Source organism: Hyperolius riggenbachi, chromosome 3, assembly GCF_040937935.1.
Source record: "Hyperolius riggenbachi isolate aHypRig1 chromosome 3, aHypRig1.pri, whole genome shotgun sequence".
In the NCBI taxonomy this organism is placed as follows: domain Eukaryota; kingdom Metazoa; phylum Chordata; class Amphibia; order Anura; family Hyperoliidae; genus Hyperolius; species Hyperolius riggenbachi.
The window spans coordinates 160,401,313-160,545,491 of NC_090648.1; the positions used below are offsets into that span (position 1 = coordinate 160,401,313).

General features: G+C 43.7%; 1 protein-coding gene and 1 long non-coding RNA gene across 2 annotated transcripts; one reads left to right on the forward strand and one right to left on the reverse strand.

Moving 5' to 3' along the window:
* Positions 1–4,872: 4,872 nt before the first annotated feature.
* Positions 4,873–70,101, reverse strand: KLHL25 (kelch like family member 25). The gene is made up of 3 exons (XM_068272460.1): positions 70,018–70,101; positions 19,430–21,256; positions 4,873–6,373 (listed from the first exon to the last, which is right to left on the reverse strand). The coding sequence occupies exon 2, from the start codon at positions 21,240–21,242 to the stop codon at positions 19,473–19,475; it is 1,770 nt and encodes a 589-aa protein (XP_068128561.1). The 5' UTR covers positions 21,243–21,256; positions 70,018–70,101; the 3' UTR covers positions 4,873–6,373; positions 19,430–19,472.
* On the forward strand, positions 55,830–102,112 carry LOC137561203 (uncharacterized). Its single transcript, XR_011029925.1, has 3 exons — positions 55,830–55,993; positions 93,853–94,073; positions 101,912–102,112. It is a non-coding gene; the product is annotated as an uncharacterized lncRNA (long non-coding RNA).
* The last annotated feature ends 42,067 nt before the right edge of the window (positions 102,113–144,179 follow it).

A 144,179-nucleotide genomic window follows, 5' to 3' on the forward strand; every position in this document is an offset into this window, starting at 1 on the left:
GGGAATAGGCACTTTTCTATCATAGTTTGCAGAATACAGCTCTGCGGAAACAACTTACAAATCCTCCATGTGCTGATCTTCAATCCTGCTGCTTTGCTGCGTCCTCGTACATCTCCCCAGCGTGTCACCTGACTTACATCGAGCTTAGTGACAGATCAGGGCTGTGCACAGACGCAGCTGGGAACAACACGACTGCAGTCTTATTGTAATTCAAAAGCACAGAAGAATAACACTGAAGCCAGACATAGGGCAATCTTAAAAGAGCAACACATATGATGGTTGCACAAATTCACTTTTCTTTAGAGAATTTGGACAGAGGTTGACTAATTCACCAATGTGCTTCAAAACAGACCTGAAGTCTTGCACAGGAGGAGGAAAACACAGAGAAATCCATCCTGTGTTTATAGAGAACAGCCTGTCTAATTCTTCCTTCTCAGAAAGTAATGAGTTAGTGTAAATTGAGCTCTCAACTGTCTGCCAAGTTGTGAGCTAATTATGTAAATACAGGAAGTTAACCCTTTCTGTGCTGCCAGCAAACCAGAAAGTAACTATAGTGCAGCATCTCTGTAAGAGCTCTATAAGCTGTAACAAGGAAATGTTTTTCTGTCAAGGTTTAAAGATACACTAAAGCGAGAATAAAGAATTATGATACATTGACTTGTATGTGTAGTAAAGCTAAGAAATAAAACATTAGGGGCAGAGACATAAGTCTAATAGTGTTTCCAGTGCAGGAAGAGTTAAGAAACTCCAGTTATCTATGCAAAAGAGCCATTGAGCTCCACGACTTTCAAAGTCGCAGAGAGCTGTCTTCTGAAGCTTGTTATTTCAACAGTCACAGTATTTTCTTTTTCTCTCCAGATAACAGTTTAAAAGTTCACTGGCCTGCTCTGTAAAAACATTTAGAATGCTGAATGGTGTGTAAACTGCAAATATTAGAGAATGATGCAATGGTATAAAAAAAAAAAAAAAAAAAAAAAAAAGAGACTATACAACTGAAAATAAAAATAGGAGAATATTTTATTTGCTACTAATGTTCTAGTAATTATGCACACTACACAACCAATTCATTATATCATAATTTTTTTTCGCTTCAGTGTCTCTTTAAAGTAGGTCTGCTTTAAAGAAAACCTGTAACTAAAAAAAGTTCCCCTGCGGGTACTCACCTCGGGTGGGGGAAGCTTCCGGATCCTATGGAGGCTTCCCCCTTCCTCCTGTGTCCCACGGCGGCCTCTCTGTGCCCCTCCGAACAGCAGGGATGTAAATATTTACCTTCCCGGCTCCAGCGCAGGCACAGTTCGGCTCTCTGCTCGGAGATAGGCGGAAATAGCCGATCGCCGTCGGTCCACTCTACTGCGCAAGTCTCCTGTGCCTGCACAGTAGAGCAGACCCAACAGAGATCGACTATTTCCATCTATCTCTGTACTAAAAGCTGCAACAGCGCCACCTGCTGGAGCCAGGGAAGGTAAATATATTCAGGTTTGTCGAGCCAGGATTGCGGGACGCTTCGGAGGAGCCAGCGCTGGATTGCCTGCAGCTACAGGGGAGGGGGAAGCCTCATTGGGACCCTAAGGCTTCCCCCTCACGAGGTAAGTACCCTCCAGGGGACCTTTTTTTTATACAGGGTCTCTTTAAAGTAGGACCCATCGTGAGACATGTATAAATGTCAATATATTTGTGCTCTGATCCCGCTGGCTGAATGCTTGTTGCTAGTGTGTGGTAGAGACCTACTAAACAGTGTGGTAAGCATGCCTAATGGCATTATGACCCCAACATGACCGTCCAATCATAATTGTGATATAGTTTTTTTTACCAAAATTGATAATTATTATCAGACCAGGTGGAAAATCTTGACCAATCAGGGTGGGAGCAGCTACACATCGATGGCCCATAGTGTTGCACTGCATTGAGCAGTGCAATGCTGCAATTTATTATGCTGAAATCCATTGAAAAACTATGTGCATTGTGTGGAAGGAATACATCCCTCTCTGGCTGCATTCAGATCAGAGAGGGATCTATCTTTTTGACACATAGGCTGGCAGTCTACTGGTGTGAGACCACCTTTAGTTGATGATTGGCTATAGTGCGATACTCTGAACACATATGCAGATAAGGCATATCAGTAGGGGCTGAACATCTCTGCACACATGTTCCAGGTGAGTGATATAGAAAAAACTACAGCCAAATGACATTATTACCAAAAAACGAGTACCGTGACGTTCCCTCTGTAGGATGCACCCAGGTTTAGAGGAGAACCAGAAAAAAAAATGTATAATTCAGGTGCATCTTCAGGGTGCAGGGGTATCTTCTAGCGCACCACAGCAGGGCAAGCGGCATGCCCCCCCAAGCTAATAATGCTTCCCAGGGGCCCCTGCAGAATAACTACAATGGAGTGCACACTCCTTCCTGTCTGTATCCTTCTGTCTTCATTCTCGCTGATACCCCCTCTATGATCATGGTGCTTGTACATGTCAATGCTGGGGAGTGACAGAGAACAGGCACCAGCCAGGATGAAGACAGAAAAACACACAGGACGGAACATGCTAGCGAGACAGGTGAGTGCACTCCAGTGTCGCTATTACTCTGCACAGATCGCCTCGTACTCAATATTGGCTGGGTGTGAGGCAGAGAAGGAGAGAAAGACCCGGCGCTGGCCTTACAAAGGAGCTCAAAGGTGCACTTAAAGGACACATCCAAGCTTAATAAAAATAAAAAAATCCACTTACTTGGAGCTTCATACAGCCCCTGCCTATCGGTGCCCACTCCGCAGCTTTGCTCCACGCTGGTGATCCTGGGTCCCCTCGGCACAGGATTCCTACTGAGCCTACACGAGCGGCTCTCAAAGTCGCGCTGATGTCATTTGGACTGTACAGCGCAGGTGCACAACTACTGCGCTGTACAGTCCAAATGACGTCAGCGCGCCAGCAAACCGCACGCTGGAGCGCAGAGAGAGCCGACGCGAAAGCCAACCAGGCGAGGTCGGCTTCGCCACCGGAGCTGCGGTGAGGGCACAGGATGGATGCCAGGGGCTGGAAGTAGCCCCAGATAAGTGAATTTTTTTATTTTGCTTGGACCACTCCTTTAAAGAAAAGGTACTTGAAATTATATGATTTGTCAGAAAGGTGAAATTATGCTAATACAGAATAAGGAGAAGGGGGGTATTTGAGACATTAAATAAGCAATAAAAATCTGCTTTATAAATATTTACATTTTTGTTGAGCGATCACTGACAACTTATTCATCAGTAAGAGCTTCATGGTATATTTTAAAATGATATTGCAAGAAATTCACTTATCTCATTAGGAATGCTGCAAAAAAATAAAACCACTCCCATCTCCTAGAAAATCCCCAAGGCATGTACTCACGCTAAAACTTAAAGAGTAACTGTTAGCCCCAAAAATCAAATTTAAATATCTATTGCAATGTTTTAATTACTTTGTAAGGGAGCCAAAAAGGCAATGCAGAAGTTAAAAAGCAATCTAATTTTTTTTACTGTGTAGCCTTTTCCCCAAGCTCCTAAGGAGGACGCAAAGCCGCATAACAGATACTGCAGAGCATGCCCATGTCTGCCCGACCCCCCTCTCCCCCCCCCAGGACCAGGTGCCGATGTCTGCCCGACCCCCTCTCCCCCCCAGGACCAGGTGTCGATGTCTGTCCGCTCCCCCCACAAGAGCCGATGTCTGTCCGACCCCCCAGGACCAGGTGCCGATATCTTCTCACCCCAAACAGCTGACACGGAGAGAGAGCGGGAGCGGAGTACATCTACACACTCCCAGCGCCGCCACCGCAGAGAAGCCGCCGCCGTGCATCTCTCTCCTGCTCGTGATTCTCTCACATGTGACTCAGCGGAGGCTGTTCTGCGGTGGCGGCGCTGGAAGTGTGTAGATGTACTCCGCTCCCGCTCTCTCTCTCCGTGTCAGCTGTTGGGGTGAAAAGATATCGGCACCTGGTCCTGGGGGGGTCGGACAGACATCGGCTCTTGGGGGGGGGGGGGGGAGCGAAGCGGACAGACATCGGCACCTGGTCCTGGGAGGGGGGAGAGGGGGTCGGGCAGACATCGGCACCTGGTCCTGGGGGGGGGAGAGGGGGGTCGGGCAGACATGGGCATGCTCTGCAGTATCTGTTATGCGGCTTTGCGTCCTCCTTAGGAGCTTGGGGAAAAGGTTACACAGTAAAAAAATTAGATTGCTCCCTTACAAAGTAATTAAAACATTGCAATAGAGATTTAAATTTGATTTTTGGGGCTAACAGTTACTCTTTAAATAAAAAAAAAGTATGCAGATTTCTCTAAAATAGTTTTTAACCACTTCGCCATATCTGGACGCATATATCCGTCCAGATAGGCAGTGGTGCTGCAGCCGTGTGGTGCGCGCGATCGGGCGCGCGCCCGCGCGCGCTCCCGCTGCCCCCCCGATCAGTGAATGGGAATATAATTCCCATTCACCGATCCAAGTCCCCGGCAAAAATACCGACGCTTTCTCTTCAGAGAGCGTGGTATTTCTGCCCCCAGGAAACAACTTCTCTTCATTTTAGTTCCTAGATGCGACATCGTTCGCATCTAGGAACTTTTTGAATGTGGCCATCTTGTGGCCAAATAGTAAACTGCACCCACATACCTGTATTGAATAAAAAATACATTATTTTACATCTAAAATTGGCTATTTACCTCCCAAACTAAAATTACCCAAATACATTTTTGTATTAAAAAAAATAATAAAAAAAATTACAATTAAAAAAAAAAAAACTACATAAATAGTTACCTAAGGGTCTGAACTTTTTAAATATACATGTCAAGAGAGTATCTTATTACATTTTTTAAAATTATAAGCTTGTAAATAGTGATCGACGCAAATTGAAAAAATGCACCTTTATTTCTAAATAAAATATCGGCGCCATAAATTGTGATAGGGACGTAATTTAAATGGTGTAATAAGCGGGACAAATGGGCACATAAAATGCATGGGTTTTAATTACTGTAGCATGTATTAATTTTAAACTATAATGGCTAAAAACTGAGAAATAATGTTTTCTTTCCATTTCTATCTTAATCTTCCTGTTAAAATGTATTTACAGTAAAGTGGCTCTTAGCAAAATGTACTACCTAAAGAAAGCCTAATTAGTGGCGGAAAAAACGAGATATAGATCAATTAATTTTGATAAGTAGCGATAAAGTTATTAGCGAATGAATGGGAGGTGAACATTGCTTGGATGCATAAGATTTTCGAAGCTGTAGGCTGAAGTGGTTAATAACCCGATTAACACCATTTTTTTTATGCCCACTGCATTATCAAGCCAATAAGATTTTTGGGAGACACTAATAATGCCTCCAGTATCTACAGCCTGTTTGGAGAGGAGGGGGTGGGGGGGGGATAGAGAAACAGCAAATTTCCCATCATCTCTAGCTGTTATCTGATCAATGTGTGCATTTAGTAGGATAGCACCAAAATTGTGATGATAAATGGTAATTCTGCTGGTCATCTGGTAATGAGTGAATAGAATCGCAATATTAGAGCACCATATTGATCTTTTGCATCACAAAATGTGTAGAAAAATGCAAATGATAACAAGCATTTGCCTTATGACATATACATATGGGTAAATGTCTTTTCACATAGAGGTCACAAAAGGACAAATTAGATTGATCTCAAAGCAGCATCAGAGGAAGTGCCCCACATGCACTGTACTGCCATAGGGCCACAGGATCTCTCAGGATTTTTGGCACCAGATAGAGGAGAGATCACTGCCTATCCCACCGCTGCATCAATAAAATGGAGAGACTACTAAGCTGTAACCGTGCAAGACTTGCTATTTGTGAGTTAGTAAATACTGCATGCTGTCATCTACCAATGGATGGTGTAAAGAAATCTTGGCTTGTGGCGGGATGGCCATTATTCTCCATGAACCTGTCTTTGGTTGCTAGGTAGTGAGGATCTGATTAGACTATGGTTACTGTGGCTGGGCTGCGTTTAGTCTCACCCAGTTGCTCTTACTGGACTGGGGAAATGGCAGCACCCAGCTACAGCTAGCCATTTATGTCTTTGCAGCACATCTAGAAGGATTAGTGAACTTACTTTAAATGGTATCATCCTGATTTAAAAATTCTTGCTTTTACTTTAAAAAAAAATAAAAATCAGTTATCCTTTAATCTGAAGAGCACCACTCTCACAGCATCAGCTTTCTTACAAGATCCATCCCCACAAAACTGCACAACATACAGAGAGAATAGCTCTGCCCATTTTGTTCTTATTTTTTTCCTACACAAGTCGCAGAAACATTAAACCATGTCAGACCCCACAGGCTTTTTCTGCTCATGACAATGACCCCTCTATATCTTGAAACTGAGACTTGAAGCGCAGCATTCAAGCCGTGGACACATCTGTGAGAGAAGACAAAAAAACAAAATATCAATTTAGTGCCTGTACATTTATTATGTTCTCAAAATACACGCTATGATGCAAAAAAAGCAAAATGTCATCAGCTTCCACTAAAATGCTTTTACAAAGTAAGAGGCTGCTTGCTTGTTTTATTTTCCTCTAACATGATGAGGAAATTAGAGAATGACTACACCTTAAAATTGAATGCATCCCTTCACACCCCCACAATGTCTCTGGTAATAGAGCGTTGCAAGGATTCCAGGCAATGACCCATTCATTGTACAATGTAGATGGATCAGTCTTGCCCTGGACATGCTAGGGGCTGTGGAGTCTGCTCAAAAATCATCCAACTCCAATTCAGACTCCTCAGTTCATGATTCCACCGACTCCTCTAATTTACATAACAATCTTGTTGACAAAGTATGTATCTTAAAAGGCATTTCATTACTGCAAAAGCTTAGGAATTTTAAAGCTTTATAAAGATGGCATTTGCTTTTAGGAACAAAACAAAGCTCCTGGCCATAAAGCTGACACTCTACCCTGTCGCCATCCCATCCTGTCATTGCCAACGTGAATTCCCTGCATGTCGCCTGTACAATAGGATTCACCAGAGCCCTGTACGAGTTGGGTTCTAGCATGTAGCCCTGCCACCTTTCTGAAAAAGGCCTCTGCCTTTTCTATATCTGAGCTAGAAAAAGGCCAAGGTCATTTTCTGCAAGGGGACGGAGCTATGCACCATAACCCAGCTGATACGGGGTTCAAGTATACCTTCTTAAACAGATAATGTGTTGGGGCATTCTAACTTTTAAGCAATTAGCATACTTCTGTTTTTTATGTACACCAGAGATGCAATTTAAATAAACTAAGCTGTAGAGTTGCTGCTAAATAGTCCTTGGTAAGAGTACATTAAGTGGGGGCAGACAGGAACAAAGAACATTCAGGCCCTAGGCAATGTGCATGTAAGAGTGATGTGCAGGTACTCTGCAGGGGAATGAGGGGATTCTTCCTCTATTACACATTCTTCATGCACAATCTGAACATGGATCAGGCCCTAGGCAATGTAACTGTGGGTACATGTAAGAGTGATGTGCAGGTACTCTGCAGCAGAATGAGGCGATTCTTCCTCTAATACACATTCTTGATGCACAATCTGAACCAGGTTTATGGGTGATAAGCAACACCTCTGTGATCAGCGCACACAAGATTCTCAGTGGATTCACGGTTGTGAAAGTTCCCCTGTAAGGGCGAAGCTAAAATTATTACATGGTAAACAGCTGACAAATGTGAAAATGTATGCACACCCTATAGAAACTTTTTACTTTTTCAATAAGTCATATACAGGTATTTTATCTATTGTTGAACCATACTGGTACATAAAGGAGATATAACACAACGCAAGTTACATGTTATAATCCATTGAGTAACAAACAATAATGCATGGTACCCTTAGAAAAATCAATACAGTACATCCCTATATTTATCACTATCTGACATGCCAAAAATTAAAACCATTATAGTAACATCTGTTTTTCGTCCTTTTAAAGTGTTTTTAAAACATTTTTATCCTTACTGGTGCCTTTGTTTACCTACTTTCAAAAATTAAAACCAGTTGCACCACATAGCTGCAAATGATCAGAATATCATTACAGATGACTTTGAGGGCAGAACAGGTAAAATAGGTGCATGCTGTGCCTGGTAATTTAGGTGCCATCACAGGCTGCAATGCAATTAGTGGCTAAGGCAGCACAAGGTGAGCAATTAGGGTGCAAGAATGCAAAACTGAAGCCAAACTCCGGCTAGCTGATTGGATCGGCTTTGCAATTAGTGTACATGGCGACTTTTTAGCTGCTGTGATTAGCAGATTTATTGGAAGTAAGTGATCTACTTTTTCATGATACTCTGCTCTGTTGTGGCCTTATCCTTTCAAGTCTGTATGTTGGGTAGAGGGAGAAGAGATCTCCTCTGGTAAAAAAAAAAAAAGTGGTTGTTTATTAGAATCCTCATTTTACTTGAAGTGGAGTATAACCCTGCATTTCAACTTTGCTCTAAAATATTATTTACAGCATATTATATGCAACCAGCATTTTTTTTTTACTAGACCAGCATTGGAAGGGCTACACATAGAGCTTTAAAGTTCCGTTGATAGAAATGGAGACGCATCCGAAGTTTAGATACATTGTGTTTACTTAAATGTATCTAAGTGGTGAATGTTACACACTCTCTGGCTGTCCTCCAGCTCCTGCACAGTCAGAGAGTGTGTCACATTCCACACTTGTTACATTGTGTTTACTTAAATGTATCTATCTAAACTTCGGATGTGTCTGCATTTCTATCCACGGAACTTTAAAGCTCTGTGTGTAACCCTTCCAATGCTGGTCTAGTAAAAAAAAAATGCTGGTTGCATATAATATGCTGTAAATAATGTTTTAGAGAAAAGTTGAAATGCAGGGTTATATTCCGCTTTAAGATGGAAACTGCAGTCTATAAAACGCTATTGGACTGGGAAAAAATTGGCCAGTTCTGTACTGCCTCTGTATAAATTGGCATATCAGGTCCAAAATCAGCCTAATAAATGTATGAATATAAATTGGGGGACATGGGTAGAGGCCTCAGACAACTATTCCTAACAAGGATATTAATATCTCTGTAGAAGATACCTGGTTAGACCTAGTAGTGCAGGGGTAGGGAACCTTGGCTCTCCAGCTGTTAAGGAACTACAAGTCCCACAATGCATTACAGGAGTCTGACAACCAATCATGATTAATAAAGGCAAATGCATGCTGGGATTTGTAGTTTTATCACAGCTGGCGAGCCAAGGTTCTATACTGCTGTAGTAGTGTATCCTTGAGATAGTAGGTCCTCTGACCTCTGAAATGTAGTTGAATTTGAACTATGTGAAAATGTATGGGTATCTCAAAAATTGAAAGAGCTCCCTGAGGACTACACAAAGGAGGTTATAAATGCCTATAAGGTTCAGGAGCCATTTACCAAGATCAAATAACAAACGAACATCAATAATTTCCCTGTCCGGAAGAGCGTTACTGTAATTAATGCCCAGACCAGCAAGAAGGTGATAAAAATGCTTCAATAAAGCTACAAACAAAAGATTCATGTCTTCTCTATAGTTAGGTAGACAAAACACAGAACATTTATATTGCGCTTTTCTCCTGGTAGACTCAAAGCGCCACAGCTACAGCCACTAGGATGTGCTCTATAGGCAGTAGTGTGAGTGCATGTGTAAAAAAAAAAAAAAAAAAAAAAAAATTCCCACTATTACAATAGAGGGTCGCCAAAGTATAATCTAACAATTGTTTCAGATGCTGAAATTATAATGCATGTATGTCACTTAAAGCTAGCCTAGGTTCAGGTTTCTGACACATAACCCGAACCTCGCCTCCACAAACTGAAAAGTGTAGTCATGCTGCACCCCAATTTCTGAGCCATGTGGGCTGAATGACAGTACAATAATCTATGCCTATAACAGCACATAACACCTCTACTTCTCCTCTATACCTGAAATGCAAATTGAATTAGTACATACATCAAAGTGAAAGCAATGCAATTTACAATTCTCCAAATGACCCGAATAGCCCCACTGCAGTCCATCATGAATGCAGCAGCCAGAATTATCCACTCCTCCCATCGCTCCACCATGGCGGATCCCCTCCTTGAATCCCTCCACTGGCTTCCTATCCAGTCCAAAATCAGATTCAAGATATTGTGTCTGACCTACAAATCTGTCCACAAAACCTGTCCAACCTACATTTCCGATCTTACTCCGATCTTACTCTTACCTAGCCGCTCACTCCGCTCTTCCAATGAACTTCGCCTGAACGCCCCCCGCATCACCCAGTCCCATGCACGCCTCTAGGACTTCCCAAGAGCTGCTCCAACACTATGGAACTCCCTACCTCCACCCATTAGGGCAGCCCCCTCCTTCAACATCTTCAAGAAGGCCCTCAAAACTCACCTTTTCACTCTGGTCTACTACTCCTCACAAGTGCTCTAAACCCACAGCTCAACTCTGGTCCCCTACCTTTCGTGTCCCTCCCTCTCACTCTAGATTGTAAGGCTTTGGGCAGGGTCCTCCTCCTTTTGTGTCCTACCTGATCATGCACCTCCATTACTGTGAACCCATGCTATGCATTTGAGTGAACCTAACTTGCCTAATCTCCATGCTCCCCTCCAGTGACTGACTAAGCATTACCTTGTACTCATACTGTGCTGCGTGATCTGGTCTTTCTTGTATTCCTGTATTGTCATATTGCTGTATGTCACCCCTAAATATTGTCTGTAACCTAAACTAATGTCCAATGCTGCGTAATATGTTGGCACTTTATAAATACAACAAATAATGAGGACAGCCTCCATATTTATATAAGTGCAGGTTTCCTTTAAAGGGCATCTGAAGCAAGAGGGATATGGAAGCTGCCATATTTATTTCATTTTAAGCAATACCAGTTGCCTGGCTATCCTGCTGATCCTCTACCATAGACCCTGAACAAGCATGCAGCAGATCAGGCATTTCTGACATTATTGTCAGATCTGAAAGATTAGCTGTATGCTTGTTTCTGGTGTTATTCAGACACTACTGCATTCTAATACACCAGCAGGACTGCCAGGCAACTGGTATTGTATAAAAGGAAATAAATATGGCAGCCTCCATATATTTCTCACTTCAGTTGTCCATTAAAGTGAATGGGAACCGCATTTAAAAAATGAGACAGATACTTACCCAAGGAGAGGGAAGGCTCTGGGTCCTATAGAGCCTTCCGGCTCCTCTCCTGGTCCCCTCGTTCCAGTGCTGCTCGCCCAGTAGCAGTATTTGACTAAATTAGTCAAATACTGCTTTACCCGGCCGAAGGAGGCTTCAGAAGTCTTCAGGGAGCCCGAGTGCTCCTGAAGAAGGGCGGCCCTCTACTGCGCCTGCTCAAGCACGCTCTCTTGCACTCTCACGCCTGTGCAGTATAGAGCCGCACGTCTTCGGGGAGGACACGGCTCCCGAAGACTTCCAAATACCCTTTTGGCGGGGGATTGAAACGGGGGAGCCAGCACAGGATAGAGAGCACCGAGAGAGGAGACGGAAGGCTCTATACGACCCAGAGTCTTCCATCTCCTTAGGTAAGTATTTGCTTCATTTTTTTTAAAATGCAGTTCCCATTCACTTTAAGCTGGTGTAATGTAGGTTTCTTCACATATTAACAGTCATTATGAAATAGCCACATTCACCCTTATCTTCTGTAGCTCTGTAGGTTTATAGCTGGGATTTTAAAGGTCTAATCAATCTCTCTTCTTGCATCGACAAAAGCCCCACTCCCACCTCCCTGATTGCCCTGTGGATACGCTACCACAATAATGGATCCATTAAATAACTGTAATGAAACATTCTCATGACGCTATTCCCTGTTGTAACTTCCTTCCACAATGAACTAAGGCAGAAAGCCTCCTCCAGACACATCACATTTTATATTACAGCGTTTAAGAATTCAATCGCTTATCTGTGATTAAATGGATAAGTCTTGTATGGTCCATATACCCTGAGAACAGTAAAAGTACAGAGAGATTGAAATTATTGCTAATGTTAAACCAAATGTACAGCTAGTTGCGTTGCCAAGTGATTGCATAGAGTTCCTGGAATCTACAGGCGATTTGTGAGAGCTGGCACTCTTTATTGCAAGATTAGTGCAGTCATGAGGCAGCCAGTTGATTACGGTAACATTATAGCAGCCTAAAGATGTCAGAACGCAGCAAACCATCGTGGCTATGCAGAAGCCAGCAGCAGCCCGCAAACTATACTCAGCGTATACTTTATGGAGAGGGAAAAATAGAACCCAGAATGCTGCCTCAGCTAAGCTTTTCTACACATCATGCGTGTGTGCGCCTCTAATTTCCAATTCAATTAATTGGGGTAATGGTGAGATCAGTTCCCTTCAAATAATCAGTTCTCCTTCCCCCAGTCTTTTTGGCAGACATCCCCCGTAATGATGAAAACCACAATCTGCCAAGAGTCTTCTTGATTTATATCTCTGTTATTTTAATTCCACATTTTCAATGGATGAAAGAGAAAATGACTCTGAACAATCAGTCCACAAACCAGTAGACTGCCTCTCTATTAAATTAGGAATGATCTAACCGTGATGGTCTGCTGAAGAAAAGGCAAAGAGAAAAATTCTTTGCAAGGGGAAATTATTTCAGTCAGTGAACCTTTTACTGTAATCTTTCATTTTACGTCCGTCCGTCTGTCAGATACTAGAGCAGCAGCCACTGGTGCGATGAAGGCATATTTAGCTGCTACCTATCTGATTTTGCCTCATTAGTGCAGACAATCGTTCCCAAACATTCGAGAAAACATTGTTTATCTCAGAGCCTGACTGGATGGTTTGCTGTTTGGCTGGCTTGTATGTATTTGCCCACAGACTGAAAAAATAGTCAGGCGGACAGATTTCAGGGACATCTGCAGCAAAAAAACCTTACTAGAAAATCTGTTTGCATAAACCCAACTAAAATCACCACATCAAATGTAGATACAGTATAAAATACAGTTAAAGGATACCAGAGCTAAACTCAGGAAGAAAAACAGCGGGAGCAGGCATGTACTGAAAGCTGTCCTGATGCCCACTGCTCCCCTATTCTCCTCTGTCGTTCTCCTTTGCTACCTGAATGCCACCGCCCACCTGATAGCCTCTTCCGGGTCGGCAGTTAGTACGCAGGCCCTAACCTTGCCCTGTGCATTCTTTCACGCCTCAGGAATGCACTATGCATGACATCACAACTGCAGAGAGTTACCTGCCACGCAGTGCCGGCCCCGGAAGAGGCATTTAGGTAGCAAAGGAGGAGAACGGGGGAGCGGTGGGCATCCAGTACATGCCTGCTCCCCCTGATTTTCCTCCTGAATTCAGCTCTAGTATCTTTCAAGTGTCTAAAGCAAGATGTAGACAATCAATGGTTAAAGTGGAACTCCTGCTTCAAATATACTTTGTTAAAATGTGTTTTTCCTTGCTCATAATCAGATTTTTTTTTTAAAGCTTAAAATGCCATATACTGGTAGCTCCTGTATGTCATGCGTTTATAGATTAAATCACTTTAGGAAGGTGTTTAAACTTTATATGTTCCAGGGAAAGCCAACACACTGCCTTGTCCTTAAAAGAAAAAGCTTATCTCTGGAGCTGTTCGCTATTGAAATAGAATGAGTCAAACAACTAGCTAAAGAGGGAATACATGTATTACTGTTTCGATCTATAGGATTCTATAGTATAGGAATGTTAAAAATCACCCATGAGGATAGTAGGGATTTCAGTTGACAAGAAGTGGAGTAGCCATGCAGAAAATTGATTGTTTCAGCCAAGTTTCAGTGACCCCCAAGGAAAGTAATAATAATTCTAACATTTGTATACCACTTTTCTCCTGTCAAACTCAAAGCCTGTCACTAGTTGTACACTCAGTAGGCCACCCTGCAGTGTTAGGGGGTCTTGCCCAGGGACTCTTTACTGAATAGGCACTGGCCTACTGAATAGGAAGAGCCAAGATTCAAACTCTGGCCTACAACTGTCCACTATCCAGCCAGTAATATTCTTAGAAATGATAAGATCCTGGATGTGGCAGAGTTTCTCACAGTTGAGCCTGGCATTCCAGAGGACACCAAATATAGCCGGGAGGAGGGGGAAGAAGTGTAATATTAATAAGGTTATCAACTTGCCAGGACAATGTGGTTTGTTGTTATGTGCCTGACTAAAGAGAGAGAGAGAAGAATGTCAGTTGGCAGAGAAGGGCCAGAGTATGGTGAAATATCCCTGGCAAAGCAAATTAATGTGAGGTTGACATTTCAAAACTGGAGATTTCTGTATGGAGACAGCAAGAAAAGAGTGTGGATATAGAAAGCAAGCTGAGAAGAGTTAGAGACTGAGAAATGGAAGATGAGCTGCTGACAGTGGGAGACTGGAGTGTTTCAAGAGGTTTGAGGGTGACTGGGAAGAGCAGGCTGATGTTTAAGAGGAGACAAAACAAAGGAGCAAAGTAATAGACAGGCCACGATTCAGAGTCAGATTAAATGAAATGGCAAAGGATGGTTTCGATTCTTTTACCTGTGGATTATGGGCCCTGCATGCCTTCAATGTGCCACTCTGTTGCCATGGGAGGCAAGAAAGGTTTAATTTATGACAGAACAAAAGCAACCAAACTAGTCTGTGCTGATGTGCCAAGTAGCAGGCCTGCACTTCTAGAGTTTGATATCCACTACTAGAGATACCCACCTAGTGTAAAATGTATGCACGCATACTGAGGTTAGTAATACAAGGAGGGTAAGTCTCAGGTTAAGATAGGAACACAAAAGACGGTATTAGAGAAGCAACCGTTTAACCACTTCCCGACCGCCGTATTGACAATTGGCGGCCGGGAAGTGGACCCCGCAAGGACCGCCGTATTGACAAATGGCGGCGGTCCTTGTAGGGGCATGGGCGGAGCAATCGCGTCATCCGTGACGCGATCCTCCGCCGCCGCATGTCTCCGCTCACCCGCCGCAACATCCCGCCGGCCATACGGAAGCGCCGGCGGGATGTTAACCCGACGATCGCCGCATACAAAGTGTATAATACACTTTGTAATGTTTACAAAGTGTATTATACAGGCTGCCTCCTGCCCTGGTGGTCCCAGTGTCCGAGGGACCACCAGGGCAGGCTGCAGCCACCCTAGTCTGCACCAAGCACACTGATTACCCCCCCCCCCCTGATCGCCGACAGAACCCCTCAGACCCCCCCCCCGCCCACCCCCCCAGACCTATGTTTACCCCCAATCACCCCCCTAATCACCCATCAATCACTCCCTGTCACTATCTGTCAACGCTATTTTTTTTATCCCCCCCCTGCCCCCTGCTCCCTCCTGATCACCCCCCACCCCTCAGATTCTCCCCAGACCCCCCCCCCCCTATGTACTGTATGCATCTATCCCCCCTGATCACCTGTCAATCACCCCCTGTCACTGCCCCTTGCGGGCAATCTGACACCCACCCACACCAATAGATCGCCCGCAGATCCGACATCAGATCACCACCCAAGCGCAGTGTTTACATCTATTCTCTCCTCTAAACACCCACTAATTACCCATCAATCACTCCCTATCACCACCTGTCACTGTTACCCATCAGATCAGACCCTAATCTGCCCCTTGTGGGCACCTAATCACCCGCCTACACGCTCAGATTGCCCTCAGACCCCCCCCTTATCAATTCGCCAGGGCATTATTTACATCTGTCCTTCCCTGTAATAACCCACTGATCACCTGTCAATCACCCATCAATCACCCCCTGTCACTGCCACCCATCAATCACCCCCTGTCACTGCCACCCATCAATCAGCCCCTAACCTGCCCCTTGCGGGCAATCTGATCACCCACCCACACCAATAGATCGCCCGCAGATCCGACATCAGATCACCTCCCAAGTGCAGTGTTTACATCTGTTCTCTCCCCCAAACACCCACTAATTACCCATCAATCACCCCCTGTCACTGCTACCCATCAGATTAGACCCCTATCTGCCCCTAGGGCACTCAATCACCCGCCCATACCCTCAGAACGCCCTCAGACCCCAGCCCTGATCACCTCGCCAGTGCATTGCTTGCATCTATTCCCCCTCTCTAATCACACCTTGAGACACCCATCAATCACCTCCTGTCACCCCTTAGCACACCTACCCATCAGATCAGGCCCTAATTTGCCCCGTGTGGGCTCCTGATCACACGGCCAAACCCTCAGATCCCCCTCAGACCCCCTTCCGATCACCTCCCCAGTGCATTGATTGCATCTATTTTCCCCTCTAACCACCCCCTGAGACACCCATCAATCACCTCCTGTCACCCCCTAGCACTCCTATCCATCAGATCAGGCCCAATACAATCTGTCATCTAAAAGGCCACCCTGCTTATGACCGGTTCCACAAAATTCGCCCCCTCATAGACCACCTGTCATCAACATTTTCAGATGCTTATACCCCTGAACAGTCATTTTGAGACATTTGGTTTCCAGACTACTCACGGTTTTGGGCCCGTAAAATGCCAGGGCGGTATAGGAACCCCACAAGTGACCCCATTTTAGAAAAAAAGACACCCCAAGGTATTCTGTTAGGTGTATGACGAGTTCATAGAAGATTTTATTTTTTGTCAAAAGTTAGCGGAAATTGATTTTTATTGTTTTTTTTCACAAAGTGTAATTTTTCACTAACTTGTGACAAAAAATAAAATCTCCTATGAACTCACCATACTCCTAACGGAATACCTTGGGGTGTCTTCTTTCTAAAATGGAGTCACTTGTGGGGTTCCTATACTGCCCTGGCATTTTAGGGGCCCTAAACCGTGAGGAGTAGTCTACAAAACAAATGCCTCAAAATGACCTGTGAATAGGACGTTGGGCCCCTTAGCGCACCTAGGCTGCAAAAAAGTGTCACACATGTGGTATCGCCGTACTCAGGAGAAGTAGTATAATGTGTTTTGGGGTGTATTTTTACACATACCCATGCTGGGTGGGAGAAATCCCTCTGTAAATGGACAATTGTGTGTAAAAATAAATAAAAAGATTGTCATTTACAGAGATATTTCTCCCACCCAGCATAGGTATGTGTAAAAATACACCACATAACACATTATACTACTTCTCCTGAGTACAGCGGTACCACATGTGTGGCACTTTTTTACACCCTAAGTGCGCTATGGGGCCCAAAGTCCAATGAGTACCTTTAGGATTTCACAGGTCATTTTGCGACATTGTTGGTTTCAAGACTACTCCTCACGGTTTAGGGCCCCTAAAATGCCAGGGCAGTATAGAAACCCCACAAATGACCCCATTCTAGAAAGAAGACACCCAAAGGTATTCCGTTAGGAGTATGGTGAGTTCATAGAAGATTTTATTTTTTGTCACAAGTTAGCGGAAAATGACACTTTGTGAAAAAAAAACAATTAAAATCAATTTCCGCTAAGTTGTGACAAAAATAAAATCCTCTATGAACTCACCATACTCCTAACGGAATACCTTGGGGTGTCTTCTTTCTAAAATGGGGTCATTAGTGGGGTTCCTATACTGCCCTGGCATTTTAGGGGCCCTAAACCGTGAGGAGTAGTCTTGAAACAAAAATGACCTGTGAAATCCTAAAGGTACTCATTGGACTTTGGGCCCCTTAGCGCAGTTAGGGTGCAAAAAAGTGCCACACATGTGGTATCGCCGTACTCGGGAGAAGTAGTACAATGTGTTTTGGGGTGTTTTTTTTACATGTACCCATGCTGGGTGGGAGAAATATCTCTGTAAATGGACAATTGTGTGTAAAAAAAAAAAAAAAAATCAAAAGATTGTCATTTACAGAGATATTGCTCCCACTCAGCATGGGTATGTGTAAAAAACACATTATACTACTTCTCCCGAGTACGGCGATACCACATGTGTGGCACTTTTTTGCACCCTAACTGTGCTAAGGGGCCCAAAGTCCAATGAGTACCTTTAGGATTTCACAGGTCATTTTGCGGCATTTTGATTTCCAGACTACTCCTCATGGTTTAGGGCCCCTAAAATGCCAGGGCAGTATAGGAACCCCACAAATGACCCCATTTTAGAAAGAAGACACCTCAAGGTATTCTGTTAGGACTATGGTGAGTTCATAGAAGATTTTATTTTTTGTCACAAGTTAGCGGAAAGTGACACTTTGTGAAAAAAAAACAATACAAATCAATTTCCGCTATATTGTGACAAAAAATAAAAATCTATGAACTCACCATACTCCTAACGGAATACCTTGGGGTGTCTTCTTTCTAAAATGGGGTCATTTGCAGGGTTCCTATACTGCCCTGGCATTTTAGGGGCCCTAAACCATGAGGAGTAGTCTGGAAATCAAATTCCGCAAAATGACCTGTGTAATACTAAAGGTACTCATTGGACTTTGGGCCCCTTAGCACAGTTAGAGTGCAAAAAAGTGTCACACATGTGGTATCGCCGTACTCGGGAGAAGTAGTACAATGTGTTTTGGGGTGTATTTTTACACATACCCATGCTGGGTGGGAGAAATCTCTCTGTAAATGGACAATTGTGTGTAAAAAAAAAAAAAAAAAAAAAAAAAAAAAAATCAAAAAAATTGTCATTTACAGAGATATTTCTCCCACCCAGCATGGGTATGTGTAAAAATACACCACAAAACACATTGTACTACTTCTGAGTACGGCAATACCACATGTGTGGTAAATCACAGCCATGCTGTGAGGCTGTGTTTACATCTGTAGTGTCAGTCTCAGCTGCTCCCCCGCCTCCTGCATAGCTCCGGTCCCTGCCTCCGTCCCTTCCCTCCAATCAGCAGTAAGAGAAGGGATGCAGGCGGGGACTGGGGTTCTGCAGGAGGCGGGGAGAGCAGCAGACTGACACTATAGAGATAAACACAGCCAGCTCTGACAAGCTGTTTGTCAGCAGCGTGGCTGTGATTTATGATGGATTGCAGAGTGCAGGGGGACCTTAGAGGGGTTTGGGATAGCAACAGAGGCTGGGCTGTATAGGCAGATCCAGCCTCTGTATGCAGATAATATTCATCAAACCCACCTTGGGTTCTCTTTAACCATGTGCAGCAGCTATTTGAGTTGCTGCAATGGGAAGCCTTCTGCTCATCCACTCCTCTCTGCTCTCCACAGAATAGAACAGGCAGCTTGGCAGATAGCCAATAAGCATATCAAATTTGATCGTTTTCTTTAAACTGTCATCAAAAATCATCATGAATAATCATTTCAGATCACACTAATCTAGGCGGCAGATGGCTTTAGAGACTCTGGAGTTGGAATAAATGTGAAAGGAAACATTCTATGTACTCGAGAGTATGGTAAAAAAGACAGTAAAAGCTGCACAATTACTGTACTTAGAGAGAACAGAGTTTTTCAGCATACTCTTTAGGAGGTGCTCAGTGTCTCAAACTTGCGTCACAATTATTGCCTTCTATAATGATGGGGATGGCTGTACTCAAAATTAAATTAGCAATTATTTTACATAAATAACCAGCATTTGTGATTATTATTATTATAACTATTATCTTTTGAATAGTTTACCTGACTTGAGACGTAAGAAGTATTCTGCTTTTGGCCCATCATCTCATGCTGGCAAGTGTTTCCAGGTGCTCACAAAAGCAGTAGGTATAAGAGAGTAAGGCACAGTAGTGATACTGTTCCAAGAGTCCGAGATAGGGTCATAACAGTCCAGCGTTTTACATCTTTGAGTCCCAAAGTACCCTCCAACCACATAAAGCTTATTTCCTGATGCTAGAGCATGGCAAGACATCCTCTTGGACGTCATATCCCCAATTCTAGTCCACTGATTAGTTTCACAGTCAAAACGATAGGCAGAGGCTGCTGTAAATTCTGTGTCCCCTCCCATAATGAAAATCTGGCTACCCAGTACAGCAGCAGCAGTATATCTCCATGGCTGAGGGCATTCCGCTTTTATATTCCAACGATTTTCAAAAGGGTCATAGCACTGCACTTTGGAGACCCGATCCCGATGTATACTTGTGCCTCCAAAGACAAAGAGCTTGAGCTTAGCACTGACCACAGCTGCATTGCTTACACCGTCCCTCAGTGGTGCAACCATCGTCCATTTATTAGATAGAGGGTCATACTTCTCAACTTGCTTCAAAGAAACTGAAGGAGAGGCTGGAAAAATCCCAGCAACTGCTGTGTGTCCTCCAACTACATAAAGACAGTTCTGTAACTCAGCTGAGCCATGACCAAACCTTGCTATGAGCATAGGTGCAGCCTTTGACCATTCCTCGTGGACCGTATCATACACCCAAACATCTTTAGACACTCCATTTTCAGAGCCTCGTCCACCAGTGATGTACACCTTACAACCAATAGCACAAGCACTGAATTCTTTCCTAGGACTCGGCAAATCAGCTTTTGGTATGATTTCTTTTGCTTTGTGGTCAACTTGGTAAATTTTATCACACATAAATGTCTGTCCACCCAGAATCAGCAATGTGTGTCCTGCCTTCCTAGGTTTAGCACACTGGCTAGTCACCACACCATCATTCTGCAATATCTTACGCTTGCAATGAACAGCCTCCTCCATAATCAACTTACTCTTCTCATCAGCCATTATCAAGTCCTCACAAGCAATGGCCTCCTTCAAAGAATCAGATGTAAGCAAAGCCAACCTAATATTCTTTAATAGTTCAGGAAAATACTCTTTTCTTTTGTCCATGTCATATTTAACCCACTGCAAAACAGAATTGAAAACCAATTGCTCATCTTCAATTTCGAGCTCATCACTAGATACCAACTCAAGCAGAAGGTCTTTTGACAGGTTATTAAATTCTTCCGTGGTGTGCACAGTTTCAAAGTTCACCAAACACATTCGCAAGGACAACTCATACAACCGGCGGCATTGATGAGCATCGGACAGCATTAGCATCCCTAGGCAGTTTGAGGGATAAAGATTTTTTTCCAAAAACTCTGCTGCTGCATCTCTTACATCGTGAAACTGAAGCATGTCTCCTGCCTCTAGCAACGATTCAGCATTTTCTTCATTGATTATTATTTTGGAAGAGTAAGCAAAGTCAAGCAGAAGCTCTAGTACTTCGGGATGAAGGCTGTTGTGGAAGTTCACAGTGTCATCAAGGCTTTCTCTTAACCCATTAGAAAACATGGCCTCAAAGTACTGGCTGCAGGCTGCTAATACCACACGATGGCACGGGAAAGAGCGATCACCTGCCACCAGGGTGACGTCGATGAAAATCTGCTGTTTCCGCATGGTATTAAGGTGGTTCAGGACACAGTCTGGGTGAGCAAGTTTGTGGTATAAAGAAATATTCATAGACCCGGTACTGGTCCGGGATTTCCGATTTTCATGTACGATGACAGACATGATGACTTGTAAAGCTGAAAAATATTAAAAACAAGATAAGTTGTTATTCTGAACAAACTGTTGGTAAATGCATGAAATAATTTGTTTGTTAAAGGGGAACTTCAGCCTAAACAAACATACTGTCATTAAGTTACATTAGTTATGTTAATTAGAATAGATAGGTAATATAATCTCTTAAGCAGGCCATACACTGGCTCGATTCACGGCCGTTTCGACAGCAGATCCGATCCTGGGATCGGATCTGCTGCCAATCGCTTGCGCTAAACGCACCCGCCGATCCGATTCCCTCCCGAAATCGGATCGGTCCGTCGATCGCGCCGTGCGGGAAATTACCCTCGATCGCCCGGCGGTAGGAGCGCGTCGCTTGCGGCGTACGATTCGGGCCCGATCCGAGCATGTATACATTACCTGAAGCTGGCTCCGGGGTCCTCTTCTCCTCGCTACACCGCATTTCCGCATGTCCCAGTGTACGCTTATACTTCCTGTGTCACTCTGGTGACCAGGAAGTTGAAATAGAGGGCGCTCTATTTGAACTTCCTGGTCACGGAGTAACACAGGAAGCGCCGGGATGGAGCAAGAACAGCGGTGCGGTCCAGTGCGGAGAAGACGCCCGGGAGCCAGCCTCAGGTAATGTATACGGGGGGGGGGGGGGGGGGGGGGGACAGGCGGCAGGAGCAGCTGAACAGATTGTGATCGGTTTCAGGCTGAAATCGATTCACAATCTGTTTGCAGTAAAGGCAGCCATACGATCCCTATCTGATCAGATTCGATCAGATAGGGATCTGTCAGCTGGTTGATCTAATGGCACATCGACCAGTGTATGGCCACCTTTACACACCCCGTTTTAAAAGAACAGGTAAATGTTTGTAATTCATAGGGGCTGCCATCTTTGTCATGGGGCCAGCCATCTTTTTGGTTGAAAGGAGGTGACGGAGCAGGAGACACAGTTCCAACTGTCCTGTGTGCTGATCACCCCTCCCAGCTGCATGTGGTAGGCTTCAAATGTCAAATTCAAAATGTAAAAAAAAAAAATTGCACCAAAACAGCAGAACGAGAACAACAACATCAGAAATCCCATCATGCTTTGCACAGCATCAGGGGAAAAAAGCCCGGGCAGTTTTTTTCTGTGCAGCTAAAAATGAGGCTTGTATAAGAGAAAAAAGTTCTGATGCTGTGAAACAGTTAAAGAAACACCAAGCCTTTCCAGTGCTGCTGAGTCAATTTTTAGTCTGGAGGTTCACGTTAGGATGTTCCTATTACTTAGATGTTCAGCGGAGTAAATGATATTCCTTCTGAACTTCCTGAAATCACTACAGGAATAAAATACTCATGCCTGAAAAGGTCATTTGTGATCATTCTGGTCATTACTTTCATGTCTGCATAAGCATTCTCTGTCTTCTACACTTATCAAAACACCAGCAAAAGTACCTACTACAGAGGAATTACTGGTCAACTCCCCTGACCTAGCCTAGGATGTGCAACTTGACCAATCCTAGCATGCATGAACTGTAGAAGGGCTACCTGCACACTGTCATCTGACATAATCAGATGATTTATATTTTGGTTGGTTAAAGTCTAACCAAGCCTTTAAACTTGTGAAATCCCATCCCACCTATTCCACACTTAAAGCACGTCTGAAGTGAGAAGAATATGGAGGCCAAAATGTATTTGCTTTTAAACAATGCAAATTGCCTGGCCGTCCTGCTTATCCTCTGCCTCAAATACTTTAAGCCAGACCCTGAACAAGCAATGCAGATCAGGTGCTCTGACCCAGGGCCGGTTTAAGCAACAATGGGGCCCCAGGGCAAAATAAACCTGGGGGGCCCCCCAACATATACCCCGGAACAAAAATCGGCATTAGAGGACCTTTTTTGCAGCTGGTATACTCGGGGTGTGAAGTCCCAATCGGTCAGAGCTCCACATTCTGGCTATCCCAGCCTGCATGGGGGACAAGGGGTTAAAAAGTTTCAGGAGGGGGGACCCCACATATTTTTTTTTTTAAATTCCCACACTCTAAACATAAAAAATTGGGAAAATAGGAAAAATGCCAGGGATCTTCATACAGCCATATTGCAGCTGTATAGCGATCCCTGGCCAAAGCGCTGCGGCTGCGTATAGACCCCCTGGAAACCCCGTCAGAAAATGTATTGCGCTTTTGTTTGATGCATGTAAAATTATACTACCGTTAGGTTTGCTACTAAAAGTGACATTTACCGCATTTAAAAGTATACTTTTTTCCTTCTAAACTTTAAAATCGATTTTCTCACAAACTATAAGGTCTTTTTGAAAAATTATTTTTTCCTCTTATTCCTAACGATCTCCTTAACATATCCTGCAAATTTAGGGTTTCTAGCATTTAAGGTGGATTTGCTATTAACCATTAAAGTCGACAGGTTTTTAAATGTGTTTTGTTTTTTTCCTTTAAAACTTTAAAATCGATTTTCTCAAAAACTATAAGGCCGATTTGCAACATTTTTTTTCCCTCTTGTAGCCACTGGGGGCCCCTACAAGCTCTGGGGCCCTGGGGCAGCTGCCTCCTTTGCCTTAATGGTAGCGCCGGCCCTGCTCTGACCCGATCAGCTGCATGCTTGTTTCAGGTGTGTGATTCAGACACTACTGAAGCCAAAGAATCCGGGCAGAACTGCCAGGCAGCAGGTTTTGGTTAGAAATAAATAAATATGGAGGTCACCATAAGCTTCTCACTTTAGGTTCTCTTTAACACCCTTAAAATGACCATGTGGTCTTTGCCACTGCCTCTTCACAATCAGCTGTGTTGGATTTAGTTTATTAACTGATCTTTTGTTTGCCTCGCCTTGTCCTTATCCTTCCTCTCTACACAGGCCAGAATACCGTATGTATGCTACTCCATCTTTGCTTCTCTGCTTAACAATAATCACCTTATATGTTGTGTAATTAACAGAATACAAATAAAGGGTCACCCAGAAAGTAGCATCCGCTAGCTTTTACCTGCCATACAAGGTACTCTCTCTGTGTAATTTAACTTGCATCTGTCAGGTTAACCTCTGCTCTCCCATCACCGCTTGTCACGAGACTGCAGAATGCTGGTAACTGATTGTTCTGCAGCATTAACATGTGCCCCCTCAATTACTACAACCCATAGGTAAAGAGTGCGATACCACTACAACAAAGGGATTGAAAACATTGCAAAAATATATGTTAAATGCTTAAAGGGAACTGAAGTTAGAGGTAAATGGAAGCTGCCATATTTATTTCCTTTCAAACAATAACAGTTGCCTGGCAGTGCTCCTGGTCTAATTGGCTTTAGTAGTGACTGAATCACACCTGAAACAAGCATGCAGATAATCTTATCAGATCTGACAATAAATGTCAGAAACACCTGATCTGCTGCATGCTTGTTCAGGGTCTATGGCTAAAAGTATTAGAGGCAGAGGATCAGCAGGGCTGCCAGGCAACTGGTATTGTTTAAAAGGAAATCAATATGGCAGCCTTCATATCCCTCTCACTTCAGTTGTCCTTTAAAGGACAACTATAATGATAGTGGTACGGAGGCTGCCATATTTATTTCCTTTTAAACAATACCAGTTGCCTGGCAGCCCTGCTGATCTATTTGGTTGCAATAGTGTCCAAATAACACCAGAAACAAGCATGCAGCTAATCTTGTCAGATCTGACAATGTCAGAAACACCTGATCTGCTGCATGCTTACTCAGGGACTATGGCTGAAAGTATTAGAGGCATAGGTGGCTGACTTCCACCACGTCTTGATGCTTGAGAGATTGCTTTTTAAATTATTTGTGTAACATATTTCTATATATATAATTTTTTAGAAATATACGCTGCTCTGCACGATTGGACTTGCATTTGACTACATATGTAAGTATGCTGCTCAAATCCACATCACGGTTTTGGTTGATGTATTCACTGTGGTATGCACAAAAAATTTTTTTGCACAATCAATTTTTTGCACGTAGCACTTTATTCTCTTATTTCATTATTTTATTTTCTTATTACCTTCCACCTTTGGTATAAACACGTGGCACTTTGATCATGATAGATTGTGCTTTCACATAATTCATATATGCTGTTGAGTGAGTAGCAGCATCACATCCCACATAGAATTTCCTCTTTTTTGGACATTATGGGAACAGTCTATCAGCCTTGTAGTTGCACATGTCGTTTAGTGAGTAGCGACATGGTGCATATACAGTTTATGATGTCGTGACTATCATTAACTAATTATATGATTTTTATAATTCTTAGGTAGCAATTTATATGAATTGAGGATCCGATTTATTGCCATTGTGTGGACAACTATTACAGCACCATGAGAGAACTTTTTCTATGCACATTGTCACTTTAAATATTTGTATAGTATGCACCAGTACTTTATTACTTTTTACTCAATTTGTGTATTTTGATATTTTTGCACACTATGTTTGACCAACTGTGGTGTGATATTGACTAGCTTGGTTGCAACACTTAATTATTTATGTATATATTTAGTCATTCATTTTTTATTTTTTATTGTATGTACCTTTAAATAATAATGTAGTTGAATGTAGGGGGCGCCAATGAATTTGGCAGGTATAATGTATTTAATATGTGGCGCTTTTGTCTCCATTTCTTCTCTACTCTATTCCTCCTTCTCTTCCCTTTTAAGATAGTTAGTCTTCTTTTCTTATTTCTTCTTAATCCGCGTTAGATACGCTTTATATAATATCTTCATGTGAGTCCGTAGTTTGGGCAAATGGATTTCCGCCCACCTGAATGACAATCACAGAGTATGTCACCGCGCGAGTGCGTCATGTGGAACGCACAGCGCGATGACATCATGGGGCGTGGCCACGCCTATCAGGAAGTGAGTGCGGCGGTTCACAGCGTCATTACACGCTGTGTTAGGATTATAAAAGGGGCTTTCTACACCCATATTCTTTATCTCCGAGGAAGCAGAGGGGGTCTGCGATACATGTGAGATGGTCTGAGGGGTGCTGGCTAGAAATATCCATGGTGGTGCCTTGGTGGTAAGCATTGCTCTATCTTCCCTTATCTAGCCTTTCCTTTTTGGGTGTTGCTTCTTAGCTTTAATACAAGGCCATGTACTAGCAGGCTTGCTAGGTTAGTGGATCTAAATCAGCGCATTGGCTGTTTATTAGCATTTTTGTATATACCTCCAGTGCACCTATCATGTAACTATTTGCACTATTTTGTACATTATTGTTATGACTATTATTGCATATGTCATTTTACCATCTAGCCACACCTCTTATCATGTTTTAAATTGTTTTTAAAGGGATATGTCCCTAATAAATTGACTATATTTTATGGACTTCATTTTGTCATGAGTATTAATCTATAGCTATATGGATGCCTTTCTCTTGTTGTATACAGTATTAGAGGCATAGGATCAGCAAGACAGCCAGGAAATTTGGTTCCCTTTAAAGAACAAGCGACATCCATGCTAACCTAGAAATGAAAAACCTATATGTAAGTAGATAAATACTACCTCTACTTAACACAGGGATGTCAAACTCAAATACAAAGTGGGCCGAAATTGAGCTCTGGGACCAAGTCACGGGCCAACCTCAATGTCTAGTGGCCACCTCTCTCCCTTATAAAGTTCACTGGAGTCTAATAGCCCCCTCCATCCCCTATACCGTTCCCTAGTGTCTAGTGCCACCCTCCTTCCCCTATACACTTCCCAGCTGTCTAGTGGCCCTCCTCCCACATCTATACAGTTCCCTGGTGTTTTATTGGTTCTCCCTCCCCTATACAATTCCCTAATGTTTAGTGGTATTCCTTTTTCCTATACATTTGCCCGGTGTCTAGTGGCCCCCTCCCTCTCCTATACAGTTCCCTGGTGTCTGGTGGCCCCCTCCCTCTTCTATACAGTAGTGCTTTTCCCCTCCCCATATGGTTTACCTGGTAATCTAGGGCTTACCCACCAATATGGCTTCTCTGGTGGTCCTAAGAGGGTCAACCATAATGCAAACTGGAGAAACCTCCTGAGGGCCAAATCTGATAGCTCCGAGGGCCAGATTTGGCCCACGGGCCGGAGTTTGACATGTATGACTTAACAGATGTATTGTGCTATCCACGTAATGATTCCTGTGAATTTTACGAAGGAAAAGCAGAAAATCCTATTCTAGGCAGTGGCAATCTTGCCAAGCTAATGCTGACATCCTATCCTCCCTGACTCGTTTCCCCCTCCTTTCTCTTGCTCATTGTGTATTCATTAGCTGCCCTCCTCCCAGAGTCTTTTTTTTTTTTTTTTTATTTACACATCCAATCACTGAGTCACCTCATCCTTGCTTGCAAACACAAGTGATCAGCAAGGCAGGGAAATAAATGGAAGAGAAGGAATATATTATAGATAAGAAGAACTCCCAGCATTCAAAAGAACTCATGGCATTCAAAAGAGCTCCCAGCATTCAAAAGAACTCCCAGCATTCAATTTTTTGGCACTGTTTGGCACTAGGGCCAGTGCTCCTATAGTATGTAATAACTCCAAACCATAACAGCAGAAAAAAAGTTTGGAATGCAGGATTAGCATCTTTATCACTTAAAACACTCAGACCAGTTGCTGTTGAAATTTGATTTTTATGGTGACAATACCGCTTTAAGGAATGACTGATTGAGGGTTACTAAATGAAAAAAAAGAGTTCATAAACCTCAAGACAGGAGTAAAGAATTGTCTGATCCAGCCAACAGCTTATTAATGGGTTCTCTGACATGTACCAACACCTCCTAGCCGACTGGTCTTAGGGGGAAGAGCAGACTGTCTGGAATGAAATATTCCTGTCTGCTGCTGTCCTTCAAACTTTATGCTGGCTTCAGTGGAGTCTGCCCTGTGCATAGACATGCTGAGCCGCTAACACAAACAGGCATGTTTACTGATCTGCCAACCGCTGTGGTACTTTCCCATTATCAAACAAAATTATAGAGACACTGGGAGCCCAACGCAACTCATTTTATCTCCCGAGCTTCTCCTAGGATATAATTTTTCATCTTCTGTTTAACCACTTAAAGACAACCTAGCGTATAAAAACGTCCTGCTAGAGCCTCAAAGAGTGTCTGAAGCGAGATTAAATCTCTCTTCAGACCTCATAAATAGCAGGGGCATGTGTGCCCCTGCTAAACCGCCGCTATCCCGCGGCTTAACGGGGGTCCCTGATCCCCCAAATCCCCTTGGTGCAGCGGGGGAGCGCTTCCTGGTTGGGGCAGGGCTAACCGCCGCAGCCCTGCCCCATGCGCGTCTGTCAGCGCGTATCTCCGCCTCTCCCCCGCCCCTCTCAGTCTTCCTTCACTAGGAGGGGCGGGGGAGAGGCGGCGATGTGCCGCTGATAGATGCGACTGGAGGCAGGGCTGCGGCGGTTAGCCCTGCCTCCAGGAGTGACCAAGTCTGCGACCAAGTGTTGCAGTGGGGGGTTTGGGGGTGAAGGGACCCCCGTTTAGCGGCGCGATAGCGACGGTTTAGCAGGGGCACACGTGCCCCTGCTAACTTTGAGCTCTGAAGCGAGATTTATTCTCGCTTCAGAGTCTCTTTAACAGCTCCAGGCCATTTTTATAAGTCAGATAGTGCTGCTGCCACTGTGTGCGCGCGTGCATTCCCAAGCACGTGAAAATGGTGGGGAAAAAAAAAACACCATTGAAAAAGTACACCTTCATTTCCAAATAATATACTGTCAACATACTTTGTACTAGGGACATAATTAAAACCTTGTGATAACCAGGACAAATAGGCAGATAAAATGTGTGGGTTATATTTACGGTAGCATTGTTTATATTAAAACTAGAGGGGATGAAATTGGAGAAATTGTGTATTTTTTCTTTTTTCCCCCCTTTAAAATGTACAGAAAATAAAGTAATTGCTGAAAACAAATAACCCCAAAAAGCCCAATTGGTGGTGGAAAAAACAAGATATAGATCATTTCATTGTGATTAGTAGCCATTAAGCTATTGGCAAATGAAAGGGGTGAGCATTGAAAGGTGAAAATCTCTCTTGTCCGTTATGGTATAAACCCCTCTGGGGTGAAGTGGTTAAAATAATTTTTTTTTTTTTTAGGATTGCAGGAACCTCTTCCAGTCATGTCTTGTAAGATGCTGTACATTTTTTAACTATACATTTGTTACTATTACTGTCATATTGTCTACCACTTTTTGTTTCTTAGGCCTGGTGCACACCAAAAACCGCTAGCAGATCCGCAAAATGCTAGCAGATTTTGAAACGCTTTTTCTTATTTTTCTGTAGCGTTTCACCTAGCATTTTGCGGTTTTGGGAAGCGTTTTTGGTGTAGTAGATTTCTTATATTGTTACAGTAAAGCTGTTACTGAACAGCTTCTGTAACAAAAACGCCTGCAAAACCGCTCTGAACTGCCGTTTTTCAGAGCGGTTTGTGTATACTTTACATTGGAGGCAGAAACGCCTCTGCAATCCAAAATCTGCAGCAGCCCGGGAGTATGAGTTTCCGCTAAACGCCTCCCGCCACCAGCCCATTGAAATACATTACCCAAGCGTTTCCACATCCGCAAGCGGACCGCAAAACGCTGCCGAACCGCTCTGGTGTGCACTAGGCCTTAGAGTGTACAGTGCCACAGAAGACGCTGACACTCTAAAAATCATCATCATCTTCTGCTACACTGTAAAAATAAATAGTATATAATGCAAGTAAATTACATGAATAAAAGCAACTCATCTTCTACAATATACAGGTCCTTTTCAAAAAATTAGCATATTGTGATAAAGTTCATTATTTTCTGTAATGTACTAATAAACATTAGACTTTCATATATTTTAGATTACCGTATTTTTCGGACTATAAGACGCACTTTTTCCCCCCAAAGGTGGGGGGGAAAAGCCCCTGCGTCTTATAGTCCGAATACAGGGAGTCCCTGACTTACGAACGCCCGCCGATACGAACCGCCGCCTCGCCGCGATGTCAGGGACTCCCTGCAATGCCCCCGGTGTCCTCCTGCACTGCCCATATGCAGCTTGAATATCGGCGGCCGCCGTGTATCTGCCCTTTGTCTGACCTAATTAGCCGCAGTAGGCTATGCATCTGCCCCCGTGTAATATAATTAGTGTTGTATCTCCTGTGTAATGTAATTAGCATTCAATACCCTGGCCGCCCGTGTATTTGCAATTAGCTTTTAATCACCCCGCCTCCCGCCCGTGTATTTGCAATTAGCTTTTAATCACCCCGCCTCCAGCCCGTGTAATGCAATTAGCATTCAATCAGCCCCGCCTCCCGCCCGTGTAAGGCAATTAGCAGCGGGCATCACTCACCTGAAACTTGAAGCCCGCGGTGAAAAGCTGTTCGTCTCGCTCGTTCTTTCCTCCAAGTGCCGGCACTTCCTGGTCGCGTCATTACATACGCGACCAGGAAGTGCCGGCACTTGGAGGAAAGAACGAGCGAGACAAACAGCTTTTCACCGCGGGCTTCAAGTTTCAGGTGAGTGATGCCCGCTGCTAATTGCCTTACACGGGCGGGAGGCGGGGCTGATTGAATGCTAATTGCATTACACGGGCAGGAGGCTAGGTGATTGAATGTTAATTGCCTTACACGGGCGGGAGTGATTGAATGCTAATTGCATTACACGGGTGGGAGGCGGGGTGATTGAATGCTAATCACTTTACACAGGCGGCCAGGGTATTGAATGCTAATTACATTACACAGGAGATCCAACACTAATTATATTACAGGGGAGGGAGCAGTTGCATTAATTATATTACATGGGGGGGCAGATGCATTAATTATATTACATGGGGGCCGATGCATTAATTATATTACATGGGGGCAGATGCATTAATTATATTACATGGGGCAGATGCATTAATTATATTACATGGGGGCAGATGCATGGGCTACTGTGGATAATTACGTCAGACAAAGGGGAGATACACAGCTGCCACCGCTATTTACATTACATATGGGCAGTGCAGGAGGACACCAGGGGCATTGCAGGGGACTTAAGGAAAATACATTATTGAGTCAGAACATTTACCAGACGCTCCTGGACCATGGACGCACCAGCTTTATCATATTTTTTTTTCCCCCTGCTTTTTGCCCTCTAAAGCTAGGTGCGTCTTATAGTCCGGAGCGTCTTATAGTCCGAAAAATACGGTAATTACACACAACTGAAGTAGTTCAAGCCTTTTATTGTTTTAATATTGATGATTTTTGGCATACAGCTCATGAAAACTTAAAAATTCCTATCTCAAAAAATTAGCATATCATGAAAAGGTTTTTTAAACGAGCTATTAACCTAATCATCTGAATCAACAAATTAACTCTAAACACCTGCAAAAGATTCCTGAGGCTTTTAAAAACTCCCAGCCTGGTTCATTACTCAAAACCGCAATCATGGGTAAGACTGCCGACCTGAAGGCCATCGTTGACACCCTCAAGCAAGAGGGTAAAGGCCCATACACAAGTCGGATTTCAGCGAACGACGGGTCGTTTGAACGCCCCGTCGTTCGCCCGCTAAATCGGGCGTGTGTACAGACTGTCGTTCGCTTGATAAGGGTGATCGCTCAAACTCACCCTTATCAAGCGAACGACAGTCTGTACACACGCCAGATTTAGCGGGCGAACGACGGGGCGTTCAAACGACCAGTCGTTCGCGGAAATCCGACATGTGTATGGGCCTTAAGACTCAGAAAGAAATTTCTGAACTAATAGGCTGTTCCCAGAGTGCTGTATCAAGGCACCTCAGTGGGAAGTCTGTGGGAAGGAAAACGTGTGGCAGAAAACGCTGCACAACGAGAAGAGGTGACCAGACCCTGAGGAAGATTGTGGAGAAGGACCGATTCCAGACCTGGGGGGACCTGCGGAAGCAGTGGACTGAGTCTGGAGTAGAAACATCCAGAGCCACCGTGTACAGGCATCTGCAGGAAATGGGCTACAGGTGCCGCATTCCCCAGGTCAAGCCACTTTTGAACCAGCAACAGCGGCAGAAGCGCCTGACCTGGGCTACAGAGAAGCAGCACTGGACTGTTACTCAACTTTTGCATATCATTCGGAAATCAAGGTGCCCGAGTCTGGAGGAAGACTGGGGAGAGGGAAATGCCAAAATGCCTGAAGTCCAGTGTCAAGTACCCACAATCAGTGATGGTCTGGGGTGCCATGTCAGCTGCTGGTGTTGGTCCACTGTGTTTTATCAAGGGCAGGGTCAATGCAGCTAGCTATCAGGAGATTTTGGAGCACTTCATGCTTCCATCTGCTTAAAAGCTTTATGGAGATGAAGATTTCATTTTTCACCACGACCTGGCACCTGCTCACAGTGCCAAAACCACTGGTAAATGGTTTACTGACCATGGTATTACTGTGCTCAATTGGCCTGCCAACTCTCCTGACCTGAACCCTATAGAGAATATGTGGGCTATTGTGAAGAGAAAGTTGAGAGACACAAGACCCAACACTTTGGATGAGCTTAAGGCCGCTATCAAAGCATCCTGGGCCTCTATAACACCTGAGCAGTGCCACAGGCTGATTGCCTCCATGCCACGCCGCATTGAAGCAGTCATTTCTGCAAAAGGATTCCCGACCAAGTATTGAGTGCATAACTGAACATAATTATTTGAAGGTTGACTTTTTTTGTTTTAAAAATACTTTTCTTTTATTGGTCGGATGAAATATGCTAATTTTTTGAGATAGGAATTTTGGGTTTTCATGAGCTGTATGCCAAAATCATCCATATTAAAACAATAAAAGGCTTGAACCACATCAGTTGTGTATAATGATTTTAAAATATATGAAAGTCTAATGTTTATCAGTACATTACAGAAAATAATGAACTTTATGACAATATGCTAATTTTTTGAAAAGGACCTGTACATATCCGATAGATGGGTCAGAAAGGTAGAGTAAACTTGCAGTTTATAGCATTTGATCAGCAATCACTACAAAAAGCCCTAATACCTGACTACTTTTAAGGCTTGACCTGTAAATAAATCAGAAAGACCTTGCCAGGTGAGTTTCAGAAAACGTAAGGGTTGCTTCACATGGACAGTTAACACCGATGGTACCAAGCAGTAACCACATGGTAGATAGTTAATCTGCTAGTTGTTATATGTTGCAACCAAACAATGGCATCTGAGGACACTAAGGGCCCATTCACACTAGAGCGTTTTGCAAAGCTCTAGTGTAATAAAACCCTATGGGCCCGTTCTTACTAAACTGCGATACGCAAACGCGTTGCCTGCACCATTTTCAGGCGATTTCCCAGCTATAGCGTTTCAGTGTTATAGAAGCGCTAAACGCGAGCGCGGAGAAATCGCTGCACTGTCCAGTGATTTTTTTCGCGTGAAATCGTGGAAAAATCACTCCCGCAAACCACCGGCAAAAATCGCCGTCGTTTTGTGCTTCAAAGTGTGAATGGGCCCTAACAGCACTTTGTGCCAGTTTCTTACATGTACAGCAGAGCCTTGGTTATTTGGCACAAACAAAGATTGGCCGATGCTGGATAAGTGTGTTTTCCTTTGCTTGAGACTCAATGTTAAAAATTGGCCTAGCCAGGTCCGGATTTATATCACAGGAGCCTATAGGCAGAAATGTCCTGGCACCCTAAATTTTGGACTCCATAAGCCTACAAACCCTTATCAAACCACACCGCAAATGTGCTGGCTGGCCCAGCTGTCACTTCTCCCTTATTTCCCTTGCCCACTATAAGTAACTACAGGTATCCTACAGGTATTAGGTAGCCAGAGGTACCCTCAGAATTAAGTAGCCAATAGTGCCCCCGACTGAAGTAAAAGCAAGAAGTTTTAAATCAGGATGATACCATTTATTGGCTAACTACAAATGAATAAGAATAAACAAGCTTTCGGCCTTGCAGCCTTCGTCAGGTTTACATCCTGTTAGTTTGCAAGCTGGTGGTACAGACAGCTTATATACATGCAACATCAAAAGGGAAAACAGATATTTTTTCAAGCATAAATACATCATTAAGATGCCTTAATACAAACAGACCATCTAAATGGGGTAAGATAAGGATCCTTGTTTACTTTATTGCTCACAGACCTGGTATTAGGATTGACCCAGAGGTATCGTAAATTCTTAGTTCACAAGTTCAGCTAGGGTGGCTGAGACAGTTCATATATCATCAATCTCATACCAATGTAGAAAGTTGTTGTCCTTATTCAAACCCTTCTGCACAGCTTTGAAACAATTTATAAATTTTGTTTCTGCTATTAATCGGTCATTTGACGTTTTGAAGCCGCCCTTCAGGGCAGTGACACGAAGATCATCCATGCTGTGTCCGTTGGACCGAAAGTGTGTAGCAACTGGGAGTCCAGATTTGGTATCATTAATAGTGTGCCTGTGTCCATTCATACGTTTGCGCAGAGTTTGTCCAGTTTCTCCCACGTACATGACATTGGGGCATTTAGCACACATGATCAGATATACCAGATTGGTGGACCCACAAGAAAATTTACCTTGTACTCTGTACTCCTGTTGTGAACCTGGTATCGTTACCCTGTCAGTGGAGTAAATGTGTCTGCAGGTCCCACATATTTTTTGTCGGCAGGGTGATGTTCCGTTTTGTTGAGGCCTATTCAAAGAGCTCCTGACAATCATCTGTTTTAGATTGTGTGGTTGCCGATATGACAAGAGTGGAGGTTTAGGGAATATCGTTCTCAGTCTGTGATCCTTGTGTAAAATGGGATGACGTTCCTTAGCAATCCTCCTTAAGATTTCCAGGTGTGGGTTGTAGGTGACGACCAAAGGGACACGTTCCTCTTTCTGGTTTTGCTTATATTTCAGGAGTTCAGTCCTGGGGATGTTGCTGGCTTTCCTGATTTGGGCCTCAGCCATGGGAGGACTGTAACCTTGTTTAATGAAGGACTGTAACCTTGTTTAATGAAAGTGTTCTTAAGGTGATCCAGGTGCTTGTCTCTGTCCATCCTGTCAGAACAAATCCGGTTGTACCTTATAGCTTGGCTGTAAATTATAGAGTTCTTAATGTGCTTGGGATGAAAACTGTCATATCTTAGGTATGTGGGACGGTCTGTAGGTTTGCGATACACAGAGGTTTGTATGTTGTTACCCCTGATGTATATGGTGGTGTCCAGAAAGTTAATCTCTGTGTGAGAGTAGGTAAGTTTCAATTTGATTGTAGGATGGAAGGCATTGAAGTTCCTGTGGAACTGGAGAAGATCATCCTCACTTGCGGACCAGATGATTAAAATATCATCAATGAAGCGGAAGTAGGCCAAGGGTTTTATGCCACATGCATTGAGGTATTCCTCTTCGATTTTGGCCATGAATAGATTTGCATACTGTGGAGAGAATCGCGAACCCATTGCCACGCCCATCTGCTGTAAATAGAGTAAGATCTCGTCAGTGGAATGCCAAGAGCTGGGTGAGTAACCTCTCATTTACCCTCTGCTCGGGACTCTGCTCAGGGAAGGAGGGAGGCACTCAGGGAGGGGAGTGAGCCGCCTTTCCATCATCAGGCGCCTGTAGGCGCGTGCCACAGTGCCTTTATGGTAAATCCAGCCCTGGGCCTAGCTAATACAGTACAATACCCCACTCTATATACATGCCATGAACTTTGTATTAAAAGTTATAGTAAATGAAATTACATTAACCTTGGGATAGCCATGGACCCAGCAGAGCCCACAAACAGCCTAAGAAGTTGGCCTTTAGCACTGTGAGTACTGTCACTGATATTTCCTGGTTGGTTAGACTTCTGGTTAGTGGAGTTCTGGATAACTGGGACTCTACTGCACTGGCTGGATGGTGTAATAGTTAAAGAGAATCTGTATTGTTAAAAAAAAAAAAAAAAAAAAAAAAAAAGTAAACATACCAGTGCGTTAGGGGACATCTCCTATTATCCTCTGTCACAATTTTGCTGCTCCCCGCCGCATTAAAAGGTTAAAAACAGTTTTAAAAAGTTTGTTTGTAAACAAACAAAATGGCCACCAAAACAGGAAGTAGGTTGATGTACAGTATGTCCACACATAAAAAATGCATCTATACACAAGCAGGCTGTATACAGCCTTCCTTTTGAATCTCAAGAGATCATTTGGGTGTTTCTTTCCCCCTGCATCTCTCATGCACTGAAGTGACAGGCTGATCGTTTCTTCCTGCAAATAGCTCTGCCTGTGTCTGTAATTCCTCAGTATGTGAAAGCCCAGCCAGCTCAGAAGGACGATTTATCCAGCTTGTAAAAGATAAGAGAGCAGAGAGAAGCTGCCATAATCTAAATAACACTCAGGCAGTGTGCATAGAGGGGCCTGGAGGGGGGGTGCATAACAGAAACACAACACTGAAGAACTTGGCAGCCTTCCAGACACAGGGCGACAAGTCCGACAGGGGAAAGATAAGCTGATTTATTACAGAGATGGTGATAGTAGAAAGTGCTGCAGTAAGCCAGAGCACATTAAAATAGGTTTTGGAACTTGTAGGATGGTAGAAAACAGGATGCAATTTTTGTTACAGAGTCTCTTTAAGGGCTCCGCCTCTGACACAGGAGACCAGGGTTCGAATCTCGGCTCTGCCTGTTCAGTAAGCCAGCACCTATTCAGTAAGGAGTTCTTTGGGCGAGACTCCCTAACACTGCTGCTGCCTACTGAGTGCGCTCTAGTGGCTGCCTCACAAGCGCTTTGAGTCCAACAGGAGAAAAGCGCTATACACAAAAAAAAAAAAAAGTATTATTATCATTATTACTGTATTGCAGTCAGTGAGCAGAAGATTTCTATCAGATGTACATACTTGGGTACCACCAACCTTTACACAACTGGTTATAAGTGAGCATTTGGATGGAGATAAACATTTGCTGCATTAATATGTGTGGACCGTTTACATTTTGTCTAGTAAAAAAAAGTACCAAAATAGTTTCATAACTTATCAAACCAAGAACAGAAACTGTGTGAATACCGGCTAGGTTTTAATAATGAGTGTATACACAGACAGTGTCCTTACACTAACAGTCCAACAAGCAGTACGGATCAATCCTCTGCATAGATACCTCCTGTACGGTACAATCATTACTCTATTTATGTGGGGATTACTGGGCTGGTGTCTGGCGAAGGGAGATGAAGACAAGTTTAGCCCATTTAAGAAAGATTACGTGCTTTTGGTCAGAGTTGATAACGTTACAGGCAGGGAACACACTTCACTGTTTTCATGCGCACTTAACTCATGCTAATCAATGGGCTAGTTCACACTTAATGTGTTTTTCTCCCGCAGAAAAAAAACTGACATTAACCACTTAACGACCGCCCACTGCACAGGGGAGGTCGGAAAGTGGAAGCCCTAAGGGCTCTTTCACATTAGGGCAGATTTTCTGTGTTTCAACGCAAAGGGTAAAGTTTGCGTTACCCAAGGTGAAATTAAAGTCCATAGACTTTCATTTTAGCTTTCACATATAACGCAGCCTTTTTGTGCGTTGCGTTACACTGCACCCAGGCGCAGTTTTTCGGCCGACGCTAGCTTTATGCGTTACAATGTTAGTCAATGTAAAACGCACACTATGCGCGTTTTTAATCCGTTAACGCAGGCAATCAGTCCCAGAATGCAACAGAGGAACAATGTAGAAAGTTGAAAACTTAAAAGAAAAAAAATTACCTGCGTTTTTCTATGTGCTGTAACGCATTGAAAACGGATTAAAAACGCACACTCACTGCAGTGCAATGCATATCAAAACGCATACAACAAAACGTATGCTTTGAGCGTTCTCCAACGCAAGCTCTGATGTGAAAGAGCCCTAAGGACCAGCTAACGCACAGAGGCGGCGGTCCTTTTAGGGGCATGGGCGGAGCAATCGCGTCATCCGTGACGCGATCCTCTGCCGGGGATCGATGGCCGGGCATTTAGCCTCCAGCCCGCCGGCCAATTAGCAGCGCCGGCGGGCGGAGGAATACACAAATTCGCCCAATTAAAGTGTATAAGGCACTTTGTTAGGTAAACAAAGTATTTTATACACGCTTCCTCCTCACCTCGTGGTCTCTTTGTTCCAGAGACCACCAGCGAGGAGGAAGCACTAGTGAGTATACACCACACTTTTTTTTCACACAGCCCCCCTGATCTCCCACCCCAGCCTTCAGACCCCCCCCCCCCCCCCGATCACCACAGCAGACCCCTGCCAGCACCCTTGCACCCCTCTAAAATCCCCCCACTTGTCACTAACTATCGACGCTTTCCCTTAGATTAGGTCCCTAACTGCCTCCTAATCACCCCAACCCCCCCCCCCCCACACACACCATTAGATCACCCCCAGACCCCATCCCAGACTACCCCCCTGTATACTGTATACATCTGTATACAGCTAGCTTATCCCCCTGATCCCCCCTCTGATCACCTGTCCATCACCCCCACCCATCAGAGCAGACCCTAACTGCCCCGCGGGGGCAACCGATCACCTGCCCAGACCCTCGATTGCCCTCAATCCCCCCTCCTGATTACATCCTCTGCGCATTGTTTACATCGGTCCTGCCCAGCAATCACTAACTGATCTTCGATCAGTTACCCCCTGTGTCTGCCTCTCATCAGATCAGACTCAGTCTGCCCCGTGCGGGCTCCTGATCAACCCCCACCCCCTCAAATCGCCCTCAGACCCCCCCTAATCACCTCCCGAGTGCATTGTATTTGACTGTGCTGTGATTGTATTTGATTGTGCTGCAATTGTATTCGATTGTGCTGCAATTGTATTTGATTTTCCCGTGATCTGCTTCGATTGTCCCGTGATTGTTTGATTGCCTCTGAGACCCCACTTCCCACCAACACCAACCCCCCCCCCCCCCCCCCCCCCCAACCACCACCCCCCATCACCTTCCGAGTACATCAGATTTGATTGTGCTGTGATTGGATTCGATTGTGCTGTAATTGTATTTGATTGTCCCGTGATCGGCTTCGATTGTCCCGTGATTGTTTGATTGCCTCTGAGACCCCGCTTCCTGCCACCCCCAACCCCACCCTCCCCCCCCCCCCCACCACCACCTCCAACCACCACCTTCCGAGTGCATCAGATTTGCTTGTGCTGTGATTGGATTCGATTGTGCTGTAATTGTATTTGATTGTCCCGTGATCGGCTTTGATTGTCTCGTGATTGTTTGATTGCCTCTGATACCCCACTTCCCACCAACCCCAACCTCCCCCCCAACCCCCATCACCTTCCGAGTGCATCAGATTTGATTGTGCTGTGATTGGATTCGATTGTGCTGTAATTGTATTTGATTGTCCCATCTTTGGGGTATTTTCAATAAATGTGTATATGCCCTTCCCCCACCCATCAGACTTGCTCCCTCTTTCAACACATTCAAGCAAGCCCTCAAAACCCACCTCTTTATGTTGGCCTACCCACCTCCTACCACACAGTAACTCTCTAAGGAATATTTAACAGCCCCCCCCCTAGTGTTTCCACCCCTCCCTTTAGATTGTAAGCCTCTGGCAGGGTCCTCCACTCCCTAGTGTAATCTACAGGATCATGTGCTCCTGTCCTATGACAGCCTGTACTTGTATTACTGGGCCTACCTAACCAGCCCATATTGCATGATCATGTATTTTGTGCAATTTGTATGTATAACTTTGTTCTATGTGTATAACCCTATGTATGTCATCCTTGTATCATTGTATATATTTATTGTCCAGCGCTGCGTAATATGTTGGCGCTTTATAAATACAATAAATAATAATAATAATAATAATAATAATAATAATAATAAATTTACAGTCCTTGGTGTCTGCTTTAACGGAGGCGAGTCCACCACTTCCTCCCAGCAATTTTTTGAAAAATTTTATGTAATTTTATCCTTCTGGCGCCTCTGTTCACCTACCAATATATTTGAGTCCACCCCAGGTGGAGGGATGATCTACCCCAGTGTTTCTCAACATTTTATTAGTATGTACCCCTTTTAAAACCCTGTACTCGCCAAGTACCCCCTAGCATAGTAAACCTTATCGCAAGTACCCCTTGACAAATGTATGTATGTATCATATTACATGATAATTGGATCGAAACAATTTACAAGCATTTACTATTGCTTTTATTTAGCTAAAATACTAATTTGGTGTTGTTTAAATGGGATTTATCATTTTCTAAAACTCTCTAAATTTGTTATTCTTGGTTAAGTATAGCAAGCCTGAGTACCCCCTGGAACCATCAGAAGTACCCCCTGGGGTACGCGTACCGCACGTTGAGAACCTAGGATCTACCCCCTTTCTTCCTATCTACAGAGAGCGACTTCTTAATCCTGAGTGAGGACAGGTCTAATCTCCTCACCTGCCTAATGAGTGGGGACCTAGGTGGTAACCCGTGTTTGTGAGTATTACCATCTCACTGTTTCATTTATCCAATCAATTTTGACATACTACACCATATTGGGCTCTCGATTTCTCTTTAACTTTAGATTTGATTGTGCGGTGATTGGATTCGATTGTGCTGTAATTGTATTTGATTGTCCCGTGGTCGGCTTTGATTGTCCCGTGATTGTTTGATTGCCTCTGAGACCCCACTCGCCACCGCCCCCAATCATCCCCCTGTTACTATCCTAGTGATCTAAAAACAGTGATCAGTGAAAGCGGACACTTTTTTATTATCACTAGTGTTAGCAGTTAGGCCAGTTAGCTAGGCCCCTTTGTTCGGGTCAGAAAGTAAAAAAAACATTTTTTTTGACAAAATTCATGTCTTTTTTGATGAATATAATAAAAAGTAAAAATCGCAGCAGCAATCAAATAGCACCAAAAGAAAGCTGTATTAGTGACAAGAAAAGGAGCCAAAATTAATTTAGGTGGTAGGTTGTATGAGCGAGCAATAAACCGTGAAAGCTGCAGTGGTCTGAATGGAAAAAAGGGTCTGGTCCTTAAAGGGGAACTTCAGCCTAAACAAACATACTGTCATTAAGTTACATTAGTTATGTTAATTAGAATAGATAGGTAATATAATCTCTTAGCCACCCTGTTTTAAAAGAACAGGCAAATGTTTGTGATTCATGGGGGCTGCCATCTTTGTCATGGGGGCAGCCATCTTTTTGGTTGAAAGGAGGTGACAAGGAGCAGGAGACACAGTTCTAACTGTCCTGTGTCCTGATTAACCCTCCCAGCTGCACACGCTAGGCTTCAAATGTCAAATTCAAAATGTAAAAAAAAAAAAAAATGCACCAAAACAGCAGAAAGAGAACAACAACATCAGAAATCCCATCATGCTTTGCACAGCATCAGGGGAAAAAAGCCCGGGCAGTTTTCTTCTGTGCAGCTAAAAATGAGGCTTGTATAAGAGAAACAAAGTTCTGATGCTATGAAACTGTTAAAGAAACACCAAGCCTTTTCAGTGCTGCTGAGTCGATTTTTAGTCCGGAGGTTCACTTTAAGGGGGGTAAAGCCTGCGGTCCTCAAGTGGTTAAGCATGATAATTCTTCACATTTTGTCAGTTTTCTCTATCAATTGCATTAGCTGCTGAGAAAAAAACGCGCACAGATGATTTTTCTACATACAAAAACACACACAGTGTGCAGAAAACGCAAGCAGAAAACTGAAAGACAAGTGTGTCTGTGACAGGAGAATACAAAACAAGACAGACAGTATAACAGACTTGTGTACAGGTTTTTTTTGTTTTGGTTTTTTTCCCAAAAGACAAACAAAAACAAGCTATTAGTTTTTAGACTGTGTGTTCTGAATACGGCACACCTCCATTCCACTAGAATTACACTTTACTGATGATCTCTCTTTTGCATGGACATAAAACATACTGAAAAGGCCAAATGGGTTCTGCTTTAAAGCGGAACCGAATATATTTTTTTTATTTATTTTTTTAGGTACTTTTCCGTTACCCGGGCGCAAGTTTAATAGGGCAAAGTAATGTGTTCTGTGAGCCGATTAGCCGCCAGCAACTTTAATAGGGCAAAGTAATGTGTGCCGTGAGCCCATCGTTATCCGCCCGCAAAGTGTCCCGTAAGCCCGTCATTAGCCGCCCGCTGCTCTTGAGAGGCCAGTGCTGCCGGTATATATAGGCAGGCAGGGCACAGGATCACCAGGAAAAGGGAAGTAAAGGTCGCACATCAATGATTGGGAAAATGCGGCTGTGTGTCTGACTCCCCGTGCCAAATTTTACTCAATGTCCCTGTAAGCCGAACCCGCAGCAAAGCTCTGCCTCCTCTCCTCCTCCTCCCCCCCCCCCCCCCCCCCGGCTAACAGAATAGTACCCATTTAATTTAATTTACAAATTAAGCCAGCGGCAGTGTTAACAGAATATGCCGCCTGCCTCCTCTCCTCCCCCTGCCTCTCTCCTATAGAACACTGGCAGCCAGGGGGGGGGGGACCCGCGTGTTCCCCCCAAAGTCGTTTGTCGCAAGAAACAAGCAGAGCGGGGAGGCTGCAGACATTGACAGGAACAAACGGCAGGACTCCCTGCCGCGACACGTATGTCCCCGGCTGCCAGTATTGTATTGTATTGTATTGTATTGTATAGGAGAGAGGCAGGGGGAGGAGAGAGAGCCGAAGCCGGCGGAGTATTCTGTTATATTGCCCTATTAAAGTTGCGCCCTGCTAATGGAAAAGTACCTTTAAAAAAAAAAAAAAAAAAAACACCTTTTCACTTACCTGGGGCTTCTGCAAGCCCCTTACTGCTGTCCTGTTCCACACCGGTCTCTCAACGATCCTCCGTTCCCCATTGCCAGCTAGTTTCAGTTTTGCAGACCAACCACTGCACCTGCGTGGCTCTGGCAATGCGTATCCTTCGCGTTCCTGTCCGCAATATCGCTGTTGCTGACGGAAACTCGGAAAAAAGGATATGCTTGGCAGGGCTGCGCAGGCACACTGGCCCCTTGACTTACAAGTTGAGGAACGAATCTAGCTGGCGGAGGATCATTCAGGAGCGCCATGGGACAGGACAGCTGAAAGGGGCTTGCAGAAGCCCCAGGTAAGTGAAAATGTTTGTTTAAATAATACCTTCAATTCCGCTTTAAGAATGATCAATAAAATCCTGAAGAATTGGTGACCATGGAGCACCAACGTGTAACAGCTCAGGTAATGTGTTTTTCACAAGTGTTGGAAATGAAGCTCCTTGATTTATGAAGTGTTATAGCAGTTATAGTGATTTGGAAGAGCCTGCTGCAAGTTATTTTCATGTTTTATTTAAACTTTAAACTAGATTTCTCCACTCAGAAACATAGATGTCAGTAATCTTCACCGGGATTTTAAGGAAAGTTATATCAATATATTAACATGTGTGGCCTCCTGAGAGAACAACACTTATCAATTACATTGTTAAAATAAAAAACAAGAAAATCTTATTGTAAATTAGATTTGTCAGGCCTGCACAGTGGCTGCAGCCATCATGTTATTTACTGCTTGAATCTATTAATATATGAAATACGTAGGAACTGGAAGGGAAGCCATTTTTATGAAGAACCATAAGCTCAGTCACGTACATGACAAAATGACATGGAGTTACAGTCTAAGAAGTGGCACCACCTCTTTCTTCCTCACAAAGGACATTTTTAGAATCTGCGTAGCCCTAAAGTGGACATGTATTTACATTTCATTAGTCTGAGACAACGCAATGAAAGTTTAGAACATCTATTTAGTTCTTTTTCCCTGAAGGGTAGATTTCCTCTAACCACCTGTTCCACATGACTGTGTCCAGAACAGGAAGTGAGCAGTGTTCTCATAAGAGAACAAAGTCAGCAATCAAAAGCTTACAGATATGCTAAAATGTTCCTTACCCACTAATACATGTAACTATATAGCTGTTTGTGTACCCATTTCCTGTTTACAGGAATAAAGGGTACATTTAACTCAAACACCAAAAGAGGAAAGCCAGTAGAGGTTCTAATCATTAACCACTGTATAGAAAACCATGCATATTACAGAAAAAGTGCCACTTTCAAACCAGGACATGTCTGGGCTAGGGGCATAGGGCACCTTATAATAAAGGATATCAGAGCTGCCCCAATGCTTCACTGAGCGATCCAGAGTGCTGGATTGTGTCAGCTGAGTACATTAGTCTCATCTTTACCCACCCGCTAGAAGCTGCTCCACTGTGCGCCCTTCGCAAGATGTCCGAGAAAACGATTTTTTTTTTATAAATAGGCCGCATCAGACCCATGTCTGATGACCATAAACTTGTAGTAATATGGCTACATATTGAGTACTATAAACTCAACAGGATTATGAGCACATGTAATACAGAGTGTAGAGGAAGAAATGTGAGCCACATGACAGCAGCATCATATATGTATGTATGTTAGCTACGTAGCCATGCACCACTGTGTTAGGTGCAGGGCAAGGGAATTACAACAGTAGATGAACAGAAATACCAATATTTTAATTAGTAAACTTCCATCAGATATATCAATTGTGCATGAAGCCATTTGTCTGAAATTCCATTTTAAAGTATGCTGCCGACAGCAACATTCATTATCCTGCTGCAACTCTGGGCTACTTTTCCAAGGGCATCAAAGGAAAATACATTTAGCACTTGTATTCAAAGCTCCCAGTCCGGCTTTCCGTTCAGGCAAGCAAAGGTCTTCAGTCTATTCACACTTCTCCTGCATCTACACATGGTTGCTGAGCTCCTGAAACAGCACACATTTCTGTGCCAATATGGGAAGCTGTTTATATTCTGCACTGCTTACCCTCCACTGACAAAACACACAGTACTGAGCTTCTTGTATACAGAGACCGTTAGCTCAGTCATCTGTTCTCTGCCCATCTAGAAAGAAAGAATGGTATAGTAGGTGGACATTTACTCCTGGTTTGCTGGTTCTCCTTTGGCACATGTGTGCAGGCTCATATGAACTATATATTGTTATAGCGCACATGTGACTTTGTATCTATATGACTGGCTGCTCAACATCTGAAAAGTAAGAGAAAAAAAAAAAAAAGCACAGCATCGCCCAGCCCAGACATCTCCATATACTGTATGACATCATCTGTCATGAGGAACATGAGGAACATGAGGAACATGAGGAACATGAGGAACATGAGGAACATTATCTAAACCAGCATGGGATTTTCATTACCACAACAGTATTTGTTTAGTGAGATCATCGAATATAGGCATATAACTTAAAGGAAACCTCAGAAATAGTGCTTATGCTGTGCAAAATACAATGGAATGAGTCATTTCAATTTAGGCAAGGATCAATGCAGACCCTTATCCACAGCCTAATGACATGAGGTATAGGCCTGCATTACGTGGACAATACAAAGAGCTCATGACAGACAAATGCACATTTCCCTGCAATTAGGTTAACAAGATCTAACTTGCAAATGGTTCTTTGGGTTTTCTATCCAAAGCACAAGAGTCCCACTAATGCGTTACAAATTAAATAGTATATCCATTCAATTACAGTTATCTACAAACAATTAGACCAATTAAGTTTCAAGTAACTGTAGCTGATTATGAGGATAAAACCTTATAGTAGTTACCGGGAGTGAGCCTACTACAAAGTATATAGAAAGGAGAGTGTGAGCCATGTAATGCATGACCAAGAGAACACTAAAGGTGGTCATAAACCTATAGATGGCTACCAGATTCCACCATCAGGTCTTCCCCCATCTAATTTGCTCACCGCGGACAATGCAGAGTGTTGGCAACGGAGCTTACACTCACCTATCCGCTGATGAACTCCTCATTTAACACATTCAAGCAAGCCCTCAAAATGCACCTCTTTAAGATGGCCTACAAACCCCCTACCACACAGTAACTCTCTTGTGAATATTTATTCCACAGACCTACCTAGTGTGTCCATTTCCCCTCCCCTTAGATTGTAAGCCTTTGGCAGGATCCTCCCTTCCCTACTGTAGTCTACATGATCGTGTGCTCCTTTCCTATGACAGCCTCGTACGTGTATTACTGGACCTACCAAACCAGCCCAAATCGCATGATCATGTATTTTGTACCGGCTTGCTGTATATAGCTTTGTCCTATGATGTATAACCTTGTTACGTTACATCAGTCATTCTTTTTTATCATTGTATGTATTTATTTTACAGTGCTGCGTAATATGTTGGCGCTTTATAAATACAATAAATAATAATAATCCTGAGTCCTCCCTCAGTCGCTGCTGGGGTAACTGGAATATGTACCCCAGTGGCGATGGAGAGGGGACATAGGAGGAGCATGCCAATGGACGAGTGTGATCTTTGCTGCAACACTGTTTGGGGAGCACATTTTAGATGGGTGGGAGACCTGAAAGGGGGGGGGGGGAGGGGGGGGAAACAGGTCTGTCTGTCATCCTGAAATCTACCGAACTTCCACTTCTTTTTTGACCGAGATCTTTCCAGCCTGTATGAACGATAGTTGGGAATCGATTTCAGCTGGAAATGTACCCAAATTAAGATTTGACGGCCACGTTGCAGCATCAATCAAAATATATCAAGTGTATGGACATCTTACTCTGCAAAACACAGGTAGTAAAAGTTGTAAAAAAAAAAAAAAAAAAAAAAAAAAATAATATGAATGCATGCAACTATGACAACCTACTTTTTGCTTTTAAACCTTAACGTCAATGTTAAAACTCCACTGCAGGTACAAATTTTTTCCTAAACTCGTATAAAGTTGTCACAAAAGATTAACGGTACAGGTACAGTATGTGTCAATAGCAGGTGCAAGCACTGGTAACCAAAACTACTGTATATTATTCAAATGCAAGCCTGTATAATGAACAAGAATTAAAAAAAAAAAAAAAAAACACACACACGCGCTCTATTTCCAGGCGCCTTTATTACATGAATACATAACGGAGGGATGCTCAGAGACCTCCTACTTCTGGGGAATATAATGACAAATGAATGATTTTGCTGGGTCATTATTCCCCTGAGCAGAGTTTGCTGTAGAAGTAAAATGGGCATACAATCTCTGACTGAGCTGAGCATAAATGAGTTGACTGGGAGACAATTATCCATGCCTGTATGTAGCTTCATGCTGCACTGTCTCCACACCTCCAGAACAGATGTATTGATTATATGCTTGTGTATCATGAAATTCTGTGAAGTAAATCCGCACACTATAATCTGGCCTCAGACAGTGGCTGAGAAACACTTCAGTAGACTAATATGTGCAAACCTGATTTGCAACACTCCATTGGCATTGTGGTAGGAAATTGAATTTGCTAAGTAAATGAAACGGGGTCAAAAGCATCTTACACGTCAAGCACTCCACTTCTCTGGAATTAACCATGTAGCAAACTAATGCTTGCTGCCACTGACTGAAGAATCACATATGCTGACAAAAAGTCATTCTGAGCCTGAGCTAATATGTCCCCTCTTAAAACACGTCCTGTTTACAAGAGTTCCTGCTATAATAGCAGATGCCAAACTGTGGTTACCGCTATCTGTGGCTACCACTCTATTTGCCCCTATTTGTAGCCAAAGTTCGCATATCAGGCCCACTATTACAGGTGTGCCCTTTTAAACGTGTATTTTTTCCCATATTTCCGAACCATACAATAGCCAACGTCCAGGGGAAAAAATTACCTCGGGAGGCCAGAACCTGTTTTGGAATTTTACTGCATTTTGTGTCCACAGCGAGGACATTTTCCTTCACTTCCAGTTCATGGGTCTCCATGGCTTCAATATGAACCCGAAGACAGATAAGGAGGGATAGCATTTTTATGGGGCCTGTTGAGAGAGGGTCAAAAAGGTTGTTTGCCAACTCTTCTGAGCTATCAGTATTTTTTTTTCTTACCAACAAAAAAAGTTCAGATAAGCTGAAGAGATAACACATTTTTAGCTTGTTTTGTATTGACACATTCGTAAGGTGGCAAGAAGATCCGTGCACAACCGAAATGGTCCAGGACATCTGCCACTAGATAGTGGTGAACATCACAAAAACAGTGGAGAGAAGTATTTATAAGTACTTCTAAAATTTGTGAGGACAAGCTAGTGGAGCACCACATCAATGGAAGTCAGTGGGTCTACTTTTGCTACTTTTCAAATAATGGTACCCAAGAGGAGGACTAACAGCTGGTTCACATTCGTCGGCAAGCATATTGCAAGCAGGGATATTGGCAAACGGCTAGTGCAAAGTTACCCTATGAGGATGTTCCCACAGCAACGCTGCAATTTGTTTTTGCAAAAAGCACATTCTTTTGCAAATCACATTGAAAATCGAAATGAGCAATACTTAAGCAATTGTGTTTTACAGTGTGAATCAGGCCTAACAGTATGGCAATTTGTATTCAATGCAAGTCAGTGAAGCCTGGGATTGTCACTGGGATTGCCACTAAGATATATATATATATTATATATATATATATATATATATATATATATATATATATATATATATATATATATATATATATATATATATATATATATATATATATATATATATATATATATATATATATATATATATATATATATATATATATATATATAGTGGAGGAAATAATTATTTGACCCCTCACTGATTTTGTAAGTTTGTCCAATGACAAAGAAATGAAAAGTCTCAGAACAGTATCATTTCAATGGTAGGTTTATTTTAACAGTGGCAGATAGCACATCAAAAGGAAAATCGAAAAAATAACCTCAAATAAAAGATAGCAACTGATTTGCATTTCATTGAGTGAAAAAAGTTTTTGAACCCTCTAACAATAAAAGACTTAATACTTAGTGGAAAAACCCTTGTTTGCAAGCACAGAGGTCAAACGTTTCTTGTAATTGATGACCAAGTTTGCACACATTTTAGGAGGAATGTTGGTCCACTCCTCTTTGCAGATCATCTCTAAATCCCTAACGTTTCGAGGCTGTCTCTGTGCAACTCTGAGCTTGAGCTCCCTCCATAGGTTTTCTATTGGATTAAGGTGTGGAGACTGACTAGGCCACTCCATGACCTTAATGTGCTTCTTCTTGAGCCACTCCTTTGTTGCCTTTGATGTATGTTTTGGGTCATTGTCGTCCTGCATTTCAATGGTAGGTTTATTTTAACAGTGGCAGATAGCACATCAAAAGGAAAATCGAAAAAATAACCTTAAATAAAAGATAGCAACTGATTTGCATTTCATTGAGTGAAATACGTTTTTGAACCCCTACCAACCATTAAGAGTTTTGGCTCCCACAGAGTGGTTAGACACTTCTACTCAATTAGTCACCCTCATTAAGGACACCTGTCTTAACTAGTCACCTGTATAAAAGACACCTGTCCACAGAATCAATCAATCAAGCAGACTCCAAACTCTCCAACATGGGAAAGACCAAAGAGCTGTCCAAGGATGTCAGAGACAAAATTGTAGACCTGAACAAGGCTGGAATGGGCTACAAAACCATTAGCAAGAAGCTGGGAGAGAAGGTGACAACTGTTGGTGCGATTGTTCGAAAATAGAAGGAGCACAAAATGACCATCAATCGACCTCGCTCTGGGGCTCCACGCAAGATCTCACCTCGTGGGGTGTCAATGGTTCTGAGAAAGGTGAAAAAGCATCCTAGAACTACACGGGAGGAGTTAGTGAATGACCTCAAATTAGCAGGGACCACAGTCACCAAGAAAACCATTGGAAACACATTACACCGCAATGGATTAAAATCCTGCAGGGCTCGCAAGGTCCCCCTGCTCAAGAAGGCACATGTGCAGGCCCGTCTGAAGTTTGCCAATGAACACCTGAATGATTCTGTGAGTGACTGGGAGAAGGTGCTGTGGTCTGATGAGACCAAAATAGAGCTCTTTGGCATTAACTCAACTCGCTGTGTTTGGAAGAAGAAAAATGCTGCCTATGACCCCCAAAACACCGTCCCCACCGTCAAGCATGGGGGTGGAAACATTTTGCTTTGGGGGTGTTTTTCTGCTAAGGGCACAGGACAACTTAATCGCATTAACGGGAAAATGGACGGAGCCATGTATCGTGAAATCCTGAACGACAACCTCCTTCCCTCTGCCAGCAAACTGAAAATGGGTCGTGGATGGGTGTTCCAGCACGACAATGACCCAAAACATACAGCAAAGGCAACAAAGGAGTGGCTCAAGAAGAAGCACATTAAGGTCATGGAGTGGTCTAGTCAGTCTCCACACCTTAATCCAATAGAAAACCTATGGAGGGAGCTCAAGCTCAGAGTTGCACAGAGACAGCCTCGAAACGTTAGGGATTTAGGCCTAGTGCACACCAGAGCGGTTCGGCTGCGTTTTGCGAGCCGCTTGCGGGTGCGGATCCGCTTGGGTAATGTATTTCAATGGGCTGGTGCACACCAGAGCGGGAGGCGTTTTGCAGAAACGCATACTCCCGGGCTGCTGCAGATTTTGGATTGCGGAGGCGTTTCTGCCTCAATGTTAAGTATAGGAAAAACGCAAACCGCTCTGAAAAACGGCACTTCAGAGCGGTTTGCCAGGCGTTTTTTGTTACAGTAGCTGTTCAGTAACAGCTTTACTGTAACAATACATAAAATCTACTACACCAAAACCGCTACACAAAACCGCAAAACGCTAGCTGAAACGCTGCAGAAAAATAAGAAAAAGCGTTTCAAAATCTGCTAGCATTTTGGGATCTGCTAGCGGTTTTTGGTGTGCACCAGGCCTTAGAGATGATCTGCTAAGAGGAGTGGACCAACATTCCTCCTAAAATGTGTGCAAACTTGGTCATCAATTACAAGAAACGTTTGACCTCTGTGCTTGCAAACAAGGGTTTTTCCACTAAGTATTAAATCTTTTATTGTTAGAGGGTTCAAAAACTTATTTCACTCAATGAAATGCAAATCAGTTGCTATCTTTTATTTGAGGTTATTTTTTCAATTTTCCTTTTGATGTGCTATCTGCCACTGTTAAAATAAACCTACCATTGAAATGATACTGTTCTGAAACTTTTCATTTCTTTGTCATTGGACAAACTTACAAAATCAGTGAGGGGTCAAATTATTATTTCCTCCTATATATATATATATATATATATATATATATATATATATATATATATATATATATATATATATATATATATATATATATATATATATATATATATATATATATATATATATTTATTCCTCGACTTACGAACGCCGATACGAACGGCATAGATTCTGTGTTTCCGTGGGGACAAGTCAAAAAATTTTACAAAAATTCAAAGAAAAAATGGCTTTTAAACTGGTATAAGCAGGTACAGAGGGCAGATGTGACACAGCGGGGGGACACTGGAGGCACAGAGGAGGTACAGGGGACAAAGATGGCACAATGTTATGACTTAAGAACAGATTCAGGTTAAGAACAAACCTTCAGTCCCTATCTCGTTTGTTAACCGGGGACTACCTGTACTGTATACAGTATATATACACAGTACTTCTGTTCTCCAATTTTTAAGGCCAGATCACCAGGAGACAAAAATATGCTAAAGGATGTTCTTTTTGTCTTGCATGAAAAAAAAAAAATCGCATTCCAGTGTTAGCTATCTCCTTGAATTACATTGGTTTTCAGTTGTAATTTCACATGTGGGAAAATGCACAAACTGGGGCTTTATTTTAGAAAATATTCCCGTTAGTCTTGCATTCCCCTTCCTTGTGTCCACTGCCTGTTTACCTCACACCCTGTCAGCTAGAATAGGGTGCAGAGCATTCCAGATCCCCTTTGCTTTATTGTTCTGTGTTATTGGCTGGACTCAGCTTAGTCCCATTTCCCCCCTGGCTGTTTACACAAGGTATAATTTGTAGTAATAAGCAAATTCTGTTAGGCCAGACCTCAGTGGAACTTCAGGAATGTGCTGCTCTTTGGTTCTGAGAGAAAGAATGTTCTGCATTACCATAGCGTTTGCCATGCTTTATATCTCAGCCTGAGGGTGGTAGCATGCATCACTGTGTATTGTACATTCTATGCTTCCCTTTTGTTTTATTGAAGGAACAAACTAAAGTAAAAAAGCCACAGAATATGCACACATTCTAACAATTTTTAAGTATCAAAAGCTTGTGAAACATAAGAAAACAATTTACATGGAAGATCAAACCTGTTGGATAGTGAACTTAACAGGACACCTAGAACTGCGAGGGATGCGGAGGCCATATTTGCAGGGCTGTGGAGTCGGCACAAAAATCCTCCAGCTCCAACTACTCCATTTATGATTCCATAATCATACTGAATGTAAAATAAAAGGCATTTCACTGCTGCCAAAGCTTAGGAATCTTAAAGCTACATTAAGATGGTGAAAAGTCGCCTGAAAAGTACCTTGACCGTGTGGTCCGCCCATACAGTGAGGCATACATTACCATACAAGTATGCCTCACATCCAATATAAACACGCTAATGCAAATGCACTACATGTAGTGAAACCTGCCACACTGCGTTTGCATTTCTCCAAGCGATGCACCCCCATAGTATGAAAAGGCCCTAAACATTGTTTGAACCCTTGCTGGAGACCAGGGTTCAAATCCTGGCTAAAGCCAGTACCTATTCAATAATTCAGCTATGTGCAAATGTTAGCATTATAATTATTGTTGTTAAAACACACCCAAACACACACACACACACACACACACACACACACACACACCCTAAAGGTGCGTACACACATGCGACTATAGTCGTTTGTAACGATCGTTCCCCGATCTTTACCAACGACGATCGTTACAAAAACGAACCAACGACTATTAAGGCAAACGACGAACGAGGCAAATCGCTACAAAACAAAGTTCTGTCTTGGCGGATTTTTACCACCGACGATCGTTAGCAAAGTAGTACATCGTTGGAAACGGTCGTTCGTACTAGGCTTGACATGCGCATTTCACTTTTTCTCCAAGGAACTTTACAATTTTATGCGCAGGCGCATTAAGTGCTTTTACGTGGTGTAACGTTCGTTCTAACGATGTGATCGTTACACACTTTTTACAACTAACTTTACTTCGGTCGTTCTTTCGTCAATTAAAAGTTCGTTCGTCGTCCTCAACGAACGATCGTTGTCGCATGTGTGTACGTGCATAACACACACACATCACTGCATACACTTTTCTCACCTAACCACAGCAATGCTACTGGGGTCCTGGCACTCACAGAGACCACAGTAGAACACCCATGTGTAGTATCCCAAAAACTGAGAGAACAGTAGAATACAAGTTAACAACCTTTAGTAGGAGACACTGGCCCATAAGCAATTATAAGGAAGAGTGCAACTTTAAATTATCATACGAAGCAGTAAAAAAAAAAAAAAATTAAAAAAAAAAAAAATGGATAGCTGTAGAATGAGAAGATTTGTTTCGCTCATTTAGATATGAAATACCCATGGGCATGAAGTAGTTAATTGACAAAAAAAAAAAAAAAAAAAAAAAAAGATAAATTGTCCCTTCCTAATGGCTGGAGGACATATGAGCATTTCACATTATGCTTATGAAAGATAGGAGACGTTCCTCACATAAATATTAGATTACGTCTTATTTGTTTCGATCTATATCAGGTTCAGGCATTATTATATATTTAGTCTCCTGTAGGAGAGAAATCAATGCTCCTGTCTGTGCAATGAACATAAAAACTAAGATAAAAAATTCCTTATCAAAATAATGACAGAGCTGTGATTACTGCAGTATGATTAGACTCACTTATTTAAAGGACCCAAGAGGTACCACAAAGCAGCCACTAAGTAAACAGAGACTTCTCCCAGAATGATGTGGAAAGGGGGCCCATGTAAGTGAAACCGTCCAATCTTCAGAGTACGATCTGAAACAAATGACCTGCGCATCTATTGATCTATTTTCCCAGAATCACAAGGCTATATTTGCATTTAAGCAATCATTAATTTGTCTCAGAAAGAGCCAGATGATTCACTCTGGTTATATCATCTCAAAGCTTGAATAACTTCATCACTGAAGAAAAAACAAAAACAAAACAAAAAACAGATTTTTGGAAAACAGTACATAATTCTTAGGGGCAGGTTTATATCTGAAATATAATACAAGAGTATGTATTTATTGCTGCACTACCTCTGTTATTAACGGAGTTAAAGTGGGATTGTCCTCCACAAAATCAAATTGTTTACTTACTGCTCTGTGTTTATTATGCAGTCTACGTCCTGACCCTGCATTGCAAGCATTCCAATATAATCATAAATATTTCTGCTGTGATGAATCTTACCTCAGTCAGCCTGGCTCTATTCTGGTACATAGCCAAGGAGAAGAAAGCTTGTTATCTCCCCTCCCACATTTATGCTCCTCACTGATTGGCTTAGGGCAGTGTGACACAAGTGTGGACCGCTCTGCAGAAGCTCCTGAAATACAATCTATGCTATGCTCAACATGTTTTCAATGCAAACTGGATATGACAGTGCAGTTTCTAGGAAAAAAAAGGGAGGAAATTACGCCAGGTTTGGCTTCAGACAGAAGCAGTAAAGATGGAAAATGCCTGGAACAGTTTTCTCTTTATTTATTATGTGAAATTCACTGAAACGTGAACAGTTCAATACATATGTTATGTAAGTAGAACAAGTATTTATCTACCTATATAAGTGCTTTTTTTCCCTGGGATAGTATGGCTGTCTATGCTGCTTTAAAACTCAGCCATAGTATGTTTTGCAGCAGTATTCTTCATCCTGCCGTATAGTGTTTTTTTTTTTGGGGGGGGGGGGGGGGGGGCGGGTTCTGCTGCACAAGGGTTTTCAAATTTATAAAGCAGTGATGACTGAAATGAGTGCACAGGCACTACCATCCTGAAGGGGACAACGCCAATGCCAGATGCTTCTTCCTGTCAGTTATTACATCATTACCTATGCGTCATCATAGTCTTATTACTACGGGGAAGCTATTCAATACTGCAAGGCTTATCCTTGCCATCAGCAATTTCATAAATACTATGAAAAAGTGTAGGAAACAATAGTAAGTCATTGCTATACAGTATCAGTGTTTTTGTTGTAAATCGTCCCTTTGGCATCACAATCACCATAGAAATCACTACACAAACCCCTTATTTACATTTTACATGGCTTTTACATCATTTTGACTTAAATTCCCCACTGGGAAAATATCAGCTTTAATGTAGATCTCAATTTCAATTTCTCATACATAACAGCCTAAGCTCAGATATTATTATTATTATTTATATAGTGCCGACATCTTCCGCAGCACTGTACAGAACACATGGTCTTGTCACTAAGTGTCTCTCAGAGGGGCTCACAATCTAATCCCTACCATAGTCATATGTCTATGTATGTATAGTGTAGTGTATGTATCGTAGTCTAGCACCAATTTGGGAGTAGCCAATTAACTTATCTGTATGTTTTTGGGATGTGGGATGAAAGCGGAGTGCCCAGAGGAAACCCACACAGATACGGGGAGAACATACAAACTCTGTGCAGATGGGATTTGAAAGGTTTTATTAATGTGCTGCTTGAACCACCCTGATATTAAAAGATATACAGCACATCAAATTTTCATTTTGTCTTCTGTCTGGCCAGAAACACATTCTTGTGTCATACAGGAGACAAACCTGTATTTGAATACCCACTTGGTATATTACCATAAAAGCTCTTTAACAGAGATCTGAAGATTTAGTAGGGCCTGGGGTGTTGGAAATTAACACATGTAACAAAGTCTACCTCTGCCAGTGTGTACAGAAAAACAAACCCTATTGTCTAAGCTGCCTGTACTATTGTCTCAAATAATTCACATGGTCACTCTGGTTCAATCTGGTTTTCCCCCATCATCAGTGTGTATATAAGATTCAGTTGTAAATAAAGATTTTAGATGCTGTTCCACCAACTTGAGTGTTTGTGGTTCTCTGTCTCCCAGCTGGAGAGAGAGTATTCACTTGGAAAGGGGAGAAATTTAACCTGGGTTGCAGATCTGGATTCTGCTAAATCATCTTGTAGCTGCCTCCAATGAAATTGAGCTAACAGGATTAAAACTACGGACCCAGCGCTGCAAGGTGAGATTTCTAACCACTACACCACTGTGCTGCCCACAGTCATATGAATATACTTTTTTGCTTAGCCCTTGCTTATTTAGAGCATTTTATCACAGGGAGATACAGATGAGCTGAGTTGAGGGTCCTTTTACACTAGCAGATCGCTTGTGAATTGCAAAACATTAGGTAGTGTAATGCATAAGGGCTCTGAATCTGACATAGACCTGGGTTCAAATCTTGGCTTTTCCTGTTCAGTAAGCCAGCAGCTATTCAGTAAGCAGTTCTTGGGCGAGACTCCCTAAAATTGCTACTAAGTGCGCTCTAGTGGCTGTCTTGCAGGCGCTTTGAGTTCTGTCAAGAGAAAAGCGCTATACAAATATAGGTATTATTATTACTTTTTAACACTAAAGGGAAACTATGCAGGAACATTTCCATCTGTGCCATGCGTTTGTGACACAATTTCGCAAATGTTGCTCCTGCTGCATTTTTAATGTGCTTGAGCTTCTGTAAAACGAAAAAAAAAAAGCACAGGAAAAAAAAATCACAAAGCAACTTTGGTGCTATGAGATTTTTTTTGCGATTCAGCAATTCAGATTTTTTTTTCCTACCATTTTTTTTGTGCCATTGCAAATCGTAAACCCACCACAACCGCGACATACACTTAGGTTGCATTAAAATCGCGGTGATGAAAAATGAGTGAAGCACAACTGCATCACATCGCAATCATGTTTTACAGTGGAAAGGCCCTTTTCACAACAATATTTGTATATATGGCAGTGAAATGTGTTTGTTAAATATAGATAGTAAGGATGTTGCCAAGCTCAGCTTTTGCATATGCACATCAGCACAACAGAATGCTGCAACATGGTGAATGCAGGCAGGTTTAACAAAACATTCATGTTTCCCAAATCTGAACTTACATGGTGAATGCAGGCAGGTATTCATGTTTCCCAAATCTGAACTTACAGTGTTTCATTACATGTGAGAAAGTGAGTCGTGGGGAATTCCACCCTCCTTAACCCTAATACCTGCACCCCAATTTTAAGCATCAAGTTTTGCCCCATAAGCATGGACAGTGCTCTCAGAAGTTCAGCTGCACAGGGGACATTATTGCAGTGTGACATAATACCTCATGTACAACATGATAAACGAAAGAAGTTTTTGCTGTATCGCTTACACTGTCTCTTGTGTAGTGAATATTGAACTCTACTTGGTAGTAGTAGCAGTGATCTGCCTTCTTCATTTGTTACTGCTTATTTACCGAACCTATGATGGACGGCTATTGATCTTGTCACCGATAAGTGTCTGGTAGGGGAGGGTGGAGAGAAGGGTGGGAGAGGATTTTAGAGAGAGAGCCTTTACTTTCTGTAAACGACTGCACGGAAATTGGAACCAGCAGAGAATTGATTTCACCATCTCAGCCATCAACCTGGGCACATCTGGCCATCTCTACAGTGTTCAGGAATTTTGTATGTGGGCAGGGCAACTTCATGTAGCACGATGTAAGTGGTGCCAGTGATGTCACATACAACAGTGCTCCAATGGCAGTCGTGGCACAAGACACCATTTTCAGGATCTGCTTTTAGTAAGGTGGAAGCATGGGAAAAGAAGAAGAACAGGTATACCCATTCTAGACCCCCCCCCCCCCATGCCCATCTACTTTCTGCTGCTACCTCCAAAGCTCTTGCCAATCCAGGATCTCTTAACCCCAGTAATGGGCCATGTACCCATTCAGCAGTCGGAGGGACATGCTGGTAAAGAGGGGGTACCTCATACATTTAGCGGGGGAAGGAGTGATTGAATCTGACAGATATTGACAGGGAAAAAAAAAATCAAAGTGTATGGTCACCTCAAAACTTCGAGTTCACACCTGCAGTCTTATCTCCGTCCAGTGCCTCTCTATTAAACGAAAGTGTAAAAAATAAATATATATATATATATATATATATATATATATATATATATATATATATATATATGTGTATGTATATATATATATATATATATATATATATATATATATATATATATATATATATATATATATATATATATATATATATATATATATATATATATATAAAAAAAATGTTAATCTCATTAAACTCCCCCTCTTGTGTTTAAATAATCAACCTGCCTTACTAGCAATAAGAAATCATTTCACATGCAGGGAGAAAGCGGATAGCATGAAGAGACTATGCTGAGCTGCAATGCTAGCCACAAACTGTTAAAGGACAACTGAAGAGAGATGTATATGGAGGCTGTCGTGTTTATTTCCTTTTAAGCAATACCAGTTGCCTGGCAGCCCTGCTGATCCTCTGCCTCTAATACTTTTAGCCATAGACCCTGAACAAGCATGCAGATCAGGTGTTTCTGGCATTATTCTCCAATCTGACAGATTAGCTGCATGCTTGTTTCTGGTGTTATCCAAATACTTCTGTAGCCAAACAGATCAGCAGCACTGCCAGGCAACTGGTTTTGTTTAAAAGGAAATAAACATGTCAGCCTCTATAGTCTTCTCACTTCAGTTGTCCTTTAATCTTCCAGCAGCAGAAAGAGGTGGAAAGGGGGCAATTCCAAGGGTCATAACCTGGTGGCCAAGCCAACAGACGCTAAATGAATCCATCGCCCACGAGGGGTGGCAACCCATCATCCCTTGCAGAATGCTTTGGAGAAGACCCATGGCCACTTAAATGTTACGCCAAAAGAGAGCCTAGTGCCTGTGACAAGGCCAACAGTGCCTCCTTCTGTATACAATTCTCCATAACTCCAAGCCAGGCTGGTAGGATAATTTTTTGCTGTCTGATGGTCTCCAGCCACTGAGGATAGTATAAAGCAGGCCTATGGCGCCTGAGTAAGTGGGACAGTCCTGTGAGTCATACTTCCAGAAGCTCTCTATATCTTTATATTTAATATGTATGTTACGGCCAGAACCCGAAGTGTGGCCACTTCACATTCTGGCCAGCCACTTCGGGTTCTGGCCGGCCAATGTGCGAAGTGGCCGCAGTAATGTTTACGCCGTCTCGCTGACGGCCAAATTGATGACAACTTGCTTAATTTAATGAAATATAGCTGGCGGTAATGTAATAGATGAAGCCGCCGGCTTTCGCACTGCCTCTCTCTTCTCCCCCCCCCCCCCCCCCCTCTCTCTCTCCTCTCCCCGCCTCCCATACAATATACATAGCAGCCGGGGACATGCAGCCGGAAAGTCGTTCGTTGCAGCAGGGGCAGCAGAGCGGGGAGGCTGCAGACATTGCTTCTGCCAGCACCCACTCTGCAGGAACGGCAGGATTCCCCTGCCGCGACGAACGACTCTCGGGACACGCGTGTCCCCGCCGGCTGCTACTTATTGTATGGGAGGCGGGGGGGGGGGGGGGGGGGGGGGAAGAGGAGAGAGGCAGTGCGAAAGCCGGCGGCTTCATCTATTACATTGCCGCCGGCTATATTTCATTAAATTAAGAAAGTTGTCATCAATTTGGCCGCAGCGAGACGGCGTAAACATTACATTTCTAACATTGGCCGCTGCGCTGCGGCCACTTCGCACATTGGCCGGCCAGAACCCAAAGTGGCTGGCCAGAACGTGAAGTGGCCACACTTCGGGTTCTGGCCGGAACATGTATATCAAACAGGTTCTGCATACCTAAACATTAACTTACAAATCACACTGCTATGTAATCTGAGGGCTGGTGCACACCAAAACCCGCTAGCAGATCCGCAAAACGCTAGCAGATTTTTAAACGCTTTTTTTTATTTTTATGAGGCGTTTTGCGGATTGCTGCTGCGGTTTTCAGTATAGTAGATTTCATATATTGTTACAGTAAAGCTGTTACTGAACAGCTTCTGTAACAAAAACGCCTGCAAAACCGCTCTGAAGTGCCGTTTTTCAGAGCGGTTTGCGTTTTTCCTATACTTAACATTGGGGCAGAAACGCATCCGAAATCCAAAAAATGCCTCACCCAGGCATTTTTCGTTTCTGCAAAACGCCTGCCGCTCTGGTGTGCACCACCCCATTGAGATACATTGACCAAGCAGATCCGCAGCCGCAAGCGGATCTGAAAACGCCCAAAAAGCCGCTCGGTGTGCACCAGCCCTTACTGGTCACAGCTATACAATATGTTGCATCTATCATGGGGGCTGGCATCTTACTTTCTGCTAATTGCATTACCTGCATCTGACACTCTTTTTCTAACTAATGCTGGGAATACACGGTTCGTTTCTGCCGTGCGTTTCTACTCTCAATCGTTTTTGCCGCTCAATCTCAGCTCTCGATTCTTATCGTCCTCTTGTTTTTCTTATCTTTTTCCACTCACTTCTATCAGAAAACGATGGGCCAAAGAATCGAAAGTGAGATTGGACATGTCGGAAATTTTCTATTGAACCATTTTATCAGCTTAAAAACGAACTGTGTATTCCCAGCATAAGAGTGTCAGATCTACATTTTGCAGCACGTCCGACCAATTCATGCGACCAATTTCGGCCAGAAATTGGTCGCATAAGTGATCGGGCATGCACTTGGCTGCACAGATTTTCATCCAGTTCGATTATAATAATAAGTGGCCTGATCGATGGCCACATTTACATTAGGTGATGAGGGGAGTCAACTGCAGTAAGTCAACAGGCAAGAAGTGAAAATATCTGAGGATTGGGATATCAGAGACAAAGTAGAGGTATGTAGCTAATCATGCTTCGGAAGAGAAAATGCAAAGCTACAATCTATGGGTCTTTTCCTTTGATGTCCAGTGGAAATCTCACAAATCTGTCAACACTGGACTGGATTAACAATTACAGGCAGTCCCGTACTTACAAACAGGTTCCGTTCTGGGAGACTGCGTGCAAGTTGAATTTGTTTGCAAGTTGAGTCCTGTGTTAAACAAGGTGAAATGTGGAGAAATAATTTACTTTTGGACAATTCTGAATTTTGGACATACAGTGCAATTAATGTTTTTTGGTTGCGTTCAATGAGCAATTTTCCCGCTAATCTCTGAAGCGCTACAGCTTTTCAAAGTGCTAGTGCAATTGTAACGATATGGCAGTGATCTCACTGCCGCGATTTCCGCTGATTGCAGATGTTTCACAATTAGCAGCAATCGCAAAACGCGTTGCCCGCAGCATTTTTCTGCGATTCTAAAGAAGCACTGATTGCGTTAATCAGGATTCGCGACAGTGTACAGTGATTTTACCGTGCTAATCGCTGTAAAATCATCTGCGCAAAAAGACAGCGTTAAGCGATACTGCTTTGCACTTTTAAGTGAGAATGGGTCCTAACAGTTGCGCTTTGAGTCCTATGGGAGAAAAGCGCTTTACAAATGTTATTGTTATTATTTATCACAATGACATTTACTAACAAAAAATATCTAATAAAAAAGCAGTACTATATAATTTGCCAAGAAAACTTAGTATCTCTGAAACTTTGTAATTTGAGTTGTTTGTAAGTAGTGGACTGTCTGTATTAGCTAATAAGAGGTTATGGTCAGATCAAATTATAGTGAGGGTTATTGAGAGGTATGTGACTTTATGGTGGTGTGGTTGCAGTCACCGTAGGTTGCAGCGAGAGCTTTTATCTTTTTTATCTTTTATCTTTTTCAACCTTTAATATAATATATAGATAGCCTGAAAGAAAAAAGTTCCTAGTGCAGTAATATAAAAATTGTTCCTGAATCCATTCCAGGTTTGTTGGATCACTTATGATACCCCCTGTGGGGATTTGCAGGGGTTATACAGGTTATATAGTAAATCAGGCTCAAAGTCAAACAAAATCAGGCCAGTAACATTAGTAATGTAACTTGCTAGCCTTTGTCCTTGAATCTTTGGAATTCCTGTGCAGGCTCCATGACTCTGAGGACAAGAACAGAGCTGAAAGCGTTCCAAGTGTGAAATACACAGCCACAAGCCTTTTCTTCCCAGTAGGGAAAAAGAAAACTCTTGTTGGGTTTAGTATCAACTGTACTCCTGTTAGAAATAGCTTTCTGTCCTTCAGCTTAGGCTAGAGCAGTGTAAACAGCACTGAAAATTCAAGGATTTGAGAACAAAGGAGCTTGTTTCTGATCCCATACAGTACTAGTTTATAATCCAATTTAAAGAGGTAATGTATATAGTACAATCCAGTAGATTCAGGTTACTCTGCCTCTATCTACTGTATACATTGCTGTATGTTGGTATGCCCTACCAGTGATGTGTGGCCTAGGCTTATTAAATATGTGGAACCCCTAACACCCGCCCCCCACCCCCCTAAAGATCTTTCTGGGAGATCAGGTATATTTTCTACTGACTTCCAGAAAACAAACAGAGGTCACCTGACAGGACTAAAGGTGTCGCCACCTGTGATACATTTCTGAATGTAAATTAGGACGAGTAAAGATTTTACAATGGGCAAATAATGACTGAATAATTTATAATGCAATACATTACTTACACTACAGTTCCTCCGTATAAATGAAGACATCTGTTATTCTCTTTTTTTTTTAATGAGAAGAGGTAAAATGGTTTTCTCAGCTATAAACCAAGTGACCTTATACTCTCCTACCACTCTGATGGTCCTGCCACCACTGGCACCCTACCCCCCCCCCCCCCCCCCCCCCCGGCACTTACAGAGTGTGCTGGAAGGGGATATGTATGGTGTTGCAGAACGTGGCAGGCGAGAGTAAGTGGGGAGAACACTGTCCTCGTCCATGGTTTTGCTGATTCAATCTGCCAGGCTGATTGCTGGCAAAGGCTGCTGTACACATGCTCGTTTCTTGGCAGAGGCAGCTGTTATCGGCGTGTGTACGAGGCTATTCCCATGCCAGTGCTGTCATTTCCCTAAACAGGGTTCTCCTTAAGGTGGCCATGCACTGGTCGATTTGCCATCAGATCGACCAACAGATAGATCCCAACAGATGAAACCGATCACAATCTGTGAAGCGGCCACTGAAACCAACCCCCCCCCCCACACACACACACACACACACACACACACACATTACCTGATCCGGCTGGCGGGAGTCCCCCTGTCTCCGCTGTCTTCTTCTCCGCGCTGGGCTCCAGGGCTCCAGCTTCACTTCACATCAGGGGAAGTTTAAACAGTAGAGGGTGCTCTACTGTTTAAACTTCCTGCCGGGACAGGAAGAAGTGAAGCCTGCCGGACTCGGAGCCCAGCGGAGAAGGAGCAGTGGTGACATCGGGGACACGCGCAGGCGGAACAGGTAATGTGTTGTTGCTATATTGCGTCGTCGTCGGACATTCAAACACCGCTATCAATGCACTCCCGACCCGCTGGCGATCGAGCAAAATCTTCTGCACAGACAGGAAAAATCGATTTCGGACGTAAATCGATAGTTCGGGCAACGTTTGCGCAACGATTTAACAGCAGATTCGATCACAGTAATCAAATCTGCTGTATATCGGCGGGAAAATTGATAGGTCTATGGGCCCCTTAAGGGTGCATATACATCCAATTTTGATTAGCCAATAGTACCACTTCCATGTAGTATGAGGGTCAACAGATTTTGAATAGATCATGTATCGTATATGCTTAAAGAGGAACTGTCGCGATAATCTTAAAATTTAAACCACATACAAATAAGAAGTATGATTCTTCCAGAGTAAAATGAGCCATACATTACTTTTCTCCCATGTTGCTGTCACTTACAGTAGGTAGTAGAAATCTGACATTACCAACAGGTTATGGGTTATTCAGGTTTCTACTTCCCTTCCCTCTCGCATAGAATGCTCCCTGGCGTCTAGAGCCGTCCCCACCTCCACCCCCCAAACATTGTACCTGATGTCTAATGGTTTCCCTTTAAAGAGACTCTGTAACAAAATTTTCATCCTTATTTCTTCTATCCTATAACTGTTCTAATGTGGTCTGGATTACTGCAGCCTTTCCTAGTTGCACAGTGGCTGTGTTATCTCTGTTATATAATCTAATCTTCTTTCCTCTGACGGCTTTGTCGGGCTCAGGCACTCAGTGAAGGGAGAACGGTGCGCCCGCTGATGGTGAGTGATGGCTTCTGCTGCGCGAATCACTCTGCATAGGATTACACAGCGCGAAGGGGGAAATACAAGCAGACGGCTCTCTTTGGACGATGGTGGGTGGAAGGGAGGCAGGAAATACAAGCAGATGGCTCCCACGGGTGATGGTGGGTGGGGGAAAATACAGACAGATGGCTCCCATGGGTGATGGTGGGTGGGGGGAAATGCAGACAGACGGCTCCCATGGGTGATGGTGGGTGGGGGGAAATGCAGACAGACGGCTCCGATGGGTGATGGTGGGTGGGGGTAAATGCAGACAGATGGCTCCCATGGGTGGTGGTGGGTGGGGGGAAATGCAGACAGACAGCTCCCATGGGTGATGGTGGGTGGGAGGGAGTTACAAGCAGAGGGCTCATGGCTGCATGTGTGTCCTGGAGGAGTTATTTGCTGTACTTGGTGGGCCAAGAGGGGTTATTGACTACAATACTTTATGCAGTGCAGCCATTAACCCATCCTGATCCGCAAGTACAGCCATTAACTTTGTTGGGTAGACTTGTACATGAATAATTGGAAAATTCCAGCTTTTGAGGGTCAAATATTGGGGTCGACTTATACACGGGGTCGACTTGTAGCCGAGTATATACGGTAAGTATTTTTTATTTTATTCCAATCTTAGCTTCAGGTACACTTTAACAGGAATGTGGGTCAAACCTGAGGAAGTGCTCACCAGTGGTATTCTATGCAACGTTTACATGCTCACTACAATGCTCATTTTAAAAAGAAAAAGCCTGTAAACATCCGTGCCAAGTCTCTCTGCATGTGTACTTTCTGGGCCTAGGCACATGAGAAACAGTAGCTGGCTCAAGGTGGCCACTAATGATACAATTTGCCGAACGATCGTGTATGGAAGATTCTTCATATGAACGATCAGAAATTAATGTTTGGGACCACTAATAGACAAAAATCTCGTAACCAATCTGATCAGATTAGTGAAATCTAACTGTAAATCATGCAAGCTTGCGGAAAAGCATTTGACATCTTCCAGTGGCTTTTGAAGGCTTCCGGCTGTTTTCACCACCGCAGGGTGACACAGAGATGCGGCGGTAAGCAAGCAGGATCACCGTTCGTGCAAATGGCGGTAAACCAGCCCTAAGACTGCTGTAACCAAATCATTTGGGGATTAAAATGGGCATACATCCAATTAGACACAATTAACCCCACTGCCACTGAACAGGTTATAAGGTGCCCACATGCTATGCTGCAATCACCATCCACCATGACTACGCTATTTGACCTGACACTGATCCAGTAATTAATCCAGCACTTCCATCAGTCAAACCATGTAGTTCAATACAGTTGGCAGTATTGAACAGCATGGTTTGACTGATGAAGATGCTGGATTAAGGTTGTGTTCACTCTTGTGCTGGACAAAAGTGTAGTGTCAGTTCCAATGGTACAATGCAAACCCCCATAGGCTATATGGCGGAATGCATCCAGCTACCCATGATTATTACGGACGGCACAGAGATGTGGCCTACTTACCGCAACGGATCCCGTGGACCCATTGCAGCATGACAAGTGTGAACAGCTCCTACTTGTAAAAAAGTAGCCGTTCACAGTCAGTTTACCGATGAGCGGAGAATGGACAAAAAATGTCTGTTCTCCGCTCAGATGGGAACAGTGCCTAATTACTGGATCAGTGTCAGGTAAAAAAAAAAAAAAGGCATGATAGTTTTCTAATGCATGAGCAAGTACAGAAGTTAGCTGAGGCAATGTGATGCAGTAATTAGGTGTTATGCTGATTATACGTGGGATTAGTTTGCCAACTGGCAGAGACACTACATTCAATTTTTCTGCCAAACAGGTAGCAGGCTCTCATTTACTGAATGGGTTCTAAGTAGGGATGATCAATGAGATGCAAATTCTTCCAAAATTATGCAAGTGTATGCAGTTTGAAAATGGACCAATCAATCTAAACCCAGGTTTAAACTGATTGGTCCATTTTCAAGCTGCATATATTTGTATAAAAAGCCCTGCTGATCTTTTTGGCTGCAGTAGTGATCATATACAGTAATCACTCCAGAAACAAGCATGCATTTAATCTAAAAATGTCAGAAACACCTGTTCTGCAGCATGCTTGTTCAGAGTCTAATGGTGCGTACACACGTGCGACTATAGTCGTTTGAAACGATCGTTCCCCGATCATTTCAAACGACGATCATTGCAAAAAAGAAGCCAACGACAATTAACTCCAACGACACCCGGGCCAGATCGTTGTAAACGAAAGTTCGGCCGTGGCGGATTTTTCTAAACGACGATCGTTTGAAAAAATAGTACATCGTTAGCAAACGGTTGTTCGTACTAGTAGGCTGGACATGTGCACATCGCTTCAAATCTATATGACTGTACTTGCCGTGATGGAACGTTTGTTTAATGATTGTGTCCTATGTTATATAATGTGTCACATTAAACAATGATTGTAATTGTAACAGGATAGGATATTTAAAGTTTAGTTAGTGCTGAATAAAAATGACATTAAACTTACAAGTTGGTACAGTATGCAAATTTGTAGTGTACAGTATGGAACGCTCGTTTTAATTACGTTACTTCCTTCAATCTACAGGCCATTCATTTAAACATGTGTTCCGTTCTGAATAATGATGAGATCGTTCACAATATGTAAATTCGTACATCATTTCCATATCGTTCGTTTTCAAACGATCTTATCGTTGTTCCCGTGTAAACCTTCTTTCAACGACCGTTTAATTATGTCTTATTAAACCATCGTTCGTCGTGTGATACGAACGATCGTTGTCGTATGTGTGTACGTAGCATAAGGCTAAAAGTATTAGAGGCAGATGATCGTAGGAAAGTCAGGCAACGGGTTTTGCTTAAAAGAAAATAAGTATGACAGGGTCCATATAACCCTCACTACAGATGGCCTTTAAATCTTATTCCACTGACATTTTTTTTCCTCAATGAATATACAATGCTCAAACTCACATCACGAGTTGAGATGATCATCTTATAGCACACGCGTAACAATGCAGTACCTAATGATCATTTTCTGCCACAATGAGCACTTCACACCCCAGTGTTCTCCCCAGGACTAATTAAGTGGGCGGGCCGCCCAGCTGTTTTCAAGCCCCGCCCAGGTGTTATCCAAGGCCCACCCGAATTTTAAAACAGTCCTTCTGCTTTGCTGTCCGTGTGCTGATGTGCGCTACTGTACACTCTCACAGAGCGGATCTCCCTTTGCATAGCTGCCCCGAGTTCCCGCAGCGCTGCCCGCCCGGTCACTCAGACCTCCAGATCAGCGGCAGCCAGCAAGGATATGAGAGAGGGGAATAGACTTCTAATGCAGAAAGTGATGTCACTTCCTGTATTTGAAGTCTATGGCGCGTTACCGCAAATCGCTCCCCTCTCTCATATCCTTGCCGGCTGCCGCTGATCTGGAGGTCTGAGTGACTCTACGGGCGGGCAGCGCTGCGGGAACTCGGGGCAACTATGTAAAGAAAGATCCGCTCTGTGAGGGTGTACAGTAGCGCACATCGGCACACGGATGGCTGCAGGAACCAAGGAGCACATCCTCCAGTCCTCTAGTACTTCTCCCCCGTCGGTAGAGCGGCCTGGCCAGTGCTCCCCTGTGCTGCAGCTGATCAAGTCTCCAGGACTAGTGGGCTGGGAAGCGGGTCACCTTGTTCCAACAGAGGCCCCACTAGACAGATATTACAACATCCTGGCGTGCACAGAGCTCGGTGACCGACAGGAACGAGTGCTGGTGGTCGGGTAATACTACATGGCTGCCAATGGAGTGAGTAGGGGGGTGACATTGGCTAAGGGGAGGGGGAGGTGTTGTAAGAGTGCAAGCACACAGGATCAGTGCAGAGCGATGCCCTATACTGTAGGGTGTAATAATCAGTGGTATGGAATGGTTTTGTAATTTATAAATATAATGGTTGTAGTAATGCATGGGCTGCAATGTATTGTGCTGTAATATAATGCATGGGCTGCAATGTATTGTGCAGTAATGTAATGTATGTGCAGTAATGTATTGTGCTGTAATGTATGTGTAGTAATGTATGCTCTGTAATGTATGTGCAGTAATGTATTGTGCTGTCATGCATGGGCTGCAATGTATTGTGCTGTAATATAATGTATGTGCAGTAATGTATGCTCTGTAATGTATTGTGATGTGCTGTAATATGTATGTGCAGTAATGTATGCTCTGTAATGTAAGGAGATTGCTGGGATGTGATCACTAATCCGCTATGAAGTTTGAGGGTCGGTGCTGTAATATGTGGAGTGTGGTGGGTGCTGTATGGGGGCCTACTGACGTGCAGTAATATGTGGAATGTGTTAGTGGTGCAGTAGTGTATAAAATGTTTGAGAGTGCAATAACCTGTTATAAGGAAATAGGACCCAGTATTGTTTGTGTTGTCAGGTGTGCATGGGACATGACAGGGGTTGCAGTACTGGATGGGATGTGATATGGGATACAGGGACGTGATAGGGATTGCAGCAATGCATGGAATGTGATAGGAGGTGTACCAATGCATGGTACGTGATAGGGAGTGCAGGGATGAATGGGACGTGATAGGGGGTGCAGGGATGTCCTATGCTGTAAGCATTCCCACCCCCGTCGCACCCCACCCGGCTACTTTTTCATGCCACCCGGCTGGAAAAAAATTCTGGAGAGAACCCTGCACCCTGTTCACTGCCACTATATACTGTTCTTGACTAGTAAAGAATATATATATATATATATATATATATATATATATATATATATATATATATATATATATATATATATATATATATTTATTTTTTTATATTACAATAGATAATGCAATAGCTAGATCATAATGTCGGGGCTATGGATTTGGTACAAAAATCATCCGACTCAGACCCCTCAGTTTATGAAACCACCAACTCCAACTCCAGGTACCCAAAATTGCTCCTCGACTCCGACTCCACAGCCCTGCATAATGTTTATGCCATCTTACAGGTACGATAATCCCTCTGCTAGGTCCTGGACACAACTATAAAATCTGCCAAGAAGGATTTTAAGCTTGACATACATGAAGGGAGGGAAATCAAGGAAACATAGTGCAATTAGATTGTAAAAATTCTGTGGAAAAAAATCACTTACACAGAATGGCAAACTATGAACAACACAATGGCATAGTAGATACTACTGTCCCATGTTTAAATCACAGCCAGTGTTCTATCTGCATGGAGGTTGTACCCCCGCTCCCCCCAACAAACTATATATTAACAAAACAACCCAAAAGATTATGGTAGATATTAGATTGGGTGCTTATCTGAGGTTCATTTAGTGATCTGACTCTGTAAAGCACCACAGCTAACTCCTCTAAAGGTGAGGAGTAGCTTCAGAGGGAAGGAGAGAAGTCCCCAGATGTGAGGAGCAGCATCAGAAGGAAGGAGAGGAGAGAAGTACCCATAGGTGATGATGAGTAGCATCAGAGGGAAGGAGAGAAGTCCCTAGAGGTGAGAAATAGCTTCAAAAGGAGAGAAGTTCCCATAGGTGATGAGTAGCATCAGAGGGAAGGAGAGAAGTCCCTAGAGGTGAGGAGTAGCATCAGAAGGAACGAGAGAAGGAACTAAAGGTGCAAAGTAGTATCAGAGGAAAGGAATAGAACTACCCAGAGGTGAGGAGTAACATCAGAGGGAAGGAGAGAAGTACCCAGAGGGAGAAGTAGTATCAGAGTGGAGTCCCCAGAGGTGAGAATTAGTAGCATCAGAGAGAAGGAGGGAAGTCCCCATAGGTGAGAAGTAGCATCTGAGGGGAGGAGAGAAGCATAGGTAAGAAGTAGCATCAGAGGCAAGTCCAATGGGTAAAAAGTAGCATCAGAGGGGAGGAGAGAGGTCCCTGGCTGCCACAAGTTCCAGCAGCACTCTATAGCTCATTATATCTCCCAGTCTCCCATAGCGCAGTGTAGAAGCCTCCCAAGTACATAACAAGCCCTGGCATCAGACGCTGCTGCCCCCCCCCCTGAACACAAAGCAAGTCCCCAGCACAGCCCTCTGCACACAGCAGCCACAGTACTGCACAGTGACACGCAGCTTACCAGCACACAGCTACCCGCAGCACGAGGTGTATGTGCCGCCGGGTCACCGCCGCCTCTCACCATAGCCGACCTCCCCATCAATGTGCAGCACAATGAGGAGACCCTCAAAACAAACTAGCTCTTTCAGCGAGGCTGCCCGACTGACAATCCCGCCAGCCAATGGCAGAGCACCAGGAAGAAAAGGAGGGCGGGGTGTCTCGGCATGAAGCCAATGAGCTGAGAGGGGAGGGAGGAGTGGGAAAAGATGAGACTCGCCGTGGGAGGTGGTGCTGATCTCTATGGAGCGCAGGAGAGTCCTGGGACAGCACTTCTGGGAGTGATTATTATTGGATGGCAGGGGAGAGGAGAGCAGCAGCACGCTGGGAGGGGCATGTACTGTAGTGAAAGTTGTCTTCTTCACATCTGGCTCACGGACACTGAGGAATGTAAATACACAAGCGATAGCAAGCTATCCAATCTAACTTCAAACGGCAGCAGAAGAACTTTTCCTATATTTAAATCAGTTAAAGTGGACTTGAACTCACAACTTTACACTCTGCTCTAAAAGATGAGCAACATCATAACAATTTAGTTACAGCTTACAGAACTGCTGCAATAAAGCTGCTGTGGATCTAGTTCCTGCTTTCATGGAAGCAGACAAAGGGTTACCAACCTGTGTTTACTTATTAGCTGCGTCTGCCAAGAGCTGCTGAATTTCTGCGCTGACACAGCTAAGAGATCAAATTACACTGAAGATGATGGGGGAATTAGGCAGGCTTTTCTCTCTCTCTAAAACCTTACAGGGTGCATTTCTCTGTTTTCCTTATCCTGTGCAAGTCCCCTTTAAAGGACCTGTAAAGCCATACGTAAAAAGGCACATTTGAATTGCAGAAAACAGGTGTTGAAAGTGTTTTCCATCTATATATCTAATTGGCGGTTGTAATGCACTGTGTGGACGCAGAGGCGTAGCTAGGGTTTTCAGCGCCCGGGGACAAAGACTATTAATGCGCCCCCTAAGGTGAAGGGTCGTCACCAAATGTGGGCGTGGTTATGGGTACTCCACATTTGGTCACGCCCCTTCAAATGTACATGGAGGTTAGCAGGCTCACGCTCACCCACCCTCCCTCAGTATGTACCTTCCAGCATGTTCCAAGACAAATTCAGCAATCATGAGCCCCCCCCCCCCCATCAAGACAAATTCCGCAATCATGAGCAAACATGAGGCCCCCAACAAGACAAATTTAGCAATCCTGAGGCCCCCAACAAGACAAATTCAGCAATCATGAGGCCCCTAACAAGACAAATTCAGCAATCATGAGGCCCCTAACAAGACAAATTCAGCGATCTTGAGGCCCCCAACAAATCATGAGGCCCCCAACAAGACAAATTCAGTAACCATGAGGCCCCCAACAAGACAAATTCAGCAGTCATGAGGCACATAAATAGACAGCATTTCACATAAATAGGCAGAATGTCCCCTTAATATGGTAGACACCTCTCACCTGGCAGCAGTTCCCCAAAATACACTCAATCTGACAGCAGTGCTTGCCCAAAAATAGGTAGCCCCAGGTCTATAGGTGTCCCCAGAATAGGTGGCCAGCAGTATAGATGTCCCCAGAACAGGTAGCCAGGGGTAGAGATGTCCACAGAACAGGTAGCCAGGGGTATATGTGCCCAGTATATGTAGGCAGGGGTATGTGTCCCCAGTATATGTAGCCAGAGGTATATGTGCCCAGTATATGTAGCCAGGGGTATAAATGCCCGGTATATGTAGCCAGGGGTATATGTACCCAGTATATGTAGTTAGGGGTATATGTGCCCAGTATATGTAGGCAGGGGTATATGTGCCCAGAGTAGGTAGCCAGGGGTATATGTGCCCAGAGTAGGTAGCCAGGGGTATATGCCCAGTATATGTAGTTAGGAGTATATGTGCCCAGTATATGTAGGCAGGGGTATATGTGCCCAGAGTAGGTAGCCAGGGGTATATGTGCCCTGAGTAGGTAGCCAGGGGTATATGTGCCCAGAGTAGGTAGCCAGGGGTATATGCCCAGTATATGTAGGCAGGGGTATATGTGCCCAGAGTAGGTAGCCAGGGGTATATGAGCCCAGAGTAGGTAGCCAGGGGTATATGTGCCCAGAGTAGGTAGCCAGGGGTATATGCCCAGTATATGTAGTTAGGGGTATATATGCCCAATATATGTAGGCAGGGGTATATGTGCCCAGAGTAGGTAGCCAGGGGTATATGTGCCCAGAGTAGGTAGCCAGGGGTATATATGCCCAGTATATGTAGTTAGGGGTATATGTGCCCAATATATGTAGGCAGGGGTATATGTGCCCAGAGTAGGTAGCCAGGGGTATATGTGCCCAGAGTAGGTAGCCAGGGGTATATGTGCCCTGAGTAGGTAGCCAGGGGTATATGTGCCCTGAGTAGGTATCCAGGGGTATATGTGCCCAGAGTAGGTAGCCAGGGGTATATGCCCAGTATATGTAGGCAGGGGTATATGTGCCCAGAGTAGGTAGCCAGGGGTATATGTGCCCAGAGTAGGTAGCCAGGGGTATATGCCCAGTATATGTAGGCAGGGGTACATATGCCCAGAGTAGGTAGCCAGGGGTATATGTGCCCAGAGTAGGTAGCCAGGGGTATATGTGCCCAGAGTAGGTAGCCAGGGGTATATGCCCAGTATATATAGGCAGGGGTATATGTGCCCAGAGTAGGTAGCCAGGGGTATATGTGCCCAGAGTAGGTAGCCAGGGGTATATGTGCCCTGAGTAGGTAGCCAGGGGTATATGTGCCCTGAGTAGGTAGCCAGGGGTATATGTGCCCAGAGTAGGTAGCCAGGGGTATATGTGCCCAGAGTAGGTAGCCAGGGGTATATGCCCAGTATATGTAGGCAGGGGTATATGTGCCCAGAGTAGGTAGCCAGGGGTATATGTGCCCAGAGTAGGTAGCCAGGGGTATATGTGCCCAGAGTAGGTAGCCAGGGGTATATGTGCCCAGAGTAGGTAGCCAGGGGAATATGTGCCCAGAGTAGGTAGCCAGGGGTATATGCCCAGTATATGTAGGCAGGGGTATATGTGCCCAGAGTAGGTAGCCAGGGGTATATGTGCCCAGAGTAGGTAGCCAGGGGTATATGCCCAGTATATATAGGCAGGGGTATATGTGCCCAGAGTAGGTAGCCAGGGGTATATGTGCCCAGAGTAGGTAGCCAGGGGTATATGTGCCCTGAGTAGGTAGCCAGGGGTATATGTGCCCTGAGTAGGTAGCCAGGGGTATATGTGCCCAGAGTAGGTAGCCAGGGGTATATGTGCCCAGAGTAGGTAGCCAGGGGTATATGCCCAGTATATGTAGGCAGGGGTATATGTGCCCAGAGTAGGTAGCCAGGGGTATATGTGCCCAGTGTAGGTAGCCAGGGGTATATATGCCCAGAGTAGGTAGCCAGGGGAATATGTGCCCAGAGTAGGTAGCCAGGAGTATATGCCCAGTATATGTAGGCAGGGGTATATGTGCCCAGAGTAGGTAGCCAGGGGTATATGTGCCCAGAGTAGGTAGCCAGGGGTATATGTGCCCAGAGTAGGTAGCCAGGGGTATATGCCCAGTATATGTAGGCAGGGGTATATGTGCCCAGAGTAGGTAGCCAGGTCAGGTGTCCCCCTCCCCAGCAGGAGGGGAGCAGCGCAGAGAAGAGGAAGAGCTGTTCTCCCTTCCTCGCTGTCCACTCCAATGTCCGGGTGGCTGGCAGTGGCGGGCGGAACTTACCTCCGTCTCGTCGCAGCGCCGGATGGATCTGCCACTACTCTGGTCTGGTCCAGACCAGAGCAGCGGCTGCGTCACCCGAACTTCCGGCCGGCGCTGGAGCGAGACGGAGGTGAGTTCCGCCTGCCGCTGCCAGGCCAGCCACCCGGAGGACATTGGAGGGGACAGCGAGGGAGGGAAAGCACCTAAGGTGAGGGAAGGAGGGGGGAGATGGCCCCCCTTCCCCACCATCCGCACAGCTCTCCCTCTTCTCTGCGCTGGCCCCCTTCCCCTCCGCCGCAAAAAAAAAAAAAACCCCGCAGCTCAGCCAGGCTGAGGGCGCCCTCGGGGACCAGGCGCCCCGGGGCACTTGTCCTACCCCGACCCCCCCTAGCTCCGCGCCTGTGTGGACGCAGCTGAGTCCATGCATTGCAATGCAGAAGCTGACGGCCACTTGCCAAAGTGAAGGAGAGGGAAGGGGGGCACACGGCTGTTGGGGGGGAGGGAGGACACGCATGACAGTTACAGGACCGGTTAACTTCCTAGAACAGTAAACAAGCTGTATAAGGGCATATGGATCATCACTTATCTTAACTACCCCACTTGCACTTATAATGCTAAAAAGGAAGAATTTGGTACAGTTGCACCATCAACTGCTTACACTCCAAAAATTTAACTAACAAATCTATCTAGCTTAAAGTGTACCAGAGACGATTAATGAGAAAAGCTTTATACCAGGGGTGCCCATTGGGTAGATCGCTATCTACCAGTAGATCATGAAGGACTTCATGGTAGATCCCAACTGCACTACATTTTCCATTCTGTATATACAATTGTGCTCTTAAAATTGTACATAGTTAGATCATTTCAACTTGCTAATTGTTAACCTCTTTAGGACCACAGGCTTTATCCCCCCCCCCCCCCCCCCCCCCAAACACCATGCCTTTTTGTGTTAAATAGGCCACTGCAGCTTTAAGACCAAGCTGCAGGGCTGCACAACGCAGCACACAAGTTTTTTAAATAAATATTTATAGTATTTATTTTCTATTAAAATTCAATTTTTTTTTCATTAATTACATGACCCTCCCCCCGTCTGCCTGTCACAGCGATCGGCTATGATAGGCTTCAGCCTATCACAGCGGATCACTTCTGAGTCCCCCAGGGGGACAGCCACAGGCGCGGAGCTAGGGGGGGTCGGGGTAGGACAAGTGCCCCGGGGCGCCGGCTCCCCAAGGGCGCCCTCCGCCTAGCTGAGCTGCAGGGTTTTTTTGGGGGTTTTTTTGGGAGGGGGAGGGGAGCAGCGCAGAGAAGAGGGAGAGCTGTGCGGACGGAGGGGAAGGGGGGCAATCACCCCCCTCCTTCCCTCATCTTAGGTGCTCTCCCTCCCTCGCTCTCCCCTCCATTACTGTCCGGGTGGCTGGCAGCGGCGGGCGGAACTCACCTCCGTCTCGCTCCAGCGCCGGCCGGAAGTTCGGGTCCCGCAGCCGCTGCTCTGGTCTGGACCAGACCAGAGTAGCGGCAGATCCATCCGGCGCTGCGACGAGACGGAGGTAAGTTCCGCCCGCCGCTGCCAGCCACGAGCCACCCGGACAGTAATTGAGGGGAGAGCAAGGGAGGGAGAGCACCTAAGGTGAGGGAAGGAGGGGGGAGATTGCCCCCCTTCCCTACCGCTGCTCACAGCCCTCCCTCTTCTCTGCGCTGCTCCCCTCCTGCTGGGGAGGGGGACACCTGGCTACCTACTCTGGGCGGCACCTATACCCCTGCCTACATATATTGGGCACATATACCCTTAACTACATATACTGGGCACATATACCCCTGGCTACCTACTCTGGGCACATATACCCCTAACATATATTGGGCACATATACCCCTAACTACATATACTGGGCACATATACCCCTGGCTACCTACTCTGGGCACATATACCCCTGCTTACATATATTGGGCACATATACCCCTAACTACATATACTGGGCACATATACCCCTGGCTACCTATTCTGGGCACATATACCCCTGCCTACATATATTGGGCACATATACCCCTAACTACATATACTGGGCACATATACCCTTGGCTACCTGTTCTGTGGACATCTCTACCCCTGGCTACCTGTTCTGGGGACATCTATACTGCTGGCCACCTATTCTGGGGACACCTATAGACCTGGGGCTACCTATTTTTGGGGAACCACTGCTGTCAGATTGAGTGTATTTTGGGGAACTGCTGCCAGGTGAGAGGTGTCTACCATATTAAGTGGGCATTCTGCCTATTTATGTGAAATGCTGTCTATTTATGTGCCTCATGACCAGAGCCGGGACAAGGTCCTCCAGCACCCAAGGCTGAGACACCAAAGTGCGCCCCTCCATCCCTCCCACCCCAGCCGTCACACACTGATTGCTATTAGACTAAGAGGCGCCACAGAGCCCACAACCTCCCCAACACCTTAATATCTAGTTATCTGGCTTGCAGTCACTTCCATGTATCCCCTTTTCTTATTTCTTTCTGCTTCAAACACAATTAGGAATGACAGCTGAATGAATTCTGCGCCCCCTCCTACACTGCGCCCTGAGGCTGGAGCCTCTCCAGCCTATGCCTCGGCCCGGCCCTGCTCATGACTGCTGAATTTGTCTTGTTGGGGGCCTCATGGTTATTGAATTTGTCTTGTTGGGGGCCTCATGATTTGTTGGGGGCCTCAAGATCGCTGAATTTGTCTTGTTAGGGGCCTCATGATTGCTGAATTTGTTTTGTTGGGGGCCTCATGATTGCTAAATTTGTCTTGTTGGGGGCCTCATGATTGTGGAATTTGTCTTGATTGGGGGAGCCCATGATTGCTGAATTTGTCTTGGAACATGCTGGAAGGTACATACTGAGGGAGGGTGGGTGAGCGTGAGCCTGCTAACCTCCAAGTACATTTGGCTCCACCCATAACCACGCCCACATTTGGCCACGCCCCTTCACCTTAGGGGGCGCATTAATTGTCTTTGTCCCCTAGCTATGCCTCTGGACAGCCATGACACACGGCTGTCCCCAGTACAGCGCTGCTGCAGATCGCTGCACTATACAATGGAAGTACAATGGAATTAGACGGCGGTTTCGCTGTCTAACAGTCTTCCGATCGGAGACTGAAGGCGGAGCGGAGCAGGAGATGCGCACGCAGCCAGCTCATGATCTCCTGCAAAACAGAGCCCCAGGACTTTACGGTGTTAGGTGGTCCTGGGGCTGCCGCCGCGGCCAAGCCCATCGGCGTGACGCGGTCGGCAAGCAGTTAAAGTAGCTCACGAACCAAAAAAGTGTGGGCACCTCTGATTTGGGGTGGAGGAAGCCGCAGGTATGTAAAAAACTTTTATGTTGTTTGTTTCAGGGTCACTTGGCACAATTTTGTCTCCCACAGTTCATAACTCCTCTCATAACCTGTTGCCTTTTTGATTTAAGAGATGGGTTAACCAGCCTGATTCTGTTTTCTAATCTTATCTTGTGAATTACAGTAGATCGCTGACAGAGGATAAATTGCACACACTGATCGCGGCTGAACGGCGGACAGCGGGAGGACAGCGTGGGACTCACGGGTTTATGCTGCAGGAGGAAGCCGCAGTTGAGTATCAAATCTTCGTTTTAGGTCAGCTCTGGTACACTTTAAAGAGACTCTGAAGTCTCCTAAAATTCAGCTTTTTATTTCAAAAACCTCTTTAACATTATTGCCCTAACTAAAACGCTGCATCCCCGCGGCTGAACTCTAACTACAGTAAATGCCCCCCAAACTCCCCGGGGCACACTGCAGGGAGCGCTTCCGTGAGAGGCAGAGCTTTCGGCTGCAGCTCTGCCTCTACATGCGTCTATCAGCGCGTCTCTCCGTCTCCACCCGCCGCTCTCAGTTTTCCTTCTCTGAGAGTGGCGTGGGAGAGGCGGAGATACGTGCGGATTGACGCGCATGGAGGAAAAGCTACAGCTGAAAGCTCTGCCTCTTGGGGCAGCAAAATCCACGACCTAGAAAGTCGTGGATTTTGCGAGAGGAGTTTGGGGGGATTTAATTAGAGTTCAGCCGCAGGGATGCGATCTATTGTAATTCACAAGATAAGATTAGAAAGCAGAACCAGGCTGGTTAACCCATCTCTTAAATCAAAATGGCAACAGGTTATGAGAGGAATTATGAACTGTGGGAGACAAAATTGTGCAAAGTGACCCTGAAACAAACAACATAAAAGTTTTTTACATACCTGCGGCTTCCTCCACCCCCCTCTGCAGAGATTGCTCCCACACCTTCTTCCTCCGCCTCCTCCCGTTACAAGCCCTGTAAGTTCGGCCAGTCGGGCTGCTGTGGCCACAGAGCACTCTGTGCCTGCGCAGTACCACTGCACAACCACAGAAAAAGGGACACACTTAAGAATACACTGTTATTAACAGTTCAGAACCCCTTAAAGTGTACCAGAGCTGACCTAAAACGAAGATTTGATACTCACCCGTGGCTTCTTCCTGCAGCATAAACCCATGTGAGTCCCACGCTGTCCTCCCGCGGTTCACCGTTCAGCCGTGATCACTCCCTATAATAGGCTTAGTCACGTCAGTCTGGGCCTACTGCGCATGCGACTAGCGCACAACACCATCCTTTTACCTCCAGCGCTCCCTGTGGCAGTTCTTCCTCCCCTCTGGCCGTCCATAATTCAGCCCCCTCCACTCGCCGCTATGGTTCCCCTTATGATCCACTGCACACAGCGTGCAGGGGAGCTGCGCTGTGTGTGGGCTTGTGGTGATTGAGGTCAGAAAGGATATCCAACCTCAGTTATCACAATCCCACACACAGTGCAGCTCTGAGGCCCGCTGTGTGCACTGGATCATATGGAGAACTGCAGCGGTGAGTGGAGGGGGCTGATATATGGACGGGCAGAGGGGAGAAAGGACTACAACTTCCTCCCTGCCCATATTTGACTTTCTGCTCAGTCGAACATTACGACTGAGTAGAACAGCGGCTACAGAGGACACTGGTGGTGGAAGGATGGTGCTGTGTGCTGGATGCACAGCACCAGTAACAAAAACAATTTTTAAAATTTTGGTGCCAAGATCGGGGTCAGGGGTACTTTAAGAGTCATAAAACTTCTAGGAACATTAAATGTGTCCATTTTAAGTTACCTCATTTTTTTCTTGTCTTTTTTATCTTCATTATTCATCTGTAATTTTCTGTTTCTTTCTTCATCTTGAGTGCACTCTTGGCAGCTATGAGCCATGCAGGTTCCAACATTCACTGCAGACACTTGCTGACAATTACTGGCAATCTCAGAACAGACGTTTTCTATAGTTGCACCAAAGACCTCTGAGTGACATCACGTCACTGTTCAAATGTGATCAGTTACGCCTGGCATTTTTGGCACACATTTCAAGTAGTTATTTTTCCAGAGTCGGTCGTTGTTCAAAATTGTCAAGAGATGACATACATTCATAGAAGGGGGAAAAAAACAATGTTGATGTATGTTTTGAATTTGGCGCTGGTGGTGTTGATGCTGGCACCAGGTTTTAGGATCGAGATAGAATGCATCACTGAAATGCTCCAGAGACCTCTATTTGATATAACATACTAGATATGAATGTACAGCTGCAATCAGATCTACGCCAGCAGTTTTGGCACTGCAATTACTGAACAGTCCAGGGGCATAACAATAGTCGTCCTCTGTCACATGGTATGGGACTGAAGCCACATGGTGATTGGCTGGCTACTCAGCACTTGCAAACTGAAGAGGAAGTGAAGTGGGACCTGAACTGCCGCCAGGAGCAAGCAATGTATAAAGCTGCGCTCCGTGCCACTCTGCATAATGAACAGGAATGCATAGCAGGTAACTTCGGAAAACTGCACTCAGCGCTGTCATAGCAGCAACGGTATGATGCGTGCTCCGTGCAACAGTAATTCGGGGATAGAACGATCTACAGACCCCGAATTACACCTACCTCCGAGTTGATACAACTCGGAGGGGGAATAGAATTTGATGCCGCCAAGGAGTTTAGCGGCAGCAGGGAGAGCCATCATTTGGCTTGCCCTGTGCCAAACTCACCGGCGGCCATTACATTCGTAAGCCAGAAATGGGCAACCCTAGCTCCCAGGCCCCCTCAGCTCCTGTGGAGGGGAATCCGACAGATCCCTGTGGGGGAAGGGGAGGGGGGTGGGCCAATATAGTCACACCCCTTAAACAGTCACTGATTGCATACAGTTTCAGGCAAATCTGTTCCTTTTTGAGATCACAAAGGCCAATTAGAGAACTGCCTATCAGTGTTATCCAGCCTTTCTCTCTATACATAAAAAATGAAACCAACTGTTTTAGCTCCTTACTGCTTTCAAAAGATAATAATTGGAAATAACTTTGAGTGAGGAGATGGGATTACAGTGGCTGGATAGTAAACTGCTTAACGTGAACCAGTGGTGAGAGTTATATGGAGGCTGCCATATTTATTTCCCTTTAAACAATACTAGTCGCCTGGCTGTCCTGCTGATCCTTTGCTTCTAACACTTAACTGTAAACCCTAAACAAGCATGCAGCAGATCAGGTGTTTCTGACAATATTGTCAGATCTGACAAGATTAACTGCATGCTTGTTTCTGGTGTACTTCAGACACTACTGAAGCCAAATAGATCAGTAGGGCTGCCAGGCAACTGGTATTATTTAAAAGGAAACAAATATGGCAGTCTCCATATCACTCTCAACTCTGGTTCTTCACTGTAAGGGCTCTGCCTGTGACACAGGCAATCTGGATTCAAATCTAGTCTCTTCCTCTTCAGTAAGCCAGAACCTATTCAGTAGGAGACCTTGGGCAAGACTCCCTAACACTGCTACTGCCTATAGTGCGCGTCCTAGTGGCTGCAGCTCTGGTGCTTTGAGTCGGCCAGGAAAAAAAGCGCAATATAACTGCTATTTATCTTGTCTTTTATTTAGCCAGTACAGAAATATAGGTTATTCCCACAGACTTGAAAATTCCTCTGCTGTGTAATAAATTGGTCACTAAATAATTTACTAAAGTACACTTAGACACTTAGTGCTGTAACTCTTAAATCCTGATTTGTGCATCTTAGAAAGACTATATAAATCTAGCTTCTTAGTGTGAAGCAGTGTATGAATGCAGGAGAAACAGATATTAATCAGCCTCATGACTAATGGCTCTTTTGGATGTTAGACACCAAGCAAACAAAAACAACTTTATTCACAACTCACTTTACAGACACAGGATGTAGAAAGATATTTGCTTCAAAAACACACTGCCATCCTTTGTTTTTAGCTAATAATGCATATACAGTGGGTTGCAAAAGTATTCGGCCCCCTTGAAGTTTTCCACATTTTGTCATATTACTGCCACAAACATTAATCAATTTTATTGGAATTCCACATGAAAGACCAACACAAAGTGGTGTACACGTGAGAAGTGGAACAAAAATCATACATAAATCCAAACATTTTCTACAAATAAATAACTGCACAGTGGTGTGTGCATAATTATTCGGCCCCCTTTGATCTGAGTGCAGTCAGTTGCCTATAGACATTGCCTGATGAGTTCTAATGACTAAATAGAGCGCACCTGTGTGTAATCTAATATCAGTACAAATACAGCTGCTCTGTGAGGGCCTCAGAGGTTGTCTAAGAGAATATTGGGAGCAACAACACCGTGAAGTCCAAAGAACACACAAGACAGGTCAGGGACACTGGCGTACCGATAGGCCCTGCAGCACCTGCGCCTATGACGTCACTTCCGGAAGTGACGCCAGACGCCAGAGCGAAGATTATGCGGTGGAACGCAAGGAAGGTATGTATCTGCCCGCCGCTGCCCGCTGCCCACAGTATAACGTTAGCTGGAGGGAAGCGCAGAGGGGAGAGCCCCGAGGTTAGGGAGAGGGGGGATCTTCCCCTCTCCCCGCCGACTGTGGCCAAGGCTTTCCCCTCATGCTGCCACCCCTCCAGCTCCCACACCACGGCCCCGAGCGGGCCCCGAGCGGGCCCCAGGGAGGGGGGGGGGGCCCGCTCTGAAATTTTGCAGGGGGGCCCGGTGGGGCCTAGTTACGCCCCTGGTCAGGGATCAAGTTATTGAGAAATTTAAAGCAGGCTTAGGCTACAAAAAGATTTACAAAGCCTTGAACATCCCACGGAGCGCTGTTCAAGCGATCATTCAGAAATGGAAGGAGTATGGCACAACTGTAGACCTACCAAGATAAGGCCATCCACCTAAACTCACAGGCCGAACAAGGAGAGCGCTGATCAGAAATGCATTCAAGAGGTCCATGGTGACTCTGAACGAGCTGCAGAGATCTACAGCTCAGGTGGGAGACTCTGTCCATAGGAAAACTATTAGTCATGCACTGTACAAAGTTGGCCTTTATGGAAGAGTGGCAAGAAGAAAGGCATTGTTAACAGAAAGCATAAGAAGTCCAGTTTGCAGTTTGCCACAAGCCATGTGGGGGACACAGCAACCATGTGGAAGAAGGTGCTCTTGTCAGATGAGATGAGATGATTGAACTTTTTGGCCAAAATGCAAAACGCTATGTGTGGCGGAAAACTAACACTGCACATCACTCTGAACACACCATCCCCACTGTCAAATATGGTGGTGGCAGCATCATGCTCGGGGGGTGCATCTCTTCAGCAGGGACAGGGAAGCTGGTCAGAGTTGATGGGAAGATGGATGGAGCCAAATACAGGGCAAACTTGGAAGAAAACCGCTTGGAGTCTGCAAAAGACTTGAGACTGGGGTGGAGGTTCACCTTCCAGCAGGACAATGACCCTAAACATAAAGCTAGGGCAACAATGGAATGGTTTAAAACAAAACATATCTATGTGTTAGAATGGCCCAGTCAAAGTCCAGATCTAAATCCAATCTAGAATCTGTGGCAAGATCTGAAAACTGCTGTTCACAAACGCTGTCCATCTAATCTGACTGAGCTGGAGCTGTTTTGCAAAGAAGAATGGGCAAGGGTTTCAGTCTCTAGATGTGCAAAGCTGGTAGAGACATACCCTAAAAGACTGGTGTAACGATTGCGGAATTATTTCCATGATCAGCGCACAAGATGTGCGCTGACACTGCGGAAATCCTCCACAAGCGTGTAATTTGATAGAACCCAGCTTGGGTGCAATGCACCTGTAGAGGGCAATTCCCACCGGCAGATGGAGCTGTGGAGTTCAGACGAGCACAGCCTCTGCACGGCCACAGATGCCAGAAGGGAATTGTACGAGTTGAAGCAATGCAGGGCAAGATAGCCCTTAAAGAGAGAGAGCACAGAGACAGAATAAATGTGTGTCCACCAATCTAGTCGCCACCCAGCGACGGTGAACACACCTCAGCAGAAACAAAGTATGAACGCAATCGCAAGACTGGCGATTGCCAACAGACACAAGACCGAGCAGGACAGAGCACGAGAGTAGCAAAAGGCACAGCAAGCAACAACAATAAGAACATCAAGGAAAATAACAAACGCTAGCTAAACGCGAACACCGCACTCATTCGCAACAGCGAACGCGTTTAAGACACCATCACTGCGCATTAGGTGCCCAGTGATAAGCGTGCCACCCTAACTAACCAATGTAACACAAACACGAAAAAGAGAACGCGAACGCTTGCTAAACGGTTACCTCACCGAGCCTACAGCAAGCGTTTGTTCCAGACAAGACAGACAGAAGGAGTAACCAGTAGCAACCGCAGCTCTGGCCTACACTCCCAGACAGAGCACAGAAGGAACCACCGCTGCTACAGCGGATGCAATCCAGACAGACAGATGGGGCTACCAGTAGCAACCGCTGCTCTAGCTAGCACCCCTAAGGCAGAATACAGAAGGAGGCACTGCCACTACCACTAGGGCGAATGCGATCCAGACAGATGGAGCAGCCAGTAGCAACCGCAGCTCTGGCTTACACTCCCAGACAGACAGAACGATTTCCTGTCGACCGCCGCTGGCGACAAGACAATCGCAACAGAGAGACAGTACAGGGCAAAACAGATAATACAACCTGACTGCACTAGAAGGGATGCCTAGTGCAGGCCCAAGGAATTACTCTAAAATAATCTTTAGCAAACAAACAAGGCTGATACTCCAGGAGAGTTAGCAGGAACAAACCATCATGACCAGCCAGGAATTCTGGGAGCAAATGGTTTTTGTACTGCAAGCCATCAGAGAAAGCAGCTAGGCAATTTGCACGACAAGTAGATGCAAATTCCTCACCAGCAGAGCAACTCTGAAACTTGCAAAGCGAAGACAGGTCTCTTGACTGCAGGACTCAGACCTAAAGAATGGACAAACAGCTGTCTGCCCGTGCAGACAGCTGAGCAGATCATTACAACTGGCAGCTGTAATTGCAGCAAAAGGTGGTTCTACAAAGTATTGACTCAGGGGGCTGAATAATTACGCACACCCCACTTTGCAGTTATTTATTTGTAAAAAATGTTTGGAATGATGTATGATTTTCGATCCACTTCTCACGTGTACTCCACTTTGTATTAGTCTTTTACTTGGAATTCCAATAAAATTGATGCATGTTTGTGGCAGTAATATGACAAAATGTGGAAAACTTCAAGGGGGCCGAATACTTTTGCAACCCACTGTATATGCACATACTAGACTGTTGTTGCTAAATACACATTTCAACACCCCCACTCAACAACTGCTTCTTTTGTCATTCCAATTGTGAATGAAAGTCAACAAACTTATCTCTGGATAGTGGCTTTGTCATAGCATCTGCTGCCATCTTCTCAGTCTCTGCTCCATTAGGTCATGGATATAATGATGCCTCACATCAAAATGCTGAGTTCTGAGTGTAGATATGGTCACTGTCTTCAAGCTTAATTAATCCATCTATCGTTGTCCTCAAATAAAACTGTTGATTGCGATACTGGCTTCCAACGATCCTCAAGTAGTTGCCCTAACCAAATACTTTCTTGTCTGGCATATGCAGCAGAAATATATTCTGCCTCCGTAGAAGACAAAGCCACTGTAACTTGCTTCTTGCTGGGCCAGGATGCTGTGAGGTTTAAAGAGACTCTGTAACAAAAATTTCATCCTGTTTTCTACCATCCTACAAGTTCCTAAACCTGTTCTAATGTGCTCTGGCTTACTGCAGCACTTTCTACTATCACCATCTCTGTAATAAATCAGCTAATCTTTCCCCTGTCGGACTTGTCGCCCTGTGTCTGGAAGGCTGCCAACTTCAGTGTTGTGGATCTGTGATACACGCCCCCCTCCAGGCCCCCTCTATGCACACTCCTGTGTGTGTGTGTGTGTTATTTACATTAGCCAGCTTTTCTCTGCTCTCTTGTCTTTTACAAGCTGGGTAAATCCTCCTCTGTTGTGAAAGGAGTCACATACTGAGGAATTACTGACACCGGGCAGAGCTGTCTGCAGGAAGAAACAATCAGCTTGTAACTCTTTAGTGGGTGAGAGCTGCAGGGGGAAAGAAACACACAAATGATCTCTTGAGATTCAAAAGGAATGCTGTATACAGCCTGCTTGTGTATGGGTGTATTTTCTATGTGTGGACATACTGTACATCAACCTACTTCCTGTTTTGGTGGCCATTTTGTTTGTTTACAAACAAACTTCTTAAAACTGATTTTGACTAATTTTAATGCGGCAGGGAGCGGCGAAATTGTGACAGAGGGGAATAGGAGATGTCCCCTAACACACTGGTTTGTTTACTTTTGTGCGATTTTAACAATACAGATTCTCTTTAAGTCACCACTTCCTGTCAATTTTAAGGTGGCCATATACTGGTCGATATGGCCAGCAGATAGATCCCTCTAGGATCATTATGTGATCAGAGAGGGTTTTATCTGTTTGAAGCCCTCCACACACTACACACAGATTTTCAATAGATTTCAGCATGTAGCTCACCTGTCTGCCACATTGGTCCCTGTCTCTACTTTCCCTGAGAGCTGTTCCTTCTTCACTCCTGAGGCGCTCGTGAGATGTGAGGACAGACACTAGGGGCAGCGTGGCATGTACCTTACGTGACCACTAGAGGTCTGTAGTGTTATTTACGTCACACAGGTAGCCCAGGACACGAAGGCAGAATTGTGGCGAAGGGACACAGAGGCATCTAGGGGCTGGAGAAAGCACCAGGTAAGTAAATTTGCTTTAATTTTATTTGCCTCATGTATCCTTTAAGTGTGCCCAAATGCCTAAAAAAGGGCATTTGGGCACACAGGTACCCCGGAACACTAATTAGTGTTTTCAGGTCCTAATGTGGGAACATGGCACAGCAAGTCTGTGTCCACAACATGACTAAGGCAGAGCTGGTGTTTAGTAAGTTGGGTGGTTAGAGGGTGTACTAGAAAGTCCTGGTAGTTTTGTGGGCTTGTTTTTCAAAACAAGCGCTGCAGGGAAGTTAATAAGGCTGTACACATAATGCAGCCTTACCTTTTACAGAAACTGTCAAGTTTGATTGAGGTTGAAGGGGGCACAAAGAACCACCAAGGGGTCTTTGTACCACTTTACCAATGTATATATAACCCCTAAACAATGTTTTTTTATTTAAATCGTGAGCCTGGAGATAGATACAGAAAAGATTCTGGGCAACACGGTGGAGAAGTAGTTAGCACTCACGCAGTACTGGATCCTCTATTGGAATTTCAGCCAGGGCACTCTCTGCATTGAGTTTGTAGGTTCCCACCCAACTTACCAAACACCAGCTCTGCCTTAGTCATGTTGTGGACACAAACTTCCTGTGCCCATGTTCCCACGTTAGAAACTGAAAACACTAATTAGTGTTCCGGGGTACCTGTCTGCCCAAATGCCCTTTTTTAGGCATCAGGGCACACTTAAAAAAAATCAAATTATAGCTAATTTACTTACCTGGTGCTTTCTCCAGCCCCTAGATGCCTCTGTGTCCCCCGCCACAGAGGATAATAAATAATATTCTGCCTCCGTGGAATTATTACAAGCACAGTACCAATAAAGAGCTAATACTGCCATTGGGGGAGGGCCCCTCTGGCCCAAGGGCCCCAGTGCGGTCATAACCTCTGCAACCCCTATTGCTGCGCCACTGTCTGCAGCCATTAATACAACTGCTTCCAAAATGCTAGCGACCGACAAGTGCTGCAAAAGAGCTGCCAGTGGACCCCCGGCCTAAGAGCTTTGCTGCGTTTTGCAGATCGTGTGCAATCCGCAGAGTGCAAGGTTACTGGCTTTCTAGTGGAAATTGTGCTGGTACGTTTGCATTAGTGCAATGTGATTTCAATAGATTTTCCCCTGTCACAAACCTCGGTCCGGCTGCATTTTGTGTGTGTTTGAACTTGTGTAGAAAGTAATGGAGCACAGGAAAATCGCAGAGCAATTTAAAAATAAAAAAAAAAATCCCTCACTTTTTTATTTTTTCTGTCACAAATCACAAACACAATTGTGCCGTGAAATCCATTGGAATAAAGGGTAATTGTGTCAGCAACACGGTAAGGTAAAATCGCCTTGTAGCACATTTGCGTTTGCAGTCGTGATATCTACTGGTATACAACTCTACTAACGTTTGTACAGAAATGACTTGACTAACTATTCCAATCCAGCTGATTGACTGAAAATAACTGAAGATAAAAGCTAAATTGAGGAGGAATACATGTTCAAATGACAAAACCCTACAAATCAGAGAGTCTTATGGAAAAGGAGCTGTGTTAGGGCTCTCTCCCACTTGCAAGTACAATCGCAAGCTCAATTGTACTGCTTTTGTGAATGCGAAACCTGCTTTTTCCATTCACCACGATTGCGCCGTGAACCGTCGGGAATGAAATGTGATCACATGAATATCATGTAGGCAGATGATTGCATTTGTGAAAAAAATCGAATGCGCTAATAGAAAAGAAACAGCACGTGAGGTGCTGTTGCAATCTTCAACAGCACAGCTGCAAGGGAAAAAGCAACCTTAATGTCACCAATGTCTGCAAAAGGGGGACTGCAGAGGCTCAGCAAGGCATAGGCTGGGAAGGACACAATGGAGAGGTAAGTAGGCTGCTGTTACCGTAACCCGTCATTTTATTTTATATATAGACAATTCAGGTTCATGTTAAGGGCCCGTTTCCACTAGCTGCAAATTTACATCGCATCAAAACTGAAGCCAATGCATTTCAATGGAGAAGTTTACATTGCATACAAATTTTCATTTTCGATACAACCCGGGAAAATTATGGATGGCATGCTGCAGATATCCGCAGTACACATGTGATTCCACAAGGCAAAAACAGACGGCCGCATCCGATCTTCCGTAAGACAACTGGAAGTCACCTGCAACTATATGTGGCGCGATGCGAAGCGATCGCATTTTGAAACATGCCCTTAAGGCGCTATTCCTGATACTACAGATCTCCTGTTAACCCCTTGTTTGCCTGATGAAGCAGGCTTGACCTGCGAAACGCGTTGCATTTCCTTTTGGGGTATCGTATAATAAATGTGTCTATTTATATATAAACAGGACGTCTGGTCTGCTTTTGGGAGGCAAGCCCACCACTTCCTCCTAGCAATCTTTTAAAATTTTTATGAATTTTTACCCTGCTGGCGCCTCTGTACAACATACAAATACATTGCGTCCACTCCTGGTGGATGGGAGTGCTATCTCCTTTTCCCAATTCTACAGAGAGCAACTTCTTAGCCCTGAGTGAGGACAGGCTTTATCTCCTCACCTGCCTTTATAGTGGTTACCTGGACGGTAACCCATGTTTGTGAGTATAATCATTCTCACTTTATCATTTATCAAACATTCTTGACATACTACGCTATATTGGGCTCTCGGTTTTTCCGTTTCAATGCCCTTAAGGTGGCCACACACCATACAATTAAAAGATCCAATATTACACCAATTCAATAAACACGATCGGTTGTCTGGAAAAATCGAAAGCTTTTATTTGCTTTCGATCGAGAAATCCGAATTCCCCGTTTTTGTTTTATTTTCTTTTGAGTTTGGACATGTTGGAAAATTCAGACCAATTTTATCAAGAATTGTATGGTGTGCGATGGATTGTGAAATTGTATTCAACCAGATAAAATTGTATGTAACTATTCAGTACACACCAAACTTTATTTTGTCACTTTTTTCTCTTTATTTTTCTAACCAACCAGTTTTTTTTGGAGTTTACAATCTTTTATCCCGAAATTGCTGCAATCTCGAAAATACATGTATGGTACTTCAAAGATTCTGACCGAAACTTTCGATCAATCTGAAAATTGTATTGGAATGCTCAAATTGAACAAAAATAAAATTGTATGGTGTGTAGCCAGACTTCACTGATGGTCCTTGTACAGTTAATGCATTTGTATGCTTTAGTGTGCGTTAGTATGCATTAGTACACATTCTTTTCCATAGCAGTGCATTGATTGTGAAAAAACTTTCTGTTAAAACGCGTATAGTGGGAACTGTGCCATAGGAAAACATGTCTCAAAATCAGGAATTACACTCAACGGCCCCCAACAATAGGGTGATGTGTGCAGAAATAGTTCCAGGTACCTCTGGAATTCCAATAGCAAACAAAGCAAAGTGTAGAAATCTGCACCCCCTTGAGAAGTGGTTCAAGTTTTATTTATTTTAAAAAGACAAACATATAAAAAGAAATAATGTGCTGCACCAGTCCACTGTTTCAGGCTGGCACCCGTTTTCAAGCCGCCCTCAACTTGGCGACTTGAAAAAGGTTGTCAGCCTGAAACAGTGGACTGTTGCTGCACATCAGTTAATTTAAAATGTTTGTCTTTTTGATATAAATAAAACTTGAACGACTTTTCAAGGTGGTGCGGATTTCTACACTTTGCTTTGCCATAGGAAAACATGGGCATTACTTTGAAAATCAGTTTTCTTTCAGTTACAACTGAGAGCAACTAATTAAGTGTAAAATGGGCCTAACTGCAACTTCCCATTTCCCAAATAACAATAAAACAAAAGTGACGTTTTATCTAACCCTGATGTAACAGTTTAACTGATACCTTATGCTGGGATTACACCATGCAATTTTCTGTTGGATTTTTCTGTTAGATTCTCTAATGCTGGGCATACACGGTTCGACGCTAGCTTATCAATCGAGCCGCTGATGGCCTGATTGATGATATCCGACGTGTCCGATCACCACAGGGATCGATTCCGCACTCGATACCCGTGGGCGGACAATAGCGGCGAATCGAGCGGAAGATAAGAAGCGCTGGCAGGGACGAGCGGGAATCGATCCGGGTGCACGCGTGGACGAGCGGGGACGTGGCGGGGACGTGCCGGGAGTCGATCCGGCGGCTAATTGGCCGCCGGATCGACCTGTGTATGCCCAGCATAAGTTCAACATGTTGGAAATGTATCTATCTTACCATTTATCTGCCGAGCTATTAGGCATTGTTCTCCTTAGCAGGAGATGACCAGAAGACAATGCACCAGAGATAATCACCATTCTCTACAGAAAATAATCTAATTATTCATTCTAACAGAAAATCTAACAGAAGAATGTAATGCTGGGGATACACGGTACGTTTCTGTAACGTGTATTGATCAGCTGATCCAGCCAGCTGATAATATTCAGCTGGTCTGATCACGCTGCTCGACCCCAACCCGCTCGATCCCCGCCGGCGGACAATGGCAGGGAATCGAGCAGCTGATAAGGAGCGCCGGCGGGGACGAGCGGTAATCGATCCGCGCGGACGACCGGGGACATGGCGAGGGTCGATCCGGCGGCTAATTAGCCGCCGGATCGACCCGTGTATTACCAGCATAACAGAAAAATTGTATGGTGTAATCCCAGCATAAAGGTGGCCACTAATGCTCCAATCTTTTTCATCCAATTTTACCATTTCTATGTAATATAAGGTAACTGCTTTAAGTATCCATTCAGAATATTCACTCAATTTACCCTTATACTACATAGATTTGGTAAGATTAGATGAAAAAGATTGGATCATTAGTGGCCACCATTACACTACCCTGTAATAAACTTAGTTTGACTCTAAACACACATTCCGCACTGCATTGATCTAGTGCCAGTAATAAAATGTCATCCCAAAATGATCTTTAGTAATCCCCAACATGCCAGGCATATTTTGATTATCTGACCAGCTAGGCAAATATCACCCTTTATTTCACCCCGTTCAGCTGAGATTAACTCATTTCTAGAGGAACTTGCGCTGTGGCTAAGCGATATGTCAGCCAGATCCCAGACCTACTTCTCAAGGTTACAGCAACACCAATGTGGTTCAAACAAAGGAAGCAGAAACACCTAACCTGGATTCCAAAATGGCTTTATTTAGTCACATCAGTACATGTATTAGGCTGTTGGGTGTGTCACCTTGAGTCCCCCACCTGGGCAGCCCCAAGTTTGCATGATGTCACTGGATTTAATGGAATACGGGCTCTGTTTTAGGGACTACAGTGGCCCGCACGGAGGGAAGGACACCCACAAGAAGGGGCCATCAAGTGTATGAGAACATAAAGAATAAGCAATTACCTGTAACCAGAGGCGTATCTAGAGAGGTGCAGACATGGCTTGTGCCATGAGTGCCACAGCACCATGGGCGCCATACCTGCTCCTGTGCCGCCATGCTTGCCCCCATGTCTCCCCATCACTTAGAATTCAGATCAGATTAATTTGGTCATCTGGGGAACATGGCTACTCAGCAATATCACGAGCAAAAAAACACAGGCAACCATAACACATGTTTGTGAGAAAGGATGCTGTTTTTAGAAGGGGAGGGGGCTCTTACCTGGGTGGGGCGGAGGGGGGGGGGGGTGCAATTTCATTGTTTGCCATAGGCTCTATATCACCCAGATATGCCCCTGCCTGTAAATTTTACCTATTTTTTTTTGTCCCCTCGAGTACACTTCTAAAGAGAACTGAAGGGAATGGGATATGGAGGCTGCCATATTTATTTCCATTTAAGTAATACCAGTTGCCTGGCAGCCCTGCTGTTCTATTTGGCTGCAGTAGTGTCTGAATAACACCAGAAACAAGCGGGCGGCTAATCTTGTCAGACCTGACAATAATGTCAGAAACATCTGATCTGCTGCATGCTTGTTCAGGGTCTATGGCTAAAAGTATTTGAGGCAAAGGGTCAGCAGGACAGCCTGACAACTGGTCTTGCTTCAAAGGAAATAAATATGCAGCCTTCATTACCTTTCACTTCAGTTGTCCTTTAAATTAGACTTGAGGCGACATGTGACATGATGAGATAAACATCTGTATGTGCAGTGCAAAACATATCAATTGCGAAGCTGTTTTACTTGTTTTATTTTGCTGCCTGAAAGAGTTAATTTTTAGGCATGGAAGTGACAGTTTCTGTCTTGTTGGTGCCTTGTCGGGAATATTGTAAACCTCACTTAGCAAATTGCAGCCATAAAAGTTTTCCTAGCCAAATTCAACTTCTGAGTACAGGGAGGGATACAAAAAGGTCAATAGTTCATGTATTTTCATTTAGGGACACTTAATAGGCTGCCACTGAGCAGAGACAACAACAAAATATTCAATCCACTTTGTAAATGTTTAAATATAAAATGAAACCATGGGATATCTAAAAAAAGTAATTTTTAGAAGTAGGGGGATAAATACAATTGTTTATATCATCAATGTTTTTTCACCTCGGGTTCAGTTTAAAGAGACTCTGTAACAAAATGTTGTGCCTTATTTCTTCTGTCCTATAAGTTCCTATTACTGTTCTAATGTGGTCTGTCTTACTGCAGCCTTTCTTACTTGCACTGTCTCTGTAATAAATCTTATCTCCTTTCCTCTGTCGTGTCTGTCGGGCTAAGGCTGGAATGTGTGGAATGTGCAGCACTGCTTGTCATTGGCAGAAGCTTTACACACCCCCTCCAAGCTCTGCATGAGTCACACAGTAAGCTAGTTCTCAGCCTATGATACTGTGGTTAGAAGCCAGTCTTTTGTTTGTACACACTGCCTAAAACGGTTAATTACAAGCCAGGATTGCAGCAGGGAGTGGCAGAAACAGCACAGAGGGGCACAGGAGAAAATAAGGAATAGAATGGTATGCTTTTTATTGTAAGAATATTAGAGTACAGATTCTCTTTAAGGCAACTTCCACACCAGTCTTCAAGGGCCGAGGTCCTCATACACTTTTGGTACATCTCAAATGAATTGATGGGACTGAATCAGGAAAGGTGTGCTTCATCATGTAGAACACATTTCTCAATTTCTCTGTCCATCCTAACCACTTGCATGGATTCAGTTCTCGTGTACGGTGGGACATGGAAAAATATAAACTCCTTGTCTCCTTCTGCAGGTGTGTAACTCAAAGAGCACTTGTATGAAAAAGAGGCCTGCAACAGCAGCACAGGCTGACATTAACCAAACTACATCAATGAATCCCACACACAACAAAAGGAAAAAAAATAAACAATTCTGAACACTTAAAAAATAAATAAAATAAAATTGTATGTGCCTCCTAGTTCCAGCATGGTTCAGTGGGGACTGGGGAAGCAGACTTTTTTGGGAGACACCTCTCACTTCCTAATTTTGATGGTGTGGTAGAAAGAGACAAACTCGCTCCAGGAAGGATTTTGTCTTTTTGACAGAAAAAAAATAAATACCAGATTTTAACATTTCCTTATATGCAAACGTAAAACAGATATATTGCCAGGGGTTTCCCTGTAACAGAAAACATGTCCATGAATCTTGTCACTGTTCTCTGGGAACTGTGATTGAGCATCCCGAAAGGTTTAAGAAATTATCCGCATTTATATTACCGGTACTCTAGTCTATGCCTATGTTTGTGATTCATTCTGATGGGCGACAGATTGAATGCTTCCACAGTCACACACTGCCTCCCTGTGGCTTGATAAGCTAAGATGTTTTACATGTTAGGACAAAAAGCACTGCTATGTTTGGCTTAGTAAGCACAACTGTATGTGAGCATCGGAAACAAGGAGTCCTTTACATTCCCCAATACAGTGATCACATTTTTGTATCAATGCACAGGGTTTTTATTTAATAACCATTATTCTATATGGTGCCACTGCATTTCCCTGCATATGTTCAAAGCCCAGCTAAACCCTGAACTGTCAACAAAAAAATTATATTAGCAATCAGATTGATAGTGGAATATAAGCAGTTGATAGACGCAAAGTGGTAGAAAGAATATATTTTTAATAGGCCAAATGTGCTTCTCACATCACTACAGTGTGCTTCTTCCTCTCTGCTCTGGTTTTCAGGTGGTCTGCCTATACAATTCTTTGTGACTCGCGAATGCGCAAACAGCTCCCCTTGACAGGAGCGCGATTGATGGTGGCATGCGTATGGGGCCACACATGCGCAGTAGCCTGCAATCAAGCTGGGTTGTGGATTTTTCTGATGACTGCGGCACAAAGGAGAGGATTTTGAAGACACTAAGGGCCCTTAAAGACTACATACAGCTGGAAGAAGACCCACATAGGTAAAAGTCCATTCTTTTTGTCCCAGTTCAGGTGTACTTAAATATATTCTAAATTACTGATCTAAAACAATTATGCTCATTAGCTGTTCAGATTATAACAAGTTATAACAAGGTGGCGCTGTAGATGGATGCCTCTGCTCCAGGGCTTTGGCCCTTTCTCTCCTTTCCCCCCAATTCCCCTACCTTAAAGAGTAACTGTTAGGCATAAAATTAAAAATCAGTTCTCTATTTTTATCTGGTAAACACGTAATAAGGATGCTAACCAGGCAATCCAAAAGTTAAAAATCACTCTTATGGTGGCCATACATGGTACAATAAAAACGTTCGATTATCCCGTTTATTCGATCTAAATGATCGAATCGAATGAAAGTTGAAAATATATATTTTTTTCCGATCAAGAAATTCGAACGATTATCCCGTTTTTTTTCGAGAAAAATCAGATCGGACATGCTGGAAAAATCGTTATATTCAATCTAACGGAATAATCGAACTAAATTATCTAATCGAAAAAAATGAAAAATTGTACCATGTATGGCCATCATTAGGCCATGTATGGCCATCATTTCGATTAGATAATTTAGATCGATTATTCCGTTAGATCGAATATAACGATTTTTCCAGCATGTCCGATCTGATTTTTCTCGAAAAAAACGGGATAATCGTTCGAATTTCTTGATCGAAATTTTTTTTTTCAACTTTCAGTTGATTCGATCATTTAGATCGAATAAACGGGATAATCGAACGTTTTTATTGTACCATGTATGGCCACCAGTACTTTTCTTCTCAATTAGACTATAATTTACCAGGTTCCCTGGCTCTTATTTGGTTTGGTTGGTTACTGCATGCATTTTTTTCTTATTTACTGTCCTTCCCTTTTCCCCTCAAACATAACTAATGCAGTCTGATTTGCTGAAGTTTCTTTCACTCCTGTTTTCCCCTCCCACACCTCTTTTCCTCTCTGATTGGCCAATATTTCTTGTGCTGAGAAGCTGAGAAAGTAACTCAGCTGCAATCCAATCCATACTAATAAACCAGGTCTGCAAAGTCACACAATGATTTGTGACCTTACTGCAGAGCTGTGTGGGAGTTTTTGAAGACTGGGAGAAAGCCATGCAAGCACATTAAATCAGAAAGATGAAAAGAAACAGAGTAAGGGAGGAAATTACATCAACATTGACTTCAAACACAGGAGTTCCAAGATGGCAATTGACAGAAACAGAATTCTCTTTATTTACTATGTAAAACTGACTGAAATAAAAATATAGACAGTGCAATATGTTATGTAAGTAGAGCAAATATTTATCTACTAATATATGTGTTTTTTTCTGAGATAGTATGGCTAACAGCTCCTCTTTAATAACCTTCAATCGATCTCCCTGCTTCCTATATTCCTGCGTATCCAATGAAGGAACCTAGGGTGCACCGCCTTCTAAGCTCCAGAGCAGCTGATCTTTTTTTGGGTTGATCAGCTGACCTCGACTGTCGCCCACATAGTCTCCACGGCTGCAACACTGTCCAAAAGAGGTCCTTGATGCCCCACTGCACTGGGTAGCAAAGCTACCACGGCTTCCAGTATGGATCTGGGACCTCAGGATCTGTGTGACGCCGCTGCCTGGAAAAACAGCCACCCCCACTCTCAACACAGCAGTGAGGTCTGATGCTGCTGCTGGGGCAGCCTACCCATGCTCCACACGCAAGCAACGCAAGCAAGCGTTTAATAGGGGTTGTGTGGTGTTGAAGAACATATACCGTTTTATTTTTTTATTTTTTTAGAAAAGTACTTTTTTTTTCGCATGCCTGCTTTTTGATATGCACATATGTGTGTTTTGTGTGTGTGTTGTGTTCGTGTTCTGAGAGCGCACAGTGCACTCAAATATAGAATTTCCAGCCATTGCACTAGAACATTGATGTATTTATTTATGGCTAGGAAATAGGGAAAAGTGCATTCATGCATTCCAAACTGTGCATGGCAGCAACAGCAGCTGGGCATGGCTTCAAATATACAGAACACAACAGTAGTTTGCTGTTTCTCTAAACTGCTGTTACTTGCCTACTTTTTATGGAATAGCTAAGCTAAGCGTACATAAGCTGAAACTCTCTCTCTCCCTCTGCATTGCTGATATATTTAGAGCTGTGTGCATCTGTATGCTATACCTAAACTCTTTGTGCTTCTGGATGCATACCGCAAACTGTTTGCTGCGTTAATAAAAGCCAAAGTATTAATGGATATTTATGTTCACATTTCAAGAATAATTATTATGGAGGTTTGTAAAGTTGAAATACTGTGTCTGGCTGGCATAGGACATCTGGCTGCTCTGCAGAGACTTAAAGTGCAATGCTTTTCCTTAAAATATAGTCTAGCATGACAGACAATAAACTATTCGGAGTCTGAAGTCTATAAATTGTTAACTAATTTCCTCAGTTGTATTATAGTGGCCAGCCAGTGGTGTTCAGGTACCATCTGTATTGATTTTAATTCCAGGGATGTTGCGGAGCCTAAACTCATTTATATTGAAAATTGTTATTTGTAAAGTTGCCCACCAGGGCCGGTTCACTCATGAAGCAAGGTGAAACATTTGCATCAGGTGCAGAGATTGCAGGAGCATCATGTTTGTATTGTGTTTACACTAACAGCATGCAGTCAGAGTAGGAGGACAAGCGAGAGGAGAGCAAGGTGAAGAGATCTTCATTGGGGAAAAGCAGCTTGTTGTGCTGTGTGAAGATTCTGACAGTGAGGAGGGGGAAGCAGGAGATCAGCAGTGTTTCATTTGACTGGCACAGCAGAAGGGACGAGGTAGCACTGCTGTCCTGAGGAAGAATGGAGTGGCTGAGGGTGAGCAGTTTGTTTGTCACAGACTCCCAGCCAGCCAGTGTGATATTGTGTTAAACTGCAGTATGTCATGTTAGAACATTAAATGAAGCAGAGTAAATTGTCGGGTGCTCAGCGATCACTCCAAATTCGGGGTTGGGGCACATCCTCACAAGTTTGCCTCAGGCGGCAAAAAGTCTAGAACCGGCCCCGGTGCCCGCAAGTGAAATAGATTTATGCTGCTAGTGGTGGTGTTGTTGTGTTGTGCAATAAGTGCAGTCCAGAAAAGTGCTTTTGCATGTTTTCATCAAAATCTTAAACCTGTACTATAAGAAATATTAACCCCAATAGAGGGATGTATCTGCATATTCCAGGGGCTTCCCAGTCCATCTAGATGCCCACTGTTCTTGTGCAGGGTCCCTGTGAACATATCCAACAAGAGCTTGTTGGATATGTTCTCCTGGCCTCTCTCCTCACTATGTACGAGTAAGGCCATACTTCACTTGCAGAATTATTGAGTACAGATATGTTCAGAGGGACCCTGGGCTAGAAGGTCTTGGCAAAGGGGGTCCAAGACAGAAAGACATCGGAAGCCTATAGAGCATCCAGAAGCTTCCCTCTGCTTAGGTAAGTATGTGTTTTTTCTTCTTTTCTTCAGTACAGGTTTGCTTTAAGCTGACTGATGATACAGGCTATTATTACTATTTATTTACATTGCACCATCATTTTCTGTGGTGTTGTGCAGAGTACAATACAGACAATAGTGGGTACCATTATTACTCACATACAGTTCATCCTTAGCTCCCAACTTTGAGAGGCAGCACCTTTTTGGGATCCTTATTCTTCAGTTTCTCTTTCTTCTTGATTTGTCCCATTTCTGTGACTCCAGAGGCGTATCTAGAGGGGTGCAGGCATGGCTTGTGCCATGGGTGCCACAGCATCATGGATGCCATGCCATGCCTGCCCCCTGTGCTGTGCCGCCATGCCTGCCCAGTGCCACCCCATCACTCAAACCTCAGATAAGATTTTGTTATTGGAAACATGGCTACTTAATTTATGTGTGTAGGGCGCACTTGACTTGGTGTTAGAAAAGAGGACAGAAAGGGAATAAGAAGAGATACTTCCAAAAAAGTAACTTTTGCAATATCCCAAGCCAAAAAACACAGGCAACCATAACAAACGTATGTGAGAAAGCATGCTGTTTTTAGATGGGAATGGGGCTCTGTTCAGGGTTGGGGCACAATTTCAGCGTTTGCCATAGGCTCCATATTACCCAGATTACACCCTGTGTGACTCTAAACTCCCAGGGCAAGGCTGTATAAATTGCAACCCTGCATAGGCTTGGGCACACTATTGTGATGCAGTAGCCAGAGGTGCCTTTCAGTATTAGGTAGCCACCAGTATAGCTAGCCAGAGGCCCCCAGTATTAGCCAGATGTAGCCTCCTCCACCCTGTGTAGGTATTCAGCAGAGCCCCAGTATTAGTCAGATGTCCCCCAGTATTAGGTAGCCACTTACAGCCCCCCAGTACAGGTAGCCAGAGAGCCCCCCCCTAGGAAGGTAGTCAGGGAGCCTCCATTTAGGGAGCCAGAGAGGCTCGCCCCCCATTTTGACAGCATGAGAACCCCGTTTTGGAAGCTAGAATGCCTAACGCTTTGGTAGCTATTTTGGTAGACACAAAGTCCCCCATTATGATAGCCAGAGATCCTCCTCCTTTTGGTAGCCAGAGAGCCCCCCCCCCCTGTTTTGGTAACTAGAGAGACCCCTCCCCCCATTTTTGTAGACATAGAGCCCCCCAGTTTTATGGTATCCAAGAGACCCACCCCATTTTGGTAGTCAGAGAGCCCCTCCCCTACCCTGTTTTTGTAGCCAGAAAGGCCTTCAATATTGTAGCCAGAGAGCCCCCCAGAGAGCATTACTCTGGAGTAGTTACATTAACTTACCTGTCGGGATCAGTGTACTCATGTACTGCATTTACTTCCCTGAATCTCATCGCTCTCACTGGTAACAGCATCCCCTAGAAGGAACTGTCACTATTACCAGTGAGAGAGACAGGATGCAAGGAATAAAAGCGTAAATACAACGCATGGATCCTGACAAGTGAGTGAGTTCATGTAAATACTCCCGAGTCCTGCTGCCCACACCTTGCATGCACCATCGCTGCACTCTTCCCCTTGAAACGGGCATGGCCAGGGGGAATGTCTTTCAAGTGTTTTTCTTTCTCATATGAAAAACCTGAGAGGTATGGTTCATGCACAGTACTTTTGGAACATCCAGTAAGAGAAGCACACACATAAATACATAGCCATAGCTGTACAATTACAGAAAACATAGTTATGTTGCAAACTGTCCCTCAGAGGGGGTCACAAATTAACCTAATCCCTGCCAAAGTTATATGTCTATTACAGGGCCAAATTATCATAGTGCAAACTCATGCAGACACAGGGAAGATATATAAACTCTGCACATATGGGGCCCTGGCTGGTTTTTAAACCTGGGACCTAGCGCTGCATGGCTAGATTACCCCACCGTGCTGCCCATGCAAGTACTGGCTTACTGATAAAATACTGTAAGTATAGTAATGAAGAAACAATAGGGGTAGGATCATGCCCTTATAATCAGGCCTGGATTTACATCACAGGAGCCAAATCCCCACCAATCTGAACTGCTGGCTTGCCCAGCTTTCACCTACCCCCTACTTCTCTAGCCCAGCATAAGTAGCCACAGGTGCCCTTTAGTATTAGGTAACAAAAAGTACCCTGAAGTATTAAGTAGCTAGTAGTGACCCGCGACTGAAGGGAGATCTCGTCAGTGGAATACTGAGAGTTGGGTGAGTAAGCTCTTATCTATGCTCTGCTTGGGATTCTGTAGAGGGTAGGAGGGAGGAAGGCACTAAGGGAGGGGAGTGAGCAGCCTTTTCATCATAAGGAGCCTGTAGGCATGTGCCTACAGGGGCTTATGGTAAATCCGGCCCTGCTTACAAGTTTACCGTCTAGAGAAGTGTGGGGTGGAGACATGAGGGAAGGGGATGAGGGATCTAGCAGATGAGGCATGGAGTCATGAAGGGTGAATGTGAAAGACTGTATGCCTGTCTGAAGAGGTGTCTGATGTGGGCACTTGGAGGTTTAAAAGCTTGGGGTATGGTGAATGAGATATGGCACAGAGTTCCAAAGAAGAAGTGATGCTCAAGACAAGTCCTGGATACAAGAAACAGACCCCAAGATGTTTAAATAGGTACACTAGTTCATCCCTAGCCAGGATTACACATAGTATACACAGATAAGACCCTGCCTGTTTTGATAGGCCTTTGTTAGACAGTGGAAGTATGCTGACAAGATTCCATCAATCTGTCTGTTACTCTAATGCATATAATATTTCAGCATTCTGCTAACACAGATCTTTTCAGGTTATTGGATTAGGCTTTCCATCTATCTTTAGCAGAGCATACATCATCTTCTCTGGGGTTGCTGACTCCTGGATTTTACACTCACCTAATATTGAAGAAACCTACCCCACAGCAGTCATACATGTAATTACCTTTATTTGTCTAAGTGGTCGTACTGAAAAGATGATATCTTAAAAAATAATGATAAAAAACACAATTTTATTTAGGTATCTGCTGAATGCCAAGGATCCCTGCTTATACTGTATATAGATATGTAAACAATGAACAGAGGCGCCAAAAGTATAAGATTAGATTAAATGAGCTTAAAAACCAACTTAAATGGCAAAATTGAAGGAGGAAGTGGTGGTCTTACCTCCCTCAAGCAGACACGACAACGACTGCGATTCAGACAGTCAAACACATTTATTAGGAACTCCAAAAAGAAATGCAACGCGTTTCGCAGGTTCAACCCCGCTTCATCAGGCAATATAGGGAGGAGTATCAAACAATCTGCACAAGGATTCAAATTAAGCGCCTTTTAATTTGAATCCTTGTGCAGATTGTTTGATACTCCTCCCTATATTGCCTGATGAAGCGGGGTTGAACCTGCGAAACGCGTTGCATTTCTTTTTGGAGTTCCTAATAAATGTGTTTGACTGTCTGAATCGCAGTCGTTGTCGTGTCTGCTTGAGGGAGGTAAGACCACCACTTCCTCCTTCAATTTTGCCATTTAAGTTGGTTTTTAAGCTCATTTAATCTAATCTTATACTTTTGGCGCCTCTGTTCATTGTTTACAATTTTGAGTCCACCCTTGGTGGAGGGTTGCTACCCTTTCTTCCTGTCTACAGAGAGCGACTTCTTAATCCTGAGTGGGGTCAGGACAATCTCCTCACCTGCCTTTACAGTGGTTGCCTGCTGGTGACCCTGACTTGTGAGTATTTAGCAATACAAACTTATTGCCACCTTGTCCAGTACGAATTACACTATTGGGGCTCTTGGTGTTCCCTGTTGTATATAGATATGGGCAGTTGAGATTGCCTAACAATGCAGAGTGAGTGATCACACTTGTGCTTTCTCCAGCTTAATAACGCAGGCTCACAATGTCCTTGTAATATCAGGAGCCTTGTGCTCAGTGTACTGGGTGTACCACAGTAACTAGCAATTCCACACGTTTTGTATGTAACGGGAATTTATTTTTTGGGGATTTTTTGAATATTTCATGCAAAACCATACATAGTTTATGTTAATACAGAAGCAATTATATTCCTGTTTCCCATTATAGTATTATATTTGGCGAGGCTGTTGTACTACATCTTGCCATACATGTATCGATAGCAGTCGATCCAGAAAGTGATAAGTCACTGAATGAAAACCAAAAGGACATGATATTAGCTTACTCCCTTTAACCACTCATTCTCCATCAAATTTTAACAGACCCTTGAGAATCAAGGTACCACTGCCTTAAAAAGACCCTTTTATTGCATAACAATAGCACCCGTGACCGGGGTGGGGGGTGGGATTTGTAGGGGGCTGGGGCTATTGGGGCCTGCTTCTCTTCTCACTCACCCAGCAGGGCATTAGCGCAGTGGAGCTATGTGACTGTATTTACCTGATCCGATAGCTTTGTGTCTCATCTTCTTCCCAGGAGAAGTCCAGTCCAGACAACGTGGATTTGATTGACAGCAGCATCCACAGTAGAGGACGGTCTGGCGAGACGCCGTCGGGGACCATGTGTCGGCGGCGGAGAGTGGAGCTGCAGGTTTTTAAATTGCTTCATTTTGACCTGATATTGTTGCTTCAACACATGAGTGGTGTAAAACCTTTTAGCAGACAATAAATATATATTAAGTGATCTTGCTTTATTAAGCACTTTTATGGCAAAACGAAAGGGGAAAGATGTAAAATGCTTTGTTAATGCATGTTCAGAACTAAACTGACTGAAACAAATTGTGAGGCTATTTAAGGATGTGACTGGAAAGATCCATTACATCTAATAATCTATTACCTTAATGAGCAAAATATTCTAGTATTTTGCCAATGTATCTTTCAAGTTATTGGACTGCTCATTCAATCTAATTTAAATAAAACATGCATCATCATCTTTTCTGGGGATTGCTGAGTCTCACATTTTCAGGCATAGTTAATGTCATGTAGTCTATAGTGCAAATGAACTGTATCCCACAGCAGCTAATCATGTAATTGCTATCATTTTTCTAGCTTGTCATACCAGCAAGATTTTGTTTAGCTATGGGTTACTTAAAGGAACACTGTAGGGGGGGTCAGGAAAAAATGAGTTGAAGTTACCCGGGGCTTCTAATGGTCCCCCAATGACATCCGGTGCCCGCGCAGCCACTCCCCAATGCTCCGGCCCCGCCTCTGGTTCACTTCTGGAATTTCAGACTTTGAAGTCTGAAAACCACTGCGCCTGCGTTGCAGTGTCCTCATTCCCGCTGATGGCACCAGGAGCGTACTGCGCAGGCCTAGCATGGTCTGTGCCTGCGCCCATGCGCCCCTGGTGACATCAGGGGTAGCGAGGACTCGGCAACGCAGGCGCAGTGGTTTTCAGACTTTAAAGTCTGAAATTTCAGAAGTGAATCGGAGGCAGGGCCGGAGCATCGGTGAGTGGCTGCGCGGGCACATGATGCCTGCTGGGGACCATTAGAAGCCCCTAGTAACTTCAACTCATTTTCCCCCGACCCCCCTGCAGTATCCCTTTAAAGCAAATGTTTTGCTTTATAATACCCTATTCAGACCACCTAAAAACTCATAACTGAGTTCAGCTTGGGAGTCAGTTGGTTTATTTATTTGTTAAAGGAATACTTTTGATTACAGCATTTTTTTAATGCTTTATGTTAGGGCACACATTACAAGTATGGTACTAGGTGCAATGTCCTTCCTCACACAGTTCTGCCTCTCTGCTGTAAAATCCTCTGTCAGTATTAGATACAAAAGTGTTGGGCTCCTAAAGGGCTAGACCAAGTTCCTGCACAGAGGGGTTGCTATCAACTCCTCAGTGTATAGTTTAATAATCACCTTGCTGTGCTGAAAGAATCTTATTCAGTTGGTGGTAAGGGGTTAAAGATTCCAGGAATGTGTGTTCCTTGTCTTCTCTGACTGATAAAAGATCCTGATAATGCCTTTGTAAACAGCATCTCTTCCTCTCATAGCAGCCTATGAAGTAGATGCAGCCTGGAATGTAACATCACAGTCAAGCCAGTCAGTCAGTCAGTCAGTCAGTCAGTCAGGAATAGTGTATACATATCTCCCTGCTAGTTATATTACAGCAATATTACAGCGCATCAAGTTACCTGTTACTTCCTCAGATCAGCCTCCTCATGTCTCCTGCATATTGTGACACAGTGAAGTATATTTGTGAGCTGTGTGAGGAATTAAGGATGATTTTTAAGCAGGGTCAGAGAGAGAGAGAGAGAGAGAGAGAGAACTGGGTGAATAAATAAAGTGCCCCTAGCACTATTGGTAATGTGTACCCTAATATAGAGTATTAAAAAGGTAGTTTTAATTGATAGAGTTCCTTTAACTTCTTGTAATATATGCAAGAAATGATCCATACAACACCAAGTCCTTTGATTATTTTAAATTTTATTCATGGACATATCATTAATCACAGCTATGATTAGGGACCAGGTTGGTTGGCAACATGTCAGCTGTTTGCTGCTGTCGGCCACCTCTTTGGACAGGTCCATGAATATAATTTAACTCAACTTGACCTGTGCGGTTGATTTACGGTACATACGTCATTCACATGGATTTGGCAAATCCTGGATCATATACTGTCTGAAGACGAGTTGGAGTTTGAGCAGTACATTTCCCTTTCTAACTTCTTGCAACATACAGTATAGGGATTCTGTCAGGAACATCACACTTTCAATACCTTCACATTTTGAATTCCTTCCAAGGGATCTGGCTAATATAAATCAAAGGTTTGATGCAGCTGACGGTGATCAGTAGGGCTGAAGATGACCACCAGGAAGATAAATTTCCCCATGCATGTTATCAGCCTACTCCCAAGTTCTGGGCATGTGTGCTTTCAAATGACCCACAAACTGAGCTCTATGAAAAGATGAGTATGTGCTATGCAGGCTACATCATGGTGGCACCTGCCCAGTTGCTCATGGGAAAAACGCCCCTTCTCCCCCTAACAGTCACTTCCTCATCAAAGAATGGTTCAAGGATGAAATGTATATCATAAAAGACAGGACTCCTTGCTGAATAGGTGCTGGCTTACTGAACAGGAAGAGCCGATATTCAAACTGGTCTCCTGTGTCAGAGGCAGAGAGAGCCCTTAACCAGTACACTCCCCAACCAGGAGACAAATAAGTCAATAAGATGAAAATGATTCTGGCTTTATGCCAAATTATGTAAATTCTTTATGCAACTGAATGGAGCTTGAAAGCAGACTAATTGTGCATCAACTCAAAATTATTTGGATTTGATTTACCATCCCTGGGAGACAACAGAAGGTATTTATGAAATTAAATTATTTTTTAGATATTATCATCAAGATGGTTGGGTTGAAAAATGTATAAACAAAACTCTGCATGAAAAATACTGCCACAGTGCTTTTCTTAGAACAGATAGCTTCCATTTGTCACATGTCCCCAACAATATATCCATATATATATATATATATGGGACAACATAATTAAATCTGATTTTAAAAATGAGGCCTCTAAACAGCTGGATCAAAAAGACAGGGTATGGAGAGTGTTTTGAATAAAGCTTTCTAAAATGCTGAATAAACATCTTGAGAACCATTATAAGTCAACAAGTGGAGTTCTTTTCCACAACACAACAGTATAAAATGTATCAAGAATTATGGTGCAGAACCTGCACAAAGCTAAATAAATATTGGTGTCTGTTAAAAAAATGACATTAAACTTTCTCACTCTTTCAAAAATAGAACGAGATGGTATACTGGCAGGCTACATACTTCTATGATAAGCTGCTGCACAGCCACTTCAGTCCTTTTACAAAACATTGTTTTGTGACAAGTGGCAGCTATCAACAGTGTTCATTCCTACTAATGGGTTGATTTATTTATTCTTCAGATGGCAAGTCTACGAGAACAACACATTTTGCTAACTTCAATACAAAACTCATTGTCTGTCTTAAATTGTACATGCTTTTATACAGGGGAAAATGAAAAAGTAATTTAAAAGCAGAATTTGAGAACAGCTGCTTAATATAGACAATTATAATTTTACACAGATATGAACACTGCACTGCTTTACCTTTTCTTTTTCTATACCGTATATACTCGCATATAAGCCGAATTTTTGACCCCCAAAAATGTGGTCAAAAGTCCCCCACTTCGGCTTATATGCGAGTCACCAACTTAGTATGGCCGTTTGTGTGTCCAGTTTCACCTTGTACTATGCCCCCGAGTGACCAAAGAGGAGTGTAGCGGTGATGCAGACTACGTTCAGGATAGGAGCTAATGCCGGCGCCTGTAGGATGCTTACGTCATGTCACACATGCCTTGGGCTGGAAAGCGCACGGTGGGACAATTAACTCCTCCACTTTCTGTGGTGATGCCAGCTGCGGACACAATCGAGCTGATGCCGCCGCCTCGAATGATGATCCGGCTTCCCTACACGTGGGTGGCGAGAAAGTGTGATCCAGCCAGAGAAGAGAGCGCAGAACGAGCGCTCCTCCATTCAATTCACCGTGCTCTCCTCCAATCATGTCACCGCACGCTCCTCTATTGGCTGGGCGAATCAAGTAGGCAGGAGAGCCGTCCTGTGAGAGCAGGGCAAAAGTGGGAGGGGCAACTCTTCTAATGATTCGAGGACTCCCTGTTAGTAGGAAGGAGATTGTGTGGTGTGTGTGTGTGAAGTGTGTGGAGAGAGGAGGAGAAGGAGGAGGATGTGATTTAAATCCTCGTTTACATGCTGTATGCCAGTTACGATCCACACTGCCTTTGTGAGCTGCTACTGTGACGTAAGTCATTGTTTATATGCTGTATACCAGTCACGATCCACACTGCATTTGTAAGTTGCTACTGAGGCCTGGGGCACACCAGAGGAGTTTTTCTGAGCGTTTTGAGTTTTTAAATCTGCTGCTAATGTTATCCTATGTGTCTGTGCACACTGGAGCAATGAGGTTTTGTAAAAAAAAACCCATAGCATTACATTGGGAAGAGCTTTTGAAACCTCTAAAAGCTCTTCCCAATGTAATGCTATGGGATTTTTTACAAAACCTCATTGCTCCAGTGTGCACAGACACATAGGATAACATTAGCAGCAGATTTAAAAACTCAAAACGCTCAGAAAAACTCCTCTGGTGTGCCCCAGGCCTGAGTGTCTTTTCCCCAAGTTGTAAATTCCAATCCCTGCATATGGGCTGCCTGAACTCTGCTGGAGGTCATTAAGAGCTGCGGGACTTCAATTTCACATGCCGACAGCCCTCCTCCCCCTGTGACTGCACATTACAGTGATCAGCTGTTGAAAACGCAGAGACAGGCTGGGGTACAGGAGAGAGTCCCATGCAAAGCAAAAGGGCAGCCTGAATAGACAAGCAGCCCCAGACAATGAAATTCAGGGATCAAATAACACTGTGGAGCAGTATCCTTTTGCAAACTGCTTACAGTTTGCAGTATAAACGGTATATTACATCCTGTCACTATAAAGGACCATACACACATTCAATTTTTATCTGCAGATAACTGGCCAATGCAGTATGAGGGCAACAGTAAGCAGGACAACTGTCCAGTATGTGTGTGAGCTGTTATCTGTTCTATACTGAATTGATTCTTGCATTGCACATAGGAGTGACTGTTTTATACAGGGTTGGCTGTGGTGTTTCACATGGTGGTTATTGCTGCATTTCCTACCCCCCCCCCCCCCCCCAGCTTATATGCGAGTCAATCATTTTTTTCTGGTTTCTGGGGTAAAAATTGGGGGGTCGGCTTATATGCGAGTATATACGGTACTTTTTTTTACATACTGTATGCCAGTCCAGCACACCAGGGGCTTGATTCACAAAGCGGTGCTAATCTACTTAGCACGTCTAAAGTCTTTAGACGCGCTAACCAGGGTGCTAAGTAGGTTAGCACTGGATTTCTCAATCAGATCGCGCGCTAACTTTGCGCGCACAAAGTTTTACGCGCGCAAAGTTTTACGCACGCTAAGTCCCATAGGCTTTAATGGGCACTTCGCGCGGAGCGCCCTGCGCTCTGTGCAGTACGCGCGTAAAGTTTTACGCGCATAAAGTTTTGCGCGCGTAAAGTTTTATGCGCGATAAGCTTGTTTAGACGTGCTAAGAGGGTTTTCACAGGCGTGCTAACAGTTAGCACCGCTTTGTGAATTAAGCCCCAGGTGATTTTGCACATGTGAAGTTATTCCATTACCAGACACCCGATGGTAAAACAAACTTATAGCTGATCACTTTGATTGAAGTGGCCTTATACTCTGACAGCATTTTGAGACAATTTATCCCAACATGCTGTTGGAGTCTAAGGCCATTTGTCTGGATATATTTTTTTATAGAATAATATTACTGCTCAGCATCCAGATGTAAATATGTTATTGTTTCAGTACTAATGTCCAGAGCTCAAATGGGTGGCCAAAATGAAAGCGGATTCCCTCAGTCTGTCACCATAAGCCATGTATGGTCACGCAAAGTAGTTTGTCTGACATACATAAGTACTCAATGCTCCTGGGCTTCATAGATTGTACAAATGTGCATAGTTTTCTAAAGGAGGTGGAAACACGCTCCTCCATGCTGGACAGCGGAAGAGACTTGTGCATGGATATATGCCTGGGTTTCAGACAGGCTGGGAATCTTATAGTGCCCACTAATGATCCAATCTTTTTCATCCAATTTTACCAAATCTATTTAGTAGAAGGGTAAATTGAGTGAATATATTGAATTGATAATTTAGGCAGTTCCCTTATACGACATAGAAATGGTAAGATTGGATGAATAAGATTGGATCATTAGTGGCCGCCTTAAAGAGACTCTGTAACAAAATGTTCAGCCTTATTTCTTCTATCCTATAAGTTCCTATACCTGTTTTAATGTGGTGTGTCTTACTGCAGCCTTTCCTAGTTGCACAGTGGCTGTATTATCTCTGTTATTTAATCTAATCTTCTTTCCTATGACGGCTTTGTCAGGCTCAGGCACTCAGGCTGGAATGTGCTGCTCTGCTGTGATAGGATAGAAGTTATACACACCCTCTCCACGCCCCCTGCAGGCTCTGTGTGAGTCACAGACTGAGTTACTTTGAGCCTATCACATTCTGGTAACAGCCATGTCTTTTGTTTGTAAACACTGCCTAAAACTGGCAATTACAAGCCAGGATTGCAGCAAGGAGTGGCAAAAACAGCACAGAGGGGCCCAGGAGGACATGCTGAATAGAATGGTATGCTTTTTATTGTAAGAAGTTTAGAGTACATATTCTCTTTAACACTGATGATAGTCAGTTTCAGTGATTTTTACTATGTAGTATGGTAACGCTGAAGGGAAGGGGTGGGGGGGATCAGGGATGTAAGACTAAGAAATTTCCACCAATAATAAATACCATGAATACCACACAACCTTATTTAAACACCCTATAGCTCTACTGAGACACCATATACAAATTACTCTGAGGCAAACTGGAGGCACAGCTCCTGGATAATTAGCTAAACATTCTGTAGCACTGACTACTGAGACACTGTAGTCAAATCACTTTAAAGGGAATCTGAAGTGAAAATAAACGTATGATATAAAGCATTGTATGTGTAGTACAGCTAAGAAATAGAATATAAGTAGTACAGATATGAGTCTCATATTGTTTCCAGTACAGGAAGAGTTAGAGCGCGTATACACGCCTGATTTATTCAAACAATGAGTCGTCAGACCTGCCCGCGGGGCAGCCGTTCTAGTGACAGTTTCCATGTGTGTACAGTCTGTCAGCAGGATGATCAGGCTGGTTTTGACGGATTCGCTCGGTGGATCGGTCAAAACCAGCCTTATCAGACTGCCGACAGACTGTACACACATGGAAACTGTCGCTAGAACAGCTGCCCTTCGGGTGGGTCTGACGACTCGTTGTTTGAATAAATCAGGCGTGTGTACGCGCGTTTAGGAAACTTCACTTGTTACCTATGCAAAAGAGCTTCTCTGAGCTCTCTGACTAATTTAGTTAGCTACAGTGCTGTTTTCTGAAGCACTTATATATCAATGAAACAGTGAAGGACAACTTCAGATAAGATTTTACTAAGTTCAAAGGGTCATTAGCTCTCCTCTGTTACATAATTTAAGATGCAGAGTGTAGTTTGTAAACTGCAAATATTAGAGAATGAGTGAATGTAGTAAAAAAAGCTATATACCTGAAAATAAAAATACAATACTTTTCTTGGCTACTAATGTTCTATTAATTATCCGTACTACACGTACAATTCATTATATTATACGTTTTTTCAGTGTCACTTTAAGCACATTTTATGCACAGTTTTTATATAGTAGTTTAAGCTTTCTGTAGCACTAATTGAGCACTGTGGGCCATTATGCTGAAACAAAATTGAGGCACATTGCATGTGTAATAAGCTGAGCATTCTGTAACACTAGTAATTCCTAGTATGGAAGAATTGCATAGAAAAAAAGGCATCCAAAAATAATTTTATCAGAAGCGCTGCCCTGGTATTACCGTCGTTCATTATCTCACCACCTCCACTGTACGTGCCACTTGTGCATGCTTTTATAACCTTACCTTGTGCCCTTCCAGACATTTCTCCAGAGCAACGGCTTCAGCTGCAAAGGAACCTAGAATATTTGTGGTGTCAAAGTCCAGTGTGGCATTATCACAGCTCCAAAGATTTATTAGCTGGGAAACAAAGATTCAAGCATCATTGTGGTGACCTCTGTTACAGTTCTCCTGATTTAAAGGGTAACTTAAGTGATAAAAGAGCAGTTTAACTTACCTGCGGCTTCCTACAACCCCCTGCAGTTCTTCTGTGCCCTCACGGTAATTCCATGACCTTCCAGTCACACCCAGTGCCCCTCTGAAAAGCTGGCCAGTCACAGGCTAGTTTGCATGCATGGTTTTGTCCGCGCCTCCTGATTGGGCTCCCATGGCCAGGAGCATTCTGCATATGTGCTGTAGCAAGTTTTACATATTGCACAATAACAAGAACAAAAGCAGGAGGCACCTGGCCCAGGGCAGCGCATACAGCTGCCAAAAGGGCACTGCAGCTGACCAGAGGATTGCAGAATGATGGCGAGGGCACAGAAGGACTGCAGGGGGCTGGAGGAAGCCCCAAGTAAGTTAAACTGCTCTTTTTATTCACAGTTAGGTTTCCTTTAAAGCAGGGGTAGGGAACCTATGGTTCGGTAGCCAGATGTGGCTCTTTTGATAGCTACATCTGGCTCACATACAAATCAGTAGCGGTTGATTCAATAAGCTACACTGCTCAAGCAGCACAGCTTAGTGTGGCAGCGCAAGTCAAAGTGGGCATGCTACTTCTGTAGCATACACCGCTAACTTACTCGCGCTACCCCAAAACTAACAGCTGCTCATATTGTCCCGCCCTGGGCCCTGTCAGGTCCTTTGACTTTGTAGGACGAGATCCCCGCACTTTGATTGGCCCAATAGGCTGCCTGTCATTTGACAGGCAGTCTATTGGACCAAAGTGCGGGGATCTCGTCCTACAAAGTGAATCAACCCTGAAGTCAGCTAGCTAATTGTACAAGCTGTTAGTCGGTATTTCTTCTATCTGGCTCTCGCGGGAAATTGCTGATGTTGCTGAAACCCAAGAGAATCTGAAGACGTGTCTGACACTTCCGCTGCCCAGCGGATCAACTGTATACACATCACCATGGCAACAGTGACGTGAGCCCTACTGTCCATATTTGAAACATATTGTATTGCTCTCACAGAATTACATTTTAAAATATGTGGCGTTTATAGCTCTCTCAGACTAAAAGGTTCCTGACCCTGAAGTGACGTGACATGATGAGGTAAACATAGGTACATATAGTACTAGCTCTAAAAAGAAATTATGTAAAGTCTCTTTCTGATTTTCTGGAAAGCAACAGTTAAAAAATTGTTATCTATGCAAATGAGCTAGGAAAACAGCTTGTGGAATTCAAGCTGATCCCCTGAAAATTATATAGAATTCAAAACTGCTGAGAAATAGTGACATAAGGCTTCCGTTAAGGTTTTAGTGCAGGAAAGATCAAAGGGCCATTACCGTTTTTCTTTTTTTAGCTCAACAAAGCAGAATTTGGATTCTAAACAGCAACTGTGACCATCTGATGCAATCTACAAAAGAAGCCATTGAATTGAAAATAAAAATATGAGACTCAGTTCTGTTACTTTTTTATTTGCCATTGCTACTACACACACAATATTCATCTCATAATTTTATTTTCACATCAGTTTTGCTTTAGGTTTTTCCCCAAGCAGAATGTACAGGATAATTTTGTAGCCCTAATGTACAGTAACCAAATTCAGTATTTTTCTTTTATCAAAAATCTTGCCCAGTCTTTGCTGAAGGCAGACAACTTTGACAGATGCAAAATCCTTTTGTCTGTAATTTCTATATTTCTGATACTTGAGTGTTCTGTTATAGTTGTGAACAATTTTTCAGACATCCGTTCTTCTTTGGTGAAAGTAAAAATGTCATTTCCCTATATTCTGGCAGAATTAACACATTTGTCATGCATTTCCTATCTATAGTCTTTTCTTCTTTTTACATTCGAGAAAGGACATCCCCAGAGGCAGATGACAAATTAAGCAAGTGAAATCCAGATATATTGACAATAGTTTTAAAACGATGACATTTTCAAGATATAGGCGTTGCACTGGGAATAAAAATAAAATATACTATGTTTTTATGCAAATTTAAATTGTAATCACAATCAAAGCCACTAGGTGTCACTTGAGTCTCATATATTCTTAGTTCACTACTCATCACTTTAGAAGAGCTGATTTTTTGTTTGGAGAAAGAAAAATCATGTATTTTTAAGTTGTTCAGGGTCAATAAACGTTCTCGTTTTATTCCTAGTAAAATGATGGGAAACTTGATTGGTTGCTGACCTGCTGCAACTGGAACCTCTTAATGTTAGTGTCATTACTATCCCTTACTTGTAAACATATTACTATGCATTGTGCAATACGTTAAAAAGAGGTTATGATACAAATGTGACATAAACAAGGTAAGGGTCTCTGACAAACACACCCGACAATCTTTGTATGTTGGGGTTCACAATGCACACTGGCTAATCACTGTGTTGAAAAATATAAGATGCTGTTTTTCACTTTATTGGCTTTATAGTCTAAAGAGTAGTGAATTGTTAAATACAATGAGCTTAATTCACAAAGCTTTTCCACCTGTTTTCGTCTGTTTTCACCTTATCTATGTTACATGTTTAAGCTCCCAAAGAGCAAAAATATACTACAATTAAGGTAAGAAAAGTAATATTGAAATTATGTTAATCAGGAACAACTTATCGAGTGATTATTTTGCTTGTAAATGTGCTGAAAGGTTATTTTTCTCACTTAGGTGATAAATAAGTCATTAAAGAGAATCTGTACTCTAAAATTCTTACAATAAAAAGCATACCATTCTATTCCTTATGTTCTCCTGTGCCCCTCTGTGCTGTTTCTGCCACTCCCCGCTGCAATCCTGGCTTGTAATTGCCAGTTTTAGGCAGTGTTTACAAACAAAAGACTGGCTTCTAACCAGAGTATCATAGGCTGAGAACTAGCTTACTGTGTGACTCATGCAGAGCTTAGAGGGTGTGTGTAAAGCTTCTGCCAATGACAAGCAGTGCTGCACACTCCACACATTCCAGCCTCAGCCCAACAGACACGTCAGAAGAAAGGAGATAAGATTTATTACAAACAAACACAGAACATTTATATCACGCTTTTCTCCTGGCGGACTCAAAGCGCCAGAGCTGCAGCCACTAGGACGCGCTCTACAGGCAGTAGCAGTGTTAGGGAGACTGGCCCAAGGTCTCCTACTGAATAGGTGAGGGCTTACTGAACAGGCAGAGCCGAGATTCGAACCCTGATCTCCCATGTCAGAGGCAGAGCCCTTAACCATTACACTATCCAGCCACTACAGAGACAGTGCAAGTAGGAAAGGCTGCAGTAAGACAGACCACATTAGAACAGTAATAGGAACTTATAAGACAGAAGAAATAAGGCTCAAAATTTTGTTACAGAGTCTCTTTAAGTCATTTATGAGAAGTTTTGTGAATAGAGCCCATTGTGTAATAGTAGCAGCTGGAAGTGATGATAATTTGCAGGGCACAGTAGAACATGGGTAGGGAATTTTGAAAACTTACAATTTGGGGCATAATTTAAACATAATATAAGCAAGGGGCAAATCTTATAGGTATAGATAATTGGAACAGCTGAACTGGAAATTTGGAATTCTGCACGGTAAATCCAAGTTTTGTGGAAATTCAACACTTTGGGCTTGATTCGCAAAGCGATGCTAACTGTTAGCACGCTTGTGAAAAGCCCCTTATCACGCCTAAAGTCAATTTGGGCATGATAAGTAGAGATCGCGTGCGCGGTGCACGCGAAACGTCGCATCTCGGTGCAACGAAAATGGCGCACCTGATGCGCCTATTTTGTCGCATGGGTGCGACGTTAAAGTCGCACCCCATGTGACCTTTTTGGCGCACCGCGATGCGACGTTTCGCGTGCACCGCGCTGGACTTAGTTATCAGGCCCAAAGTCTTTTAGACGTGCTAACTGAGTTAGGACTGCTTTGTGAATCAAGCCCTTTATGTTGAATTAAATGGTGGCAATTTTTTTTGCAAACCCGCCATGCATGCTATCATCGCCAAATTTGCAAGGTATGTTAAGGTCAATAATAGGAGCAAAAATAAAATAAAATTGTAATTTTTTAAAAAATAGAGAATTTTGGCATGTGATCTTTAATTTAAGGTAAAGAAGTTAAGTAATTGTTAATTATATATATATTTTAACTTATGTAACCCTTTGAAGGAATGGGTAAAGGGTACGTAAGTAAACCTATACTCATTTCACCTGTTAAGGGTTCAGAGGCCCCCTTCCCAAGACTTATCCTCACATGTGTGGGGGTGGTTACCCCCACTTCAAATGCACAGAAGTGAGGATGAGCCTTTGCCACCCCTCTACCCCTTTTTTCCAGAGCCTTCGATATCATGGACCATGTGGGACCATAGCTCAGTGTGCTTAGCCCCATGCAGTGGGGGGATGGGGTGGATTCTGAGTTTAACACAAAAAAGCAAGAATTCTTATACAAAAATCAGAACTCAAAACGATTCAATTTCCACAAGCTCATCCCTCCTAATAGGACAAGGAATAGAATTCCACAGAGTACACAGTTCGGCACAGGGTGAGCCAAATGATGGCTCTCCCTGCTGCCGCTAAACTCCGAGGCGGCATTAAATACTTTCCCCCCTCCGAGTTGTCGCAACTCGGAGGGAGATGTAATTCGGGGTCTGTCAGCTGCCGGAGCCCCGAATTACCGTTCCGCAGGGTCGCGCAGCATAGCATTGCTGCTATGATTTCGCTTGGCGCCTTATTAACCTGCTTCACAGAAAGGGAACTGCACAAGAGAAGTCTTGGAGCTGTGCCAGTAAAGAGGTAATAAGCAGAGTTGAAAGATCCAGATTCACCTGCCCTCTCTCTCTCTCTCTCTCTCTCTCTCTCCAAATCCAAATCCAAAAACTTTATTGGCAGGACCAAATACATTTATCTGCGCCAAAGCAAAACAAAACATTAACGGGGGGGGGGGGGGGGGGGGTTGTGGGAATAAGGGAAAGATATAGGTATACAGTCCATAGGAGTGTGGAGGATGTAATGGATGGTATGGGGGGATAAGATATATACCGTAGTCCATAGGGGAGGGGGGTATAGGTATACAGTCCATAGGGGAGGGGAGTATCGCGTTATACAGTCCATGTGGTATCATGTTCCTCTCAGTTGGTGGCAGGCAGTGATATATCGGGCTTCTATTTGCACAGTAGGATATAGAGTTTCTTCTCCTCATATGTGGAGGTGAAATCTGGGGTGTAGGCGGAGAGTCTCTGGAAGTGGGCGGTCCTCAACGGTGTATATTTGCTGCAGTGTAGCAGGAAGTGGGCCTCATCCTCCAGGACCCCCTGGTCACATTGCCTGCACAGTCTCTCCCCTCGGGGCTTCCATGTCTGTCTGTGTCGCCCTGTCTCTATCTCCAGGTTGTGGGCGCTCAGACGGTACAGGCTCAAGGCCTGTCTGTCTTTGTGGTGGTGTAGCCTCTCCAGATATGGAGCCATTGTGTACTTCCTCTGTAGTGATTGGTAGACAGTGAGTTTCTGGGAGTTCTTTATGTCACTTCTCCATTCCTCTAGGTATCGGTCCTTGCAGCTTTCTATCGTTCCTTTTATTTGGGCTTTAGTCAGCTTGTGTTGGTGGTCTTGGCTGGGCTGGATGTTGACGCTTTGTTTCAAAGCGCGTGATATGGCCTCACCACCCTGGCTCAGTGAGGCTTTAGCTAACAGTATGAAGGGTGAAGGGTCTCCACCAAACCCCCCCAGATACTCCCCAGATCCTAGTGATGTGATTTAACAATCACAATCCTTATTTACTATATATTAGTGTGTATAGTTATAACAGTCATTCTGGCAACTGGAGGAGAGAAGGTTTAAGGTGGGAGAGATGCAACATTAAAAATTGGCATTGTGGAATCAGTACACAAACAGCATCTCATGATCCTTGTGACCAACCTAGACAGATCTGTCTGACACCATCTCTTGGAATCCAAGCCCTAAATTGTATGTACAATAAAACCACAGGAGCTGCCGGGCTACAGTCCAACTTGTTGCCCGATTTGATTATTTATGTATATAAATATGCATATAAATACGATATCCCCTGTGTGCATTTCAATGTAATATTTTCACTTTTTGGTTTTTTTTTATAGTGTGGGGAAGGATAAGACTCACTTTTTCTAATTGCGTGGTGTATTACTATGCAAAGGGTTAGAGCATGTATCTTTGGTGTGGCTTATATTCTGTTTGCCTAGATACAGATTTCAGAGATAAAATAAAGTAATGGTAAATTAGCAGAGATGCAGGCAGCAATAAAAGCAAGACAGGTGTTATAAAACTTCACCCAATATCCAAGCATATAAACCTCATTGACTAGAATGCCAACTTAAAGTGGACCTGAACTCAGAACTTCCTCTCTGCTGTAAAAGATAAGTAACAACATTACAACCTTTGTAAAGAAAAACATTTCTTTGTTACAGCTCATACAAATCCTACAATAAATCTACAGTTTGTCTACTTCCTGCTTTCATGGAAGCATACATATTGTTAACATCCTGTGTTTACAAATGAGCTCAGCTGAGCTATCAAATTACAACTTGTGCTTAATCACAGATGAGAGGTAATTAGACAGGCTATACTCTCTAAATAGTGGGTGTATATCTGTATGCTTTCCTTCTGTCCTGTGCAAGAGTTCAGGTCCACTTTAAAATCTAAATTATATCTATTCTTAGCATTAAGTTGGATATTTCCTTTTATCACACCAACTGAAGCTATATTCTTAATAATATATACAGTGCGTATATATATATATATATATATATATATATATATATATATATATATATATATATATACACACATGTTCCTGACCTGACAACCCTCATTTGCTGTGTAATAATATTGTCATTTGACTGTTACATCCTGCCTGGTCTACATCCCACAAGTATCTCCAGCGAAACTTCCTCGGATGTGATAATGTCATGTTCAATTACGTTACCTATCTACGTAGCGTACATTTTTATCCTTGTACACAGAGGAGCGTCTGTTGTGACAAGATCTTAGGAGCTTTCATTTGACTTGCAAAAAGAGTCTTGGCTTCGTATTGAGTTCTGAAGGGCTGTAACATATAATCAGGTTATGAAGCTCCTTGTGAAGATAAAAGGATGTTTTCTGAAAATGACTTGTGACATGCTTGAAAAAAAAAAAAAAAAAGCACAGAGAATGGAGCACAGTCTTGTCACCCTTTCTTTAACAAACATGATCAAAAATTCATAACTGGATTTCGCTAGTCAAACAAAGCTAACTAACCCCATTTATCAGGAAGCTTTTCCAGGATAATCCCTACATTTACACATGCAGAGCTGAGCGTGAAATTTACATATGCAGAGCGGATATTTGTCTAATCCTAATATCTATCTATCTATCTATCTATCTATCTATCTATCTATCTATCTATCTATCTATCTATCTATCTATCTATCTATCTATCTCTCTCTCTCTCTCTCTCTCTCTCTCTCTCTCTCTCTCTCTCTCTCTCTCTCTGTCTGTCTGTCTGTCTGTCTGTCTGTCTATCTATCTATCTATCTCTCTTTCTATTTTTTTTTTTTTGCTGCTGGGGAAGTGTGCCTTTCTCAGCTGGGCAAGGTGTGCAAAGTGGTGCAGGGAGCTTTGTATATTTACCTGTTCCTGGTGGCTAGATTGCGTCTCCTCTCCTTCGCCGGCAATGCTGCAATGCCGATATAGTCTTTGGAGTGTCGATCACATGATATGACATGTGATTATAACCCAGGATTTGGTGTCAGCGGTGTGGCGCTGCGCTGGTGGTGGAAGAGTCTCTTCCATCACCCCTCTTCCACCAACGGGTGCTGACACCATCTCCTGGTTAACGATTATATGTCATATCTTGTGATTGGAACTCAGGAAGAGGATGCTGACATTGCAGCACCGCCGGCGAAGGAGAGGAGAAGCCAATCCAGCCGCTTGGAACAGGTAATTATAAATATGTTCCTTCCTGGTGCTGCTCTACATAGCTGCATTAGGCAGCTGACTGGCATATGCCATGTGAATACACCCTGGTACGCATTATCTGTCTCGAGATAATGTGTGCAGGGCTGTCAAATGGGTAAAACATTTCCCCACAGGGTCTCGTCCATTCTCAAAGTTTGATCTAGCTACACTAAACATTTTTCAAAGTATGGTACCTGAAATGTTAGGGCCCGCTCACACTGGGCAGAAAACTCGCTGATCCTGGGGGGTGGAAGCAGAAGTATAAACGGATCCTAATTTAAGCATGGTGTCAGATTCTTATATTAATGCAGAGAAATAATCCCCATCTTGCTTTAAATTGATTATATATGTGTTTAAATGGTTGGAGAGATGTATATTCCTGTATATATATATATATATATATATGCTTTATCTATTTTTTATAACAATATAATTTTATAAAATTTAGCAGCTGAGTGTTGCGAATTTTTTCCAGAGGTAAACCTGTTAACTTATAAATATTCTGTTTATAGTGAGCAACGCACCTACTACTGACTAATCTTGATTATGATGGCTTTCTAGGCTTGCCTTTTAAGCAGTTAATAATCATTTATAGCAGATATCGATCAGATATTTGACAATGGGATCTGTTTACACTTGCCAATCACAACAGAGCAGGAGCAGAACGCACGTTCTTGACTGGCATGATTTTTTCCTCAGCCTGAATATGCTGTGGATGCTCACAGAATCAGTGCAAGCCTATGGGAATGGACAGTTTGTTCCCACTTGGCTGTTTTTCCCCTGCATTTTGGATCTACTCACCTGTCTTCTGTGTCTTCATTTGCCATTCATGTCCACCAAGTGCTCTGACCGCTGCTGAGCTTGTGGGCAAGCACAGGTATTGAAGTCCCAGTAAACCCACAGGGCTATCATTGGACTGCAAAGACCAATGGGAATCCTCTCTACCTCCAGGGAGGATTTTAATTGGTTCACTGAGTGGTCGACCAATGAGAATCTTTCCTGTTGCTAGGTATGATTCTGGGTCCTATAAAAGCCTCCCACGCTGTCCTTCAGTCCCCGTGGTGGCCGAACGTGGACCTTTCGAAGATTACTGACAAAGACTTGTCAGTAGGAACCTCGGATCCGCACGCCTTTTCAGGCACTAACACGGCTTGTGCTTGTGCCAGAAGAAGAGTGCGGCCTCGATGTTAAAGTGGATCCAAGATGAACTTTTACTCATTGCATAATTGGGTTCCTTTCCTATTGTTTATAGGGCATTCCTCAAGCCAAATACTTTTTTGTTTTTGTTTTAATGCTCTAATTCCCTATAAACTAAATAAGCCACGCCCACAGGTTTTCAGAGAGCCAAGGTACTTTCAGACAGTAGCAAGGGCTCATGGGAGCTCAGTCTGGGCAGGAGGAGGGGGAGGTATTACTAGCCAGAGATTTCAGAGGGGGGATTAGTTTTCTTTGCTCAAGATGCAGATAAGCCTGCCTCTGTGAAATGTTTACAAACAACATGGCTGCTGTCATTGTATCACAGGAAGAAATAATCATATTCTATTAAAGCTGTTTGCAGATAGATTTACTGTGTAAACTATCTAAACTTTAGATAAGATATATAGACAAGTTACTTGTTATAGTTAGTTTTTCATCTCGGATCCGCTTTAAGGAGAGTCCCGGACAGTACAGAGGCTTCCATCTCCTGAGGTAAGTATTTACTTTTTGATTGGGTCACAATGATCACAGAGTTGGGAGTCAGTAATATTGGCTCCTGACTGTCACACAGAGCTCAGGTGACATCAGACAGCTGAGTGTAGAGGCGGCAGAAGAGCGATCGTAGCGGTAGCGGTAGCTATTGAAATCTAAGTTTGGCAGCGATAAGAGAGTGCAAACAGGGCATACATTTCAATAGCTTGTGTCTGGAACAGGTTAATGGTAGCACATAGCACTTTGTTAGCCCTAGAGAGTTGAAGCGGTGCTATAATTTCTTTGTTTTTCAATGGCAGTGTTGTCAGATGACATCTACCTTGTGAGAAATTGTCTAATGGAAATGTGCAATGAATAGCAGCAAGGTATGGAATGTGTGTTAATTTCCAGCATCCAGTCAGGGGGATTCAAATGAAAAAAAAAAAGAATTATTCTCTGTCCATAAATGGATGTTTGAAGTGAACGCTGTTCTCACCTCACTGCTCTTCACTGCACATCCCCTTTCGTGAAATCACCTTCCTTAATGACTACAAACTGATCTACACAGCCAGATTTTAATTGCACCGTGGATTAGTGATTCAGTGCAGCAAATTAAAAGTGTAGCGTGAACTTCAAACGATTAATTGCCTCTGTTGACTTCGCTGAGATGTATTATTAATCGCTCAGTTAAGGCAATTTTTTCCCCACTGAAGCACCTTGCCTTTTATTTTTACAGGAATAAACTCCGCCAATTAATATTGCAATTGAGTATCAACTGAGACAGCATTTTGTTTTCTAGAGAATCATGGCAGACACGTAAAGCGGTATTTAGGTAAAAAACAGCAACAAAAGGCTTTTTGCAACCCCTCCAGTCATCCTGTGCCTGCGCCATCCTACCACGACCCTCCAGCCAGCAGTGACAACCCCCTCAGAGCTGGTCGGTCGTGGACAGTCACAGGCTACTGCGCATGCACAGCCCCAAGCCGCGCGCACCTTCATCACACTCCAGTTGCTGGGAGTGTTCGGGGGGAGATTTATCAACGCATTACCGACAGTTTTTTCTTCTTAATTTGTTCTAACCAGCAGGGAGAACAGTTTTGCATGATAATAAGAACATTCTTAAATCCTAGTAGTAGTGGCAGTTTAGCATGAATTTCTAGAGCTACACTACAGTTAAGAGAAGTGCAAATCCATCCCTAAACTGGCGCAGATTAAGAAGTGCTTAAAAACAGTTCTACAGATACAGAACTTCTGGCTAGATATGATTGCAGAGTGCAGGCTGTACATGATTTGTGATGTGCCCCTCCCACCTGCTGAATTCCACCTCAGAGCCTGCTGCTATCAATACAGCAGGTGTGTTGGTTACCTCAGCAACAGCAATTCCCCTCACACACTGCACTGCCTGAGAGATCTTCCTAGCTCCTCCTATTATACAACAGTTTTAGAAGGAATCTATACTATCTAATGATTTCTTAAGATGCCTGAGACAGTTCTGCACGGATTTCTAAAAACCTACTAATATTTTGTCTCAGACACTCTTGATAAATCTGGCCCTCGGTGCTGTGCGCCATATTCATCTGTCCTGCCCAAATGACCCTGATTTCACTGGAAAGTGGCATATAGCCACATGCTTACCTTGGCGCTATGCCAGCACCCACATTACCAGGAGCTCTCTATTCACCTGCTTTGACAAAATGTAGCAAGCACTAATAATACTCACTGATACGTCCAATCCTTTTATTTTTCAAGAAAATAATGATCTAAGACAGAACATAGAATGCAGTCAAGCAAATATATAACAAGGCGAATCAATACAAGTTAAATAGCTCCTGCTCCACATCCTTTCAATACAGTTTCATTGTATTACATGCATTATGCAATACAGATTTTAATCTTTTGTTTATCGTCAATTTCAGTAAATATGATGCACTGAAGCATCCTGGCATGTTCCTTGCCTGCAAGTGACACGATTAGCATGCATTATAATCCATTAGGAAGCAATTTACAGTTGTATGTTCCTTTCCGAGTAATCAAAAAGATAACAGTTTTTTCCATTCATTATATTCCAACACATATTGGTATTAAGAATAACACGGACATACCTGTTATTTGCTTTACATCATTCCTGACCTTTTACTGGTGGAAACGCCGAATCAGGTGCCCTCAGGATCTTGGTTGCCATGGGTACTATTTAACTAAGACCTGCACAGCTTAGAAAAACTTACATTTTGACTTGTACCATAAAAACATATGAGTAAGAGCGGGAATGTGTTCCTGAACACTTTGTTTATTGTTCTCCTTGCTTTATAAAGAAGTATCAATTCATGGGTTGAAATAAGTGAAATAAAGGGGGATTTCCTTCACCATCTTTACAGAGAAAATGACACATTTTAACATATATGCTAATGTATTCTGCAAAAATCTCTCTGCAGAAAATCCAGAAACGAATGTTTTACAGGTACAAACTGACCACATAACAGTTTAAAGCTGTTTTTTGGGTGATACTGTTCAATAAGCAACTGATATAGTTATCTTAACAATGAGCGCAATTGGCACAATTGACTAAGCGCATCTCCCATCTTTAATAAGGATTCTGAACTGTTTTTCCTGTTACCACCTTGTTGATAAATCATGTAGTATTCACTAAGCAATTATCCTCCTGCAAACCTTAAGTTAAGGATTCACTTCTTAAAGTGGATCCGAGATGAACTTTTACTCCTTGCATAATTGTGTTCCTTACATATAGTTTATAGGGCATTCCTCAAGCCAAATACTTGTTTTGTTTTGTTTTAATACCCTAATTTCCTATAAACTAAACAAACCACACCCACAGCTTCTCCAGAGTGCCTTGGCGCTTGCAAGGGATTGTGGGATTTCAGTCTGGGCAGGTGAAAAAGGTGTTACTAGCTATAGATTTCAGAGGCAGAGTTTTCACAATCTGAGAGCTGCAGTGCAGATACAGATCAGTTGCCTGTGTAATGGAGGAGATAAGAGTGGAGTTTTCACAGAATATGCAGATTAGCATGCCTAGATACAGATAAGCTTGCCTGTGTGTGTAATTGTGTAATAGTGACAAGCAGAAAACATGTCTGCTCCCATTGTATCACAGGAAAAAATATTAATATACTGTTGAAGCTGTTTGAAGATAGATTTGCTGTGTAAACTATCTAAACTTTAGATAAGATATATAGACAAGTCACTTGTTATATTTAGTTTTTCATCTCGGATCCGCTTTAAGTGAAGAATTGATTCTTGAAGTTAAGGATCCAAGCCTTATGTTAACAACTGAATCCTTAACTTAAGGATAGAATTTTGTAAAAAATCAATTCACAGAGAGGAATGCAAGTGAACTCTTAAAGCCTATAAACATGCATGATTAAAGTTGGCTTAGGCCACCAATTACAACCACCTTAGACAATAATCCAGTGTCCAACGCAGATAAATATACCTTTATACCATCTGCAATGTGCAGGGGAATCTTTGGTCCTAGATGAATGGATCAAGGATTCCCCTGATAAGTACTGTCTTTAGTTATGTAAACTTACTTTTCTCATAAGGTCTGGTGTTATTCATGGAGTATATGTGCCGACATAAAACCAACAAAAAGTAATTAATAAAACCTTTAATGAATAATTGCACATTGTAAGAACTAGAGACTGTTGTGAGTGAGAACCCTAGGAGATCAGCACTATTGGAAATTCACATAGTATAAGTGAAATTCTCAATATCTCCATATATGTTCAATCCTCTTTCTTCTTTACCCTCCTCTCTGCTTCTCTCTCTTTCCTAACCCTTCTTGCTGATTTTACAAATGGCTAACAGAGGTACAGCTCTGGACTGAAGGTAAACTACTAAACATATAATGAGTAATACTGCATGTTTTATCCATTGTGAATTAGCATTCACATGACCAGAAGCACTGAGTTGAGTGGCAGCTTTTCACATCACGTTATGTGGGTGGAGTTGCTGAATCCTTGATTACATACCGGTAATTCCCACTATGCAGACTACAAGGAGGAAGGCAGAAGACTAATCTGTCTGAAAGGATTGCTGCTTATAGCACAAACAGTCTATTCTGCAGAAAGTAGCCAGTGAAATGACTTAGTCATGTAAATAACTCCTTCTTCTTTATCACAAGCACCACTCCTGAATTGGAATATGACTCACCCTCTACTAAGACCACCACTTAGGTATTAGTAGCGCATTGGGGCTATTCCCAGGTCACCCCCGACCGTCTGGCTGAAATCTGTAGTTGTCCTGGTTCAGAATCAGAATCATCTTTATTATCGCCAAGCACACCAGAGGAGTACCCGGAATTGCTTGTGGTTCACATGGCAAGAGTAAATCAGGAACAAATAACAACACATGTTTGCAAACATAGCGAAGGCAAGCAGGACATACATACATTTAAAGCATCTTAGTTTTAATTAGAGTCCTGGGGGGCGGGTGGGGGGGGGGGAACAGGGATTGTTGCTGTGGAAGTCCAAGCTTCAGTCAGTCAGAGTTTACAGCTGAGAGGAGGGAATGCCTGGGGCTAGAGTGTCCCCGGAATGTAGGCCGGGGGGGGGGAGGGGGGGAGTTTTGAGTTCAGTGAGTTCAACAAGAGAACTGGTTCTCAGATGTTAGTCCTGTGATAGCAAATTTAAATCACACCTCCAAATTAAAAACCTTCCATAGTGTAATACTGTTAGGCTTAAAAGAACTTTAACATTTATTGCACTTACAATTTCCACATAATGATTGCACATAGAGTATTCCCACGGGCTCTCCCCCTGTAGCGGTGGCCTCTGGAGGGCTCTCTCGATGTTCCTAGGGTTCCCCAGACTGGGAAATCAGCTGTCGCGATCAGCGTCCATCTCCCCAGCCGCGTCTGCCCGTCTCTCAGTCACTCTGTGCTACTACCGGGATCCGCGCCACTAGTTTCGTCAGCGTATGACTCATCAGGGTCATACGCTGACAAAGAATTCCACAAACAGGATGGATAAATGTAAACATGGTATTTATGGGGATTTATATCATACAACACTAGTAACCCGATATTTTTTGTTTAAGAATTGTCTGATCTCTCCTCCGCCGTGCGTACACTGAGCCTGTGCTCCCGTCGCAGAACGGGCCAGTGCCCCGTCTCCTGTCTTCTGCCCCTACCCCGACCGGTCATTACAGCACTTGCCTTTTAGTTGTATAGATGATACATTTTGAAAATATGTTTAACTTTCTTTTTCCCTTCACTTTCTTTTAGTCTCGTCTAGCCTTCGAAACTCTTATCTTACTGATAGCACCAGGCTGGATGTAAAATAGGGAATATATCACAACTAGTACAGCATGCATTATGCTTTGTGAATTAGCATTCATGTGGTGTTTACCCCATAAGCTGGTAATTTACCTCACAAATCACTGTTTTAAGTTACCCTCGTGTTAACAGCCTCTGTGAATTGGCATTTGATTAATTACTCAATAAAATTAGCCTGTCTTTGAAATATTTTTGCTCTATGCATGCGAAAATGCTTTGTGATTAACAATGAACGATTTATCCAAGTGTTGTATTTGGTAAATTAAATAAAAGCACACACATTTTAGGAACCTCAGTAAATGAAAACAAACAATATTGTTTATTCTGTATTGCATTGCGGTATTCTATTGCTGTTTTAGACTTGTACATGTGTTACTAGAAGGTCCTCCTTTAAGGAGAATCTGTAACTTAAAAACAAAAATCCCTCTTGGGGATACTTACCTCGAGAGGGGGAAGCCTCTGGATCCTAACGAGGCTTTCCCTGTCTGTTCAATTGCACGGGTCCCCTGAAGTGCGGCGAGGTAAATATTAACCTACTGCGATCCTGCGCAGGCGCACTAGCGGCTTTCTGTTCTGGTTAAAGCAGAAATAGCCTTAACTGCGCAAGTCATTTGCGCCTGCTCCTTCGGCTATTTCCGCCTTACCTGAACAAAAAGCCATTACTGCGCCTGCGCTGGATCCTGGAGAGGTAAATATATCTTAGCTTGTCGGGGGAGGATTCGGGGGTGACAGTACTGGATTCCTGAGGTCTTCAGTGGTTGGGGGAAGTCTCACTGCGACCTATCTATCTGCTGCCGAAGGAGGCTTCGGAAGACTTTGGAAGCCGGAGTGCTCACGAAGACAAGCGGCTCAGTACTGTGCCTGTGCAAGCACGCTCTCTTGCACACTCACTCAGGCGCCGTACAGAGCCACCTTTCTTCAGGAGGACTCGGCTCCAGAAGATTTCCGAAGCCTCCTTCAGTGGGAAAGGAAGCTAGTGCTGGAACGAGGGGGCCGGGAGAGGAGCGGGGAAGGCTGTATAGGACCCAGAGCCATTCCTCTCCTTAGGTAAGTATTTGATTGATTGTTTTTTTTTTGGGGGGGGGGGGGGAGTGATTCTCATTGACTTTTAGAGTTGGGGCCCATGAAATGTAACCTCATTGCACATAGTAAAAGGACCACTAGTGTAAGAGAATGTAAAATGTAAAATACATGTGTACACATACTTTAAAGAGAACCCGAGGTTGGGTTCCGACAATGAAATCCGCATACAGAGGCTGGGTCTGCCTTTACAGCCCAGCCTCTGTTGCTATCCAGATCCCCCCTAAGCCCCCCCTTTGCGCTCTGCGATCACCCATAAATCACAGCTGCGCTGTGCGGGCTGTGTTTACCTCTGTATTGTCAGTCTCGGCTCTCCCCCCTCCTCCTGCATAGCTCCGGTCCCCGCCCGCGTCCCTTCCCTCTAATCAGCGGGGAGGGAAGGGACACAGGCGAGGACCAGAGCTATGCAGGAGGCGGGGGGAGCAGCAGACTGACAGTACAGAGGTAAACACAGCCCGCTGTGACACGCTGCGTGTCGGCAGCGCGACTGTGATTTATGGGTGATCGCAGAGCGCAGGGGGGGCTTAGGGGGGTTCTGGATAGCAACAGAGGCTGGGCTGTATAGGCAGACCCAGCCTCTGTATGCAGATTTCATTGTCAGAACCCCACCTTGGGGTATCTTTAAGAAGTAAATTTCTCTTAGATTAAAATGCTCTATAAATTGCCTTTGTCCTATGCTGCTGTCAATTACATCAGGCAGCAAAAATCTGACAAATGATGGACTAGTTCATCTCCTCATAGGGGATTCCTTTGCTCTTTGCACACTGTTTTGGCAGTTGGACTGAGCAATTGCTGTGTTCAGTAAGTGCTTTTGCAAATAAAGAAAACCCAGAGGAGATGGACAAGTTCAAACCTGTCAGATTTGCTAGATATTTACTAGCTTCTGTAAGCGACAGAGGAGCATAGTAGAAAAATAATTTATAGTGCATTTTAATCTGGGAGATTAATACTTCTTGTATGTGTACACATGTATTTCTAAAAGTTATTTATTTATTTTTTGCGCTAGTGGTCATTTAAGTCTCTAAGTTTCTTGCAGGTTATTATAGATGTCTTCACATTGTTTATTATAATTTGGCAATATTTTGTAATCAGGCCCAGACTTACCTCACAGGAGCCTATAGCCACAGATGCTGTGGTACCCTAGACTTCTCCCTCCATGAACCTACAAATCCTGCACTACAAGTGTGCTGGCTGTCCCGGCTGTCACTTCTTCCTTACTTCCCATGCCCAGGCTGTCATAGGTAGCTACAGGTGTCCCTTAGCATTAGGTAGCCAAAAGTACCCTCAATATTTAGTAGCTAGAGGTGACCCTGACTGATTAATGATCTTGTCAGAGCTGGGTAAGTAACCTCTCATTAGGACTCCGCATAGGGAAGGAAGGAGGGAGGCGCTCAGGGAGGAGAGTGAGCCGCCTTTCCATCATCAGGCGCCTGTAGGCACGTGCCTACAGTGCCTTATGGTAAATCTGGCCCTGTTTGTAATGGAACAGATTTGCATTCAACTCTCAGTCCAATATTAATTTATATGAGTTACAGTTTATTGGCATGCGCAGTGCCTTGAGACTTAGAGCTCAATACTTTGACACTAAAGTCAATACTTTGCGTTAACGAATGTAAAATGAAAGTCCATAGTGTAACGATTGGTGTCAGCTAAACAGATTGTCTGATTATTGGTGATCTGCAGTATCACCAATAATACAGATGCTATACCTGATTATGTGTAGAGATGAGCGTAATGACCTAATTACGATTTTGCAAAATTTCGCGTAATTAGTGTAATTACGATTATGGCCGTAAGTACATAATCGTAATGAAGAAGGATTTCGCGAAATTTCGCGTAAGCATAATTTTCGCGTAATTTTCGCATTACAGTCGTATCATGCCGTAATTTCGCATTAAACGCTACCGTAATTTCGCGTTAAACCGTAACGCTCCGTATAATATAAAAAAGCCGCCGACTTTAAGGGTTAATAGCAAAGCCCCCTTAAATGCTAAGAGACTCAGATTTGGAGAATATATTAAGGAGATCAGGAGGAATAAGAGGAAAAAAATTTTTTTCAAAAAGACCTTATAGTTTTTGAGAAAATCGATGTTAAAGTTTCAAAGGAAAAATGTAAACATTTAAAAACCCGCCGACTTTAACGGTTAATAGCAAAGCCTGCTTAAAGTTTAGGAACACCAAATTCCCAGGGTATATTAAGGGGATCAGTGGGAATAAGAGGAAAATTTTTTTTTTCAAAAAGACCTTATAGTTTTTGAGAAAATCGATTTTTAAGTTTCAAGGGCGAAAATGTCTTTTAAATGCGGAAAATGTCAGTTTTTTTTGCACAGGTAACAATAGTGTATTATTTTCATAGATTCCCCCAAGTGGGAAGAGTTTTACTTACTTCGTTCTGAGTGTGGGAAATATAAAAAAAAAACGACGTGGGGTCCCCCCTCCCAGACCTCTTTAACCCCTTGTCCCCCATGCAGGCTGGGATAGCCAGAATGCGGAGCACCGGCCGCGTGGGGCTCCGCACCCTGACTATACCAGCCCGCATGGTCCATGGATTGGGGGGTCTCGGAAGGGGAGGGGCAGCCAAGCTTTCCCCTCCCCCTCCGAGCCCTTGTCCAATCCAAGGACAAGGGGCTCTTCTCCACCTCCGATGGGCGGTGGAGGTGGAGGCCGCGATTTCCTGGGTGGGGGGTTCATGGTGGAATCTGGGAGTCCCCTTTAAAAAGGGGTCCCCCAGATGCCCACCCCCCTCCCAGGAGAAATGAGTATAGAGGTACTTGTAGTACCCCTTACCCATTTCCTTTAAGAGTTAAAAGTAAATAAACACACAAACACATAGAAAAAGTATTTTAATTGAACAAAAAACATAACCACGAAAAAAGTCCTTTAATATTCTTAATTAACCATTAATACTTACCTGTCCCTTTAAATAAATGATCCCACGCAATATCCTCGGAAATGTTCTATCAGTTACAATGTAACAAAGTTATTATGTAACAACTTTGTTACATTGTAACTACGCCGCACCCGACGCCACTCGCCGCTCAGCCGCCGCATACGCGTCCGTGCAGGACGCTAAGTCCCCGCAGCTCCCGCTGTCCACCCCGCCCACATCTGTCACCCACATGTGGGTGACATGTGGGTGACATGTGGGAGAGGCGGGGAGGGCAGCGGAGCCGGCGGGGACTTAGCGTCCTGCACGGACCCGACAGAGCTCTGAGCTATATAGCTCAGAGCTCTGAGAAGCATCTTTGTATTTGGGCTCCAAGGAGCCCCATTGGTCCTTAGCAGACCAATGGGGTTCCTTCAAATCAGAAGGAACCCCATTGGTCTGCTAAGGACCAATGGGGCTCCTTGGAGCCCAAATACAAAGATGCTTTTGAGAGCTCTGAGCTATATAGCTCAGAGCTCGGGTCCTGCAGCGCAGACGCGGTGGCGGCGGCGGCGGTGAGTGACGTCGGGTGCGGCGTAGTTACAATGTAACAAAGTTGTTATATTGTAATAACTTTGTTACATTGTAACTGATAGAACATTTCCGAGGATATTGCGTGGGATCATTTATTTAAAGGGACAGGTAAGTATTAATGGTTAATTAAGAATATTAAAGGACTTTTTCGTGGTTATGTTTTTTGTTCAATTAAAATACTTTTTCTATGTGTTTGTGTGTTTATTTACTTTTAACTCTTAAAGGAAATGGGTAAGGGGTACTACAAGTACCTCTATACTCATTTCTCCTGGGAGGGGGGTGGGCATCTGGGGGACCCCTTTTTAAAGGGGACTCCCAGATTCCACCATGAACCCCCCACCCAGGAAATCGCGGCCTCCACCTCCACCGCCCATCGGAGGTGGAGAAGAGCCCCTTGTCCTTGGATTGGACAAGGGCTCGGAGGGGGAGGGGAAAGCTTGGCTGCCCCTCCCCTTCCGAGACCCCCCAATCCATGGACCATGCGGGCTGGTATAGTCAGGGTGCGGAGCCCCACGCGGCCGGTGCTCCGCATTCTGGCTATCCCAGCCTGCATGGGGGACAAGGGGTTAAAGAGGTCTGGGAGGGGGGACCCCACGTCGTTTTTTTTTTATATTTCCCACACTCAGAACGAAGTAAGTAAAACTCTTCCCACTTGGGGGAATCTATGAAAATAATACACTATTGTTACCTGTGCAAAAAAAACTGACATTTTCCGCATTTAAAAGACATTTTCGCCCTTGAAACTTAAAAATCGATTTTCTCAAAAACTATAAGGTCTTTTTGAAAAAAAATTTTTCCTCTTATTCCCACTGATCCCCTTAATATACCCTGGGAATTTGGTGTTCCTAAACTTTAAGCAGGCTTTGCTATTAACCGTTAAAGTCGGCGGGTTTTTAAATGTTTACATTTTTCCTTTGAAACTTTAACATCGATTTTCTCAAAAACTATAAGGTCTTTTTGAAAAAAAATTTTTCCTCTTATTCCTCCTGATCTCCTTAATATATTCTCCAAATTTGAGGCTCTTAGCATTTAAGGGGGCTTTGCTATTAACCCTTAAAGTCGGCGGCTTTTTTATATTATACGGAGCGTTACGGTTTAACGCGAAATTACGGTAGCGTTTAATGCGAAATTACGGCATGAACGAAACGCGAAATTTCGCGTTGAAAATTACGCTTACGGTATTTTCAATTACGATTTTAATGGCAATTTCGCTACGCTAATTTCGCATCGTAATCGCAAATTTCGCATGCGTAATTATAGTAATGCGAAATTACGAAAATTTCAGCTCAACTCTAATTATGTGGTGATCTGCAGAATCACCAATAATTCTAGTATAGCCAGACACAGGACTACCAATGTGAGATAGTGTTTGGTGCAACAGTAATGAGGAATATGAAGTCTCCCGAGGAGCGGGTGATTCAGACAATACTGCAGCCTCTGATCACCTGAGGAGCAGGCGAGTCAGGCTGTACTGTAGTCAGTGGACACCTGTGGAGCAGGTATCACCAACTGAGCTACAGAGAATGATCACCTGAGGAGCGGGTGATTAAGACAATACTGCAGCCAGTGGACACCTGAGGAGCAGGTGTTACAGACAGTGCTGCAAAGGATATTCACCTGAGGGGCAGGTAATAAAGACTATACTGCAGCCAGTGGACACCTGAGGAGCAGGTGGTACAGACAGTGCTGCAAAGGATATTCACCTGAGGAGCAGGTGATTAAGACTATACTGCAACCAGTGGGCACCTGAGGAGCAGGTATTACAGACGTTGCTGCAAAGGGTATTCACCTGAGGAGCAGGTGATTAAGACTACACTGCAGCCAAGGGACACCTGAGGAGCAGGTGTTTACAGACAGTGCTGCAGTTGAGCGTCACTTGAGGAGCAGGTGCAAAGCCACAGATCCCTCGCCAATGGCTAGGCCCACTGGTGAGGCAAGAAGGTCAGACAAGCAGAGTAGGCAACGTACGGACAGATAAGGTACAAAGACAGAAGACTGATTCAGTGTTAGGTTCAGGCAGGGTCGGCAACATGAATCAGATGAGCAGAGGTACAGAGTCAGTAAGCAGGAGAATAGTCAACGGAAGCAGAAGATCATAACAGATAATACCATAAACTAGTACTTTAAGCTATCAACAGAATCTGGCTAAGTGTGGATCCCCGGCTGGTTCTAGCACACCAGCTCCGGCTGGTTCTAGCACACTTTGGGATCTGACTAGGTCTGAGCGCTCACACGTTAGCATTCGCAACAGCAGACACGGGACAACTGACAGACTACCACTATATATACATAGCAGCTCCGCAGCGCCGCCCCAGTCACTCAGCCAATCCGAGATAGCGTTTGGAGTCAGCTGACCTGGCAGATCAGCTGACTCCCCTTCTATTCGCATAAAGGTCCTGCCGCCTGGCGCGCGCGCGCGTAGCCCTCAATCTATGTGCAATAGAAGGACCAGGCAGAGCACCAGCATGTAACTGCGTGGCCGAAGTCGCCGGCTGATACGCGGAGAAAGCCGCCATGCCGCTTGTCTCCGCGGCGGCATCTCCGCTATCCATTACACATAGACTTTCATTTTACCTTTCACACCTGACGCTGCATTTTGGGTGCGGTGCAGTTCGGCACACCCGGGAGCTTTAAATGGTCGGGAGCTGGCAGTTTCCCGGCGGGTGAATTAATAGCTACCGCAGCTGAATGCGTCACACCGCAACATCCCAACGACATGCCACAGGCCATAAAACGTGGGCAGGAGAACGGCTTCTGCACGCAATGACAGATGTGAAAGAGCCCTTAATACATCTGAGGAAGGCTTTTCTGTTTTTCAGAAAAAAAATTGAATCCTTATCTCAAGTTTCAACCTTAAGAAAACTCACCTAGGCCCAGTGCACCCCGAGCGGTTTTAGCAGCGATCCGCCAACCGCATCCGCCTGTGAAAACTCTTGGCTAATGTATTTCAATGACATGGTGCATACCAGCGGTTTGAGTTTTTTTTAGCAAACCGCAAACATGCCTCCTGCTGCACGTTTGCGGTTTGCAGAAGCGTTTCTGCCTCAATGTAAAGTATAGGAAAAACGCAAACCGCTCTGGAAAATGCTAGATCAAAGCGGTTTTCCAGGCGTTTTTGTTACAGAAGCTGTTCAGTAACAGCTTTTACTGTAACAATATTTGTAATCTGCTACACAAAAACGCTCCCAAAAATGCTAGGCATGTTTAGAAAACGTCTCTAAACATGCCTAGAATCGCTCTGAAATCTGCTCCAATAACCGCTAGCGTTTTGAGGATCTGCTAGCGGTTTTGGTGTGCACTGGGCCCTACAGTCAATTTTCAGTCTGTGACGGTGGAGCTTCTGCCAGCATTTTAATTGCATAATTTCCATTGTCCAAAATGCAAGGCTAAATCTATCTGCAGGATTGCAGCCTATAGAATAGACAATGGACCCGATTCATAAAGGACTGTGCAATAAAAAAAACAAAACAGTTTTTGACACATCAGAGCTGGGGGTAATCACTGCTCATGTTTCTGGGCTTTACCACATTTTCTAAACTTTATAAATTGACATTTACTGACATGTGTTGAGGTATTTACCACACAAGCCGCTAATTTACCTCACTAGTCGGTAATTTCTGCTTGCCATGTGGTAACAGCCTTTATGAATTGACATTTTCCTAAATGCTAGGCAAAATCAGCTGTTTTCTGCATTACTGCATGCGATAATGCTTTATGAATCAAGGTCAATGTGTTTTGCAGCAAGTGTCCTTTATCTGGGCTCCTGACCAGGTATTTTAGAGTTTGTTTTTGTTAGATAAAAATGAATCCTCCCCCGAACTGTTAGGGGATTTCCACCGCCTCATAGGAGCATGACATGCAGTGCGCAGGGCTGCTTTTTGCTTCTTTCAGGTGAAGTGATATATTTCTATGCACCTTATACTAGACTACAGAGTGTACAAGTAGAACAGACAGATCCACAAAATGCCAGGATCAGCTAGGATGGATGCCATTAGTGTCTAGTGTACTGGTTAAGAGCACCGCCTTCGTCGAGACTAGAGTTCAAATCTCAGCTGTTCCTGTTCAATAAGCCAGCACCTATTCAGTAAGGAGTCCTTAGGCAAGAGTCCCTAACACTGCAGGATGGTGTACTGAGCGCGCCCTTAGTACCTGCAGCTCTCAAGTCCAAGGGGTGAAAAGCACTATGCAAAGGTTTGGATTATCATTATTGTGTTTAATTCAGATCTGTAAGCTTTGCAAAACAAATATGTTATTTTAATCTGTAGTTAAAATTATGTTTAAATCTTTAAAATGACCTTTGTAAACCCTTTATCACATTGAAAAATATAAGAAAAACTGTTCTTGTTCAGGAAGTACTAGCTGAGAAAATGGCTGTTTGCTTCTAACTCCAATAGATGGTAGTAGTGGTACGTGAATGAAAAAAAGACCATTTTAGAATTCACACAACATTCATGGGAGTAATGGTTAAAAACAGGGAAAACAGGTTATTTCTGAATAGAATGTACAGAAAAATAAGTTCTGACCCCTCCACAGACAAACAAGAAAGCCATTGTGGTGATTTAGTCAACAATGGTTTGCATAATGAAATGCCTTATTCGGTTTGGTAGGAATACATTTTTGATGTTTAAGTGACATTTGTCACATAGTTCAATTAAATAGAATTTATTACAATTCCATTATGATGATTCACGGTATAATGACTGCCTGTTTTCTGTATTGCCGTTAACATGACAGACTACTTACATTCTTACAGCTGTCTTTTGTGCGCATAGAACATAATGAAGAAAAAGTGCTTGCAAAGGAGGTTATTTTACAAGCAATCAGTAAAATTATTCATTTAATTTGCTAACCTGAACCAACAAAATCACAGAGCGGTAACTGCAAGCAGCCAAAATACTAGATATACATGGCCAATCAGTGCTGAAACGTGAGAGAGAATTAGGAGCGTACAGTCATTTTATACATTCCTGTTTTTCTTTTATACTTCAGTATAGAGGCAGAATATTGAAAAAAAATAATTATTTTAAATCACAAGAATATGAAACATCATAAATAAAATCGTGGCTTTTGTTTAGGGTTCCACATGCTGATTTCACTGGGAAGCTTTGTTCAAGAAAGATTTTATGGCAGTATAAGATACCTCCATGTTTGTGCAGTATAAGATACCTCCATGTTTGTGCAGTATAAGATACCTCCATGTAGAGATACAGATCATGCAACAAGTGAATTTTTTTTTTTTTTTATTAATTTTCTTCTTTTCCCTTCACACTCTCCAAAAGGTAAAAACAGCATTCACATGGTGAGAAGCACTGAGCTGAATGAGTCAGTTTCCAGGCTAAGTGGGTGGAGCTTCTTCTAGAACTGTGATTGCATCATTCTCACTGTCCAGACTGCAAAAGGGAAGGCACATGGTGAATCTTTCTGAGAAGGTTGCAACCTATAGCACAGACAGATTCTAGTGTCTGGGTTCCTGACCAGGTATTTTACAAGTGATCCATTTAATAACAGTTGATCGGGGAACTAATAGACAGATAAAATCAAGCTCAGCAAATGAGTGGCTACACTGCAAGATAGCTAACCCTTAGACACAGGGCCGGCCCGCTCATGAGGCGGGGTGAAACTTTTGCCTCAGGCGGCACATTTCTAGGGGCGGCACCCGCCCGTCCGTGGGTGCGGAGAGCCGGCCGCCGAGCTGGAGGGGTAGCGGGCAGGACGGGGATATTGGGCCTAGCGGCGGGGAGGGGGGTCGGACCCCTGCAGGAAGTGACGTCAGTGGAGCGCCCGCTGGAGCGAGTAAGAGGTGAGTCCTCCCCGCCCTTGCCTCTTACAAGTAGCGGCTGCTTCTTAACTATTTAAGGCTGGAGAGGAGCGCAGATCGGGGGACCCAAGCAAGGGAGGACCCCTCCCCGCCGCTAGGCCCAATACTCCCGTCCTGCCCCTATTCCCCTCCAGCTCGGCGGCCCCCCCATGGGGGTGGGGGGGGGGCTTGGGGCGAAGGGGGCAATTTTTAAAAAATTTGCCTCAGGCGGCAAAAAGTCTAGGGCCGGCCCTGCTTAGACACGGTGATTTGGGCATTACCATAAGCCGTAATGTGAAGGGTAGGAGTTTTGCTAGATCAGGGTGAGCCATCAATACTGCTTACCAGTCTGTCATACTAATCATCTGATAAAAAAGATCAAAGGCAAGCAAATTACACTTTTTTTTTGTTAAAGGAAATACAATTTCTAGCTCCCATATAACCCCCTGCACAGCGTTTGTATAATCTTTAGTTGGTCTCAGGTGTTTAGCATTTAGTATAGTATATTTAGTATAATGAAACATGAGAACATTGCCAGGAACTTACAGCAGCTAGTCTCTGTGTTTGTGATGAAGTGTTTGGACTTCATTAAAATGAAATTTGACTGGCTGCTATTAGCTCCAGCGCTTGGCACATGACCACTGAAATGCCTCATTTATTCAAGCAGTGGTGCAACACAATAGGGCTTCAGAATGAAAAGAAGAGCCTCAAAACATATACCAATAAAATGTCTCCACACTCCTTTGTTTTGTTTAAAGTGCCAGCTAGCTGAGCAAATGCTGTGACATAAATCAGAGGGTGGTTACTTGTGAGGGCATGAACCTGTCTGTGTCTGGGTCTACTGTCAGCAGACTAACACATACATACCCAGATCAGCTGAGTGTCATGGTTCACATATACTGTATGAGGGTTCAGTGGTATACAGAGAGACAAGAGGGTTATCACATCTGAAGCAATATTGGGAGAGGAGTTGTAACCTGTTCAATTGATTGTTTCCCTAAAGAACCCCAGGCCATTGGGGCCAGATTTCTGGAAAGACCTCAAAGGCTCGGGCCTTGGGCAGCTGCTGGCCAAGGGATGGCTGTACATGGAAAAAGGGTTGCTGCATATAGGAGGAAAGCCTGCAGATTGAATAATGAAGGTACAAGTGGGGAGCAATGGATAGAAGAGGGGAACTGCTGCCTAAGGGGGTTCTGCATGAAACAAAGGGATTTCTGTAAATGGTTGCTACTAGGGATGGTCGGAATGCCCAATTTCGATTCCGCGGTAATTCCGCATTCCGTCATGTACCGATTACCGATTCCGCTTTCCGCTACCAATTTCCGCATTCCAAGGCGGAATTTCCGCCGGAAAACGCGGAAATTCCGCCCGACTTTAACATCGATTTTCTCAAAAACTATAAGGTCTTTTTGAAAACTTTTTTTTGCATCTTGTTCAGAAGGTTATGTTTAATAAACCCTGAAAATATGGTGTTTCTAGGACTTACGGGGGCTTTGCTATTAACTGCTAAAGTCGGCCGATTTTTACTGTAATGTAAAATGCAGAAAATGGGCAGATGCAGATTTTCTGCATTTTACATTACAGTAAAAATCCGCCGACTTTAGCCATTAATAGAAAAGCCCCCTTAAGTCCTAGAAACACCAAATTTTCAGCGTTTATTAAACAGAACCTTGTGAACAAGATGCAAAAAAAAGTTTTCAAAAAGACCTTATAGTTTGTGAGAAAATCTATGTTAAAGTCGGGTGGAATTTCCGCGATTTCCGGCGGAAATTTCCGTGATTTCCGGCGGAAATCCGCCTACGGCACTTACATTACCGATTTCCGCATTCCGATGCGGAAATGCAATTTCCGATCGGAATTTCGGAAATTGCATTTCCGCGGAATCTGAATGAGCATCCCTAGTTGCTACTAATGGAAGTGGGTGCTGCCCAAGGAAGGGGAGGGGTGCTGCTGCACATGGAAGGGGAGTCACAAGAAAGTTGACCCAGGTTTGGAAGAATTATGAATCTGGTCTTGATCAGTATTCCGATGAAGAAATGGGATTGTTGATTTATCTCACTGAAAATCGGAAATTCTGTTCATTGTCTATTACAACAGTCCACAAGTCAATGAAGGAGCTCAGAGGCAAAGAATTGCAGACGTTTATTCTCACGTCCTCCCATTACAGACCTAATCCTTTGATATTTATCAGAATTTTAGCATGGTGGTTTTTTGTACACTTTCCAACTGAAGCCTCCCACCTGAATGCAACCTAATTTATGCAGTTCCTGCTAGATTTGGTATGGCAGGCCAACGGTGTATAAAAGTACACCTGATTGGCTGACTGGCGCCTGCTGACAAAATAAAGGTAGGAAATTGTTTTAGCTGGAAGTGAGCATTTTTGTGTGTGTTGCAGGTAGCATTCAGTTCAGAGGCAGTGGGGGTGAATTCCCTCGTGAGGAGAGTTCCAGGGCTTGCCTGCACTTTCCTCTGGGTATGGCATGATGGTGTAGGGGCCCGGCCAGTGAGAGAGTCCAGGGCCCCTGGCTGTCGTGCGAACCAGTGTTTGTGGTTTTTTGAACACTGCCTGCTTTAACTCTGGTAAAATTAACAAATTGTGCATAAAATACATTTAAACTTGTGTAGAGGCAGGAAGTGAAATTATTGGACATTTAACTAAAACTGCAGCCTAATCAGAGCAAAGAAGCATTTGCACTTGGGTTTTTAATGTAATGGCTGCTTGAGGTGCAGGATGTGACAGGTCCCCTGCCTCCTTCCGCTATACATCCATTCCTTAGTGTCATCTTATCAAGCTGGGTACTGAAGCATTGGTTCTGGTGGTGGACTCCCTGATGGAGCTTCCACAACTGCACACAATCTCAGAGGGCTACAGAGAAAGATAAATTAGCTCTAACTTAAAATAATAACTGAGGCCACTTCAAGATTGAAGAGCTTGAAGAAATATGAACGCTCGAAGGCTTCATAGCTGTGGAAAACTCCCCAAGGAATTCAAGAAAGACAGACAAGACTGCAGAAATACGAAAGGGAATCAGAAAAAAAAAATGAAAACATGGGAGACTTGTTGACAGAGAGGACGTTCTGCCACTAGCATATTTTTTTTTCAGTATTTATTGTAGTGGAAAATGTTCATGTATCGCTTTTCATAAGTAGTTGATGTCAGTATAAAACAGAACAAATTCATAACCAACTGCTTTGAACAAGATGCCACTTTTGTATAGACTTACTCTGTGTGTATTCCGAATCTCGGTTTCTTTCATCTCGTACATGGATAGACCATGAAACTCAGTAGGCAATGACTGGAGTCGTGCGAGGAAGCTGACACAGTATTATATACATCTGAGCAGCAATGACAGGGCAATCTGATCTCGTATGATGATGCTGAAAGATAGCAGAAACACTGGCCCCGTATCAGTGATCACTGTCAGTGGCTATAGATCCCACTGTGTTGCTTGAAAAATGGAACTTACACGTTATTATTGTTCGACTTTCTATGACTATGGGTTTTAATGAAGAGTTGGATCTTTTTTAATTTCATGTCATTTTTTTAATACAAGATACACAAATTTTGTAGCAAAGGAAAATAGGGTAGTTTCAACTGGAGCGATTCTTCTGTTTCTTTCACCTCCTTGGAGGAAAAGGTTCACTGACTTTTATGTACTTTACAGTGGCGTAACTACAATTCATGCCCCCCACCCCAGTGAAACTTTGATAAGGCCCCCCCCCCCCATGTTCCCTTGCCCTCCATTGGTTATCCTTACGGCCTTTGGGCCCATCTCACAAGGGACATAAAACAAGTGTGACCATCATAATCTTCACACCCATAACAAGCATAGCCACAAAAACACCTGATCTGAAGTATAGTCAGTAGATGGGACTCCCCGGCAGGTATATGCCCCTGGTTCTTTACATGCACCTTGGGGGTTGTCATGAAAAGACATTTTGTTGTTTTACACAATGATAATACTTGAATAAAAGAAGCTGCATGGATTAGCGGTGAAACGTCTTACAGAATACAAAAAAAAGATACACTTAAAACTGCCTTAGTTTCTTTTGACTATAATATAAAAACCTTAGTAGATCTGGTACTGCAAGTTCAGGAACATTTACTGTGCCGTTAAATTTGCTGACTGGCTTTATGCTGCAGACCATTTAAATAGCCAGGTGCTGCCTGGTGATTAAGCATTTGCCTCTCCTTGTGTTTGTGTTTATTTTTGGATAGCAGTGGTAGGTGGTTTCCCTTATGCGGAGGGCACAGGGAAGAGCTTCCCACGCTGCCCCCTGGTGGTGTACCATGTGAGTAAGGGTCCTGGGCAGTAGCAGCGCTTGGGGTCCTGCCCGTACTGCCCACCTGTTTGAAGCTTATAAAATAAAACCTTCAGACATATTAACTGGTAGTTAAAGAGAAGCTATGGGCTCCTAGATACCGATACTGCTGTCAGTCTCCCGTCCAGTGCCCAACACCCACTGCCATCACCTTCACTTACTTGAACAGCAGGAATCAAGTTTAATTGTATCATTCCTACCTGTATACAACGTACAATGTATGCACACGAATAAACAGACGTACACTGTCGTCCCGGATCTTACCTCTCCTTATTCTGTTGAATGGATACTGATCTATATACATTAAAGTCTCGGTTATCTGGCACCGATGGGGATCGGCTGATGAGGGATACATGTGCTTTCTGGATGCTTGAGACTCAATGGTAAAAATAGGCCCTGCTAAAACAGTACTATACCCCATTCTAAATACATACAATGATGAACTCTGTATTACTCTTGGAGGAGCCATGGAACCCCGTCTTTTAACAAAGCAGAGGCCACAACAAGCCATCACCACTGTGAGTAATGCCGGTGATTTCTGCTGGTTGGTTGAGACTTCTGGTTAGCTGAGTTCTGGATAATTGGGACTCTACTGTACATTCCAGAGCACCCACAGATCCAATCATGAAGTTGGCTTAGACAGAGCCTACCCGGCCGAAACCCCCAGGACAGATCGTGCCGACATCTCCACATTTCTGTAGCTAGAATAATTTTTATGGAGTTATTTGTGTGGCCCAGTGGTAGTCATTTCTTCACATTGTCCTTTCAAAGCTGCAGATGAATATATAGGCAGCCACAGCGGAGCAGGAAAAAAATGTTGCATACCGCAATAGAAACTTTCTGGCGCACCGTTGAAAAGCACGGTAAACGTAATTTACTATTTTGAAGAGCAACATTCTGGTGCACTGCTGGTAATTATCTATCACTGCGGCAGAATGTTGCACTCCAAAACGATGAATTATGTTTACTGTGCTCTTCAATGGTGCGCCAGAAAGTTTCTATTGCGGTGAGTGGAGGGTTCAGTGTAACAGGTGGCAGGGGTTAAATGATACATTACAAAAAAAGGGAAAGGGAGCCTATTAAAATCCACAAAAACAGAATCTACAAAAATGGAATGCTGGACGAATGGAACCAGTGCTTTGTGTGAGATGTATACATTGCGTATGATTCATTGATGGTTGAACAAGTTTGAAGGGGAGATGAGATGAAAAAAAAAAGGAAGAAAAGGAATTAGTGTTAGTGAATGTAAGATGTGAACCCTGGCTATATATTTGAGTTAAAACCCTTATATATAATTTATTAGTAGTGCGTCGGAGTTATCCATATAAGGAATACCATACTTATAGATAAGTTTGATAAAATAGTGAGTTACTCACTTATATGGCAGATACACATTAATTGGAATATATGGGACGAGCAGGGAGCATATAAATGTGTTTCTATATTCAGTAATGAAGATACGCGGGTGCTGATATTTTGTTTAGAGATTTATGCTAATATATGTATAAAAATCTGTTTCTTCAAATATACTTGTTACTACCAAAACAATTAAAGGATAACACACATTTAATGAACGATTCAAACTATGATGCTAACACAGGACCCACCTCTGACGGCTACATAGAGGCTAGCGGATTATAGCCCTGGTTAATCATTGGCTGAGTTTGAAAAAAAAAAAAGAAATAAAAAAATGATACATTACCTGCTCCTGGACGATCGCTTTTCCTCTCCACTTGATGTTAGTTTGAATGAGCCTGGCAGCCAGCCAATCACCATGCGGCTTCAGTCCCCGCATGGTGATTGATTGGCTGCAGGACTCTTTCAAACTAAACAGGAAGTAGAGAGGAGACGGGATCGCCGGGACCAGGTAATGTATCACAGATGCCGGTAATTACATTTTTGTTGCTAAGGCTAAATAACATTTTAGGACATTGTAATGCTGAGGGGGGGGGGGGGGTATACTTTCTGAGTCAGCATGTGTGCTCAAGACTATGTAGCTGGACAATGGAAGAGGCTACACAGATGGACACAGGAGTAATGAACAAGGGAGCAAGATTGCCCGGAGCAACTGCAGCTCTGGGCCGCCTATCACGCTAGATGCTATGTGATACAATACACAACAGACGTAGTCAGTGACAGGCTTGGGTCATACATGATAGGTCAGATGGCAGTGGTACAGTGGACTAGACAGTATCAGAGTCAGTAACAGGCTAAGGTCATACACGTTAATTCAGAAAAATAACAAACGGCTCAACTAACGGATAAATATATATTCGAAGATCTGCATATATATTTATCAAGAAACTAGCTGAAAGCACAAGTAATAACAATTACCAAGAAAAACAACAGACAGACTGACGGAATGCTTTGCCAATCTAGTTGCTGCCCCAGCGACGGCAACATTCACACTGACATAGACTAGACCAGTGGTTCCCAACCTTTACCGGCCCGGGGAACACTTTCTGACCAAATTTTTCTCCGGGGAACAGGGGGGGCTGTGTGTGGCCCCCGGGTGTTTGCGCGACCTAGTGGTCAGTAGCTATAGGGGGGGGGGGGGGGGGGCTGGGGTGCGGCTGCATAGCTAGCATAGTTGCCCTAGTGTAGGGAGTTTAGTTGCCTCAGTATAGCTAGTATAGTGCCCAGTATAGCCAGAATAGTGCCCCAGTATAGTGCCCCAGTATAGCTAGTATAGTGCTCCAGAATAGTTCCCCCAGTATAGCCAGTATAGTGCCCCAGTATGGCCAGTATAGTGCCCCAGTATAGCGCCCCAGTATAGCTAGTATAGTGCCCCAGTATAGCCAGAATAGTGCCCCAGTATAGCCAGTATAGTGCCCCAGTATATTGCCCCAGTATAGCCAGTATAGTGCCCCAGTATAGCCAGAATAGTGCCCCAGTATAGCCAGTATAGTGCCCCAGTATAGCCAGAATAGTGCCCCAGTATAGCCAGTATAGTGCCCCAGGATAGCGCCCCAGTATAGTGCCCCAGGATAGCTAGTATAGTGCCCCAGGATAGCCAGTACAGTGCCCCGGTATAGCCATTATGGGTAGGTGGTGCCCCCCGCTGTTATTACCTTAACAGCTGCCGCTCTCCCCTCTCCAGCGCGTGTGTTTATTCAAGCAGTGTATCTCCCGGCTGCTCTGTGTGATCCGGCAGGAAGCATGGCAGCGGCTTCCTGTAGCGGCGATATGTATCGCCGTTACTATAGTAACCGAGCCCTGCTTCCTGCGCATCACACACAGAGCAGCCGGGAGATACACTGCTTGAATAAATACATGCGCTGGAGAGGGGAGAGCGGCCGCTGCTAAGGTAATAACAGCGGCGGCCGCGGGGATGGGCTGGAGGGGGAGAAAAGGACGGCACACCAGGCAACGTCCCACGGCACACTAGTGTGCCGCGGAACACTGGTTGAAAAACGCTGGACTAGACGAACAGGTTGGAGCGTTTCTAATGGCAACTGCTGCTTTCGTTACATCCTCAGGAACAAGGCAAGAAGGAATACTACCAGTCACCAACGTGGTGCTGGCAGAATCCAAGCTATCAGGATCAGAAGGACTTTACTGTATCCCAGTGGATACAGCAAACGTCCAAGCAAGAAACAAGATTAAACAATGATATATAAAATTCACATGAATGACCCAGCAACAACTCGGGGAGCTGAACGCCATGTCGGGCGGGGGTCTGAAATGGGAGGCAGACTTTTATGTTGATATCAGCCAATGGATTCAGGCATGCAAATTCCCACACAGCTGAATGGTAATTACTCAATCCTGAGCCAGCTTGATTACAAGCTGCTAGCTGAAGGACTCTCATAAGAAATACAGTGTACATGCAATATTATGCAACAACATGCATGTAGGAAATCCAAAGCTATCTGGCTGCAGTTCAACTGCAGCAAGCAGCAGGAGGAGTCATGACAGCATCCTGAGCTGCTCTGAACTGCAGAGTGATTGCAAATGACCCATGAGACTTATTGCGAATGCGCAACCGAATGCAAGCAGATAAGTCAGAACTAGTGGTGCTCAAATACCCCTTTTTAAAATTCGAGTTTGGTCGAATTCGAATAGTAAATTATTCGAGGTCAGTCGAATATTCGAGTCGAATAAATTTTACTATTCGATTCGACCTCGGACTTCGAGCTCACTATTCGAGTCGGTATTCGAGCTCATTATTCGAGCTGACTATTCGAATTGGCCTTAAATAGCTTCCCAACACTTGTTTTGAGGGTGAATGATGCAAGAAACATATTTTTTTCCAAGTAACAACAGCAAGTGATTATGTGGGGATGTTCCTTTAAAAAAAAAAAGGTGAAAAGAGAAGTTGTGTCCAGAATTTTGTTCAGTACTGTATATACTTCTTCTTCTTCTTCTTCTTCTTTATCTTCTATATCTTCTTCTTCTTCTTCTATATCTTCTTCTTCTTCTTCTATATTGTCTTCTTCTTCTTCTTCATCTTCTTCTTCTTCATCTTCTTCATCTTCTTCTTCATCTTCTTCATCTTCATCTTCTTCATCTTCTTCTTCATCTTCTTC

Coding starts and splice junctions, on each gene's coding strand:
- KLHL25 (XM_068272460.1), bottom strand. CDS start 21,242: ATGTCTGTCATCGTACATGAAAATCGGAAATCCCGGACCAGTACCGGG.